The sequence below is a fragment of the Opisthocomus hoazin genome, chromosome 13, assembly GCF_030867145.1.
Source record: "Opisthocomus hoazin isolate bOpiHoa1 chromosome 13, bOpiHoa1.hap1, whole genome shotgun sequence".
Lineage (NCBI taxonomy): Eukaryota > Metazoa > Chordata > Aves > Opisthocomiformes > Opisthocomidae > Opisthocomus > Opisthocomus hoazin.
In genome coordinates this window covers 22,686,820-22,830,998 of record NC_134426.1, presented here as the reverse complement: position 1 = coordinate 22,830,998, position 144,179 = coordinate 22,686,820, and the positions used below count along the sequence as shown (strand labels likewise).

Sequence of the window (144,179 nt, the reverse complement as noted above, 5' to 3'; positions counted from 1 at the left end):
CTGTAAACTGCCAGAAAGGTTACTAATCAGAGATTTGATATATAGAAGAAAATCCATTCCTGAACACTGTATCTCTCTCCTATCATATTACTGTATCTAATCTGGGACTCTGAGGGAGATTAGAGTTTTCAGTGCTGTCTTCTGGGGTGGCTAAATACAATAATTACCCTTCAGAGGACAACTTGGTATTTCAGTCACAGGATTTACTGCAGTTGGCATTGCTACCAAGGTATATTTGTCAGGCATTTATTTTTTCTCTGCCCATCATGGTTAAAAAATTGTGAGTGGTTAAATAGAACAAAGAAAAAACAGCCAGAAAATTTGTGTGATTTAATTAAAGAAAGAAATCAAAGGGATTATAGCCAACAAAGGAAGCTTAAATGAAAAATTTACTACCTCTGGAAGTAACTCCCTGTGTAAGGTAATAAAATACCTGGCACTTGGGGTTCACTGTGAAATGAATCATATATCTTTTGGTGCATGCTATTCACTACACAACTCTTCCACAAGCCTCTGAATAAAATCACCACTTCCCACAGCTGCAGCTGGATCTTGGTTTAGGCTGAACAATATTTCTTTAATGTTTATCTCATCTTTCTGCTGATACATGAGACCTGTCTAGACTCTGTCTGCCAGACCAAAACTCTGGATTGTTTCCTCTCATTTTTTAAGTCACCAATGACAGAAAATGCTCTAGACTTCCATGCTCTCTGAGATGTAGGCAGGCTGAGCTACTCCTGCTGATCCTCACCTAGGAAGCATTTATCATTTCATGATACTCAATCCTAGTTCCTAATTGGCTCCAGTGAAAGAAAAAAAGTAAATAAAGTCATTTTACTCAAGTTAGGCAGTGCAAGCAAAATTAAATTTTTTTAAAAGAATAATGTTACACACATTGAGAAATTGTATTTATTAAATTTATTTTGGTTGGAATGGGGCCCAGGGTTTATGCAGACAGACATTTAGAGCCTTTTTACAGCTGACATCATCCCAGCAGAGTAAAAGGCAATCCTCGTTCAAGAGTGTGGGCAATTCAGACTTTAAAAAATGCTCAACACATATGATAACAGCAAACTGGAGCTTTCACACTGATTTATGTAGGAGGCAGAATAGGACCCAGGAAAGAAAAAAGGTAGTTTAGAAACTAGTGTGCTAGTCTGGGAAATGTAAGCACCTGATTCACTTCCTCTGTACACTACAGGTTTAAGCAATCATGTGCCAGTCTTCTCGGCTTTCTGTGATCTCTCTATAATGGATCACACAGTTGATCTTTCAGGGATTTTATAAGGAAAGATTTTAGAAAGATTGTGAGGTGTTTCTGCTTTTCTATGGGAAAGTATATATATAGAACAATATGTTCATAATCGTATTTCAATTTATTAGATATCTAGTTTCATCACTAGCTCACTGTACAATTTTAATCAATTAACTTCACCCATAAATGCCTGGTTTTATTCATGTATAAAATAGAGAAGTCACTCATCTTCTGAAGTTTCATCCAGTCTGAAACAAACATTTCTGAAAGTTTCTGCTATCCCTCTTTCAGAAGCAGCGTCATGTCTTTTTCCAGACCGTCAAACAATCACCACAACCCTCCCCCCCACACACACACAAACACCAACACATTTTTTAATCAGGCAGTGCACTGTGTACTAACTCAACTACTATAGGTTTAACTTCACTGTTTATGCCCAGACTCTGCATCTTTAAGCACTCATCTTTCTGAACAAGCTAAACCAGGGCAAAAAAAAACATAACAAAACAATCACTTTTCTCTACGTACTTGTTTGGTAGGGAATTTTAGTGATTTTAACCAATTTAGGAAATGGATGAAATCCTGGGCTCGTCATTAACAGCAAGAACTTCACTGCATTTAGGAATACTGGGATTTCACCTGCCACACTCCTGGCAACTCTGTGTCATGGTGTAAACATAGTGAGTGTCTGAGAGGGCCATAGCTCTTTCCTTTGCCATTAACACTGCCTGGATCTTACTTCCAAAAAATATTCCTCTGCAGCTGTGTTCAGCCTCTCTCTGTATGTAAATCACATCTAAGTTCATCTAATCTTTATATTGTATATTATTTTAGACATCATTCCTGGGAGGGGAATCCCTGATGCCAATAGAAGTGCTTAGCTTTCGCTTCCTATGCATTGGTTTTATGTGAAATCAACATGAATCAACACAAATTTTTTCACTGACATCAAACAGGAATTTGATCAAAACCACTCCTGTTTTTTTCTTAAAGATTCATGTTATCAATAAATGCATGTCCAATGAGATTTATGTTCCTCTAAATCAAAAAATGAGGGAAGCAATTGGAGACAACTGAAGAGTTAACATGCCTATAAAAATGTCCACAAGCAAAGTCAAAGAGAGAAACAAAAGTTAGTGACAAGCAACCAAAATAATTAATACAAATAACTGAGAAAGTCATGCTGTATTTCAGTTACTGCTGCCAAATGTCATTTGCACATAAAATTGAAACAGAATGCCTGTAAAAATCCATATTTGCTTGCCAGCTGCTTAACAAATCTTTGGTGAAAATTAAGCTTAGATTGCATTTCTTATATTAAAGAAATTGATTTTTAACCTAGTTAACCTTGTTTCTTCTGAAAGTTTTCTCTATATTATGAAAGGATCCCCATATGTCCTTGTTTCCCACTGAGCTCTATTGCATTTTTTTTTTAACTCTCATATTCTATTTTAAAAGTTTTTTCCTCATTATTCCCCTGCAGGAGTATACACTGGACGTATCACATCCACTTTAGGCAAGCAAAGCTTCCAGCAAGCGCTAATAAGAGAAACAGTAGGAATACTTAGGTAAATGTGCAGATGGAAGGCCCCAAAATCACCTGGACAGAACTTTCTTTATTAATTAAAATTCATTTAAAGATGGGTAAGCCATCTATGTGGTACTGGTGCATTGTCTTTCAAAAGATACTATGCTTCCAAAAATTTAAATCTTTATATGGGTGGAATGGTTCGCACCACTTTTTTCAGACAAACACAGAACTGATCACAGGGAAAGTAAGCATGCTTATCCAAAATGCTCTAAATCAAATCAAATGAAGAAAGAAGTTCATATTTACTCTAGTGAAAACCAAAATAGGACAATAAAAAACGCCAGAAAATCTTTGATTCCACTCTTCACAGGTAAATTCTCCTTATATCCTCCTCTCTGCCTGTTAAGTTTTGGTTAGGGTTTGGGGTTTTAGCTGTCTTCCAACATATATAAAGTACTGTGGTTTCTAATCTTAAATTTTTTTTTATGACTTCTGTTACCAAAATACATGCAAGTAGCAAAGAAAAGATTCCCAGGAGCAAGGATTACCTTATAGCGAAGTTTACAGCCTACGTTTTCATACCAACAACATGCGGGTTTCTGACCAGACCTGGTGACGGCCAGTCATCACAGTGCCTTCTGCCTTTTGTAAGTGCAGGTATTTTAACACAGCAGTTAAGTGAAAACAAAGACTAATTTTTGTCCATAATCTAATTGGGCTAGATATATCATAGTGCACTGGTTATACACTCTTTATTCAACAGACTGAAAAGGCACTAGGGCTACAAATCCTAATAGATCCACATGGATAATTTTATTCCTTTGGACTGCTTTTCTCGTTAATGCAGCAACTAGTGGTTACCACTGGAGCTAACCTTAATTAGCTGTGGATGAAATGCAATGTAAATCTCAAAATCATGTGGCTGTTAGAGGCAAACAGCTTCTCTCCTTCCATTCTTGCCACTTTTTCTAATGGTGTCCATACTCACACTCAGATTCACCCAGCGAAGCAACTTACTGCTGTTTTACACAGCACTGGTTCCTATAGCATTGTGACAGGATGCTAACGTGCTGGGTCATTCAGGGCTGGCACCTGTACTCGTTCAGTCTGTATCATTCCTGCTGGCATAAAGGTCAGGTCTTTCTCACCCAACAATCTGAACCAAGTCTCTCTGGCAGAGGGAGAGCACCCCTGTCAGCAGGGAGTCAACCCAGAGAAAGGGGTGTGTTCATCATTCCTTACAGATTTCTTGGTGCTTCTCCCATTGCTGACGGGGATTTGGACCTTCAAATCTGGAAGGAAAAAAGAAAAAAGAAAAAACAAAAAAAGGAATTTCCTCCTACTCCGTCCTCTAAAGGTGTGCAGAGCAACTGATCTCAAAAATTCTTGGTCTACTTTGTACACAGATACTTTGAATTACTGACATTATAAGTTAATACTATGAAGGCTGTTTTGCTTCCTCCTTTCCAACTGCCTCTCTTCATTCCTTTGAAAATGTTCACTTTAACATTCACAAAGAAATCCTTCATTTCTAAATAATCAGCACTGAGGCTATCTTAAGCTGAATTTGAGTGATGTCCGGTCACTTATTTTGTAGATATCCGTGAATCAATGCGGAGGGCTACAAGGATGATGAGGGGACTGGAACATCTCACCTACGAGGAGAGGCTGAGGGAGCTGGGCTTGTTCAGTCTGAAGAAGGGAAGGCTGCGAGGGGACCTAATAAATGCTTATAAGTATCTGAAGGGTGGGTGTCAGGAGGATGGGGCCAAGCTCTTTTCAGTGGTGCCCAGCGACAGGACAAGGGGCAACGGGCACAAACTGAGGCACAGGAAGTTCCGTCTGAACATGAGGAAGAACTTCTTCCCTTTGAGGGTGACGGAGCACTGGAACAGGCTGCCCAGGGAGGTTGTGGAGTCTCCTTCTCTGGAGATATTCAAGACCCGCCTGGACAAGGTCCTGTGCAGCCTGCTGTAGGTGACCCTGCTTTGGCAGGGGGTTGGACTGGGTGACCCACAGAGGTCCCTTCCAACCCCTACTATTCTGTGATTCTGTGATTCTGAGTGACAAACAAAACTCTACAGCTTACACCACAATAGGTCAGAGTAGATAGTGGTAAATGTTCTTTCTGCCTTGTTACTCCATATCTGTAAGAATTACTTTCTGGAAAAAAAAATAAAAGCAGCAATATTTTCAACAGGCAGCTGAAGCAAGGCTTCAATACCTGTCTGAAGATCTTTAAACAACAGCTTTATTTTCTGAAAAGCATCAAAACTACCAGCTGAAAATAACCTATTAAAACACTTCATTTCAATATACACTTCAGTAAAAAAACTGAAGAAGCCATTTCTACTGCATCTTACAGGTATTACTAAATTTGAAGCCTAAAACTTTATTGGCTGGTTAATGAAGACTGCTATGCAGATAGAAATACAAATGGAGAAGTAACACGCCAGTCTGCAATGCACAGCTCTTTTGGTATTCAGTTCCTTAAGTTGTGTGCCAGCCCTTGGACATGACAACCCACGATGTCCATGGTGTGTACGTGAACACCCAGTCTGTGACCAAAGAAATATAAGTGATCCAAAGAAGAGTTTATTCCCCATTGTTGATCTCCGATGAACATAAAAATGAGTAAAGAGGTAAATTAGCTGCATGGCTATTTCTAATTTTAAATTAGATACTGCATAAGGGTGTAAAAAGTTTTGATTACAGCATTTGATTCATTTATAACAACATGGTTCCAGACACTGTTGTGCATTTTACAGTTGTTTTGGAATCCCGGTGCTTTAAAACTCTCTGTTACAAAAGTTTCCCAATTAAAATAGAAAAAATATAGTCCACTATGTAACACTTTTTAAATGAATGTACAACTTAAATGTTATTGTTTCTTCCAAAATGTGTCTCCTTCGAATATACAACAGTTATGATTTTTCAGGGGAGTAAGAAGAATATACATAATATGGCAGTTGTAGCTAACAAATGATATGACTGTCAGTTTTACATATACAAACCAAGAAGGTTGCAGCAGAATTATAGGCAGTATTTTTAAAAGAATACTCACAGCTAGAAGCCTCATCTAACTCTACACGTTCCTGCCAGTAAATAGCTCTGAAACTACTTATCATAACTTGCATGGTTTGCATATTAATGTCGCAGCCACCAGAAATGCAAGGTATATCTCAGCAAGCAGAGAATTTGCGACTCGGGCACAAGGCTTTAATGCCAAAGGAAGACACTTTTTTACCTGGGGAGTGGTGCTGTCTCCCACCAACAGTGCCAAAACAGCAGCTCCCATCAAAATCTGCAAGGGCTGACAGCAAACAGCTTCTGGACCGAGCCCAGGAAGAAGTCTTGTTCCCAGCAAGCAAGGAGACTTTGTCAGTACAGCACCCGGTAGTTCAGAGCATTTTTCTGCGCAGAAGGAGTTTCACCAGGACGCGTGTACACGTCAATGCACACACCCTCCCAAACAGCCTTCTTGTGAAGGAAAAACGTCACAGAAACCACAGATCCAGTCCTGGCTGTAATTAAACTGGCGTAACTGCACCAACCGCTCTGACCAATATCATTGTGGTTTATAAAAGTCAAGCCAATAAGACACAGTTACTACTCAATCCTTTGCTTAAATTCTTTGTACAGGCATTTCCCTGTGACGCTGTGCAGCAAACAGATCAATGGTATCCAGATTCTTAATGGGACCATCAGGAATTCCAAACACCGCAAATAAATATCTAATTGCCAAAGCCCTCATCTTCTTCCTGCAGTTTTTACAGCCCTGCCAGCTGAGTTACCTACACTTAGTGGGTCTCATTTTGTGAATTAATCAGACTTTGGGTATTGTATAGACAAAAATACAAATTCTGATCTCATGAACTAGAAAAGGAGGGACACCAGATTTTACAAATTTCTTAATAGAAAGAAACCAAGGAAGGAAGAAAGAGTGAGGCAGAGGAAGCAATAACATTGTGAACCCTTGTCTAGAGGTAAGCTAGCCCAAATCAGAGATTCTTAGGTCAATTACAAATGCTTTTTATGTTGTTTAGGATTTTTCCACACACAAAAAAGAATTTTTTCCTTCCCATGGTTCTCTCATTTCATGTTGTTCCCAATGCCATCTTAACTGCTGTGGGGAGAGGATTGATTCTGGAATTGTGATCTGCTCTTCAAAGTATAACACAAGCTCAGATCCCCAGCAAAGGTACCAGGTGCACATGAAAACAGAACTCGAGAAAAATAAAGACAAATAAGAGGTTCTTGCATTACAAACACTGGAATGAGGGTATTCTTGTAATAACTTCAGATGTTGAAAATTACAACAGAGATGCACTGTTAACCATAGCTTATATACCCACATTATTATCATAATTCTATCCAAAAAAACCCAAGAAGTACCCTACAAGATTTTGCTGAAAGTTAACACAGTAATTTTGCTGAAAGTAACTCCCTGGCCAATGCAACTCTGTACTGTACAGAAAGAAGTATAAAGATTTATCTTCTTAATAGCCAAAACCAGCAAGAACAAACTATAAACATTGCAATATAATTATTTATTTTTTTTATGACTGGAGTTCCACTGATGTTCTTGTTGTGCTCTGCGTTATGCTCACATCTCACCCATTGCTTCCCAGAAGACAGGCTCAGTTCAGGTGTAACATTGCCATATAAAGTTAACACAGTAAAGACTCTTTTTAAGGTCTTCACAGATGCTGTCACTTAAATTGTCATGGGTGGAGTCCTACTGCAGAATAATCACAAATTAAATGATTAATACAGAGCAAAGACATCTGTTGTTTTGTAGCTTATATGAACCTCCCAATTCTTCTTCTAGGGAACATTTATCTCATTCTTCTCTTCTATATGCATGCGCTACAGAAATCAGTAGGAATCTTTTCAATTACACCAATGGGGTTTGAATTAATCCTCCTTATTTACAATGGAATTTAGCCTGTCAAATCCCTGCAGTAGCATTTCATATAATACACGAACTCAAAGTGTTATGTGGTTAGAAGGTTAAGTTCTTATTAGGATATGGAAACACTGAAGATGTAAATATCAGGCCTAAATTAGCAAAGCACTTAAGTGCATGCTTAATGTTAAGCATATGAGTAACCCCATTAAAGCCAGCTGGATTTCAAATGAAGTACATTTTAAAATATTTTGCTGGAAGCACTACTCCAATCAGTGTCCTGGAACCAGCTAAGACAAATGAACTATTTCTTTATCATAAAAGGATCAGTGAGACAAAGGAAAAAACGTTATAATTGGATTCAGAGTAGAAGAGAGATATGCTGTCAGGGTAGAAAGCATTATTTGCTTTCACTGTTACATTTCCTTCAAGATACAGCTGTCACCCCAAGTATTTTTATGTGTTGAAGCCTTCATTCCTGTTTTTATTTTATTCTCTTTTTTGGAACAGTCACATCCCCTGGCTTCTTATCTGTTCTCCTTTACATATTCCCCCCATATTCTTTGCCTCCTATTCTACCCTGCTCTTCCGGAGAATGAGATGAGAAAAAGGCAATGTAAAACTTGCACTGTGCCAGGCCCTCAGCTCTTAAGTGCTGTGATATAAATTTTGTTTGTTGAATGCCTCAGGCTCATTATACTTGCCTTCCTTTATTGATTCTGGATATCTGACAGTTACAGATTATAGAAGCTGGCCTATACGTCTTGAGCACACATCCCTACTCTGTCTTCTGGGTTACTGTGGCTGCTATGAGAGTTCTCTTTCTTTTGCACTTCCTGCATGTTCTGTGGGCATTTCTTAAACGCAGGTTTCACCCTAGCATTAAAGGTTAATATTCCTTTCTAATAGGTCCCATTTCCCTAGAATCCGAACATTTCTTCCAGGATCTAAACAATAACCTTCACCAAGGTAACATGAACTGCCTCCTGTGTTTGGGGAACTGAAGAAAGCTATCAGTGACCTACTCCTCTTAGCAGCAAGAACTATGAGGCAAAGCAAGCATCCTAGGTTCCGCAGCCCAAGGGTAATGTCTTGGTGCAAGACTATCTTCTTCACAGTATGTTTTACGAGGATTCTGGAGGAGAATGGTTATCTCTGCTGAGGCATACAGCATTCAGCTGAACTTTTAGATTCCCACCACCAAGCAGAGATGTTCAACACAGGACTGCAAATTATGATGCATGCAGGTTGGAAATTGTCACTGGGAAAAAGGGGATTACTTGCAGGTACCTCACTTGAGTATCTACAACGTATTCCCCAGACGGTTAATGGAAAGAAGTGGTGGCTCTTGCATTTGCAGTGGCCTTCAAATGACAGCATTAAATTCCCTGCACCCTTTGGTGTTCCATGTCTCAATTAAATGCCGAATGGAAAAAGGAAAGTTGCATGTGAAAGGGATTATATACTTTGCAGTTTTTAAGCCATTTTTTCAGGAATTGAGTGAGAGGGATGAAAACAAAGAAAACAGGCATGCACTGTATCTTTTTATCGAGCACAGAATTGAAATCCCATCGTGCGGACAGTCAGTGTGAGTAAATTTAACCAGAAGCCTCTCTTAACAAGAGTAGGATCTTTCAACAAGCTGGAATGCAGCCTTCACTAAGACACTTCGACTGTTTAAAATCTCACAAGGAGTGAACACTACCTCAGTATCTCAGCCATAACGTGATCTCCTGTGCACCTGTAATCCTCTTATCATACCATATATTTCCATTTTGTTCAAACATTTAGAACTCAAGGTAGGAGAAAAAGCTTTTAAAACTCTCAACAGCTTGAAAGGTCAATGAAATGTGGCACTGAAAGTTACACTCCTACTCCTTGCAGAAACAGCCTGGCAGGATTCATTTCCAAGCCTGTCTGAATACATCGTACCCAGGAAATTCCTGACACCTCTTTTACTTCTAAGTTTTCATTTCACTGGAAAAATTCAGCTGGAAATGATGGAGTTGAGTTCAGGTGAAAGAACTTGACTTATAAGCATGAAGGCTTCTGTTTTCTTCATGAACAATATAATGCAGATGATACATGAAAGGCATATAAGGATTCTCACGGATTACGGAATTACTTCAGCCTGTACACAAGGAAAGCTTAGCTAAGTTAGTGAGGCAGAGATGCTTTATTCATAAATACTAAGTGTTAATTAATGAAAATCTTGTTTTCTGTTTCAGAATAATGTGGTCGGTTTAGATCCAGAAATTTCACTTGAAACCCATCCTTGATCAAGGTCACCCTGGCTCTAATGCAGGATTATCTATGATATTGGTTCAAAGAAAAAGCTTGTACAGACTGTATGTTTCCTACATTTATCATAATTGCATACTAACAGTCAAAAACTAGCTTGGGGCCGGTTAAACTAAGAGATTATCTACAAACCTCAAACTTTCATTTTACAGGAATCAGACATGTTTACTTAAAATCATCCATGTTTATGAGGTGAGTCTCATATACATTAATTCTAATTCATTCTTAGTACTCAGGTAATATGAGAGAAATTGCTTAAAAGCAAGTAGCAGGATCCATGATGTATTATATAAAATCTAGTGTAACAGTAAACTACTGGGGGGGAACTGCAGAGGAATCTGGAAATTATTAGTAAGTTTATTGCACTAAAAGAATTATTTTTACTTCACTATGAACTGTAAGAGAAGGTGTTCAAAATTATGAGAGAACATTCGTTTCTAGATGAAACAAGGGTTGCATGTTTTTCCCCACAGCAATAGCAGTCTATGTTTCCTGCAGTATTTCTTTTATTACTGTGACAAAAATACTATTTAAAGCAGGGCGTAGCTGTTAATATCCACTTATGCTGGAACAGCATGTATAGTATATTAGTGCTGTCCACTTAAAAAACTTAATAACCAAGTTTTTAGAAGACTACATGGACTCTGGTGCATCTTTCTAGATGTTAAATCTCCACATGGGACAATATTGCAGTATTATTATTTTCAGGATTTGCTCACATATGGAGCTTAACAAACTAACCTTCTGTCTGAAGACCTCAGCATATTAAGAGAGAGCTCATGCCAGATTCAGTCATGATACCAGTTCAAGAAATTTTCAGTCAAGTAAGAAGTTCACATGTAAAAACCATGCTTCTATTTTCCCAAAATGCTTTTACACCAGCACATTGAAATCACATCATATGGACATGCCAAATTTCTAAATACAACTAAAACTTGCATAACTTTTGTCCTGGCTCTGAACAAAAATGGATAAAATCCTCCGCAGAGCTGCAACTCTTGAGTAGGAGCTAATCCACTCTTCCTCCACTCTTGAACTGTGATTTAATTTTTTTAAGTCCTGTAGATTTTGTTACAGCAACTTCGTTAGATCTTTCTGAAGGAGGCAGAAAAAAATCTCATGGTAATTCAATTTCAAAATAAATTATATCACTGAATTAATTAAAGGGTATTCAAGAAGGATCTCAAAGATAAGCCAAAACCATATTAGCAGCAGCAGCTGAGTTAGACTTGACTCCATTTTTGTTTACGTTTATGTTTGGTGACCTGTTGCAGTGGCTAACTTGTAAGATCTGGGATTCAGCTGGCCAAACTTTAAAAGGTTTAAAGATCTTTTCTCGTCTTCCAGAGACTTATCTGCACAGACTGGTTTATTCATATTTTTCTGCCCTTTCAAATATTACTTGGAAATGATAAACACAGGCTGACTGTATAAAAAGGGGTGGCAAAAGTCAGGGATTTCATATTCTGTCAGAAAGACCCAGATGTGGTGTCAAACAAAAAACTCCAAGAGACAGTATTTTCACTGAAAGTGAAAAGACCACAGCATCATTGGCATAGCAATACTGCAGGTCATATATAGGTCTTTTCTTTAAAAAAATTGGTGCACATGCAAGCCAGATAACTCACATTCAATTTCACACTGGTGTGGTAGAAAATTCGTGCTTTATATTTCTAGAGGAAATCAGACTTGCATCAAGCATCCCAGCTTGTGTGCAAGTACTTTGTAGCAATGCATTAAAATGTACTTTAAGTGGAGTGTTACTTCATGTTTAGAAATTTACAAAGTAATCCTTGATTTTTCAACTTTTCCTTCTTTCTTCCATTCCTTTTTTTTCTATGCACAGTAAGGAGGCAAATAACCCTGCGATGGGGTATCAGTATACTACTTGCTGAATACCACACACTAGGCCAATGATCAGAGTAGAGGACACATTGTAATTGTGCTGAATTTTAGCCACTAGAAGGAGTTTTCTCTCAGTTTTAATGGACAGGTTCATCTCTTCATATCATTAGACTAGCAGAAGGGGCCAAACAAAAGCAAACAAAAGATAAAGACACCAAGTGCAATCAAAACCCAAGTTTAAAGCCAGACTTGTTTTTCAATGCAATTTATTTTATTGCCTTGTGTACTAACATTAAACCACTGCATCATTCAGCTGAAAGGGTAAACTTGGGATCTGTTCAGCTCTCAGCGTTGTCCCTGGTGCACTGCAATTACAGAAACACCTGGTTTGAATAATTTCTCTGCACTCTACTGTAAAAATTCAGAGCTCAACAGACCAAAATTTCACCTCAGTCTGCAATATAAAAAATGTATGTATAATGGGCTCAGATTTGTAAAGGTCTGTGGGCTTCTCCCCTGTGTCTTCAGTTACCATATTCATCATGGGACAACTTAAAACGGGAAATGAGATTTGTTGAACTTTTTTCTCACATTATATGCAATAAGCATTTTTTAAAAAAAGATTAATTTGGAGCTTGGCCAAACCCTGTCTGTTCTGGAGATCAGCCTGGAATTGTCTTCTGGGAACATGGTAACTCTCATTCCTGACACAAAGCAACTGAGAAGCATCTCAGCCTATCACCTATCATCACTTGATGGAACTAACAGCTTTGCAGGTATATCGAAGCAGAACATTTTTATATTTCTGCACTATCCTCTTATTTGTTCAGAGTTCAGATCGCATTTTGTCTGATGCTCATTTTGTGTCTCTCCTATGTGTGATTTTTATTTGCACAACATAAATCTGCACACTATTTAGTTTTGAAATCTTGCATGATGCTCAGAGCAACATGGAAGGTGAGCCTTGTCATGTCACCTACAACGACTCGAATGCAAGGTTATTTCTTTCTGTGCAGGATGGACTAGTTGGCTGGAGCTGTCAGCATGTTCTATGAAAGTGCTAATCTGCATATGCAGCTATTTCATCTGTAGCTTCTACCATGCTTAGGTCTATAAACTTCAGGGTGCTCATAGCTACAAAAAATTACTTTCCAGTCACCATGAAGTTCTCCAGCCAGTTCATAAGTATTTTCACGTTTCTAAGGTGACAAAAATATATATCATACACACTCCATAACCTAGAAATTGGATCACAGGGTATTGGACCAAGACCAGAAGCTATTAACAGCAGAAATGGAAAAGTTTAGTCACGCTACTTTACCTCCCCTCTCACTTTACCTGTAAGAATCTGTTCCATGGTCAAGAAAGTTTCCTCTTAGTTCTTGGAGTGTGCACAAAGACTATATCAACTGGTGCCCAAACATGGCAGCAGTGCAAATATTACTTGGCTGAGCCTACTAATCTACTTCTTTGGGAGCACCCACTAATCTGCAAATACTAACAACTCTTGGGTCCTGTTGAAGGAGACCGGTCATAAGAAGCAACAAATACCACCTTGTATATTTGCGAGAAAGGTTTCAAAGGCCAAAAATTTCATAATCATGGTAAATCCATTGTGATTTACATGGGAGCAGAAATATATCCATCCATAGGGATTCTGATGTTAAACAAATATTTTCCTTTTCTGAAATTTTCATTCAAAAGAAAAATTGCTACCTCCTGGTGCAGACTTGGTCAAATCAGGGCTCCTTGCTGCATCGTATAAACTAAAAATCAATTGCTAGTGTTTTTATGAATATGAAACATTTGCTTTACAAGCCTTATTGGGTTACTGCTAGTGTCCAAAGAATCGGTACACTTTTTGTCTCCTGTTTGGAAGAGTGCTAAATCTCCTCTGGCTCAGATGCTCTGCATACAGATTTTTCCTGATCTCAGCAACATGTTGCTTTGACTTTTCCAAGAACCAGTGAAATACAGCAAAATTATTCTTTTCAAAAGGAATACAAACCACAAATATGGCTTGAGGAAAGTTATTTCTAAAATGCAGCACGAAAGGAGCAAAGCCTTCCTAGAACAAAATCCCACCTTAAGAACAAGCATTGCAAGCTGTTTCATAGAAAGATGCAAGAAACACAAAAAACCTCAGAGTTATGGAAAATGGCTTTTAAATCCTTTCTTATATTTCCCTTTTGGTTACCTCATGGCATCAGTCTTTGATCACTAAATTTCCTTTTAAAACAAAAAAAATTGCTGCCCAAAGGATTGGGAAATTTAAATTAATGTGAACCAACTTCTGTTAACTCTGTCTCTTAGGAGCAGGTTTGGCATGTTTATTCTGTGGATCCAAAAAGAATTCCTATTTTTTGTCTTATGGATTTACCTCCTATGTGCATGTACTGCAAAAGGAGAAATATGGTCTCTTCTCTTTCATTGTTATTCATTGCGTCCTACACCATTGCTATTAATCTTTTTAATTACCAATTACAGATGGATTTGTTCTGATGATCTAAAGTTGAAAAAACCACCATTCAGTGTTCTCCAGAATTTTCACATATTTAATTCTTTTTTACTACATGTAAAAATTTTTAATTTGACTAGGATTCCTTCAAGAGCCCCTTTCTCCTCCGAAGCAGTTGGAGAACAGTTTGCATGCTTTATATAATAGCTCCTATTGGAGAAATACCTCTAGGGCAGATTCCTTAACTGTTGCGATTTCATGGATTAAAAATTACTTTAAGTATTTGGTTTTCTAAAAAATGTGACTGGGGACACAGAGGTAAAAGAAAATTGACATTAGTATGTAAATTGACTTCTAGCTTGTGTGGAAGTTAATGAGCTCCATCCTGTCAAAGCCTGAAATTGCCCTTGAGCTTTCCTAGAAGATGTTTCTACAAATGAATACGAACAATTCCCAACAAAAGAAAAGCTTCTGCAAGCTCAATTAAAACTTATCTTCAGGCTCTGAGCATTGCTAAACATGAGATCAAAATTTACTCCAACTGCTGCTGTGATCAGCGGTACGGAGGATACAAATAGATCAACCCTCCACTCGTTGTATCTGTGACAAACCAACAAGTCTGGCTGTTATAGATCTCGCAAGAGCCAACCAAATGTAAGACCTGACCATGTCTTTGACCTGTGCTCATGCAGACAGTAACCCATCTATTTCCAGCCCAGAAAATGAGACACAGCATCAATAGACGAAAATGTCGCAGACCACAGTCTCTGCTTGAACACCTAGATCCCATTCAGAGGAAGAGGGAGAACTGTGTATTGCATGTGAAGTACCAGGTTTTCTGCTATATTTAGTCTTGGATGACAAATGTTCTATAGCTATATCTGCTCTAAAAACTCTTTCTGACAAATGAATGGACAAGAGATACAATCTTTGTAGAAATATCATTAAAGAGACTGATTGCAGCCTGAGTCCTCCTCAATCTCTTTAGCAACACTTTGAAAGACCTATGCAATTCTGAAAGTCCCATTATTCAGCACAGCAGTGTGGCAGAAAAGGTCTTAAATGCCCTAGAGAACTGAATGGTCTGGAATGCCCCAGACGGCAGGCTGTTGATGCTTGAACTTTTGCACCCAAGATTTCTTCACTCACTATTATCTGAACTCTTGCAAAAGGCTGATCTCATAAATACTAGATTCTCTGCAATATTAATAAAAGATGCTATGATCTGACAGGGCTGTCAGGAGTGGATTGCTAACTGTGCCTTTCAAATAGGTCCCTGAAAATGAAATGGCAATACTCTGCGGCTTCCTACATACATTTAACGTGACACGCAGCCACCTTAGCATGTCTACAAAATATGCATATTTTAACCCCATGGAAGAACAACCAGAAGCAGAGTCATACATTGCAGAGGTGTTCCAGAGATGTTCATGGATTTCTACCACAGGCTGTCACAAAGAGAGTTGTTATTAACCTAATTAATTAGCAAAGAGAAGTATTCCAGAAACAACATGTAAATAGCTCCTGCTGAGTGCCTACAGTGCTGACATCTTTTTAGGAATGGAGTTTCTAAAGCACAGCCTCTCACTAAGCAGAAGCCTTCTAGTAGAAAAAGAATGGGGAAGATTCTTTTAAGAGAGGAGCAACAGTTCGTGACAACCTTCCTAACCTCAAAAACGCACATGCTGCAAACTGACAAGTCCCTTCTTTTTCCTTCGATGGAGAACAAACATGTCTCATTCTATTCTTTTCTTGGTATTGTTGCCTTTAAAGTGACAAATGAATAAATAAACAACATCTGGGTTGCAGAGTAGCCATCTGGGAAAGTCTTGGAAATGCAGTGTAGAAGGGCCCCGGGAGAATGCTCAAGAGACAGAGTAGAGAAATTTGAATGGAAAACAACTGCAGGTGCACTCACCAAAGAAAGGGGCTCCTGCTTATTCACATGTGTCTAGGGAGGAGCCCATCACTCTCACGGCACCAGAGCCATGCTGGACTGACAGTCATTCTTCACTGGTGTTGACAGAGAAATGCAGGTACAAGATGGATGTGTCTCCAGTAGTCTGACTGGTAAAAAAAAACAACGTAATGCAGGCACACCAGCCCCCTGCTAACCATTCTCTGCCAATTATTGTTGAATACATCTCTGCTTTAGACATGCGTTAGAGGTTTTTATACCAGAGCTTTGAATAGCAATTCATTACGTGGTTTATTACACCTGAAGTGCAGTTGCATGGTCAAATTGATTTAATGCTGATCTTGCCCTTTTCTTCCCCATCTGCAAGCTTGCGTGCTCTTCCCCCTGTGCTGGCATCAGCATGGGAAATTGGGCCCTGTAGCCAGCTTAATCAGGAAGTTGATTAAGCTGAATATTAAAATTTTTTGCTTTGAGGCCAGATCAGTTTCCTGAACTGGCTGATTCCTTGGCTGCACAAAAACTAGCCATGGGAGAAAGTAGATTGTGGCTCAGGCTCACTCCACCCTTCTCAACAGCAGTGCAGACCTAGATTATCCAGACTTCTCTGGAAAGCACACGTACAAGCGTAATGTTCATAACAAAAGCCTCTTGAATGTCCCTCCCTCTCTGACTCTCCGCCTAAGGCCTGGGTGATGTGTTAGAACCACACAAAGAATACTTTTGCTGCCTTTGCTTCAGATCTCTATTTTGCAAGGTTCACAACTGAATTAAACTCTAAATTAAGTATAGGGAAGGTGAGGAGAATGAACCTTAGCATGCAAGTGATCAGAACAATTACTTAAATCCATTTTTAAAAAAAAATCATGGTTTATCTGCTTATTTTATTAGATCATCAACTCACAAATACAGTTTACAAAAATTTAGATGGGTTCTGAATCTCCATTCATTATAAAACCTCCAGGAATCTCTCAACCATAACTAGCAATTGAATTGAGATATAGGTAGGAAAATACTACGTAGTTAAACACTTTGACAGGAATTTCATTCAGATAATTTGGTGTAAATGTTAATTTCAGGCATCAGAACTGTAAGATTAGGTTATTTCTTCTTTCACTTGTTTTCAACTACTGTGAGGAGGTAACAGGCTAAATTGTTCCCCAAATGCTTCTCTGTTCCAGGTATCTGAATTACAGGATCTGTTCCCCTCCCAGTTGCACCACAATAGTGATTGTGATGGTAATGGGATTATCTAGTGTTAAATTAATTCATGTTGTTTAATGACTGAAGAACTTCCTTCAGGCTTTTACTTTTCCAGACAAGGAAGTGTTTTTCTTAAAACAAATTACACAAAGATGATAATAAAAAAAACCCCACTCACCAAATGTTCATGGTTTTAAGACATACATAAAGAAGATTTTTCTTTTTGATTCAAAGACATCCCTTCAATGTTGTGGAAAAGCCCATCAGTATGTGTGCATAAACTTCAATTAACTGGCAAGAGTGGGCAGTAAAACAATGTATCATTCATTGTCCCTCTCGAATGGCAGATTTAGAAAAGGAAAGATTAATTGAGGAGTGTAAAATACAAAAAGTCTGATTCTACATACATATGCCTAGAACTGAGCTCCTCATGACAAGGCCCACATCTGCCCTCTCTACCCCAACAAGAACAACGTTTCCGCTAGTCCGTGACTAGATCTTCTGGCTGCCACCGTAACACGCAAACAGTAAGCAGGGGAGGAAGCCCCTGCTGCTCTGCCCTTGCAGAGCCATCCACATCAACGCAGAGTCAATAAAACAGTCAGCCCGGAACATTTCTCTTGCAACGGTCACCCTCTGGTTTGCACCGCTCCAGTGGTCTGAGGCTCATTTTAACTTTAACTGGGATCATCCCTTGATCTGTGACGCCAAAGAGTCCCACAAGCAATGTTCCCACGTACCTCAGGATGACAGAGAGCAACGGGCAGCTGGAGCTGCTTCACATACGCTCAGTGCAAACCCAGCTTCAGTGTGAAACTGTCACTACAGAAGTGCTTTATGCCCATTTTACTTTGACATAGGTGGTTATTAAAAACCATTTACTATTAAAACTTCCTTCAGTTTTAACAAAAAAAATTCTTACTAGAAAATTAGGCTTTTCTCCTATCCTATCCTGCACTTGATGTACTGAATTTTGCAAAGCAGACATAAAACTTGTGTAGAATTAGTACTTTGTTACATAACTTATCAACAGGTAATCTATGAAGTTTTACTGATCACATTTGACTCTCGTGAGTAAATGCTCATGAAGCTGGTCAAACAAAATACAGCTGCAGTTTCTTCCTTCTTGAAAATATCTCCATGAAAGTCTAAAAAGCCTCACTTAAAGGAAATCAGCTAAAAAGCCCTAATTAATAAAATAAACTACAAAGTCTCCACTGGGTTTAGATGGAAAGACTGCATAACGTCTAGTGTCCTGCAAAGAGGTGTGCTGTAACTATGATTTTTATGAGCATTTAAATAGCCTGGAACAGGTATCAGGCCTTATAAAATCTGTTATATAGAATATTTTAAATAGCATCTTGATCTGGGCACATTTCTTGTGGACTTTCCTATTGTCCATCAAAGCAAGTAAATGCGTCAGAGACAACCACAATATTTTTACAACTCGGTTACATATGTACCACATCCCCAGCCCCTGCCCTATTATCTTACGGGTGTAATTCTACTTTTACTGAACTAAGTGATAGAAATTTCTACTGACTGATCTTAAACGATCACAAAAACATACAAGTTAACATTTTGCACTGTGGTTTCTTCTAAAGTCAAGCTATGATATTCCACTGATTTTATTAATATTATTTTTAAAAAACTACTCCATTGTGTATATTTGGGAAAGTAATAACGTAAAGCCTGTGCAGGCAATAACTCTCTGAAGGATAAGACCAAATTTCAAGAGAGGCAACATTTAAATTTTACAGTGGGATATAGCTGTCCTGCACTATTTGTCTGAACAGGTATGTAATATCTTACAGCTTAGGCAGGAATAAAAAAAAAATATCACTAGTCTCACCTGGAAATGATGACATTTTTCCACAAAGCTGATAGCAATAAAGAAGATTCCATGGCTTATTGTTCATGTATCAAAGTTTCAGTATTGTAGCCTGATGAAAAAACAGAGCAAGGCTGTCCTGAGTCCACAGGAAGAGCAACATATTGCTGCCAGTTTTGTTTCAGCCTTTTCCTTTGTTTACTGAGTTGTGCACTCTGGTTTCATTATATATATATACGTGTGTGTATATATATATATATATATACACGGACCAGAAAGCTATAATCTAGATTTCACTTCCTTGTCCACTTGAATTTGTGGTAGCACCTAGCTGCTTAAGCAACGTGCTGCCAAACTCTCAACAGGTCTCCGTCACAAGCTGAAAGTTAAAGCAGCTACATTTATGTATTCAAGAATCAGATGCTAAGGTAGTAATACCTTGTCACTATGAAGAGTTGGAAGCGGCATAATTTACAGTGTTTTGCTCAAGGGCATGGAGAACAGATTATGTCATTGCACCTTTGTCATTGCTATTAAGTATAACCCTGAATGAACAAGCATAGCACGACTTGCTCCTCCCTCCCCTCCTTGCCAGCCCGTGGCCAAATAATTCATTGAGCTTTTATGTGGCTCTTTCACAGAAAGATCAGTGATTTCTCTTCACTTACATTGTAAGCTCAGTTCTTGCTGTCCAAAAATGAGGTATACGTAGGCTGCACCATGTCAGCAGACAAAACTGCCCTGGTAGCCTTGGAAAGAAACTTCTATTCTTAGGCCTCTTGCATCTTCTGGGTCAAAAGATGGGTTAATAACCAAGAGACCAGCCAGAAAGTCATGTTCAATGAGAAGGTGTGCTCAAATGGAACTGGTGTGTCAGCCCAGTCCTGGGCTACCTGTTAATTAGCTCAAAAGCTGGGCCAGAATCCAACCCCTTACAAGCACATTTGCAGTTAGTTACAGTCTTCCTACACAGTCATCCATGCAGAACACAGCCTGAAATACTCTCATTATAGTTTAATCTAAACCAATTGGTTTTATAATTTATTGTTATTTCTGGTTTGCAGGAAAATAACTCACAAAGTAAATGAAACCTCTAACAAGCAAGTATCTATTCCAGCATCACTTCATGGACTTTTAAACACAGCACTTCTAACTTCAGTCTCATATTTGGAGAATGCTGATTACCTATCAGCAAACCTATCCATTATTAAGTCTAACTATCAACCATGAATTCATTTATGTCAATCAGATTTCGTGTGATATGCAAACTGGCATTAAAAGACAGCAAATACATCTTTTGAAATTTCAGTTGCAGGTTGATGAGAACAAAGTCCATGAAGCAGAATGAGATTTTTTGCATAGTATTTTTACTGCTCCTGGGAAAATAAAAGCTTTGTAAATTAATAGAAACAGAAAAGCTACCTTTGTTTACTTTAGCTGTGGCTCAGACTCTCCTGATCCCTGTCAGCAAGTGCTAAAAAGTTAAAAGGGAGGAAATATTGTAAAATGCCACTAGAAGGTAGTGCAGTCTAAGATTGAATGCAAGGACTCTTGGGCTCAATTTCAGCCTCTAGAAATTTGCTGGGGATGAAATTCATTCATGTGCAGACAGCTGCCACGAAGCGTACACACCTTTTACATCCCCACGTAAATGAAAAAAAGAAATGTTAAATGATGCATTGGCTGACTGCACTGTATATGGAGGGCAAAACTTAGCCTGGGGTATTGACAGCCTGTGCTTCTGCTCCCCCTGCCCAGCTACAAGCATCACATCAAGACACCCCAACACTTCTGTGGGATACATTAGCATGCATTTGGAGATCATTGAAGGGGATCAGTGAGCATCCAACGAAGAGGAATGTAACGACACTAAGAAAAAGACAGAAATCTTCAGGCTGAAATCCGGGAAAAATTGTCTGAGGTCCATATGACAATGAAACAGAGTCCAGGAGAAAATGATGGAAAGTCTCCATCAACACTTAACAGGACAAAGCAACAGGAAAAAAAAACCCAAAACCAAAACCAAAAACAAAAACAAAACTGTAGCAATAATGCTTCATGCAGAAAGGAGACAATAATTTGATTCAATTCCTTCTTCCCTCTCTGCTCTGCTGTGTTTGACAGAGCTGGTAGCCCTGGCTTGGAAGGAAGGAAGGAAGGACTTCTTTAATTTATAAAGCCTTATTGTAATTTTCTAGGCATATATGCATACTCATATCAACTCTTTAAAGACAACATGATAATGCAAGTAGTTTTAAATATTACTGATCCATGACATATATGCACCTAATAATTTCAGCTGGACAGAGAAAATCAACAAGTCTCTTCCTCCCTAGCAAATGTCCTTGAAACCTCCTCAAATGCTTAAACTCCATTCTAATAGTTTACCTTATCAACCCTGTCTCACAGAGCAAAGAAATGCATTTTTCAAAGATTATTGACGTGCTGTAGAATAGAAATCTAAAGGGGATACTGTCAACTTCGTATAGTTGGAAATAAATAGGGTAATCTTCATAGTGCTGAAGTCACTAAAACAGATGTGATACTTTTATCTGTGGCCACATAGATATACAGTTTATCGGTGCAATTACAGGTAGAGAAGATTATATTTATCTTTGCTTTCCTGTGAATTGGAAAAGAAAGAAATTATTTGTCTTCTAAAAGACTTGAGTTGAGTGGAAATTGAAGACTTACCTGTTGTGATAATTTTTTTTTCTTTGAACTATCAAGAGAGGAATGGTAAACAAACAGCCACAAATTATATCATTAAACTATGTAAATCAAATGCATTTAAAAACAAATAAGCCCATACATATTTAGGTATTAATATTTTTTAATTCAGACAATAAAAATGAACATATTTCTAGGTCTTAGTAAAGTATACAATCACTACCTTTGCCAATATTCTGCTAACACAAATGGCTTAAAACTGCACCAAGGCAAGAGAGAAAACCTGTCCCTTACCAACCAGACAATAACTGCTGTTGGCCAGTAGCAACTTTGACATTGCTAGCTCACTTTAGTCAGTATCTTGAGCGCATTTCTCATTCCAGAAGAGCCACCTGTCAGCGTAACCTACCCACCTCTGTAGCCAAACAGGCTACATAATGTTCTCTTCTTTTAGAGGTCAGCATAAAACCTGCTGATAGCTGTTAGGGAAAATGTTGCACTCCCAGTTCACTGCAGATCAAAATATTTGATGCTAAGGTCTACTTCTTTGAGTAGTGGCTCTACTTCCATCAGAAGAGTCTGCAGACTTGCTGCTTCCCATTGGCCAGTGTCTCCTTTGCCTTAACACATCTACCCTTTCATTATGATCATTATTCTCTGTGTTATTTTCAAAGATCACATTATCTGCATTTCTTCCCCTCTTCCAAGTGGATATATGTGTATAAAACTTTCATGGGAGAAACCATAACACCGAGGCACTGTGAGATTCGTCTTTCTGACAATAATAGCTTAACCGAAGAACAAAAAGCTCAGAGGAAGATGAGAAAGAAAAAATATTCTATGTAAGTGATGCGTGGACTAGTAATCTTGCTGTGACTGTATGTAGTAGTATCATATAGTACTGCCATATGTATAATCAAATAGATCCACGAGGCTCTTTGGTTTATTGCATGAGGCATTAATGGCAATTTTCAGATGAAGGTTGCTCACCAGCTCTTACAAATGTGCGTTTATTCATGCAACTTAGTGCCAAAACAAATACCATTACTGTGTGCTTAATTGCAGCAAAATCAACACCGAGTTTTCACAACTGACTTCACCAGACAACAAAAGCTCATAAACCTGTGAAGAAAACCGTGTGAAAGAGAAATTCTCCCAAGGATTTCTGGGAAAAAAAAGTGATGAACATGAGGTCTCTACACCGGAAATATTTCAGCAGGGATGCTGATGTCAGAAGTCTTGGTAGCTGTGTGGCATGTGCTTTCCCCCCATTCAAAGGTAAACAGAGCAGATGGTCAGACTGATCGATCACTTCCTTGAACTTTCAGGCATCTGCTCTCATATGAATTATACAAGCACTGCCCATATGTTTTTAGATATCCTTTCAACTCCTTTTAATAATGGAAGTGACATTTTTAATTTGTGGCATGATTTTATAAAGCATGTTATTCAAACAAGTTTTAGAAGTGCTTTAAATAGCTTTTATCAAAGAATTTCTAGCCTAATACAAAGACCTAAGAGCCACAAACATCTTCATGTAAATACTTTCCACCTTCCCCTGCTTGCATTGGAAGCGTCATGTAAGGCTCTGTGAGTTTGATCACTGTGTCAAGCTGCAAAACTTCAGCACACAAGTAATGCATTTGTTTACCATTCTTGTTTCTTTCAAAGTCAGTCATACCAACGGCTTCCCTGCTATTAGGTACACGTTTTTATCCAAACGCATTTAGGAGTCAGCTTGCAAAGACAAATGCTTTCTGTGAGGAATTTTCTGTATTGAGGAGACATGTATTCCTTTATAAAACGTTCATTTTAGAAGTTCTTGAAGTGGATGGTATCCAGGGATTTGGAACTTGGTCCCAGAGACTTCCTTCAGGATTTCCTAACAATGATCTTCTTCAATATAGCTGAAATTCATGACTATGTACACAGGGTTGCTTGAGGTTCAGACTTAAAAGGCGACTCCTCCTTTGATGCCCAAGGTTAGACAGCTTGGGACAAAACTTTAAAGTATCTCCAGACTTCAAGGCATTCTGGGTTCTACTTGTTTATAACAATTAAGTGACCAGATTTTCAAGTACGTTTACAAGGTCAAATGATCACAAGGAGATAATGGAAATTGGATCGAAGAGTTTAATAGCGTGGGGTTTTATGACAGGCCTGTGGAGAGGGAGCAGTGTTCCTGCCACTGAGAATTTGTAAAACAGTACATTGAGAATTTCTGTGAAAGGTGCACGCTGGAAAGGATTTGGGGCTTTCACCTGTTATACCTAGGAATGGTCATGCATCAGACTTTCTAGAGAGGCTTTCAAGCTAGGTGATGGGAAACTTGCATAAAAACTTGTCAGGCCCTGATAATTTCGGAAATTCCGGTGGTGTATGTGTTTCCCCTATGTTTCAGACCAGCATGACTCAGGAATGTTGCAAAACTCGAAATCTAGCTAATAGGAAAGAAGGATTTATGCAGAAAAAGATTGTTTCACTTCCCTAGAATGCTTTTTGTGAGGGTGGCAGCACAGATGAATGTTCATGGCATCGCTTTCAAGTGTCAGAAGTTGACACTATTGAAGAAGTTTGCTCCTACACCAGTACATTCGTCATCTCCTGGATATTCAAGACTTGTTTGCCCCTTGAGTGCGCTTGAGGGAAATATGACTGATGGCAATAAAACTACTTGCAGAAATATGTTATTGCCAGTAGACAATAACAGAGTTGTCTATCTCCCCACAGACATTTGCCATATATATCACGATGTTTGCTATGAGCAAGTGACTTCTCTACAGGAGCCTAAATTCCTTCTGTACTCCTGTCGGGAGATGTTCTGCCATACCAAGAAAATTCACTTTGACACACACACTAATAAACCTCATTTTACAGAATCACAGAACAGTGGAGGTCAGAAGGGACCTCTGGAGATCATCTACTGCAAATCCCCTGCTCAAAGCAGGGTTGAACACAGTACCTTGCTCAGGACATTGTCCAGCCTCTGGCAGGCATCACTTGCCCTTTGATCTTAGGCTTAGCTCATAGTTCTGCTTCTCCACACAGCATGTCTGCCTGGAAAATCGTTATGGTGAGACAGCTTCACAATTTCCCAGTGCTGGTCCAACACCGAGTTATGCATCTGCTGCAATCCCCTACAGGGAATAAGTGGGAAGAAAGCCCTGTATACACATGGAGGTGGAGAACGAGAGAGGCTAATAAAGCATTCATAAGTGAGCCATTTCAGTGGCCTGTCCTGACAATACACACTAGAAGATGCCCAGTGGGATCACCCTAGAAGGACTGATTTTATTGCTCTGATCATCAGAGGGCTAACCATGACTCCGTAAAACTTTTTCCCCTTCGACAGGAATTATGTGCTGTTCAGGCAGGAGTATCCACTCATCATCGGTTTTACATTCCTCACTCAAGCTGACTACATCAAGTCCTGCTGAACAAATTTCTAGCACGTCTCTCACTCTCTCTCTGTCCTGATGCCTAGAGATTTTATTTGGTTTCTTATTGTAACACTTCATTCTGTGCTGTCAAGTTTGTTCTGTCTTTATTGCCAGGGACTTCTATGTAAATAGCTTCATTGCAACCTTCAGTTTGGGATGTGCAGTTTTAAAAGTGGTTTTTGTCTGTGTAGAAGTTAAACTTTATATCAAACCTGCTATAGGATGTATCTTTTAAAGATGTAGAAGACCACACTGAAAATGAGTTGCTACACAGTCATACAACACAAAACACTAAAATGATAATAAAAATATTTGAAATGAAAATAGCTGAAGCACAGGAATATTTAATACTTTCATTTCAGTAAAGAAAAATTGTTCAAAGCAGATTTATATCTATATGACCCACTCTAATTTTATAGCTGACACAGCCTTCATACACCCATACAAAAATCTTTTACAAAAAAAAGTGTGCTTCTGGTACATTGTCATATTCCTGGGCCAAATTATCAGCTGGTGTCGGCGAAGGAAGCTCCTTTAACTTCAGTGCGTAAGTATGATTTTAGTGGAGGCACTAATTTACATTATTTGAGACTAGAGTAAGAGACCACCCGTTAGCCCACATCCAGCAAGAGAACTGCAGTGGATTAGAGATTGCTGCAGGCTGTAAGAAGCACTGATTACACTGTGATGTCCGGACCAGGGCAGATCAAAGGCGCGCTTAGCCAAGGATTCTCTCTCCAGCAGCGAATGCCTAAGGAAGTCCCTGAGAGCACGGCACATACCTCGTATACTTATCTCAGCCTTCAGTGATCTGCGGTTCAGGCAGTTCCAAGGTCAGAGGTGGTATCCTTGGTTTTAACAGCCTCAGATTAACTCTTTTTTCCATAAACTTTCTCATTCATTGATTACACTTTATATTTCCTAGATAACTTCCAGCCAGTAGACAGTTACCCAGAATATTGCACGAAAATCCTAAGCATCATCTGGGATGGAGACTCTTACAGGTTAGTAAATGGAGGGACAACCAGGAAAAGAGCTTGAATTTCAGAACCAAGATCACCTGAAAATCCTACTGCTTGTAAACAGATGCAAAACAAAACAATCAAAACAACAACAAAACCCAAACCATAATCAACACAAGCAAGGTGGGTGCAACTGATTTCAGCCTCCTTCACATCAAGCTTGTGCTGAGGCTGAAAGTGTTAGATACCGCTTAAAGTTACCGACTAACCCCAATCAAGACCGTTCTTGAAACTAAGGTGTTCGACACATTCTTCTACTCACAGTTGTTATTTAAAAACAAACTCAGCCCTTGCAAGAAGGAGGCTTTTGGACCTTCAACGGATGTTGCCTACTACAGGAAGAGTTGAAGAATCACACTCTCTTACTAAAAAGGGGTTCCACAGTGTACCTCTGCTCTTCTTGAATATATTTCCCATTGGCATTTAATCATATTTGAGCACAGACACTTGAAATTAATATGCCTTATTTATGATTAAAGTACTTTTTCAACTGGCAGTCTTCGTAAACAATATATTAATATTAATTTCTAAACTTAACTTCTAGATCAGTTAAGCTGCATCAACAAATTTGACACTAATGGTAGCAGATCTATGAAACACATGTGTTGAATATTTTATAATGTTGATATAATATCTGGAAATTAAAGAAAATTAGTTAAGCTGTGACTGGGTACAGAAGTAGGCCATATCCTGTATGTTTTTAACTCATTTTCCACTAATTAGAGCACAGGGTATGCTTAGTTAGGCATATAATTAAGCGATAATACCCTAGTGATTCAGTAAGCACTACTGGTAGTTTGCTAATTAATGACTTCATGAAATCTAATAGTAGTTCTCTTATCACTTCCATCAATGAGTTATTGATCTTATAACAATATGGACATATCTGAAGAGTCAACTGTCACCAATTGCACTCACACAACCTCATTTAAAACAGAATCCAATCACTGTTTTTCTGTAAGAGAAAATCAGCATTTTTAAATAGCATTTTCAACTATATACAGCAGTGTATAATTCTGTTACATTACAGTTAAGTTACTGAAAAGTGGCATAAAGACGGACAATCTGCAAAAGCAAAAAGAAAGAATACTAGTCTAAATTTATCTTTGTTAGAAACCATCCACTCAGAGTGTATATAGATATAAAAGGCCTATTCTATAAACCAGATTCTCACCTTATCAATAAGATTAGATATATTATGCATATGAAGGATTAAGTTAGGTCAGTATGGATGCTTACTCTTGTTTCTGGATCCAGACTACCTTTTATGTATTGTGCAGAACTGAGTTTCTTGGGGGTTGTTGTATATTTGTAAAAGCTGTCCAAGAAAATACAAATAAAATGGGAATACTCAGCAAATCTATCTCTCAGTGCTGACACAGCTCCTAACTCCTCCTGTACCTGAAGACGGTGAACCAACAGCATTACGAGATTTCATGATAACAAGACCAGAATTAACAATGACAGTACAATTTCCTTTGTAATTATTCCAGTAGCAGAAATAAATACAGGTCAGACATCTCTCAGGATGAGATCGATGCATTTTATTTCGAACAATAATTTAGTTTCAGTTAATGAAGCCTGTAATATTTAAACAGTACCCTTCTTTACTACATTAAGTGGTACAAAAAGTCTAATGCATGATTAATTTTTAAAAATTATAATGGTTCCAGAACACTTCATCATTGAATGATTCATTGGACAATGCCAGATTTAAATATCTGGCAAAGATTTCTTCTAACAGAGGATTAAATCCTGACTATAGCAGGCCAAAGATGACCATTAATTTTTTTCTTCAGTTTCAAAGTGATTTGTCATTAAATATTAATCTCTGTCGCAGAGGAACCAGACCGCACGGCCTTAGGCATTGAAGCCAAAGAAGTGATCCTTGTGATTTTTTTCAAAACCTGGGCAGTCTCCAAGGGCTGATATAGGAAAGTAAGGAAATTCTCTATTATGCTCTCTTGCCAGCCTTGGTAACGAAAGCCCCATTTTGTCCAACACCAAACCACCTCCCCGGTGTCTTTGCTACAACATACAGCTGTGGAGTTTTCAGGGGAGCGATGCCATGCACAAGTGCAGCACAGCAATGCTGAACTGCAAAACTGAGAAACCTTTGTTTCCAGGGAACCCCTCCATGCTTCCATAAGAGCAATTGCTTCCTCCTGCCTCCCTTTAATTTTAAAGCTTTGCTGTTGCATTCTGCCTAGGCAGCTCAGATCAATCCTTCATCTTTTCATCCAGACAGCCTCAATCCATCTCATGTATTTCTTCCTAGGGAATTCTAATAACTCTCTTACCAGTCTTTTCAACCAAAGGAAGCCCTTCAGATCCCAAATGGATTAACCAAACAAGTAATTTATTCCACCAACACAAGCTCAATATTTATTTTTTATTATATTTGCATTTTTCTGCTTTCCAGGGGACAACCTCTAGCTTCCTATCACTGCTTTCCCACCACTCATTGCTCATTTTTTACCATACTACCTCTACCCTGTCCCTGGGCTGAACAACTTGGTTTTGCCAACCACTGCATGAAAGTTCACCAGAACAGACACAGCTTCAAAATATTCCTCCTGAGGAAGAAAAAATATCCTGAATTTTTTCCAGGAGCACTGAAGGAATTGTTCTCTCACCTTTATGAAAAAGAGTAGTAGGCCTTATTTCCAGCAGGATGTTTGTGTCTCTAACCAGCCCTCTTCCTCCAGCCAAATCTCAGAAGACAAAAAACTCATGCCCGCTTCTGGAAGAGCCACGTTCAGGGGTGGAAAGCCAAACTGCTCCCTAAGGGAGGAGCAATAGAGAACAAATGTCCTGTCCTGCCATACATTCACGCTGTTGTTTCACGTATACATTAAGGCAAACAGGGGGAACATAGCCAGTTTCTGGATTTGTGTCTGCAGTATGAAACAAAAGCAGCAGAATTTCTCTTGCGTGCTTAAGAGAAAGATCAACCACCCATACAAAGAACCTGAAACTCCTGTGGCTGGAAGTGTGGTGATGATGCCCAGTTCATAAAGTTCATAGGTGAATTGGACCGTGAAGAGGAATTTCCTCATTTATGTTTGAAAGATCACCTTATGTCTGAAACAAAATACTACTTTTCTCTTAATATGCCTAAGAGGATAATAGTATAAATTTCATACAGCCAGAGAGAGATGTAATTCATACTGCCATTTCATAACCATATCAAAGACCAGCTACAGCTAGCAACATGCATAAAGATGAAGAAAACACCACAGTAAAGGTGGTGAGCTGAATTACAAAGCACTGCATTCCCTGCACTGAGTGGAAGGCTAAAAATTAAAAGGGAATTCAGCTGCTATGGTCCATTTATTCCTCCGTCCTTCTGAGACTGCAAACTAGCTGGCTGCGTGCAGCATCAACTCACTCAGTCACAGGACACAAACAAATAAGAGTTAGCACAACCCTAACTGAGGAGTGGACCAGCAACTAAAAGATTAAATGCTCCACAGCTTGTTACCGGCTGTGTAAATAACCCACTCCTTCACATACTTGTCTAAGAAGCAGTTCAAAGACCTTTTGGGTAATTGCTATATTTGGTTCCAGGATCAACATAGCCTGTTGCTAATGCATTACTTGTATTAGCAGTTAGATTCTGTATTCTTCAGCCTGCTGTAAAAGAAAATAAATTATATTGCATCTAAAAATTGCAAAGAAAAACAGTTCGGTGGCCATATGTTGAGCTTTCGACTGTGCAAATCCCGGCAATGATGCTACAAATTTTAGGTTGGTTAAATTATCTGAAGAGAGGAGCATCGTGAAATGATGTTTTCTCTTTCCCTCACTAAATCCAAATGGTAAAAAATAGCAAAATATGTTGCAGGAAATGATAAAAAGCTGACAGTTTCGGCCCAGTTAAGGGGAACATTTAACTCTGGCCAAGGACGGTTAATTCTAAGGTCACATCTAAAAATCAGGAAGAGCTGGAACAAAAGCAACCATAATTATATTAAAAGTGCCTCATTTATGTAGTGTTAAGCATCAGAATATTGTAAGGAGGGGAGGGTGCAAGAATTAACAGTTTTATTGTAAAAATAAATTGCTCTGTAGTCCCTCTTTTTGTGTTTCTATCTAAAGCTTCCACTAGTAATTGAGCTAGCCAAATGTATCCTTTGTTAGATGAAAATGTGGCCAGGCCGTTAGCTCCCTTTTCATCTGACAGCTTAATAGAGTAAAGCTCGTGTTATAAAAATGAACACTGCAAAGGAAAATTAAATTGGAAGAATTTACTAGGGATCACACCATGTTACTTCTTAAGGTAAGTCCTTTTTAAAGGCATTCAATCAGTGCTACTGTTTCTTTGGGTTTTAATAGAATCCATATATTTATATATTACATATAAAATCACGATAATGGGATTTCGTGTACAGAGTACATTAAATTTATCACTGACACATAATGAAATTGATAAATCATGCTGTGACTCTGTTGTAACATGTGACTGATTTTGTAATGACTGGCATATGAGAAAGGTAATAAGATAGTATATTCCTCCTCAGTGATCTTTTTTATGTGTTGTAGACACTGGCCATTTATGATACTTTACTGTATGGCTTTGTAAAGATGAAAAAAGATACGTACTACGCATGCTAAGGGTTAGTTATTTTTCTACGCCAACGCTGATCAGTACCCTACTTTCATGATGTTGTAGGTAGAATGAAGACGTGGCCCCAGGCACATGAGGGACTACACAAGTCTCAAGAAGTTCACTCACAGAAATTACCAATATAAACCACATTCTGTACAATGTCTGCTGGCTGAGAGTATTCAGTTCTGAGAGCTCTGCCTGACCTGTTGTGTCACTACACATGTTTGTCCAAAATGAGCCAGTCTCAAATGCTAAGCACGGAAGTCAAGCACAGAATTTTCCTACCTGCTCAAAAAAAAAAAACCCTTTCTTTTGTGGTTGCTGTCCCCTTTTCAGGGTGAGGGGTAGGACTACGAAAGGGAGAAGCTGCATTCATTCTCCTCATACCAGTGCCAACAGATGCAGACCTGTAAGTAGTAAATACCTCTGCTCTGATACACAAGACAATGAAATTTGCCTTCTCCATGCAAAGATGTATCATACCCATGCATAGAAAATAGCCATCAGCACTGAAGAAGACCTGCAGGTGCTAAAGTTCTTTATAGATCCAAGCTGCCTTTACCCACCCCACTGAGGTATCAGCATCTTGGGTTGCAATGGAAGCTTTCTTTAGAAGACCTGTGATGGGGGCAGGGGGCTACAGAGAAGAGGAACTCCCCCAGTACAAAGTCACGCCGGGCTCTTTCTGAAATTCAGTAGAGAAAACAAGCCTAGCAGCAACACACGGAGATTTAAAGACAAATGAACATGCGCTTGGGGATTCATCTAATTTGCATTTTAAATAAAGTGCATCCTCTCCACAAAGATACCAAAGTCCCATGCTCACTTCTAAACATGAATGTGATGCTAAATATTATTAGCCTAATACTAAATAATTTGATTTCAGTTTTTACTTAAACGATCATTACCTGCACCAGGCCCAATACTAAGTTTTTGTTTGTAAGCAGAGCCTGCCACAAATCCAGGGAAAGGCACTGACTGTGCTTTCCAGTTGTTTGACATTAATGTTAGATGCAGTCTAATAAGACTAACATGCTCCCTAAAAGCATTCAGGTTTCCCTTCATCCCTAATGGGCACAATAAGAGAAAGCAATACACCAGAACAAAATTCAAAAGACCTCTCATGGAAAAAGCCTTCCTTATGCCATATAATTAAGAGTTTTCTTCGTCTAAAATCTAATAAACCCCTTTGCATGTGCTTTACTTTAAGTGAGCATGGAATGTTAATGGAGTCGATGGAATTAGAGCCTAAAATACTGGTGCATGCTCAAGCAGTCTACTAAATCAAGGCTGTCATGAGTTAGAAGTCTGTGCTTTACTACTATTCTGAGTCATATTGAAGAGGGAGCTTTTACAGAGGTATATTTTTGCTTCCTCCTTTATGTAATGGTAAGTTCTTCTGTCACCTAATTGAGTACTTCTTCCAGGAAGCAAGAGTTCTTTATATGCTGTGTATTGAGAGCATTTTCTTCACTGGCTTTTGAATTTGTCATCTTCAATTTGGCTTAAAGTCTTCCAACTGTATTTGGACAAAGGTGTATAATAAGGCACAAATAAGGTGACTACCAATGCCCCTGAATACTTCTCTGCTCTCTAGAACACTTGCAGTCTTTTCAATCACTCCTCAATTTATGTCACTACATGACTCAAAGCATTAATTGAAATTACATGAAATGAAATAACCGTGTGGAATGGAATTGAGGCAGAACACAGGAAGCAGCACCCTTTCTGTCTAAAGTGCATGGGATTTTCAGTGCATATGCTGACAAAAAACAAGATTCTGTCTATCGTCAGAAAAACAGCAGTCCCAGAAACAAATGTCCTGTAACACATTATTGAGGCGGTGGCTGAGTTCTGACCTCAAGGAGGAAATATTTGCAGAATGATTTGGAGGAGTGGAGGAGGAACCAGTCCCACTTGACACACAGAACCCACCTCTTCTCCCAAATGGGGACGAAGAAACATTTTCAGGTAACCATCCACAATCGCCTTGTTGTGCCACAAGGTTTCTAAGCAGGGCAGGTGTAACAAGGCTCCTCTTTAAGACAGTCCACTTAATGACTGATGTGAGCTATATCCTGCATGTTTGGTATCCTGTTATTTGTAAATGTGCATTTCTAACAGGCTGCTTTCCTACCCTGCCACAAGAAAAGTCACTGGCTGTGTCCTCCACCAGAGCAGGAGCTGCTGCAGTGGAAATGTGATACCTGGTACCTCTTCACACACACAGTGGCTGGTTCTGCACACAAACAGAAGCAGCTGCACTACAGCAAGCAGTTCTAGACAAGCAAAAGGCACCTGACATTGTTTATATAAGTGAATGTCATTGAAAAATTATTCATCCTAGTCACGCACCATGGAAACTGCAAGACATGGCTGTGATTTAGACACCATATCTGACCAGCTTCCTAAATGCTTAGACTGAATTACTTCATGCAACTTGCCATACCATAGTCTCTGCACATCTCAGAGGTTTGGAAAGTGTTTATTCTTCCACAGAAGAATGTGAAAAAAGGTTTTTTCCACATCATTGTTAGAAATATGGGAGTGATTCCCACGAAACCCAGCTTCTATTCTAAAGTTATGCAAAATCTGTTGAGACTTGAGACACTTTCTTTCAAGTGGTATTCCTGTTCTCTAAGCTTTGGGCTATTCTCTCTACATCTCATGTTTGCAGGTAAATCCTTTCAGCAATTCAAGACCACTATGACCCCTCCACTTTCAATTTGCTACATAACTTCACACATTTCAAACTTTCTTGTACAGCTCAGCTTGTTTCTCTGTTTCATCTTCAACCCTTGTGAAAGACGAAGATCAAATCAAAGTGAGATGGAGGAACAGATCCTAGTGTCAGTGTTCAGAAGTTCAGCCCTGCCAGGTACCAAACACTCAGGAGCTGCTCAACATCTTGCAGAGACTCAGCTTTGCGTTCTTTGACTTCATCCATACGTTGTTATTTTTAGACTTGTTACTGCCTGTCTGCTGCAGTGTCATGACGATGTAGTCTCTGAAGGCTCTCTCTCTTCAATTCCTACCCTAACACAATGGCACTATCAAGAAAAGAAGCATTTTTAATCATCTTTTGATTCTGAGCTGTCTTTTCCATTGCTAACAATGTTTCCTACTTCTCAGTGACTAGAGCAAAAGAAAATTATATATACATACATATATACACAAACTATCATGCAGAAAACTGCATATACAATCATTCACATTCCCTATTCATTATTGACAAGAATTTTAATGGGTTAATTTTCAGTTTTATCAAAACACTGAATTACAGCTGCAATGACTTCATTGATTTTCAAGGCATTTTTTTTCCCCCAGAGAGATGGTTTGCTTTCAACAAAACATGAAAATTCATATATTTCAGAACCAAATCTAACATTTGATATCTTCCTATTGTTACCTTGCAACTAGAGCTCTGTAGTTTACTCCTTGCCATCTGAATAGTGATTAACATAATAATTAGATTTTTACATAAAGCCTTGATCATCCCAAAGGAACTTCAGATATTCATCTGAATATAAGCTATTCAATTCTCCTTTAAACAAAGGGCAGAGTTTGCAAGTAGCTACATTTCACCAGCTGATTTGGTTGGACAAATTAGAAAAGCTTCTTGTTACAGAGGTTCTTAACATCCCTCCTCCAGACAAGTTCCTGGGTACATAAGGCTCATTTTTTCCCCTTCGTCACCTGATCTATTGAAAGTTTTTACCCTTTTTCTTCCTGTATTTTTAAACAAACAGTCTAGTGCCATCTCCATAACCTGAAAACTAGACTCCAGACTCTTCAAAGCCGATTTTCTACTTCTTTATTTCATGTGATCCCTCTTTCTTTAAAAAGACTTCTGAAAAATGCATGATGATGTAAGGAATTGTAGACAAACTATTAAAAGCATCAAGCCATATTGCAGCAGAGCAACGTGACTGCCTGTCTGCACAGCTCTTGACAAGGAGAGGTTTTACTGAGCTATATGAAGAGTTCTGGAAATCCAGGATTTCAAAGAGATTATGAAAATCCTCCCAAGATAGATTTTAGGGGATAAGAGCAGACACAGTCTCCCCAAAGCCTCATCATTTGCACTGATGCAATCCTCACAGAGGATTTGGAACTGTACTTTTCTATTTTGTTGGACAGACAGGGTGAACATAGAACACCTAAAACAAAAATACTGGGAAAAAGGCTTTCAAGCATTTACCACCAGTGCAGCTTTAAAGACACGATAAGTTCGAAGACTGCCATGTTGATCTAGCTATTCCTAAGCAACAATTCAATAGATAGTATCACTATGCAGGCCTCTTGTTTAAGGATTAATTCAAGTTTTATGACTCAAAGAAGAAAAACTGGTATCCTTGCCACAAAATACACAGAAAATCCTTGTATTGCAAGGTAGGAAGAGAACCTGGGCTCATGTTCTGGGGAGAGAGTGAACTGGAAGAACAGCTCTACTTGGGAATAGTAAATTTTATGTTGTATCACTATATTTCTTCAATGCCTTAAAAAGCAAATATTAGCTAGCACTGTCAGTGCACTGGATCAGCACTCTACATGACATGGTATGGACTGCCGTGTCCATACATATCTGATATCATACTTCTGATAAAATCAGTGGTATTCCAATGAAGTCAATGGCAAAGACCTCTTTGGTCTACTTTCATTTCTTCACTGTCCATATTTATGTAACTAATTTAATAGATGGCTAATAACCTAGGGTTTGTCCATTTGAATGGCCACAGTAAGAGAACTCAGTTATTTTTCCTTCCTATATTAAGATTTTAATGAAGATGTGACTACCTTTTTGAATTATTCAGTGAGATAATGTAAGAAATAAAAATCAATACAGCCTTACTCAGTGAAAAAGTTTAAATTTTTCTCCTTTTCCTGGACAACACCAAAAAGTACATGAAAATGGCAGAAGGAAGTTCAGCGAAGTTACTAACCTGATTGCTGTTTGTACCATAGATAATGAGACTTTCCTACCTTACTTTCGAACTCTAACAAGTTACCTTGAATGTTTGGTCAAAGGAGTATTTTGGATGACAGCTTTGGTGGGAATTAATTAATCTGAAACTTGCTCCTGGGTAGCTATTAATTACTTGTGCTAATTAGAAAGAAAAGCTTGAATGGCTGTTGCAGTTACAGTGTGATGTCTCGAAACTTAAGTACGTTATTCCAGTTTCAATAACTGTTCCTCTCTTTCCCAACCTGACGAAATGACAGCAAAAGAAGCTGAAGCTGAAGGAATGGGCAACATAGAGGCAAGGAGTCAAAAACTGAAAAACCTGGGAGATAAAGGAGGTGTTAAAGTTTTGCAAAGACTCGTATTTAGTCTGTTGGTATTTCTGTTGATCTTACTATCAGAAAACTGTGGACATAGATACATTGAGCAACTTGTAGGGAGAAGGACTTCATCTTCCCAGTCTCAATTGGGATGGATTCAGTAGTGAACCTTGACAAGATTGATGGCAGCACCATGCCCTAGGGAACAAAGTGCCTCACCACTGTGCATGAAAAGTGTTATTTCAGTAGAAAAAAGTACCATCTATACATTGTTTTACCAGCTGGGAAACTATTCTAGCAAGAAAACTGAAATAAAACCCAACGACAAGAGTACACTAAAGAAACATGGTTGGAAACACAGGAAGGAGGTTAAGTAAAGTTGAAAAAAACTACAGTTCATCATCCAGGGAAACTACATCAAAAGTAAAACTCAATGGAAGAGATGCAGGGAAAGCTGTATCAGTGACAGAAATGCAAGAGCATAAAACGACAGCAAATTAGATACACTGTCCAGTTACACAACAACAGAAAATATTGAAAGAATTTCAGGCTACAGAGTGGAGTTTCAATCACACCACTTCCTCTCTCCAGCCTGCTGGAAGCACTCAGTTTCATTACCATCATTATTATTATCATTATTCATTACCACAGAAGTGCTGAAAGACTATAAGCAGTTCAGGAAACAGAAAAAAAAATTACCAAGGACTTAAGGATATTTACTTACGAGCAATAAAGTAGTGTTGATGAGGATAAAACGCTTTATCTAATTGAAAGAAAGCATCAAAGAGAAGAAATAATTATTTACTATGAAGCAGAAAGCAATATCAACAAGTTAATGTATGGAAAGTCTAGGGTAAATAAAATGGAACACCTCTAACATTGTGTTTATTCCCCTCAGGAATTTGTCGAGACTCTTCTTTGGAACACTTGAAGAGCAGGTATTGGGCTTTCCCTCAAGTGCATCACTGCTTACTATCCAGCTGCTGCTCTCCCCCAGACAGCAGAGATGGTGGAAGGAGCGATTCATTCCGTCAGTGAAACAACCAGCCAGGGAAGAATTAAAGGGAGATTATAAAACAGCTGAAGAGGAGGGCATGAGATACTCGCCTTCCCCAGCCGCTCCTGCAGCAAGCACCCGCCTGAGGAACCCACTCATCCAGATGGTCACAGCCTGCAGCCCTGGGCCACACATGGGACCAGGGTCTGCCCCTGCCCCCGTCAGCACAGTGCCACTTGCTTTTCCCAACAGGGTGGGCCAGCCACAGATCTGCACTGTCCCTGGGATGCTACAGGAGGGGGGCTGCAGGCATGCCTCATTCAGCTGTCTGTGCCAAGCTTCACAACAATGTGATCGTGGGTAGAGGGCAAAAGAGCTGTTGGGCAGCTCCCCTGGAAAAATATACTACTTTATATGGAAGTGAATATGGCATTATCTATTATCTGGAGCTACAGGCTATTTGGAAGGTGTACAAAGCACTGACTGGTGTGTTTGTACTGGTACCTCTTCACTGCTCCACAAAATCAGACAGATGGTATTTAAACAGATTTTTTAAAAACATAAATAGAAGAGGCTCAGTCATTTTCTGGTTAATGTTCAGTGTTTATCTTTTAAAGTGATTATGAGTTTAGGTTCAATGTAGCTTTCACTTGAAACTAAATCCCATCTCTATGTATGATTAAGTTATTTAATAACTTTTGCACAGGACCCAGCTATCTTTACTTTGTTCTAAAATACTCCCAACTCTACACTGTTTTACAAAAATTGGCTCGACTTCCTGCCCTGCCATCTATTGTCCTCACATTTTCATTAAAAATTGAATTTAGTTTTAACACCAAAAACCATTTGTGTTGTGTGTCATCTCTTTAATCTTAAAAAGCCTGTGTCCTTCTGTGATATCTTTGGAATCCCTGCCCAAATGCCTAGCTTCAATGAGCTGGTGAATCTGACGCTGTAGTAATTTCCTAGCAGCCAAGATGTGTCAGCTCCCACTTCAGAGTCATGTTCACTGTGATGAAGCATGTGATTTTGGTTAATTCTGTTTTATGCCAGAGACTTCTGACTAGCAATAGCTGTCATTCAAATAATACCCTAGATAAGGAGCACGGATTCTCTTGAAGAAGCTTCAGGACAAATTCGTCTCACCTGCCTTTTACTATCTGTTTTGTGGTGTACTTCGTCCACGAATCCTCGAGGAAGAATTAGCAGAGAAAAAGACGACCCACAAAGACAGAACAGCTGCTGTTTCCAGAGCACAGAGGATAACAATGAGAGAAACCTCTTTCCTTATGGGCTCCAGGAGAAAATAACACACACTAATGGAGCTTGAAGTAGCTGGATTACAGGTAAGACTTCACAGGCTAAGCAATACCTCCACCAAGCATACATCTTTAATGTGGGACAGAAACAAGCCACCCTTTTATCCCTTCTTCTGGGACTAGACTACTGAGAGTCACAAGAGAGCTTTCTTCACTGTGAAATTAAATGGGATGCTATGTGGAATAAATCATTCATGTAATGGAAAGAAATAAAATTATTACCCAATTAACCAAAATTAAAAGCCCAATAGTATTTTCTGGAAGAAAAATAACGTCTCAGCCTTCTACAACATATCCAGCTGATCCTAATCTTGAAAACACATCCTTGCTTTTGGTGATTGATTTTAAATAGACTCACGATGTCCTTCTACTTCATGTAGAAGTAATTAACATTTGTTTTCATGATGAGACTAAAGCAGTGCAACTTCCCTTCTATCACTCTATTATTGACACAGTTTTTTTGAAAGATCAGAAGCAGATGAATGTAGAAAAAGCCTCCAGACACATGAAAGCGGCTACACTGACTTTCATTCCAGGGTCCGCAGTCCCTGGAATGGAAATGATGCCATGAAAAGCCAGAGCTGAAGACTCAGTACAGCAAGGATCTACTTTAGTTTAATTACAATCACTCTAGTAAGTGGAAATTTTACATTTACGGGTATCAGAATGTACGAGGGGTGCAGAGCTGCCTGCATCAGGCTGAGGATGGATGTGAGAAGTGCTCATGTATATGCAATTGTCCAGAATCTCCTCCTCTGTCCTTGGGGTGCCTTACGTTATTTTGACATAACATTCACAACAAAAAGAGAACAAGAGCTGGTGATTCATATTACAACATAGAATCACAGAATCACAGAATGGTCGGGGTTGGAAGGGACCTCTGTGGGTTATCTAGTCCAACCTCCTGCCGAAGCAGGCTCACTTACAGTACAAACATGTGATAACTATCTTTCTGATAAACTGACATCTGCCTTTTACTCCCCAGCTAGCTGTGCTCCTATTTGCACACCCACATGGAGTCCTCAATACTGACCAGGAGGTCAGTGGAAAGTGGACAACCCACGACACAGAAGCCCTGCTATACTCCATTTAGACCACGACAGCCTGGATCATCTGTGCATGCTTGGCACCCAGGGGATAGGATGGACTTTCTCCTCCCATTCTGTCTCCCACTTTTTATCCAAAGTTGTGGTCAGCAGAGATTCCTCCATCCCCAGCAGGCACTAAAAGGGAGAGACAGAGAGACTTGCCAGCCAAGCAAAAGCACAACCTTCCCAACACTGAATTGCACAGACATACACCTTCAGTTTTGGCTGAAGGAAATTTTGTTCTTCTTCCCGTTTGCCTGCATCCTTATATTCAAGAAGCCGGATGGTGAAAGCCTTTAATGAAGCCCACAACTGGATCTTGAAAACAGTGTTTGAAAGAACTTGAGAAGACTAATGGCAGAGATTGCATGTCAAAAACATAAAAACCATGTCAGTGAAGAGTCATAGCTTGAAATTATTTTTGCTTCATTTTCAGGGAGTTACTCGCACTGTCCTTGTCACACTCACAGTAGAGTTTACTTTAAGAAGTAATAATTTTACTAAAACTGTAATTTGCATCACAGTAGTTCAAGCCCTCACTCCTACTAAACCAAGAAAAATATAGTCACAGCCCCTGAGATTCTACAGCTGAATCATTTGTTTCTATGACCAAGCCCTCAGGAAGCTTGTTAGTTCTTTACCATAGGAGACACTCTCACAGAAAATTGATCTTTCCAAGATTGCTACTAGCACTTTCCTTTCCTCCACTGCTGCTATTTTTGAGCTATTATTTTGCACAAAACTTACAGAGTTTGATAACTCTTTGAACACAATTCAAGAACAGTAATGAGCCTGTGTGTGCACATTTCTCTCTTAACCCTCTTTTAAGTAAGGTCTTCCTTTTTTTTTTTCTTTCTTTTTCCTCGTTTAAAATATTTTTCTTGTTTGGAGGAGCCAGCATGAGTAGTAATCACAGTCCCAGCCACCAGCATTTTGTGCTTAAAGGGACCTGATATCAATCATCTAATACCTAAAAGGAGGTCATCAAGGATATGGAGCCAGGCTCTTCATGGTATTGCATGGTAGGAGGACAAGAAATAATGGACCTAAGTTGAAACAAGACAGGTTCAAACAGGATATAAAAGAAAGTTTTTTCATGATCAGGACATTCCAGTAACAGAACAAGTTGCTTAGAGAGGAGGCGCGGCCTCCATCCTTGGAGGTTTTAAGATCAGACTACATAAAACCCTGAGTAACCTGGTCTGACCTCACAGACAATAATACTGCGAGCGGGAGGTTGGACTAGAGACCTCCTGAGGTCCCTCCTAACCTGAATTATCCTATGATTCTATATTGCATTCTCCACATCCCTTTTTAACTGAAGCTTGTGTCTAACCATCTCACCTCCATATGCATCAGATCATAAACATGTTTTCCGCATCTTGACTAGCAGGTTCGAAGACCTTTTCAAATAGTCCCTGAAAGCAGGGACTATAAGTTATTTTACAATGATTTGTAAGGCAGCGGGTTTTATTTTTTGTTAACATTCATATTTGGAAAAAGTGACCCTCAAATGCTAATATTTTCCTGAATTAAATTATGGCACTTTGGGAGTTAAATACATCTACTCACAGCCATTTGATACATAAATGGACTAAATTACAGACAGAATTTTTAAAATAGGGAGGATCACTTACTGCCAAATGAAATTTAGGAGTATAGTGGGAAGCAAAACAGAAAATGAAAAAACAGTAATAGCCCAGGCTTTTTCAGGTACAGCTAGAAGAAGCAGTACACATCACTAGGCAACACTCGCAATTAATTTGCGTCAAGGAGAGCGAGGAAGACAGCCAGAGAGAGTCATATTATGCAGAATGGGTTTTCAGCGAAGTTGGTTGCCCTCTGTTTGTTCAGTATGTTCCAGGCTGGCTTGAGATACATGATGTAAAAACATTTTCAAAGGCAGGTTTCATACATAATACACCAATGTCTCCTCCCATAGGACCCAGGCTACATAACCAGACATTTTTCTAACTGACATAAAATGATCAGTCAAAAAAATCCAGTCTAGAAGCAAGCAGCAGTTGCAGTGTGAGAAGCATAGCTCAGAAAAATTATATTACCATTAACTTAACAAGAAATAAGTTCCCATAAACTAAAGTTAGAGCTAATCTGTCAGTAAAATGGAACACCTTTTACTTCAAGAACTACAGAACAAAACACATAAAATCAGTAGAGTGCTAATTCTATGCACTAACTGCAGTTCCTTACAGATGTATTTTAACAGTACCCCCCTTCCTTCCCCAAAATGACAAATTCCATTAACAGCATTATTATCTCTCCTTTAAATAGCTAATTACACCTAACTCCATTCATAATGTCTAATTACTGGTTTATTCACTCTGAGTGGTTTATAACATGAAGAGGAATTACGGAGCTGAAATTAGATCAAAGGGTAACATAAATGTATTCGCATTTCTAACTGCCTACAAAGGCAGAGGTGGGGCTGGCGGGGAGTTGGGGTGGTGGAAGGGAAACTGCAGCATGAAGGTACAGCTACAGTTCCACAAGCAATCGGCATCTGTTCCCTTCAGAGCTCTTCTTCCTCCACGTCCACGTATGCACGTGTGCGGTATACCTTGGAGAAACAGGCCAGACCAAAGCAGCAAGAGCATCCACCACGGCTTCACAATGTGCCAAGAGATGGATGCAATTACTCTCATTGCCTGATCACAGTAGGAAACCTGAAGCAAAAGGCTGCAGGAGAATCATAGGCAGCTACATTAAACCAAGCCAGTCCTGCATTTTTCAAGGGCCTCTGTAGTGTTACCATAATAAAAATCTGCTACCTAAAATGTGTGTACAACAGATGGATAATAAGTTTCACCTCATTATCTCACAGCAAAATGATGTGGGGTGTTTCTATTTAAAATTTTCCCTATAAAAATGGAACAATTAGCACTCCTAGAAACTTTAATTGTTTCTCTTTCTACATGGGATCTCATGTTGGGGTAAGGATGGAAATGGTGTTATTTCAGGATGTGGGTGGGGTGGAGGGGTTTCACAAGGCACTAGTCTAAGAGTCTGAGGAGTCTTGAAATAAAACAGGGAAAAAAGCATTCCTCATAAAGCTCTCTCCCATCAATGCTTTCTCACAGTCTTCTCATTTGCAGACAGAAGTGACAAGTTTTCCTTTCTACACTTACCAAAGTTGTACAAAAAGCATCTCATCAGCAATGCAGTAACTTCAACCCAGAATTATTACTTTTCTGTCTTGGTTGAAAGCATAACATGAACATAGCTAGACTGTTCATTATTTCCAGTGGGATGCAGTCTTTGTTCATGTCACTGAGAAGATTCCAGCAAAATTCTGTAGTCTTTTTAAAGCCAGGTAGGTTAAGAAGTGATTTACCTTAGTTCAGAAGGACAATGTTCTTAGTCTTCTGCAAAGACATCTGTCTCCTTCAGCAGCATTGGATGTTTAATGCGAATACTTGTTACAACAGATTGCACTTTCACAGGAAGACTGACTTCAGGACCAACTCCATTCTAATCAAGACTCTGACAGCATCTTGAGGGCAATTGCTTATGCAAGCAGTATCTCTTTTGCTCATGATTTAAAACAAGGGAGACATCACACAATAATTTAAGAACATTTTGCTCATCCCATTCTTTGTCACAGTGTCCAATGTTCTCATCCTTCATATCTCTGTCCTTTCAGAGACGCATCAGTATAAACACTTCTCCAGTGACTGGTAGGAAACAGGGGAGTTGATCTTCATGCATGACAACATCAAATTAAGAGAGACAGGTCATGAATTATACAGATAGTTTGTCATTCATTTCCTGTAGACTGTACAGCTAATTAAGAGCTGTACTTTTCATATGAATTCTGTAATTACTCTGACATACTCTAACCAAGCATCCCATCCCTGGCTAGTATTATGCTCCATTACAGAGTGAAAGTTAATGGTGGTCTGTGGTTCTGACATTAGTCTGAACCATAAAAACTAATAGCTGAAACTCCTTGTTATTGGTGATCCTCTTCCGTGACCTCTTGCTTACAGTTGTTAAAAACACACTTCCTCCTTCGTGAGAAAGAATGTGTCCATTTGAAAGACAATCCTGTCTTACGGCTAGTTGGGAAGAACATTTCATGAAGAAAAAAAATTGTTATTGCCTATTAAAAAAAAATATGTAGAGAAACTGCAGAAACAAACCTGACGATCTGAGACCTTAGACTGTTCACCTCCTTTTGTGGCTGAGCATCCCACAGGATTGTAGGTATGTTTACCACATTGTAGAGAGGAGGCACAGAGTAGTTACAAACACACAAACTGAAATAGTTGTATGGTGGCCCATTGCATCCTACAGTCATCAGCTATGTCAATGGTTATTAATCAACCCTCTACTGCACAAACAAAACCATGCCGTTACGACAAAAGGCTGAAGGGCTGAGGTACAGATACAGTGTAGGAGAAGCAGGATTTAGGCTGGAGCACTGTTTTCAAAACACATACACAAGTAACATGTATGAGGACCACTTTTTCTTTAATTTTTCCAAACTTATTAGATTAATTACTGAAGAATGAAAAGCTTACTTCCCCTCTTCTACTATCATTACCTGTCTGTTAAAGAGATCACTATCTCTATATCAAAATCGAATTGAACTTTGTTTTATGCATGAATGAGGGACTTCAGGACCTGAGCTGCAAGAAGTCACATGGGACTACATCTCATCCTAATTCATGAGTTATAAGCACAAATATCGAGCTGATGACATTATCAATATGATTTAAATACAATAATTGTGGAAAAATAGTTCTCTTCTGTGTGTTCATAGTTTCTGGGACCTCTACACGTTACTAGTATATGAACATTGAGAAAACTCAAAGCCCAGTAAGTTTTTACTGGGAAGCTGCTGAATGCAGGACTGAAAGCGGCGGACACAACATCAAAACCTGGAAATTTTTTGCCTTGCTGTCTTCAGCATAAAGCCATTGAACTGATCCTCTGCCATTGTACTTGTTCCTTTTACCAAGCTCTGACCACACACAGAGAAGATGAGTAGATGTAGAGAAAAAAAATCTGCACTCCTACAACCTCTACTTATCCAAATAAATGAGTCCATTTGACGGGTTTATAGAAAAATTAAGAGGGGAACTGGTTTTTGCTAACAGATATTATACATTTATTATATTTGCAACTGAGAAAAAGAAAGTAAGGAATCTAAGTGCACAAACTACACTATTTCTTAAGCTCCCTTTTAAAAGCTTATTTCTAAGTCAGTTATATCTCAGTATCTTTTTTTTCTCTAACATGGATCAGTGACATTAAAAGAGTACATGGGAAGAAAAGGGGAAAATGGTAAAGTGAGGAGATGGAGATGTATGTTTCTCATTTGATCTTGACAAAGATAAGGCAGAATCTATTAAGCACCTATACAAAACATTCCTTTTTCTTTTTACAGCTCTTTCCCATCTCTCTCACTTTTGTGTGAAAGAAGATTTGCTGCTCTCCCATAAATCATTATCTCTCCTTGACATGCTCTGACCTACGCTCTGCTGTGACTTTCAATAACCATCTGCATTCTATGGGAGCATAGACTTTTGGGGACAGAAGGAAAGAACCACAAATCTTTGCCACCTAATGTCCAAAGTAATGTCAAATCATTCAAGGTTTTTCGTATTTTCACAGTTCTTGCCTGTTTTCTGGCTATTCCTAAATGTGACCACCAAATCCTCCTTCTCTTTGATAAATATGACTATGACCTTTATTTCTTACACCTAGGTGGGAAGCCAGATACAGAAATACTTTGCCAAACACTGTACACACCACTGTATTAGAGACATTAACACCTCAGCATGATGCTACTATTAAATGTACATGGAAACATTGCATTGCATATGCAAACATCCTTCGTGTATGTAGGAAAATTGGGGCAAGGAATATCAAAAGATATCCATATGTTGGCCTTTCTAATTGTTTACTACCAGTTCCGCCTGCATAATTTTCCCACTGTTGCACGGAAAGGTGCCATTTCCTTTGTGTCAAAGCAGGTCACAGGCTGTTTGCTGCCTAGCTTGCTTTATTAGCTGAAAGACAGACATTAGATAATTGTCACAAAACAGAGCAAATGGGATTTTTGAGGAAGCCTAAGGGAACTGATGTCCATTATACACTGAATTTCAAATGGAAATGGGCATTATTTAAGTCTTTTAAGGAAAAAAAAGGTGAAAATTTCAATAAATGGCTTAAGCACATATAGAAACACCATCACTTACACTTGTGCAGTCAATGGCTAGCACTGAGTGTTGTGGTTGAGCAAACAAATGCAAGCAAAAGATGAATCAATGCGAACAGAACAGCCACAAGATTCTGCCTTATTTAGGTTTGCTATTCACCTCAGTTATTGCCTTCTATCACTTCCTCTGTTGACTGCTTCTCATACTCAACTTTCATCACTGAACATGATCACCTATCATTGCTCCTTGCTGCTGTGACGAGTCACCTACCCCTTTAATCCATTTTTGGAGGCTGTCAAGTTTTGATTTCTTGCCTCAAAATGTCATCTTCACCTTTGGTGTTCTGTCATTCTTAATTCACAGTGAACTTAAACACACCATTCTGGAAAGCACGCTCCAACTTTAAAATAAGCTACCATTATTTTACGTTACAGTCTCACTCCCACAGGACGGCTGATTAATCCAGACTCCCAGAGAAGAAGTCTTCGTGGTGAGCATCCAGCAGTTCATCACAACAACCAGAACCATCCCACAAGGCAGGCAGTATGATGCATGTAGGGCTGGAAACAAAACTGGCATAACATGCACATTGGCTGGGAGCCCATAGGTTTCATGGTTTCACATGACTGTGCAGACTGTTGCCTCAGTTGCTTTGACGTACGTCCGCTAGCCTGACTGCCAAGGAAGTAGAAAGACAGTTTAATCAAAACACTGGTCATGAGCATAACCCAGGATTCTGCAGGATAATTTCATTCCCCAAAGTGTATCTTCCATGCGTATAAGAAGGAAGCACATCAGACATATGGACACAGAATCTCCAGACAGCAAAAAACAGCTATTGTAACATACAGCAAATGTGAAGAGGAATCAGCAGCTTGGGGGACCTATATGGGCTCCTCATCAGCAACAGAAGCTGCAAAATGTTTGAGGAACTTGTGAGGCAGCAGCAGTCTGTTCATGATTCACTTCGATGGCATAAGACAAGCAAGGTGGCTGATGGCCTGACCTTTCTTCACAGAGAGCCGGTAGACACTGTCTCTTCATTTGAAACAGTTCCCTGGAAAGGCAGAAGTGATGGTGCATCTTTAACTAGATATTGCTTCTTATCAAGGAGCTGCACCTTTTACTCTAACAAAGATTACGAAAACAAAGGACATACTACTTCAGTAATGAGAACAGAAGGCTCTTAAGGTGTCTACATTCCCTCCTTCCCCCATTAATAAAAGCTTTAGTTAATAACTTAGACTATCTGTTGTTTCAAGGGCAAAACAGCAGTCATATTTTCAGGTACGTAGACAGTAATGAATTTTGGAAAGTTCCCATGAATAAACTTTCCCAGCCTTTGCCACATTCTCCTTTTTAGAATTTCCTAGTATCCTTTCCAGGCTCTCTCTAAGATAAAAGCCTTTGCCAGAAAACGGGAAAGCACAGTAACTTTTGGAGTGTCTGTCCAATTCCAGATACCCACTTAGAGACAGCACAGAAAGACAATTTTTGGAGATTAGATGGTCTATGCTTTCAAAGTACCTGACTGGAGTACCGTAGAGTCAGCAGTCACACTTGAAGGTCGTGTTTGAAGTACCTCCTTTCCTACTGATTTGTCTCTTTAGGTCATCATTTACTTCTCTGTGGATGGCACTGTGCATGACATGAAGTTGAAATATTCAGCTTGGAATACTCCAGCATCTCGGGGCACATAATCGTTAAAAGTGGAATAGAGAGACTTGCGCATGAAATTAAGCGAAGGACAAAGTGAAGCAGCAGAAGAGGCCTGTTTCAGCACAGCCCTAATAAACAACAGTCCCCATGAGGCAGATACGTTCCTTGGAACAGCAGAGAACAGCTGTACTGAACCTTTACTTGGAATCATTTTTTTCCCCGTGAGATTCTTACCACCCATTCTTCTTACCTACCACCTATAACTGACATCACAGCTCAAAGATTAGCCTTCGTGCTCAGTCAAATAAATGAACGTAGAAAACCATTGCAGGTTTTAACCTTTTTTTCCTCCTTGTGCCCTTCAGAAGATGCAGTGACCACTAAAAGGATAAAATCTTGCAATTTGTGTCTTTGTTCTACTATAACTCAGCAGTATAGGGTTAAAATTGCCAGATTATTTTCTGAGCACATGGTTAAAGACTAAGAAGTCCTTAACAAAAGAGTTGTGCCCTTTTGGCAGGTGACAGCTATTCTCCAATGTTTCAGAAATGACCACTGACACAAAAGGCATATACTGCAAAAACCACTGACAAACCAAAACAGAGTCTCCAAGACAGCCTAGAAGTCATGAAGTGTTCTTGATTCCAGAAGGTGTCAGCAATCCAGTGTCAGGTTTTATACCATAGGATATAAAGTATGAAGACTGTAAACAAAGAACACTTCTATGCTGGCAGTTAACACTGCAGAAGAGATGCCCGTTGCGTCAACAAGAAAGGTTTAGCCTGGCGTGTTCTACCCATTCTCTGTAGTAGACTTTCTTAGAGGTTTTCACAGACATACATTGACATGAATTGGTACACATTTTGTAGCACTCCAGGTAGACCAAGGAATTGTCGAGTAGATGTTTGCAGATCACATGCCATTTGTCCAAGTCAGTTAGGAGAATGTTACCAAAGATTGATTCTTTCCCTCTATTTTGGAAATGTTGTCTCATGATGTGAGCAAACTGTTGACATAAAAGAAGCCAGGTGGTGTACTAAGTTATTCATTCCTGAAATCCATGATCTGTGTAGCTAAAAAAAATTTATACAGAGCAGCTCTATATCTGTGGCATGCAGTTTCTCAGATATTTTTATCATATCAATGCAGTGTCAAACCACTTCCAACTATGAAATGCAAAAGAATTGCTCACAGCTTCTGCTTCCAGAGCACTGGGTGTAAGGAAGCGGAAGACAGGTGGTGTTCCTGGTACTTTTGCAGAGATTTTTGCATGACCGTGAAATTTTGGATTTTGAACTGCTTTATGGTCAGGTAGATATTTCACAGATGGGTTAAATGAATTCCATTTTTCTCTCCTATCAATAACCTGGATTTAAAAGGTTTTACCTGATTAGATCATGTAACGGGCTGTATTTAAAGCTCAAGCTCTGGTGTGATGCCAACACAGGATAAATATATCCTTTTAAACTGACAGTGGAAAGGGCCACTTCCTGGAAGAGGGAAAAAAATTCCATCACAGAGCTTGTGTTGACTTCAGACACAAGGGAGAATGAGGCAGGGGATATGAAAAAAATAGATAGAAATGCTAACCAAAATTTCTGCTGACCTTCTGCGTTACCTGGAGCATGTTCCTGTATTTCTTGTGCAGACAGGCATTTTGGTAGGGGAGGAAGAAGTTAGCTGTTATACAGACACACAAGCCAAGGAGCTTGCAAGAGTGTTATTAAAGTAAAAAATCCAAGTATTCTGACATTTGGAAATGCCAGAACCAATGTTTTTTATGCAGCCTTAGTTAAGCCATCTTGTACTACTGCATTACGTCAGTGCCTTTAGTTATGTGACCAGATACTGGTTTTCCACAGGACTCCAGCCTCATTCAGTGCACAAAATGGGCAGCATTCAATTTGACTGACACGCAGTCTTTGTATCATTGCCTAGCATTTGACCCTTCTTCCTGCATTGTAGGTAAATCCTAGTTTGAAAACAAAATTCTGTTTTCTTGCCAGCTTTTCAGTAGCACTTCTTACAGGATTTTTGTGAAGTTAAATCCACAGTGCTGACAGGAGGTAAGAGGTAGTGGTATTCCCATTTCACAGATGGGGAATGCCAGCACAGAGGTAATGCTAAATTTAGCAAAATGTGAGTCACTTAAGATGCAGGGTTTTTTTCAATATATGTATTATTCACACACCACTTAACTATGCACAAAGACTAAGGCATTGCATTGAGGTTTCTGCAATTTACAGAAGTTTGCTTCGCATGACTTCCCATTAAATGTTTCAAAACTGCAAGTTTCTGATGGAAAACTGTGTCTGGTTTCCCACAGGAAATGAAACGTATACAGTTGTGCCATCTGCCTATTCACGTGCTTTTAATACTTCTTCCACCTCCTTTCTGAACCTGTTGGCTGATTTCAAATAAAAAATTGGCAGAGGAAAAGGTCTCTCAGTGAATGCCTCTCAGCCTAGTAAAAACTGGCAGCTAACAGGGAGTGAGACCCAAATTACAGCCTCCACTGAGAGAAAGGAGGTTACACCTCTCCCCCATCCCTGCCCTGCCAGGCAGTGACAGACCCCCTGCTCAGCGCACACAGCTTTGAATGAGCTGCTTGCTAGGGAACTTAGGGCACAAATGCATGGAGCTAATATCCATGTTCCCCTTTGAGAAGCTGTGTTCTCATCTGGTGGTACAAAACAGAGAAGCAAAAGAGTGTAAAATCATCTCCAAGATACGCAGTAATGAGCACATCTCTGTAATGATTGCGCACCGCAGGGCTGTGCTGTGCTGCCAGCCGAATGTCACCCGCTTCGATCCCTGCCAGAAGAGGTGCTTGGATGCAGCACAGTTTTCACTTCCAGAAATGCGATTGCACTTTCCAAAGAATGCTCTGGTGCTCATCTGACAGGACACTAGCATAAAGATTTGGTGTCATTTAGCCAAGAATAAAATGGACCTGTCTCAAAGGAGAAACCATGTTCCAGTCCTTTCCAAAAGCCAACCAAATACACTGCAGCTCAGCAGGGGTGAAAGAAACTAGTTTTGGGAAAGCAGCTGTTGAACACAGCACAACTTTCAAATAAACAGAAGGCTACGCCATCCCTATGAGCACTGCTATTCCCAAATTTCCAGCAGCCAACCTTCACTTGAAAAACTGGCACTCACCGCTATCAGTCTGGCCTTGTGATGCTCATCACCACATCTTGCTCCTGCCCTCTTTGCGACAGCCAGCAATTTCCCCAGCACCCTCCACCCCTTCTTTGAGACCCTGCCTGTAGTGACCTGCATTTGTAGACTCTGTGCTACTCATCTCATCAGCATTAAAGTAGTGAGATTGTAGGGGAATAACGGGGTGACATTGACCTTGTGATGCAAATTGTGCAGTCTGCTCCGGGAATGTGTACCAGACCTGCTGTGGCATTTACAAACCAGGCAATGAAAGAGATACCATTTTCATCAGCTTAGAGGTGTTTAAGGTATACTAAATGCACTTTTATAGCAAATATAACTGTAAGCAGAGGAATAATTGACTGCTTTTACCATAAAGCATTCCTAGATAGGATGATGCAAGTGTTTTTGGCATAGAAAATTAAAGAAAGACACATCCAAAAAATAAATGGTAATGGTGCAGCAGTAAATTCACACTCTCTCACCTATAGATAGCTTCACAGCTCTCTAGCAACTGTACAGAAAGTGAAACCTACAGAACAGCCAAGATGCCAGCCACAGAACCAGTCACATGCTGATTGCTGCCACTAGAAACCTGCCCTTGTTGCAATCCATTTGGCACTCCCCATCCTGGAGCTGCAAATGAAATGAGATCCCAGGCTGGTCTGTCCTACACTTCTGTCTCTTTCTCTACTAACACCAGACGACTGGGATGAAAAGGAACGAGCCCACTGCTTGGTTCACCAGTTTCTTCCACACAGGCCAATTACTGTGTGCAAGCGCAGTGAACCCTGTAATGACAGGAGTTTCATAGGACTATCTTCCCATTTGGTGAAGTTGATGAAAGTTGTGCTCTTGATAACAGTAGTGCAAGAGTGACCACAGAGAAGGAAACCTTGGGCAAGTGAAGGCATAAGAAAGCAGTCAGAAAAATCTTCATTTACAAAAGGCAAAGACACTTCAGAAGGATGGGGTTTGCTTTCCAGCAGTTTCCTCAGATGACAGCTGCTTTCTGCTGCGCAGCCCTGCAAAACGCCACTGTCTGTGAATTTGTCTGTGTGGTCTTAATCAAGACAGGGCTCTGTCAGATAAATCTAGTAAAAAAAGACTTGGTCCTTTCCTTCTTGAAAAAAACAGCATTCAGAGCAGGAGCTAAAACCGGCTTTGAACAGGGGAGTGGAGACTCCAGCTGGGCAGCTCGTCTCTCAGGACTGGTCTCCATAGAGAGAAACACTAGTAGTCTCAGCAGGTTATAACTGCAAGTATTAACATAATCTTCTCTACTCTGTGTCTAATTGTGATACAATTTAGAAGAGAAAAAAAATAAAATACTCAAAATTGGGTCCACAGACACCCACTATAACTGCTTCTTCTAGCTGGGCTTTCTAGCCGCCAAGTTCTTCATGGTGGATGCCACAGCAGCTGGCTCTGTTTCCAAAGCAATGTGAAAAAGTTAACTAGGATTCAGTTCCACCTGGCAGTCAACTGGAAGGCACAATACAGCATATTACAGGATAAATACAATTGGAAAGGCAGGGGGAAACAATACAAACTGAAGAAGTCAAACGCAGATGCGAAACTGACTCCTCTATACTCAGAACTCCAGTTTGGTTCATAAAAAATACTGGCATAAACCCCAGAACATAGATCATTTGGTCCATCAGGAAAAGGTCCAGCAGTAAGTAACATCACCCCATCTTATAATGGTGGTATAGGCTAGAAAGTTGTACTGAAAAAAAATGTACGCTCCCCAGTTTCCATTTTATTTTCTTCCACAAATTCAGTTCAAATTTGGCAAAGTATCTTCTGACCTGTAAGCTATGTGACAGTCACACAAAGTCAGATGAGAACTTAGCTTCAACAGCAGTTTTGTTTCCTATTGTTAGTGGAGTTCTTGAAATAAAAACATAAAAGTCATGCTAAATTTACACCATCAACAGCTAGTGAGAAATTCAAGGAGATTACTGAGCAGAAATTGGCCAGTGAGCCGTCTGTTACTGTTGGACACCTGGAACAGGTAACCCACAGTGACTGTCTAGTCCTAAGGTCAATGCTGGAAAACAGGCAATCAGAAAAAAAAAAGAGTAATTACAGATGTTTTATGTGTAAGCTGATTTTTCAAGTGAAACCGTATTTTATATCCGACTCTGTGCTTCTTTTTGTGTGTGGAAGACATGAGAGGAATCTCATTTTATTTAGTGCTGGAGGAGCATATTTTAATGGGCAACTTCTGAAACAACTGAGAGGGAGACACCAATATCAGCTTGAATATGTGCTCTCTTCTGCAGTGAGCACTTGCACAGACTTCAGTTTTGCCAGTTAAAATATGTTTCAGCAGTGGGTACCCATCTGGACTCTAATCTGAAATAACATAAAAATTACTACAACACTTCTAAATAGACTGGTACACACATTATCTAATGTTCTGCTGCTTTATACCTCACCATAATAGTTGAGAAATAATGGAGAAATACTTTGGTTATTTTACGAATAATAAAGTACCAAGATCAAGAGAAATATTCTGTGTATCTTTGACTCATAGATTAAATGGGCCTTAATAAAAACTGAAATTAGCTGGTTATCCAATAATCTGAGGATGTGATCCTCTCATTTTTACTTTTCAAGTTGTTCAGCATGCTGACTATTTTCTCTTCCCTTCCCTCCTCCCCTTCTGCTCCTACCTGTCTCATTAAGAACCTGAGGTTCTGGTCAAGCCCTTGAAGAATTCAGTGCTCTGAAACAAAGGAAACCATGTCATAATCATCTTCAAAAAATATATACACACGAGCAAGTATCCCCTGCAGAAACAGCCATTATTGAATATTACACGAAGCTGGGCAGTTTAAGGCATTGTTTAATTTAATTGCTAGTACCCATTTTAATTAGCAAGAGTTATATTTCTCCCATAACGAGCAATAGCATAGAATAACAATATGGAGAATTTAAAGATTTTTTCCACTTTGTTGAAATCACTGAAGATATCCGGCTTCTTCAAGAGCTGCACACTTAGCCCAGGAATGTGACTACAGATTACAGCATGGTATCAAACCAAATTTCCCATCATAATCCCCCTGCTTATAACCTCTGCAGGAACACTAAGTCCTCTGGGATAGAAACTGCATCTGCAATGCTTTTTGTGACATAGCTTTGATCTGGAGTGGAAAGTATACAGCTAAACTCATAATAATACACCTCTGACTTCTCTGAAGTTTTCCCATGTTAACATTAGGCTTAACAATGGTGAAGGATCAAAAAAAAAAAACAAACCCAGAAAAGAAAGGTGTAAGAAACTGTGAAGACAACAAAAGCAACCTAATCAGTGGTTATGAAACATTGCTTTAGTGGATATGTACAATACATAAGCAGCAGTGGCAGGTACTTCAAAATGAACAACAGCAGAGAGAAGCTGAATTTCCATGTAAGGGTGCTCCTACTGTTTCATATCTCAAGACACATTAATGTTAAATTTTAGGCCTTGTGCATGCATGAGACAGACTGACCTTCACCGTTTTCCAGCTGCCTTCTGAAATCCTAAATGTGGATTGGATAATTTGCACAGGTGCTGGGGATATCCAATCCCAGAGTCTAGAGGAGCCGACTCCTCAGAGCTGTAAACTACAAGTACACTGCTTATACGGGACCTAAACCTGGCTCCTGAAAGGGGTATCGTTACAGAGGTCATTCTTTCGGGTTCTAGCAACTATTAAATTCCTGGAGGTCTTCCTCTACCTGTCTGCTCCTCTGCTCCCACTTCTAGCCTGTCCTTTAGGGTTGCTACTACTTCATATCTGCTCAGTAGTTCCGTATGCTAGGTAGGAGAAGGGGTGAGTAGAGGGAAGCCGGAGTGCTTGCATTAGGATGGACAGGTTGTGAAAGCCCCAGGGGGGAGCTGATTTGCTCTACAACAGACCCAGGAGCCCCTGTGTACAGCAGCATTTGATACACCTGCTAGAAACAGCCACCAAACCACTCTCCAGTCTCACGTCCAGACCTGCAGAAATATTCAACGGCAGAAACGGTCTGTCCATGTAAGCAAGCCTGTACGCGCAAATGATAAAGTCTGGACATACTGGATTTTATTCGACAGAGAGAGCAAGGCCTCTGCTGATTAAAGCAGCTTGCACCTGTGACAAAGGGGACACAAATCTATTTTTTCCTACCCACAGCGATTAAAAATTATTTTCTACTACTTCATACATACAAAATAGATCAAGATAAGCAGCATGGACCAGCAAATGTAATTCTTCCTGCCCTTGTGACAAGTGGCTGTCCTTAGAAACATTTCTATTTCTCCATAGGAAGGTCCCTCCATTATGCACAAGGAGAAACATCTGCTTCTGACAGCACATAAACAGCAATGTTTGTATCTCTGATGGCTGAAGGCTAATAAGAGCAAACCAGATTCAGCTCAGAACACTAACGGTGCCAAGAAAAACGATGCCTGTGCAAGCTGCTTTGGCTTGCACATCCAGAGCCCAGCGGGACTGTGAGCAGGCAGACAATAGTTCACACCAGTTTTGCATCGGAGCGCTGGTGATTTTTTTTGTTTTGCAGCACACTCTGCATACAAAACTTTCCACACAAAGTCAAAGAAAACAAAATCTCAGTGAATGCTACAAAAAGCAGAATTTTGTTTTGGACACAAGGGAAAAGCATAATGAATAGCTGCCATAGTCTCATGCACCATCATTATTCACCAACAGAACAAAATGGAGACCTTAGTCAACTGTATGCACCAGTCATTTTCTTTCTTAAGCCATATCATATGCGTTTAGGGATCTTGGATAAACTCTATATGGCTTTAAAATTAAATATATTGCCTCTTAAGGTCAACAATACACTTCTCACCTCCGCCTGGGTCTAGTGAGCACTTGTTCTGCTCTATTTCAGACCTCTGTTTCAAGGACTTTTACAAGCTTTCCGGAGGTGTTGAGGCAGAGGACGCAGGCTACACAGGCCAGATGGGCAAACTGCAGAGAGTTCATTTTATTGCCCTTTGGTCCCACAAGATGATGAAACAGGCCAAAACTGGAAAAGCTCCATTCAAGTCAATGGACCAACATTCAGAGAGCTGCCATGCAACTGAAATGCCTTTTGTGCCTTCTGTAGTCAGCCTAATGAGACTGGGGGTGAGGATTCGACCCTTTATACTGTAGGAAGAAAGCACTAATTACTTTGAAAGTAAAAAGAACTTGTCCTTTAGGTTACATAACCCGTGTTGCTGCTGTCCTACATAACTACGGGGGACTAAATAATCAGTAATTGAATGAAAGCTGCAACACGGTGCTGGGAAAATTTGCTGAAATAATTAATACCACCAGTCAATTACATTGATTTATACATTCAGTATTCCAGGCAGAGCTGGCCACTACAGATTATTATCCTCAGGAGTCAATGCACTCAACTGCGATGCAAAAACAAAGGGAAAAAGTCAAAGAATATAATTTGTAACATTTGTGGCTGAAAAAAAGGAGATACTGAATGCACAGTGCGTGCTGCATAAGGAAAAGTCTTGCTGAAAAATGAATGGAGAAAGAAAGAGAAGCAGACATGAAGGATGGCTTAGCATACAGCCAAAAGTATAATGCAATACTAACTCCTTGAATATATTGCTGTTTGCACAGTCCTTTTATTTTGCCTCTCTGCTATTATTCAAAATCCAAAGGTAGAGTTTCTGCTGCATATGACTCTGTAGATACAGATAAAAACACACACGTGTGTATCTATATACATACATAAAACAACTTTACAAGAATGACTACTGGGTCTCAGACAATTTCAAAGTATGAAATGATATAATTTCTATCAGTACGTAAAGTTATCATGGTAACAATATTGTCAGTTAAGGATAAAACAACATTTTGCATTTTTATCCACTATAATGCAAATTGTTATTTTTACCAGCAAATATATGGCTGGCTTTAGCCTCAGTGTCAGGATGAATGTTAAATCAGAGCTGATGAATAATTCATAGGTCTTATATAATGCAATGGCTCATTCTGGGATTCGTTTTTGAAGAATGACTTCCCCTGGTTAGATGATGTTTAGATTCTGGGCCAGTAACACCCTAGCATGACCTGCCTGCAACGAGATAATGATCTGCTGATGATGACAGGGTTGGTTTGTTGTCTGGATTTTTTTTTAAACCATTAAAATTTTATTGAGTTTTCATTACACAGCCATGTCTATAGAAGACTGAAATAAGAAAATACACAAATTCAGCAAGCACATTTCATCCACTAAGCTGACTGCAGAGTGCGAAGTAAACTAAAGGTCCATTCACACCCAAACTACGCAAAATGTAGCGTGGCGGGGAGAACAGAGCACCCGGCGTTAGGAAACCTGGGTCCATTCCCAGCTCTGCCAACTGCCTGCGACATGGCAGAAACCCAGGGAAGTGATTCCCTCCATTTCCTCGATGGGAAAGACAGGAAAGGAGTAAAGACTGTGACCTTCAGCGGGCAGGGACTGAGCCTTGGTGGTGTTACAACTAGACCGTGTGCGTGACTGTGATGTCCTCTCCAAGGCAGCTGAAACAGAGATACCTGGCATTTACCAAAGGTGGGGAGGGAGCGGTGAGGATTAAGGGTCTGTGGCTCTTCACCTGTGCTGTTCCAGCATGATGAGAGGGTGTTATTCACAAATGTAAAAGGAGCAAGAATTCCAAAGTTCTGGGAAATATAGTATAACCGATTATACATTTTTCCAAATGTCACCGGAGCTTGTTTGAACATTTCATTTAAAAAACAAAACTTACAAGAACATATTTTTCTTTAGTGTATAATGCCTTTTTGTTTTGAGGTTTTTTGAGGGGAAGGGGATTGTGTTTTCTTTTTTTTTTACACTCCTCTCCCACATGTTATAAATCGCTGTACTAATTAGAAAGGTTAAAAAAAAAAAAGGAAGGGAGGAAAAGCTCAACAGAATTGTAAAATGCTGCTCTGGATGTTCTTGTAACTAAATATATGCTCAGATAACATCACGCATTACAAAACAGATAACAAACCTAAACCCATCTCCTCCTCAAAGCAGTTCTGGAGGGAGAATTAGTTCATATGTCTCAGAGTGAAAAAAACCCAAATCATAACTGATATGGACTGAAGGGTTGTATACATCTTCATCCAGGTTATTCCACGCTGAGCTGTTATACTCAATTTCTTGTACCTTTCTTCCATACCACCTGCTATCGAACATGATATTGATCTAGAGGTCTGAACAATATGACGGTTTCAGAACCTGTATTTCTTTATGGGCTTTATCTATCAATGGGACGTATGGATAGAAAGAAGACTACATGGCAAATCTGCATGCTCTCCATGCAGGCGAAGGTGCATTTCAGAGTCCTGGCTCCAATTTAATACAAGCTCTGTCAGAAACCCCCACTCTGCTTTTCTCATGTCCACAAAACAGCATATTTCCAATCCCTGTTCCACACCGCATGGTTTAAGGGGCCAGTGTTGAAATGACTGGGTTTCTCATTTGAAGTGATTACTCATAACAAGAGAAGAAGTAATTTCTCTCTAACATTCTTGATGACCATGAAAATATATATAATTTCTTACGGCTCCTGCATTTCTCTGACTCAAAAGAATTAGAAAAGAGATACACACAGCAGGTAACTAATTTACACACACTTCACACCTTTGGGAACTGATTTATAACCATCATTGGCTTTAATAAATTCTACCTCCCTGTAGTTGTTCTTTGCCAAGAGAACTTAATAAAAGGCAAAGTGTCAACAGGAAGGCTAACACCTCACTGCCTGTATCACTCCAACTGCTCCTAAAAGTGAAGATAAGCAAGAACTGTCTGTCTAAATTTAAATTTCATTTGCCACTTGGAGATCTAGTAAAAAGCTCTGTTCCTCTGAGGCCCACACCAGTCTGGTTCTGTAACGACCACTGAGGCAGCTCTGGCAAACCAGCCTGCGCACCCCAGAGCAGCAGCATGGAGAAATACCAGCCTGGCACCCGAAAGCATCGCAGCGGTGTTAGTAGGTAAGAATCAGGGGCCCGCAGCAGGAGGAATATGCCCAGAAGCAGCAGCTGTTGTGCTACTGCTCTGAGCTAGGTCCTTCAGCATCTCTGTACCAGACCATGCATCCTTCAGACATGCAAGCACTAGGCTAGGAGGTAAGACTGCGTAAGGAGTGTTATGGGGTGAATGTGGGAAACCGTATAACCTGAGACAGAACAGCACTGTCTCATGACCCTGAAGAATCAGCGCATCCTGTGTCTCCCTTCTCTGTTCTCATGAGATAAGCTGTTTTCACACATTCAGCTGCAAAAGATCCTGGAAAACAGCAACTGTGAACTGGCATTCGCAAAGCCACGAATCCAAAGCTGATTTGCTCTAGTAACTATTGTATTAGTATATAAGGTATTCGCTTGAGCAATAAAATGATTCTGATTGAGCACAAGATCAGGGTCCGTGAAATCATTCACCACAGGTGGAAGCATCCCTGGAGCTTTCCAGAGAAGGCGCAGTCACCAACCTACTCAAACACCATCGTGGAGGGTGCGACTGCTGTCCAGATACTCCAGGTAAATGTCACAGCACACACATCAGCGCAAGCGAGGGCCTGGAGTTATTCCTGAAATGTCTTCCTTTATGTCACCTAAACTAGCCAAATTATCGTTAGATCAGGTATGTTACTTGTGTTGCTGCATTTTGATCAGTGCTGTCTAAGGTCAGAGCTGTGACAATTCAGATCAAAATAGGGACTAAGCATTTCTAGTTTGGCTCTTATGTCATTCGATGAAAGTCCTTTAGCTATTAAGCACATGCTTGCAAGCCTCCTAGTTTTGTAAGGGATTATGATTAGCTGATGGCATGTTTTTGTTCAGATATGCTGCCATCTAACAATAAATAGGGCACGAGTGTAAAATAACTGCTCACAAACAAAAATAAATACAGCCTAAACTTACTATTGATGCTGTCTTGTCTCCAGTTACACAAGAGACTGCAGCATTCTTCAGCCCAAGGAAGCCTTTTCTTTGTAAGTAATATGTTATCTCATGATTTGAATACAAGTGAGATGCTTTACAATATGCTCTCCACACGTAAGCAAGCAGCTGCTCTGCTGCTGTTGCTCTAAAGACAGGGGAGGCAAAGGCAGATTACAGATGGATGTGGTTATGAGATGAAAAGCATATTATTTAGGTTCAGCAATAGTGAAACACATATTGTTGTCATTTGTATACAATGCTTTTATCCATTTAACCACAATGACAAAATGACTATTGTCTGGCTACAAATGTATCCATTTAAAAAGGTATTCAAATTGACAACCAGGGAGAAAAAAAAAATATTTCTCTCTAAAAATCAGAGACCAATTTGTCTAAACCATACAGCCTGCTACTGAAGAGAAGAAATCACTCAGACCTCCCCACTAAGCAGAGTTAAGCAATATCACCGTGTAGGTAGGAGACTCCTACCATACACCTAAAGCACCTTCTGGAACTGGTAACTCATGATAGCTGGTGAAATGACCTGCCATTCAAGTCTGATTATTCTGCATGTTGTGCTGTTTCCCATTGAATGGGATGCTTGTGATGCCCATTAAGGATCTCAGATTACTTTTACAAGTCAAGTACTCCATGCAGAGATTTATATAGATGCATGCAACAGCTCATTCAGTGACATTTAAGTTCATCATAATGTACAACTTCCTTCTAGCACGATCTTAAATTTCAAATTAAGAAATTTACCTGCTACTTATCTGTCCACTTTTGTATATAAGCAGCAGCGCTCGCTGCTATATGGCTCTTTTATACTACTGCTAATAGCAGCTAAGTAGCTGTCCCGCTTTGCTTGACAAGTGACTGCAGTTTGATAGCAAAGTCATCACCCCTATATTCTCAAAGTGCAAAGTGTTTTGAGAAACCTTAAGAAGAAAGCAGGCTGATACAGATCACAAAATCTGTGAATGATTAACTCCCTTAACTAGTGATGAGGGTGGTGCTTTTTTGAGTCTGTTCTACCCCTGTTTGTGAGTACCTGCAGATGTCAGCATTCAGCGTCCCAACACAATGTAATCTCTCCTCTTGCGCATTAATACTGTAACAACTGCAGTCTGTCTATGTATCATGTTCACACGAATTCAGTTACAACAACTGCAGCAAAGAAGTGGTTAAACCGGCACAAACTGTGTGTAGATAAAACTAAAGATCTTACTGAGGCCAAGCAGCTCTGCAGCCCTCCTGCACGCGGGTTACCAGGTGGGCAGTCCACGCCGCTGTGCATAATGCAGCGTGGTGCCGAGATCCCTCAGCCTTGCTGCATAAACCGCCTGCTTCTGAATTAACTGGGGGAGGGCTGTCTTGGGCCGCAGCACTACGTTTGCTTCTGCTGTTTTTGGGATCTGTGCTATACAGCATTGCACCACTCCAGCCTGTCTGGAGTTACCTCAGGGATCTCTACCAACACCGCATTGCAGCGTGCAGCGGTGGCCTCGGCTGGGCTTATACCAGCCAGGGTGGCCTTCAAGCCCAGACCTATCTACCAGCTACATCCCGAAAGCCTCAAAGTTCAACCACTAGTTGTAAGCCGGCCGGTCTCTTCAGAAGCGTTGCTGAATATCACAATTTCAAGCCAAACCTGACCCTGCTGATGTTCAAGTCTTGGCCCTTCTGGAGTGGCCCTGCAAAAACGAGCCGAGGCAGCGTTTCAGTTACCCCCCTGCCTTTGGCCTTCTGCTTTTATGCTTTTTTTTTTTTTTTTTTAACTTGTAGAAGTGGCCTTGTTTCCACAGTCTTTTTAGGGAGAAAAGCCAAACAGCTGTGTGGGTTTAATACAGATCTCAAGATAAGATATGGGTAAGGAAAGGACTATTCCGAGGGCTCAGGTGTTCCTACACACTCTTTGGCCAGCTCAGTTGTAGAAGTAGGCTGTGCTTCTAGATGCCATCCAGTGGAAAAGCATTCCAGCACAGCAGGGCAGGACAGTGTTTGTATTCCAGTTCACCTTTTAGCCTACTTCCCCATGGCTTCTCCCCTGTGAACAGGCTCAGGTAAAGCTTATAAAGCCCTTTGAATATATAACTTCTAAGTATCACAATTAGATTTTTAGTGGACCTGATCTATTGCCCCCATCATGGCAAAGAAATAATGGAATGTCTCGGCTTCTATATTCTCCCTCCCATGTTTTCACATGCCCATTAATTTTTTTTTCTCATTTTTTAGAAGCATCACCCTGGCATAGAGCACAAAGACTTAGCCATCAAAACTGAACCGTAGTGATTATAACACAAATGCTGCTCCAAAGCTGAAAGCATTAATCACTCCTGCAAATAAAGGACTATTTACTAACACTTTTATCTGAGCTCAGACAAAACACTTGTAAAATAGCCCTTTGTTTGCACCTCAAACTAAAGGGCAAAATGTTACTGTGGGTCTGCAATTTGTCATCTAGAAACATATCATGAACATCTGAGGGGACAGGCACAGTCCCGACTCTGCTGCTTTTAGTATAAGGCACTCTGCAATACCAACCAGCTCTCCGGTCTTCTCAGCCACCCTGATTTTTCAGTCTCTGGCTTTTGAAGTTACAGTTCTAGGAGGATTCAGAAGGTAAGTCAATGCTGCTGAGCTACAGCATAGTAATATGAGCAGTTTAGTGTAATGCAAAACAGGCAAGGGAGAAGGAGAGTAGAGCTATCACCTACTTAACAGCAGATGGAGGTATAAATCCAGCTGACCTCTTACATACCTACAGGATGCAAGAAACAAACAGATTTTGGGGGGGAAAAGGACTCCAGCTACAGGGATCATAATATTTACTTGTTGATCCCATTTTGCTACTTCTGATCAGTTATTCCAAGAACAGTTATTCCAAGGATGTCATTCAAGTGGGATTTTATTTTCAACTCAGAGAAATTTATTTATCTGCACTCAGATATGATATCCTTCCTTTTTCCTGTCGAAAATCACTCCACACTTTGCCGAAAAACAAGATATGAAGCCAAAGGGTAGCAAGAGAGGAAATTCACTTTACAGAAAAAAAGTTACAGAAGTTAATACTACAAAACTTAGCTGATTTTTTTTTACTGTCACTTTTCTGGGTCTTTTTCATTTGACTACTACATATGAATGTGAACAGCTCAGCTGATAATTACTCTGTGCATAATACAGGCACCCAAAAGTAGGGCAGATCTACCACTGACTCTGAGGGAGCTGTGAATTTTAGGTGCCTTAATGAAATTTCAGTTTTGCTCACATTTGTGTTAGCCTGTGACACTCCACGTGCCTGTTCAATAGCTCCCCCCTCTGCAGATAGTAATAGGTTTGGTATAAATGTAGCTAAATTGAGTTACTATAAGACAGGGAAATTAATAGTTTTAAAATTCAGTTCATTTCTGCCTATATTTTAAGACTTCAGTACCAGGTTTTAACATACTTGTTTCCTGGATGCAGACAAGCAGAACAACTTGTATTGATTCGCAGTACTCACCCTCCATATGACATCACTGACAGCTTCATTACATGGGATGTTAATTTTTTTTCCATATGGTTGCCCTTAATGAGATTAAATATACTTTGTATTTTCAAGCCATTTATTTGGAAGAAATTGATTGGACTGTCATCACAACAAGGTTATTTAACCTAATATACAGTAGAAATAAAAAAAAAACCCGCCACGCACTTTTGCAAGAGAGGTGATGTTATTTAGAAAGTATATTACTCAAGTAATTTTTCTGAGATATTAAAGAGGTATTTTATTTGCGATCCTATGTCATTCAAGTTATCCAGAGGTGCTTTGCATATTTATAGTACACACACTTAGGACAACTCATTTCCTATTTGGAATCAGAACTCAGGTCCCACTTAAGTCAATGGGAATTTTGCCATCAACTTTAATGAAATCAGGATTTGGTTCTTACTATATATAACTCAGATAGCTTCAAACTACTCCAAAATGCTGGCATGAATTATCACCGACTTCTGCCCTTATTGCAGAATTGCTAACACAATAATCAGGCTGGAGGTGTAAAAGCAGTAACAGAGAGAGACTACAATTGTGAAAGAGTGTGATAGTAGCACTGCACCATATAAATACTATGTCATCCATGTTCTGGTGTTAATCTGCATGAGCTTCCGGATTAATCCGTCTTCTCTAAGTCATTTAATGTGTAACCCGCAGGCACAGAATAATATTTTGTTGCAGATAACATGCTGCTATAATCAGCATATTTTCAGGCAATTCATACATAAGAAATGTCACTGTTATATGAATGTATAATGCATACAAAGAAAGAGATTACACCTATTGCAAATGCTTTTCTTTAAGACAACATAAAATTCTGTACCTCAGCTGGTACTTCAACTAACGAAATCTATTCCTGATCCACTGCCCAAAACAATTATGCCAACCTCTACTAGTCCTCCGTGTCTGTAACGCTTATGACTGAGGGTTCAACATAATCATAATTTGGCTGACTGGGAGACAGTAAAACAGGCACAAATACAGCATTGTGCCAAACAAAACATCCATAACTAGTAAGCAATACAACGTTCATTAATAGCTGCTTCCTCCCAAAGGACTCTCACCAGCCAGCAGAGAATCTCACAGTCTCGTTTCCAAGGAGTTGTGTGATTGATGTAGACTCCAACTAACTTTCTCAGTTAATTCTGTTTCAGATAACCCAAGAATTTCAATGGTTATTATTTGTTAGCTACTCTCCTTCAGCTCGTCCTCTTACAGGCATGGAATATTGACCAAACAAGCATTTATCATGTGTCTCTAACAAATATTATGCAAGCAAACCTAATAGATGCTGTTGGCCTAAGCAGGAAAGCACACTGCAGTCCATGCGCAATAATTTCCACCCACATACATCACATTTGTAAACGGAACTGGACTCAGTCCTCTGAAAACTTAATAGTGTCACTGTGAAAATTTCTTTATAGAAGTGCCTAGTGAAGGTAGGACTTCACATTGTTAAGGAGACTCTATCCTAACATCAATGCGTTTTTTACTGTCCAGCTGCCAATAACTCTAAATAAGCATCTGCTTCCAGTCTCTTCTAGCACTGTTGGCTTGAAGGCTTGTGTTTTGTATTCCATCCAACATTCACTGAGGAGAAGAGGCAATAAAGAATACAAAACTCAGGCTTCAAAGGGCTTCCTTTTTAGGGATACAAAAATGGAAATAATGGTTTCTACAATGACCCTTTCTGAACTTCTCTTCACGCTGTTGGCATCTCTCTCTGCTTCCTAGAAAAAGGCTGCTGTTACACGGCAGATGGACATCAAAGTTGTCTTGAACACCAGCCAATTCTGTCATACAAGAAAAGCAGGAGAGATAAGGATCACATCACCAATAAAGAAAGCCATAGCAGTGGTGCAAAGCAGCTATAGTCTGACAGAGTGCACTTGAGTATGAAGGAACTACAAGCACTTCCAGGGATCTAAGTCCTCTCCTCCGCCTTGCACAGACCAGGTGGGTCAGTGCAGATATGAACCTGGCCAAAGAGCTTTGCATGCTACAAGCAGTGCTCAATAACTTCCATTATTTTACTTATCTTCTAATCTGCACAGTCTGCAATCTCCAGTGCCTTTTTTTTTTTAAAAGTTCAGAAGTCAGTTACCGATGCCATAGAGTCATCAGCATATAAATAATGGCACTGATAACTGGTTCTGCTTAAGACTTCAGTTTATCTAAAAGCAAAACTTCTCAATCAACCACAAAGATCATCCCTCCTACCCAACAAGCAGAAGACCAATGCAAAGTCTTTGACAGCCAGCAGTCCTCACTTTGATGTGAATGGATGCAAGCAATTCTCTCTTTTAATGATCATTAACACGCACAGAAAATCTGCTAATGACTTTTCACCTTGTCTGCAAAAACTAATCCTCCCTCCTGGTTCCCTCCTCAGTTATCCAAGCAATCTGAACCTGTTTCTGCCAAAGCCAGACAAGTGGCACATCTCCCAGCCTCCTCTCTAGTTACAAAGTGTAGTTAGTGATTACACCCACAGCGGTTGGGGAATGGGAGAGAGGGAAGCAACGCACATCAGTGACAACAATAAAAATTTTTCTGTCAGGTGCCCACTATTTTAGTATACCTGCACCTTCTAATACTAGCTGTGTAATGAGGACACTACTGGTCCTGTTGTGCTGTTATTGAAACAAAGCCAACTGTACTGCAAGTTCTCTAAGTAGTCTGAACAGAGGATCAATGTCAAAATTGTCATCAGCAGACCCTCCTTTTCTCCCCTGCGTTTCCCAGCTTTCCCTGACAGATCTCTTCTTGGCACGTGAGGTCTCTGGGACAGTTTCCTTTCTGTGTTCTTTGTCCTTTCATGCACCTACTGGCAATTAAAGCAGTACAATTACAGAAAATCAATGGCATATTTTCCACCCTATTCTATTTAGCATAATAACATAGAATTCTGAACTGTTACTGCAGGAAGTCTCAAAAACTGCATATGAACTTGTTTAGACATTAGAACTGAACTGAACTGAAAGAAGCAGAGGGAGGGGGAAAAAAAGACGTTTCTAGTGATGTGCTGAAACTCCCAAACAGTTCAGAAAACGTTTCAGATGACAGATAAATAAAAATACAGATGTGAGTGCACTGCAAAAAAAGCCTCTGCTGAAACCCTGCAAAGCCAGAGATATTCCTCGAGAGAGTCTCATTCAGCCACATACGTATCTCCGGAAGCCACAGTGCTGCACTGAGTGATACATGTAAAGCAAGATGCGGTTATAAACAGCAGTGATAGCACAAGCAGGTGAAGCCATCAGACTACTGACCTCCATGTCCTGTGGTTTAGTCACAGATTATGCCACCCTTTTAGCTGCAATATGCAAGCATCTATGCAGATCCTTAGCAGTACCAACCAATGGAAGCGGGTATGTGTGCCTGTGTTCACGGCTAGAGAGATTATGTATTATTCTGTCCCTCAGAAAAGCCTTGTAAGCTCAGTCCTGCGAATCGCCGAGTTCAACGTGTGCCTCATTTTAAGTAAACTCGCAATAATGTCAAGCATGTCTGATGCTCACATGTGTATGTTGCAGGATGAAGAAGGAGGGTAAGGTGAGTAGACTAGCTTTTAGATTTATTTGTTTCAGGGGTATCCGAAAACTAGATAATTTAAAGAGAAAATAAGTAGGTTGTCAATAGATTTGCAAGGTTCAGACTCATTATTAGAAACAGCATTACCTTGCTCAGCAGAGAGCTCCTCTGCCCTTTGAAGATCAAGTGAAAAATCTCTCACAGACTCTGGTGTGCCTGTTTCACCACTGGTGCATTAAAAACAAAGTGCCGAAATGAACTGATGGCTTTTCATTTCTTTCCCTAATTACCAGTCACAGCAGCTGCTTGGTGGAAGGATAACAAGCTTCCTTCTTTTCTTTTCCACATTTGAGCAAAATCCTAGGCTTGTTTGGTGCATATTTTTGTGCTTTCTTTGTTACAACACTACTACTCACTGCTGTTTTGTTGTTTTAGCTAAGGACACTAAGACAATGCAATAAATAGGAGATAATTGGACATCTGTCCTGCATTTATTAGTTATTGCTGACGTACCTAAGAATAGGCCTTATGGCCTTCTCTCCTGGACCTCAGTGCCGTTAGGCTGGGAGTCATACAGCATCTACCTCTTTTGACATGAATACCTGCAGAGATGCTATTCCTCAGTGCTGCAGTATATACTGCCTAAAGAAGGCAGCCTCTAAGGCAGAAAACGATCCCTTTAGACCTATCCTTGACTTACTGTCTAAGCAAAATAATGACTAGAATAATTAATAACTACTGGGGCAAGACTCAAGTGAATATGGCAATCTGTTGTTCACAAATATCCATCACTTAGTTGGAATAAGTAATCTGCCTCTCAGCAGATGAGCTGGAGAGCCCTTGACTCATAGGTGTTCCCAGCAAGGAATTCGACTGGCACACAAAAAATCCAAGACACTGCTATGGCTTGAAATAGGAATGGTAACTAAGCCCAAGATTCATGAGAGCAGACACCCAGGTCCAGCCCTGCAGTCCAGCTTCTGACTAGTCTTTCACTGCACTAAAGAATAGGGCCAAAATGATTGCAAAACACTTTTGGGTAAAATTCAGCTTTAACTAGGAGCCGAGTTTTGATGCTCAGCTTCAGCTCACGGTTACATTAATACTTCCTGTGGGCTTTCTTCAGAAAATCAGGTATTTGAGAGATTCCCAAACTTGGTAGCAACCACGTAGCTCTGTTTCTTTTCCTGCTCAATGTGGAAGAAAACCCTAATGTTTCTTGTGCTCCTGACCCCAATTCAGTGTAACACACATGTTCTGTTAAAGTTTAGAAAAAGATTTCAAGAAATTCCTAAGGTAAAATCTTTACGCAAGCTCCCTTAAGGGACAGCTAGCTTTAAATAGTCAAAAAATCTAGGCCTGTGCTCAGAATACTGACCTAGGACTGAAAACCTGGAGCTGGCCCTCAGTTTTGTTATACTCTTCCCGCACTGACAAACACCATCTTTTGAGCAAGGAAGACAATGAAATTCTCCTTTCTCCTGGTTAGGCCTTGCCCTGTGTCTGCAGAAAAAGAACTCTTTTCAGTTGGTGCATCACTACTAGTAACTAGGTGGGAGTTCTCCAAGATAATATCTTTGCCTTTGTGTATTTTCAGGGTACAATCTGATTTCTTTGCACAAAAATTTTTACAAGGGCTTAATCCCCACAAGTTGTGCAGTATCAATGAAACCAACCTTAAAAGAAATTCTACGCTTCAGCTATAGGGAAACTAGTTTTTTATAGCAGACTATAACACATTTATGTCTCAAACCCTACATTACTCCTCCATGAATAAAAAAACAGCATATGACCAAAGATGCACCTGGCCACGCTGTAAGGCTGCTACTATCTGTTACTTAAATAGGTGAGAAAAGTTGCCAGTAAGTGCTATCAACTGCTGTTTTAATAAACAATATTTCACAGAATCACAGAATGGTCGGGGTTGGAAGGGACCTCTGGGGATCGTCTAGTCCAACTCCCCTGCCAAAGCAGGGTCACCCAGAGCAGGCTGCACAGGACCGCGTCCAGGCGGGTCTTGAATATCTCCAGAGAAGGAGACTCCACAGCCTCCCTGGGCAGCCTGTGCCAGGGCTCCGTCACCCTCAGAGGGAAGAAGTTCTTCCTCATGTTCAGACGGAACTTCCTGTGCTTCGGTTTGTGCCCATTGCCCCTTGTCCTGTCACTGGGCACCACTGAATAGAGTCTGGCCCCATCTTCCTGACACCCACCGTTAAGGTATTTACAGGCATTTATTAGGTCCCCTCTCAGCCTTCTCTTCTTCAGGCTGAACAAACCCAGCTCCCTCAGCCTCTCCTCGTAGCAGAGATGCTCCAGTCCCCTCATCATCCTCATAGCCCTCCACTGGACTCTCTCCAGTAGTTCCTCATCTTTCTTGAGCTGGGGAGCCAAGAACTGGACACAGTGCTCCAGATGGGGCCTCACTAGGGCAGAGTAGAGGGGGAGGAAAACCTCCCTCGACCTGCTGACCACACTCCTCTTGATGCACCCCAGGATCCCATTGGCCTTCTTGGCAACCAGGGCACACTGCTGGCTCATGGTCAACTTGTCGTCCACCAGCACACCCAGGTCCCTCTCTGCAGAGCTGCTCTCCAGCAGGTCAGCCCCAAGCCTGTACTGATGCATGGGGTTGTTCCTGACCAGGTGCAGGACCCTGCACTTGCCCTTGTTAAATTTCATCAAGTTCCTCTCCATCCAACTCTCCAGCCTCTCCAGGTCTCACTGAATGGCAGCACAACCTTCTGGTGTATCCACCACTGCTCCCAGTTTTGTGTCATCAGCAAACTTGCTGAGGGTGCACTCCAACTCTTCATCCAAGTCATTGATGAATAAGTTGAACAACAGAAAGCCAGCACCATGTGCTGACTTATAGTAAATATGCCATTCATTCCTTGTGCTATCAGCACTGAAGAGAATAACAAGTAGCTCACAGCACAAGAATACATTTTTATAAAAACAAAACAATGGGTGTTGGCACAGCACCTTATCTGCTATATGTGAGCGTAGAAGGATTTGAATTGCCCCAATGGACAACTTAAGCTCCTTTGTTACATTTATGCTGTTGGTTTCCTGAGCGCAGCTCTGAGAATAAAGATCGATAAAGTGTCAGTGAACAGTGTTCAGCAATACATTTGACACATTTGGATCTATGGACAGAAAAATCAAGTCAAAGGCTGTTGAAGAGATAATAGAGGTTGCGCCCTATTATGGAGGTGAGTCGTACGTACACTCTGAATCAGCCTGAACACATAACCAACGGAAGTTAAGAGCTGAGCAAATGCTCGGGTTCACAGATAAATCTGCAAAAATTCCTTATGTGTCTTCCGAATGCCTGCTGTTCAATTACCACCACTCGTAAAGGGAAAAGGAGTCTCCAGAACAGTACGATCCCTCTTCATCATTAACGGCTGATGGGGAAACATCCTGTTTTGGAGACTGCATTAGCTCACACAAGTGTGAAGCTGCAATGTTCCAATCTCCCATCATGTTAAAGATGTTTTCACAGTTGGTTATTAGCCTGGGCTGTACTATCACTGTTCCTGCATGGTGTGCAATATGTACGTCATTTAGCCTCCCCAAAATGGTCTTCAATTACCTGTTTCCACATACACGATATCATCCTGGGACCCATCACAAATTTCTGTTCACTTTTTACTCAAATCTAATATAAAACATGCTCTTCATTCAGAACCGTGCATCTGCCTAACACCACAACTCTGTACCTCCGCTCCCAGACCCTTGGAGGCAGTTCCACTCCATCCTGAGCCAGCTACCCAGGAGGTTTAATCAAATGGCTTTATGGAAAAGTATTACTCCAGTATCACCTAGTGCAATTATTTACATTTGACTAAAGCTTAATGCATATTTTGCCAAAGTTAATCTTCCAAAAAGACACTTAAGCTTAGTTCAAAGTCATTTCAGGGCAGAGAACTATGGATTTATGGCAGCAGTTGTGATATATGTCTAATCTTTTTTAATTGGCATATGTCTGGCATCCATTTCCATCTGCTGATTCTTACAAAAACACTGTTTAAGACCAAACACTTCTTTTCCAATGAAAATGCTACTTCATTGTAACTGAAACCTCTCTCAATCTCTTTAGAACCACAAGCACTAAAAATTGAAAAGCACAGCTCATTTTCAATTATACTTGCAATCGCGGCTATGCACATTTCCAAACCATCCTCCTGCTCCAAACTGGGATTAAACAAAGCCGTTTTCTTTTGCTTTAATTTACGCATACAACCAGGTTTCAACTGGTGCTCAGAAGCACCCACTGCAACCTTCCAACAGTTACCCTTGTGACTGGAGATAAAAGGACACCAACAAGGGAGTGTCTGATTGAGGAGATCCTGCCTAGAGCTGATAGTTATCTTTATAGATCATGACTGGCATGGTGCTGCTTGGCAGCATTTACTGCTCTGATAGGCACTGGTAGAAATTTCAGGCAAACCTTCAATTCTTTTTGTATGCTTAAAGCCCGTCAGAGACAGAGTGGTTTCAAAAAAACTACTGATTAGTCCACCCTTCTTCATTGACAAACATCTGGGGCGAGTAAGAGCACATTAAATGCATTTTGAAGAGAGATATTTTGTCCTCCCAATCCCCATGGAGAGAAGGGGCCAGAACCCTACAGACCACCCGCCAGACAGGGACACGTTCAGCAATCTGGTAGGTGCTGAGCACCAGCCCGTGGGAGGTCAGGTCTCCAGTTGCAAGCAGCAGCTCCCAGTGGTGGGGCACATAAACCCACTTATTTCTCAAAGCTCTGTGTTGTCGGCTTGTGCTGAATCTCTGTGCAATGGCCTGTGCTTCCATAGCTTGTTGACAATAAAAAGGAGGCTTTTAGAAAGTCAAGGAAGAATAATTTTCACATATTGCATTTAAAAAGGAGTATTTGTCAACAAGAGAAGCTTATTACTTCACATTGTCAAGGGAGAGGTTCTACCTTTTCAGTTAAGGTTTTCATATTGCTCAAACATGAACAAGCATTTAATTACAGGACAGTTCTAAAATAACACATTAAGGAGAAACACAGATGAAATTCAGTTCTATTCATCGAAAATCAGAAGAGGCCATGACAGGCTAACAAACTACTTCTTCCTAGCTGGCAAGTTTTACCTGATGTTTTAAGACTTTTTAATCAGAAAATTTACTCTACAATATGCAGCATTAAAGTATAATGATGAAAACATTTTCTATACAAATGTTAATTTGTGAAAACACAGTTGGTTCTGTCCTTAAATTTACATTTAATGGAAAATACATCAAAGAATAAAGTAACTAATTACAGGGAGACGTGTCTGTTTGGGTCCTACCCAAACAGCTAGCAGATCTGTGCAGAGAAACACAGGATTCTATAAGCGAACAGTAAAATGCTGTAAATTAAGTTACTTTCCTAGCATTTTCTGTGAATTTCTTGGGTTGGTTTTTGGGGTTGTTTTTTGTTTGTTTGCTTTTTTTCTGGTTTGGGTATTTTGTGTTTGTTTTTCTTTTTTAACTTTTGGTGTAATCCTGATCAATGCTGTCCATTACCTTACAGACCCGATGGCACAAAAGGTTTTTAAAAGAGCAGCATTGTCCAGCGACTGGTAAGTGGGATCAAACCAGTACTTTTTCTGCTCTCTTAAGCAGCAGTGATTAGCCAGCAGTCAAGGCAGACTAATTTAACCATCTAAGTTAGCAGCACTTTCCACAGCTAAAAAAGGAGCCGATGATTTCAGAAGAAAAAGGTCTCAGACATTTCTAGATATCTAAGGGCTACAGAACAGCATATAAAGTATCTACACAGCCCAGAAATCAAGCAGGCTGCTCAAAACTCCACCAAAACAGAAAAACAATGGCAAGCTCTTACATACTTAACCTTGTGACACAGAGAAAATGCTTCTTTAATAGCTTTCCTCCTTCTGCAGTAAAAGTTACTATCACATTCTAGAAAGGTGAATGGGTGCTACTAAAGGGTTTTATTTTTTTAAACAGTTAAAAAGAAAACTAAGTAGTAACTGATTCCTTGATACAGGAAAAACACTCTGCTAGCAGTATTTTCTTTATACTGAAGACTACAGTAACTTTACCCTTTGTTACATAGAAACTGTGGCTCTTATAAAAGTTGAATAACTTTCACCTGTGAAACAAAGAAAGACGGGGGAGGAAAACCCTAATCTTTAATTTTGTCGAGGGCTTTTGCCTTTCTTCTGACATTATTTGAGAAAACAATATACCCAAAGTCTTCTTCTATTGAAGCTGGACTCTTCTCCTATCGAAGCTGACAAAATACCTTTCAGACCTAGGCTTTCAGCAAAGGCAGCTGAGGAAAAGTACTTAGGCAATCTGAAGTAATGTGGAAAGTTACCAAAAAAAGCACAATATGTTGAATATTCTTTTTAAATGATAGAGTTTAGTAAACAATTTTGGCCTTTTTTGAGGGGCTTTCTGCTGTTAAGCTGAAAGCAAAGCATATCTTTTCAATGGCCTTTTTGACCAAGGCTAAAATGAAGAAATACTGACTTCTTTGGTAAATAATCCCACATAAAGTACTGCTAAATTACAGCAGCATTTCTCTAACATAATGCATTGAGAGAAAAAAAATCTGTTAACAGTTGGCAGCTACTGTACACAGCTTCCCATCTTTCTGGAAATCCAGCCAAGTTTTCCTTCTTCCCATGCAGGGAATTAAAGCCATCGTGCTAGAAAGCAAACATCACGAAACAGGAAGGAACAAAAAGGGTTGGGATTACTATGCTAAATGCAGAACATTTACTAAAACTGAGTAATTGATTCATATGGGGAATGTCGATAATAAATATGAAAGTTTAAACTTTTTATTTTTAGCTAATTACTGAGCAGTTTCCCAGTGAACTTTAAAAAGTATGAGGCACTGCCTTGCACTAAATACAGTGAAATTTTGAGAAGCGTCTTCAAGATTCAAATTAACAGGCCATTTGCTGAGAAAGCATAAATAAAGTCTCAGGAATATTGCAGCCTGCTGTCCAGACTGATTGCAGCATTTCAGTACTTAAAGGGAGCCTATAGGAAAGATGGGGACAATCTTTTTAGTAGAGACAGCACTGACAGGACGAGGGGTAATGGTTTTAAACTAGAACAGGGTAGGTTTAGGCTGGATATAAGGAAGAAATTCTTTACAATGAGGGTTGTGAAACACTGGAACGGGTTGCCCAGAGAGGTAGTGGAGGCCCCATCCCTGGAAACATTCAAGACCAGGTCGGACAGGGCTCTGAGCAACCTGCTCGCTGCAGGGGGGTTGGACTAGATGACCTCTAGGGGTCCCTTCCAACCCAAAACTTTCTATGCTTCTATGATTCTGTGACTAGCAGAACTTTATGAGCACACAGCACGTGAAAAACAGAATAGGAGAACTAAATGATACTTTTGAACACATAGGAAACTATGATAAAGGATAGTCCCTTTTCCACAGTCTTGGAATACAGATTTTTCTTTCTACCTTCACTGCACCAAATACGAAAGCATCAGTGCCATTGATCTTCTCATTAGCTTGTGCTGTTAGCCCTGAGTATTGTCCAGCATCACATTCTTCTGTAACAGATGTAAATGTGCAATATATTCCAATTACAGGACTTTACTGAGCTGTTCAGCCCTTCTGAAATCACTGAGCTCCACTGCCCTTTCCTTAACGTCAGCCGAAAGGCGTATCATGGAGGTGATCTTCCCTTTAGCCTGGAGCGGGGCACTGGCACCTGGTGGAGGCCCACAGGATATTTAAACAAATTTTGCCAATGGTGCTTTTCAAAGGCTTCCAACAGCAAGAATGGATGACTCTCACAGCAAAACGTTACCATTTTCAAATACCACTGCCAAATTCTAAGTTGTGCTTCTTCCAAAACCTAAGGATATTACTACCCCAAAAAATTTGTAATGTAAAATAAAGTTGCCAAAACATGCCCCATGCCCCTATCTAAACTGCTTTTCTGGTAACAAAGATTCAGGCTGAAAATTTATGCAGGAGAGGAAAACTTCAGGCACAACACTGAAAGCTTGATAGTGTTAGATTCGAAGATGAAAATTATTTTTTCAGGAGAAATTTTAGCAGCCTTTAAAGAAGAGCTACAAGGACAATTTAGCACTTTTTTGAAATTGTTTTGGAATTTTGGCCAGATCTGAAGTTACACTCACATTGTACTCAGTCTTCTCTCAACATCACAGATTTTTGCCTAAGGAAGGAATCAGATAAAAATGCCAGAATAATTGCATAGAAAATAACTAAACCCCTCACTGAAGTCTCTCACCAAGTAGTCACACTTTGCTGGTTCAATATACTGAAGCATCTGGGAATTTTATTTTTATTTATTGTGAGTGGGCTTCATTACATCTCAGTAAGATATGCTCTTACAGAAACAAGTGGGTTGTACTGCATTTATAGCAGAAAAACACTAAGACCAGAAAAGCGAAGATGTATTTTAAGATATTTTTTTTTGTCAATAAACTGCTTATAAAGAAAGACCAGAATCACATGCAGTGTGGAACTGATGTTGGAGGTGGGGTGAACAGGTTATAATTTTCTATGTCTTGTGAGATGATCAGGTCTCAAAGAAAGAATAAATTTACCAGACTTCAAAAAAGTGGTTAGAGCAGATTATCACAGACGAGAAAGGCACAGAGTAGAGTCATTTCTGGCATTACATTTCTGGCAGCCTGTATTTTAAGACTCATAATAGAAAAAAATTCTTCCTTTGGGATCACAAAACCTATTTTTTTCTGAGCATAAACCTTTGAAAAATACTAGTAAAATTACTAATAAAAACCAATAAAGAAGTGAACTTTGGGGAAGTTACATCAAGAACGGGTTACTGTGGGGAGAAAGTGTTTCTTTGCTAGTCTGCCATGACGGAAGTGTCCCAGGAGAAAGTCAGCCTTAAATAATCCTGCTCAGAGTACACATTTGGGAAAGGTTTGCGTGGTCAGATCCTGTCTAATGGTCAAACTCTGCACAGTGGTTTCTTAGATAAAGTACTTCCGCAGACATCTGTCCAGTTGAGAACACAATGGTATTTGCTTCTCGCATTTCTGAAATACTGTGTTAGACCTTTGCAAGCTTCTTACTGCAGTAACACTGCCCATGGAAAACAAGGAAAACAAATGCTGAAGTGCTCCAAGTAAGTATTTCTGACATGGCTGAAAGTCTGAGTTTCTTTTACTAAGCACTGTTTCTTTTTCCAAACAAACCAGCAGTAACTGGGTAGGAACAAGAGAGTCACCTATACATTTCTTGTAGCTGTAAGGGCTGACACTGCAAACAAAGCACTCCATTCCTAGAATATATTCCAAAACCACACTGACATTTTGCAGATACAATTAGGCCAATAATTAATTCATGTAGCATGATCCAGAAACAACTCTTCTAGAGACAGCAGGTTGTCAGGAGTCACCCAGATAATAAACCACTGAAAAATCAAGCAGTATCTGTGCCCTGCTGCAGTACAAAGGTGATCCCATTCCATCTCTGTTAAATCATGTAGCTTTTTTGAGCACAGTAAATTCGGGTTCTTTTAGCTTTGCTAAGAAGATGCTAGGTCTGGCAGCATTAAGTTCTTTTTCCAGCGTGAGCTCACTGGTGTCTGAGCTCAAAATGCAGATTTTACCTTTGGAGGAGTTCTAGAAATTATCATAGAGTCATAGAATTGTTTGTGTTGGAAGGGACCATTAAAGGCCATCTAGCCCAGCCCTCCTGCCATCTTCAACTGGATCAGGTTGCTCAGAGCCCTGTCCAACCTAACATTGAATATTTCCAGGGGTGGGGCATTGACCACCTCTCTGGGCAACCTGGGCCAGTGTTTCACCATGCTAATCAAAAAAAAATGTCTTGCTTATATCTAGTCTAAATCTAGCCTCTTTTAATTTAAAACCATTACCCTTTGTCCTGTCACAACAGGCCCTGCTAAAAAGTTTGTTCCCATCTTTCTTACAAGCTCCCTTTAGTACTCCGAGGCCGCAATAAGCTCTCCCGGGAGCATTCTCTTCTCCAGGCTGAACAACCCCAACTCTCTCAGACTTTCTTTGTAGGAGGGGTGTTCCAGTCCTCATTTCTCTAATCCTGATGTCCTGTTTACACAAACTGATATAAACTTATGTCTGAGACATCTACTCTGCCATCAAAGTTCTCCCACAAAGGCCTTCAAAGCTTTTTAGTCAGCCTCTGTGTTTTAAAAGAAAATATTTTCTAAGTCTTTAGCTTAATGTTCACATCTTGCTTAAAGTTTGCGTCTAGTTCTGTGTGGTGCCTGGTTTGTGCCTCTAACTCTCAGTTCGATGATCAAGCTCATCTGATGTTCATTTAGGTCAAACCTGCTCTGTTCTCTGGTCTCCACACTCAAACAGAAGTTCAGTGAACAATTTTCACAAGTCAAACACAGACAATTATTAATACAGTGTAATCCCTGACAGCATTCCTCTAGCATTCCTCGTCAAGGCCCTTTAAATCTCTCAGATTATGAGGCAGACCAGGAATTCAAGGAAGTAAGTGCTCTTCATTCTCCTGTTGCTAGCAAGGCAGTCACACCCTCATGTACACGCAGGTACACACCCATACATGCTATTTAAAATGAAAACATTTTCATTGATCCTCTTCTTGGCAGAAGAGTACAAATGTGATTCACGTAGCTGTGTTATTGTCTGTCTTGCTCAATGAAATACCACCAGTCTTTTGAAGATTTTCATCTCTTCTGCTGGCAAGCGTGAGTTCCCAAGAAATGCAACAGGGAAAGAGTAACAAACTGCACAGAAAGGGTGGAAGAAAATGAGGACCTTTCAGCTGTGGCAGCTTCCCGCATGACACGTATTTTTATTTTAACAAGCCTTGATAATAAAGAGCAAATCCAAGCTAAAATGCTGGAGAACAAGTAGAATGGTGGCTACAGAGGAAAACTTAAAAATTAATAAAATGCACATCTTGGTTTTACAGCAGCATAGTCCCTACTATCCATTGCTGCCTGCATCCCTAAAGGAGAGACAGACCTCTCCCAAGATTATTGGGATCATGTATTCCTCACACTGAGTACATGTCAGTGGAAGAGATATATGCATTCACAGGATGATTCAGATTAGAAGGGACCTCAGGAGGTCATCAGTCCAACCTCCACTTCAAAGCAGGGTTGCTATGAAGTCAGACCAGGTTACTCAAGGCTTAAGCCAAATCCTTGGGCTGGGTATTGTATGTCTTTCTGATTTTTTTATCTGAAGATAATTCCCCTTCCAGAAATTGAATTTATGGAAACTGCAGTAAGTGAATCTTGAAGAAATCAACCTGTCAGTAAAGCATCCTGGAAAATAAGAAGTTTGCTATGAAATACCAATCCTGAGCCTCAGAGGGGACTTCATTACTTGAGATTTTCGGGATCATTGTGTGCGGCTGATTGCATTTTGCCTTGCTTTTATCATTAGGACAAATATATGAAGAAGTTTCACAATACAGTGTGTTCTATGCCCACTTAACATTCTCATTTCAGTTTGCATGTTATTGCTGTCCATCCTAACATGAGTTCCTGTCACCAAAATATTGCTTCTCATGCGACAAATTAGATCTCTAAGACATTAATTCTATTTCCCAAGACATATCAAACTCCTATATGGTGTTATTGCTTTATTTTCCTTTGAAACATGAACCAGCTGTCTGATCCAATATTTCAAACACTTATGCTCTTAAACAGAAGCCACCAAGGTATCGAACATAAATTACTTCTACTGGAAGAACTTCAGGAATGACTGACTGCTGAGCAGCATTCATTTCCTTTTCATGTTAGCACATTTAGGTGTACTCTCCTTCAGTCTGACATCTATTTAACACAATAAGATATGACTAAGATGGTGCAGATCAGAACAGAAGCAATACAATGATAATTATCGAGTCTTTCTGCCTCAGGTCTGCAGCAGTAGAATCCCTTGGGCTTACTGAAGAAGTTAACACAGTGATCTTTAACACACCTATTGCTTGTAAAGTTTTTCTTTGATGCATCAGACTATTCAAGAACCATAATGCCAGTATAATCGAGTTATTCTGAGAAATGATTTAATGTCTTCAGCACAAGTGTACTCCTATACAAAATGTGAATGAATAAAGATTTAGGATTCCAAACAACAGCAAGCTAAGAAGACATTACTAAAAGTCTCATCCTACGACTAGATCAGCACAGGCACACAGACATACCTGAGCAGCTGCACTGAAACACAGACCATTTTGGCTGCACAGAGGCAGATACTAGGCTGAGATTTTTGTCTTCGAAGTTTTCCTATATTAAAATGCCTACAAAAATAGGAAAACCATCACAAGTCTTCGCTTGCTTGTATGCTGAGACTTCTGCTTATCATCCTGATCAACGTCGTCTCCCCACCGTGTGTGCTTTCCTTTTATGTCAAAACCACACACAGTATGGAGATGGCAAATGTGACTTGTCTGTGTGTCTGCTAATCACAGCAGATTTTATTAACTCACTATGGAGCATTTGGTTTGGCTTCTCCTGTACATGCAAGCCGTATTAACTGAAACGTTTTCTGCAGTTCAGTCTTTCAAGCTAAGAAAACAATAACCATCGCATTAGGCAGCGAGGCATCTCTATGAAGCATCGAGAGATCTTGGAGCAATTTGCTTCCAGATTTGGTTTCTCAGGTTTCTCCCCTCAGAGCAATAATTTTCTGAGCCTTGCACATAGAATTATGTATTACAAAAAGCAGCATCCGAAAACAAGAGAAAGAAGCTGTGGGAAGTGATATCATTAAAGGAAGGCAGCAGGACCCACACAACTTTGAAACTAAGTCAACAAATTATAGAATAATACATTCTAATATAGGATGTCTCCTTCATCACTTAATTACCATTTTTTACTCTGATATGTCTCAGATTTAAGTACTTGAAATAAATCATTGGATCCAAGTACATGCCTTTAAGTACAGGTATCTTTTCCAACGTCATCCACCTTCAGAAATGGATGTTGTCTCAATCAAATATAGCAAAGGCTAAGGTATTCACGCACATTTCAATGAACGGTGGCACTGACATTTCTTTTTTAATTTTAGATTCAAGTCTCAGACACTGCCGTCGTGGGAACACTAAAACTTTATACCCAGCAGATCAATCATGAAAGTACAACAGCTCCACTGGCTTCCCATATTCCCCACTTGATTCCAGACAAATTGTGAACGGGAAAGACAAGAGTTTTGCGATGGATGATGGCAAGTTGCACTAGAGAAAAAGTACATCAAGAAAGTGGCAAATTACATATGGCTTCACACTGACTGATCTGAAGCTGCAGTGTGTAGCACATTCCGAAAGCAGCAGCTGTTGAGTATGAAACACTTGACATTGCTGAGACATTCGGAAGCCAAACATCGAACACTGAAAGAGAAACTTAAGGATTTTTCATCCAAGAAAACTTGAAGCCTTAGAGGGAAGAATTAATGGTACTTGATTACTCAAGCTTGCAATATCAATATGAAGGCACTTCAGGCTTCCTACTTGGCATCTCTGTGAGTCACGAAGCCTTAGAAAAGACAGGATCGCTGGAGGTCTTTGCACAATAGTCCACTTCAAGATGCAACAGCACACAGTATATTGTTCCACTGTGCCATCTGGCACAGGGTTAATGTGTCTATCCACCACTGCTTTCACACTCCTGACAAGCTATTACATAACTGATAGGTCAATTGTAGTCTGCCTTGAGTTGTAAGCTGTCTACCCAAAAGTTACCATTTTTTAATGTTATATTCTGACCCAAAGAAATTACTATTTCAAGAAGAATTTTCCAGATGTTTTAGACTTACAAATTTTGCTGCAGTAAGATCTAATAAAAAAGCATTTATGAAATCCACAGTTACAGCAGTTGCTTATCAAAGACCTCACACAAACAAACGTTTACTCCTAAATCCATATAATTACACCATTTCATGCACTATCAAGGGCTTGATAGCAGCATTTCTGCCTACAGGCTCGTTAGGCAAACTATCCATGTACCAGTTGTTCTTGCAGTCCAGGCAGACTCCATCAGCATTTCTGAATGTAAACCTTTCAGAAGACAACTTCTCTCCACCCACACACAAAGGTGAAGACATGTTGATTTCTATTTGACATCAACATTACAGCTCAACCTAGTCAAACTTTAAGTTAATTTGTCATCAAACATAAGCAAATCGTAATTGTATTCATGGCTACAATATTGACTGAATGTTCTGCTTTCCACTCTGGATCAACAAAACCCCCAGTGACATGAACAGCAGTCTAGCAAGCAGATGACTCACTGCAAAGATGGATGAATAGACTTAAGAAATTGCTATTTGTGAGCATTCACAGGAATTAGAAAGTAATTGTAAGGCAAACAACAACTAAAAAATCAAAAGTAAATGATAGTAAAGTGTACTCCAATCTGTTCACAAACAGTATGCCAACAAAGAGGGGGGAAATAATCTTTGGTGGTTTATTTTGTCTTTTTACACTTTGCTTTGTCTCTTCTTACGAATTCAAGGAACCCACAAACTAAGTTTATTAATATTCAACTACCAGTATTAAAAGCAAAACAAGATCACCATCCAGTATATCCCAGGCCATGGGAGGCTTAAGAGCTCCTCTGACGTCTCCTACCTATGAAAACTTTCTGTATGTTACCTGAATTACCAATCTTTGGCAAAACATTTAAAAATTAAATGCAAATAAAATGAAAGTCTTCAAGAAAAACTCTGTAGAACAGAAGATCATAGAACATTGAAGAAGCTAATAAACAATACAAACTGCTGCTACTCCACCTTTTTCCTCCAGGAACAAGTAGTAGTGCACCCAGCCCAAATCTTCAGTAATTATTTCCACACAGGAGTGCAGTATTGATTTCTCTAAAGCACACAGAGGGCCAGGAGTGCTTTAGCATCATTTGAGAGAGAAGTCTCAAAAAAGCGGTGGCTGAGGAAGATCAACATTTGCTTCATTTGCAAAAAAAACAAACTGCTAGAGCCAAGAGGTTTGCAAGTAAGCCTTTCCCTAGCTTCTACATTAATTTTATCATGTAAAATGACAGCCATTAATAATCTATATTTCCTTGTTGTTATTAGTAATATACACGGCCCCACAATCCATCAAAGCTAATGAATCTGTCTTGGTTCTTTAAGCATGTTACTATTACAAATAAATAACAGTGGCTTTAATACAGAGTTACACAAGGCCAGGCTTTGATCTTCTGATATCTGTATATTCCCAATGATGTAATGTACAAAAAAAAAAAAAAAAGCAGAAAGCATTTCTTTGTGTATCAAGTGGGGTTCTCCTCTAGCAGCAGATCAATGACCATCAAGGTTTAGTTAGGGATGCTATCACATCATTAGACAAATGGTACCGTTCATAGGAAAGGTAAGTTTATTTTCTGTAGGCAGTAAACCTGCTCAGCTATGACCTTTTCTTCTGCAGTGAGGATTCCTCTTAATGGCTAAGAGGAGATTAAATACATTTAGCCAGACTGTAACACAGGGTTGGCTGCTTTGTTGCACAAAGAATTTAATGTAAAACCTCCCTCCCAAAAGATAGGCACTCTATCAACTTTGAAGGTTGCTCTTAAACACATCAGTGCTGCCTACAAAGTAGCAGTGCATTTTGCTCACTATTTCTGCAAGACAGAACATTACTTCCAAAAACAAAACAATGTAAGTTACTATCCGGTGATAATATGCTTTGCAAACAAAACCACCACCTATTCCTTATGGAACTCGTTTCACGGGTTTCCATAGTAACAACAAAAGCAAATCTATGATGAAAGCTGACTGTAAAGAATTTGATTAATTATAAACTGATTGTATTTTAAGACTATTTCATTTTTTCTATGAATCTCTTGTACTGTAACAGAAATTACTTGTTGCACACTTTAACTGAAAATGTCTCATACACAAGTACTTTTTTTGGAGGGGAAAACTGTAAGAAACAAAGCTACTGCTATAAGAGAATTCAATAGCAAACCAAACATTGATTGTTAGTGCTACTCATAAGATTTAATGTACCCTTTTCAAGAACATAGTAGTAAAATGCCTTATAACAGTGAAGACAGTTTTGAATAAAGAAAAGAGAAAGCAAAGGGAAGGGATTTGTGCATTGTCTTCTGTTTAGATTTAAGTGTGTATCTTTGCTCCTTACAACCACCCTCAAGAAAGAGTCCTCTAGCCTAAAGACAGTAACGAAACAAATTAGTCATAGAAATTGGCAGGCTGTGAAATACACACACAAACAAAATCCCAAAACAAATGAAAAAAACCTACCAAAGGAGACATGGTATATCTGTGTAACTTGCCAGAAGAAGAAAGGTGGTCAATAGATAAAAACACTGTGCTAAAAAGAAGAGAGGGGGTTTTACCTCACCTTTTTTAAAAAAAAGAGAGGTACATAGCATCTTTACACAATTCATACAAGAGGTAAGTAACCCTCTGGATATAAAGTGAGCAACTAAGCTACGAATTACAGCAAGCTTATAATTAAAAAGAGCTGGAAATCCTTAACCATTACTCTGCACCCAGTCATTAACGCAGCCAGTTACATACTGCACTCATTAACATATCCATAAATTGTTTACCTAGCTTCTGTTACACAGCAATTCTGTATTTAAAATGTGATTCCAAATCAATCAGATTGAAATTACTGTATGGTTTATATATGGATGCTACAGCAGTGACAGAAGTAACAATAAAATCTGCTCAAAAAGTCATGACAATTTAGACTATATCTTCATTAAGAGAATAATTATACACAATTTCAGTGTTCAAGTGTTCACAGGTTCTGTACATCCTTCCCCAAAGAACACAGCAGCTCTTACGTTACAAGACACCACCGAGACACAGAATAAAGAAGTCTGACAGCAGTGCGGGTTCATGCCAAGTTCCGTAATGAACAAATGATGACCAAGACAATATATCCTTAGATCTTGACTCCAGCTTAAGCAGAGTATTTTCTACAAAAATAACAACGCTACTTCAAAAGTCTGAGAGTGTCAATGTCAAGATTAACATAGCGATATGCAAGCTTTCTATTTTTACTGTAGAAAACATTGCGCTCACGTTGATCAACAAAATCCTTTATGGTAGCTGTTTCATATATACTTCTGTCCCCTTATAACCAACATTGAAGACTACAAGCCTGTTCTTTGAATTTATACCAAATACCATTCCCAAATTATAGTTTCTTAATTACTGAATAACTGCATGTTTCTGTACGGAACTGCTTACCCATCTTGTGCTTTGTTTTCTGCACGGTCTCTAACTCCAGAGCTTCAGATTTCCTATCTCCCGTGTGCTTGGGATAACATTTGATGCGTTCCTTTCATATGCTGAAAATTCCTTTATATCACTGAAATGTGACATAAATTGTATTTTTCTTTAGAATTAGCACAACACTCTTTTCTTTCAAACCTACTTCAGCGCCAGAAACTAATGTGTTATTATACACTTTAAGTTAAACTGCAAAACAAGAGATGACTACACTTCCACTAACATAGAGAAAAAAAGACTGGTATTGGCCTAGGCTTGTTTTTACCTGCTTTATTCTTGCTTTCCTAGCTATAGCAAAATGAAAATAGGAAAAGTGAGAGGGATTAATTTTGTAAATTTTTCCTGTTACAGCCTGTTCATCACAGCCAGGAGAGTGGGAACTAATCAAGTGTCTGAATGAAATAACATGGGCATCCTACCACATAAAGACTTTGAAGCAGAAACCTATAGTAATTTCTGAGTATTTTTTCTTATTAGTAGATATTAAAGTTGGATGTGTCTTTAAACGTGGTAAAAAAGCATATCCTATGTTATGAATACCACTAAGTTTCTTTCCCAATGATGATGTACAGTAGAAAAGTTTACTTTTTTACACATGTGGGGAAAAATGGAAGGAACAACCCAAATTCATAACGCACGATGACATGCTTTCTTAAATACAGGCAACATCCCTGTATGTAGTCTGTCCATGTTTCTACTTCTTTTCCTCAGGCACTCAATAATCTGAAAATAACTGTTGTGCTGCTGTCCTATTCTTCCAGAAACCTCTCCTAATCTCTCTTCTGTTTACAGGCTAATTTCATGTGACCATATAGCCTAGCACATCACACGCTGTAACAAACAGCAAGATGCTGTCCCCGGCCTCATGTTTCACCATGTCCCTTTTCACAAAAACAGACACATGGTTTCCCTTTTCCATTTCTTTACACTATTTTCAAACCACAAAGCTAACACAAATTAGTTTTTAAAGTCTTATTCCCTCCTGTTCTTAATAATTCAGTGGGAACATTATCAACACCTGGTGCTTTATTGTTCCTGGGTGTTCTGGTCGCCTCTTGGTTCTTCTACAAATGGCTCAGCTGGCTGGAATATTGCTATTTGTTCACTTTTACCCGTTTCATCATTAAAGAGATCATTAAAATACTCCCTTCATCTTTCTGTAATTGCATTCTTTGTAAATAAGGTTTCAATTTTTGTTCTTTATCTTTGTTCTTTATCTGACTCATGCACAGTTCGCGTCCTTGTCTCATATGCTGATATCCCACTAAAATGGTCTTAAGTTATTTTATTACACCGCCACTTCAAATGCACAGAGCCATTTTTGTGCCATACTACCTTTTTGCTGAATCATTTGCATTACCAGAAGACTTATGGAAGTAACAAAATCCTTGCCACATACCAATGTTCAATGGCTTTTTTATACACTCCATCAAAAACTATTTATTTTTTTCTTGGGAGTTCTTTCTATTGTATTCTCTTGCTCTTTTCTTTACTCCAAGCGTTTCCTAGCTGGTACGAAATTGTTGCACAATGTTCAAGCATGTTCCCACGTGTCTCCTTGGTGTCCAGGTCTGTATTTCATTTCTTAAAGGCGAATGTTACACTTGGAACTTTTCCTTAAAACAACTCAGTCATTATAACAGTACGATACATCTGAGGCATCTTCCTTTAGCAGATTTGTTCACTGATAACTCTGAAGTATCAGATAATTACTGGTAACTTCCACATATGTGTTGCAAAGGATACAGATGTTAACTTTGGTAGATTTTTAACCATCTTTTCTAGGACATGGAATGGGAGGTGGAACTGTACATGCATCACAATTATCTAAAAGCAGCATTATAAAGTTTACTCAGATTTTGTAGTTCACCTTAAAAGATACTGTGGAAACCCCATGTACTATTGTTTTCAACAACTCCAGATAAATAAAGTGTCCAAGGAAGTTCCTAGATTCCTCCTTCACTAAGTTTACATGGTAGCAGGTATTTCTAAACGCTGACACAAGCTACCCGCCTCTTCTCCAGTGCTCCTGCCTTGCTTTTCTCACACCATTTTACGTAGTTCGTTCCTCTGTGTTGAACGATGCCAGTAAGCGGCTGGCAGAGGAGAACCCCGGGCGCTCTGCCTGCGTTCATGGACATCCAGCATCTCCCCTAACAAAGGCTGTGCATTAACTCCGCTCGCGAATCGCCAAACACGGTCTGCTTCCTCACCAAATTTTATCATAACAGACGCAAAACGTGTGTCTTCGTACTTCTTGAAGAGTGAAGAAAGCAAGAACCCTGAGGTAAAAACTATTGAGAATTTCAGCCCAGATTACACAACTTTAGCAAAAAAAGTCTGATTTATCATTCGGGGGGGGGGGGGGGGAACCTCCCTCAGCGCCACAGCCTGTTCCCTCTGCGCTCTGGCTCTCGGGCCCGCTCTCCCCTTGAGGGACCCTGGGCCGGCGGCGAACCCCGCGCTCTGCCCCGCGGGAGAGCCACCCGCCCGGCCCCGCACCCCGCCGCCTCCCCGCTTCCTTCTGCGGGACTCCTCGGCAGGGTGACCCGGATCCCCGCCTCCTCCTCCGCTCTGTCATTCAGCGCTGTGTGCGGGTCCCGGCTGAGGCGAACCGCGGCGGCGCCAATCCCCTCCCCCCCCGCCGCCCCGTCCCCTCCCCCCGCGCTTCCGCCGCACCCGCGGCGTCCCAGGCCCCGCCCGGCAGCCGGCCGCGGTGCCCGGACCCCGCGCAGTCCCGCCGGTAGCGCAGAGCCGCGCCGCGCCGCCCTCCCCTTCCACCACCGAGCGCCAAGCCCGACCGCGCATCTACCCGCCGCCGGAAGCCAGCCCGGCCTCCGCGGTGCCAGCGGAAGCGGAAGAGGCGCCATTTTGTTTCGGGTGATGGCGACTGTGGTGCTCTGGAGCTGGGCAGTTTAGTGCGGGCCCGGCCTTCTGGGGGACTCGCTTCTCGGACGGTCGTTGTTCCTGCGAGTGTCCTCCTCCTCGCCGCATCCCCCGGTGATGTACGGAGGGGTCGGAGGTTCTCGACGGACTGCAGAAGAAGCAGGCCCGCCGCCCCTAATGTTGTTGTCAGGCGGGGGAGCGGTCCCCGGGCCCCCCGGAGGAGGTGGAGGAGGAGGTGGAGGTGGGAATAGCCGTGTGGAGCTGCTGGTGTTCGGCTATGCCTGCAAGCTGTTTCGAGATGATGAGAAGGCTCAGTACCAGGAGCAGGGGCGACACCTTATTCCTTGGATGGGAGACCCCAAGATCATGATCGATAGGTCGGTGTAACACAACCCCCAGACTCTGCTGCGAGATCTCCTGTTGTAGCCTCTTTCTCTCCCTCCCCTGGCGCGGTGGGCAGGTGAGGGCGGGGGGCAGCGGAGGGCTCACGCTGGCAGACGCGCGGGGCCCTCCCTCGCTGGCAGAGCCGGAGAGCGGCTCCTCCGGGCTGAGGGCTCCGAGCGCGGCCGCGGCAACGCTGCGGGGCCCCCCCCCCATCCCCGGCAGCGGGAGCTGGGGGTTCCCCCCCGTCTGACAGTCGGTGTGCCCTGGGTCTCTCTGCTCCGCTTGCTAGGGCAGGGTGTGCAGGGCGGAGCGGAGCCTGGGCATGATCTGTTCCTTTTCGGTGCAAACTGCAAGCATCTTCTTTTCTCACTTGGAAACCAAGGGAGCCTTACTGCATGGGAATACTTGTTAGGCACTTTGTGTGTGCTCGAAGCGAGAAGGGCGCAGTGTGCAGAGTGGAAAGGTGTTTGCCCACCTGAGGGGAAATGGGGGTTCCTTATTTCTCCTACGTAACCTGGCTGCAGGCCGTTGCTGGGATACCCCAAAAGCAATTCTTGGCCTAACCACTTTTTCCTTGTGCCATGGTTCACTGTATTAGGCAGAATGGCTTTCATTTTGAGTGCTGGCGTTTCAAACTTTATGTCAGGGGTGGCTTTTTTTTGTTGTTTCGCAGTAGGTGCAGGTGCATGGCCAGGGAGAGTAATGGAATCTGCTCTGATGTTTTTTCTGGTCTCTAAGTTGTTTCAGCAGTGCAGGGTGGGATTTAGAAATAAATTAATTCAGAATGAATTTTCTGAATATTCTCCTGGAGAGAGGAGAAGATGGGAGGTCAGGCTGGCTGTATTTGGGCAGAGCACTGAAAGTACAATTTGAGAGTTGTGGTTGACCCTGAAAACCTCAGTGGGAAAGATGGAAGGATTTTTGTTTAAAAAGGATCACATGACATACTATAGATATTTGTTCCCTCAATTTCATTATTGCTATGGTGCTATACGTGATTTTTCCTGTTTTGATTTAACAGCTGTATTTGCCTTGGAAAAATATCAGTAAGGGAAGGTCTTTTCATTTCCTTCCATAAGACTGTAGAAAAAAGAAATGCCCTTGCAACTAATTTGGAATTTACGCCATTAATGATTTTTGTGATTGAAATTAATTTGTTAAATTGGAATAAACAACACAAAGGCATGAAAAAACAACCATAGATGTTTGTAGATATGTTTCATTTCTTTCTTACAAGAGAATAGAAGTGTTATGATGCGCACTTCTGATCACTTTGACAGATTTCATTAGTAGGTAGAGGCCATTTTTATGGTCCTGTGCAACAGTAACCCAACTTAGAGGCGTTACAGAAATTGTTGGGAGCAAAAACTAGGTGTGTGCATGTACGTACATATACCAAAAAATCTAAATAACATACATTTGTAAGTTAAGGTAGCTTGCAATTACTAATCTTATAAACTCCTTTGGAAGCTTAGAGTCTTTTTATCTCCAGCAGCAGGAAGTCTTCATTTTCACCATTTTGAGAAAAGCACATTGCTATGAGAAGATGTGGGTTGAAGTTTGCCTGTGGACAGAGCTTGATTAACCAGACCTACGTGTTTCATTAACTTTTGACAATAAGAATATTTACTTTCTTTGTTTTTGGTCTAGCAAGTTGGCACAAGTCAAGAGTTGTGTGTGGGAAGACACCTCAGCGGAGTCGAGTTTACTGTCACTTTACTATTCAATCGGTTTCTTTTATTGATGCATAAACATTATCCCAATGCAGTGCTTTTCCTGCAAATAAAATTGTTTCTGCTTAGTAGAAAGGAACTGTACATGATTGATCTTTGCCGTTTTTACGGTGAACCTCCTTAAATTGCATGTATATGTTACTGTTCCTATGTATGTGTGTCTCTCTATCACATAACCCAGAACTTATTTCCTCAGCCAAATGGCTAGGGGCCGAGCCTAGCCATGATTTTACCTCCAATGGACGCAAGTTTCTATGGTGAAGATATCTCCTGAGAGTTCGGGACTAGCAGAAAGAAGCGAGGAAATTTCGACCGTTTGGTTCTTACGGATAGGTATTTATGTATTCGGGTTTGTGTGAATGTAAGCTATTTGACTTTCCAGAAAAACGTATTTTGCAAGTGACATTGATTGGTTGGTTGAAGCACGTACGGTAAGAGCTGTTAAGGAAATGGATCCCACTTAAACTATTAAAGGATACCTTTGCCTTTAATTGTAATAATTTATTAGTTTCTCTGAGAGGAATTTAGACTGTTAAACAAATTTTCGGTAGTTGGTGACAAATGATTAGCAAAATTAAACGTAACTTCTAAAAGGAAATATGCTTTAACATATAAGTATTTTTTTTCATTTTTAATGGGTAAGTATTTAAGTAGTCGCATAAACCCAAGCCCTAAGTTTTTTGCATTGACCAGTTGCTTCATCTTGCAGGTATGATGGGCGTGGTCACCTACATGACCTTTCTGAATATGATGCTGAGTATTCCACGTGGAACCGAGATTATCAACTGTCTGAAGAGGAGGCTAGAATAGAAGCCCTCTGTGATGAAGAGAGGTATTTAGCCTTGCATACGGACTTGCTTGAGGAGGAGGCGAGGCAAGGTATTGCTAAAGGAAACTTCCTGAGTTTAGCAGATGTTTAAATAAATAATTATGAAATTAAATTTACTCCTAATTTTATACTCTCTTTTTCTGATGTTATCTTGACAGTACCCCAGTGGATTCGAAAAACGGGAGTCTTTGCGTATGTGAGAGGACCTCAGGATAGTTTAAATATTGATCCACTCAGAAATTGCCCAGATTCTGAGGGCAGACTGGGATTTCAGACCCAAAAACCCCCCAAATAAACACATTCTGCTTCTTTTTTAGTGTTGTATAAATGAAATTTTGTTCTTTTGTATGCATAATTACAGTAGAATGTTTTAACCCGCAGCCTTTATCTTTTCAGGAAGAAATAAATGGTCAGCATATGCATATGCTGCATTTTTCAATTTTAATGAAAGTTAAAATGATTAGGTGAAAACTTCTCATTTAAAAACTAAAGTAAGAAATTACTTTTTTTTTTTTTAAGAAATTAGCTTTTAAATATGTTCTAATGATTGGTAATTGCATTTTTGTTGAAGAGGAGGAATATAAAAGGCTGAGTGAAGCTTTGGCAGAGGATGGTACCTATAATGCAGTGGGATTCCGTTATGGCAGTGATTATTATGACCCTTCAGAACCCACTGAGGAGGAGGAGCATCAGCCTGCAAAACAAAGAGGTAAGGGGTAAAAATATCAAGGGTTAATTGTCAGGAAGAACATGTCATCCTGTGTCTCTTGCAGCTGAAGGTTGAAAATGTGTGTTTCGTTAAAATAACACTTAAAAAATCTCAAAGCATTTCAGCAAAATCTATGGAAAACAGTGCTACTGAGTTTTTACAAACTTCGCTCTTGATGTGCTTAAATCTTTCCCTGCTACGGCACAGTCCATACTGCAGTAGTCAGGGTAGGAAATTTAATTCTGCTCTCTTGCAGATTCTTATTCAGAAAAAAACTAGTAATTAGTCACATGGCTGTCTGTTACCACTGTATTTCTTGACCAAGAAGGAAAAGATCAATACAAATAAAATAATAGTAATTGACCAGAATGTATATTTTTTATAAGTTTAGAATATGTCATCTCAATAATTATAAACGAATCTCTCTTCAACATAGCTGCCCCCTCTGTGGTCTTAAAAAATGCAGAGTTCAGGTTCTCGTGTTCCCATCTTTTAATTATGGTAACTTTGCATTTTTAACATGAAATCTTAAGGAAGCTTTCAAGTGTTACTGAGCTGTGCCTCAGTAAAGTTAGGATTGTTTCATTAGCGATTTGGTTTCCTAACTATGTATTGGTGGGTTACTGTGGTATGAGATGTGCTTAACAAGGTGTGTGCTACAATGCAGGATCATTTTAGATGCTAAAGGGTTTTTGGTGGTTTTTGCCCCTGTGTGTGAGAGGTTGTCTCAGGGCAGTGTCCATGCCACTTGCATTCTACCAAGGGTTTCTCCTGTACTCTTCAGTACTGATGCTGAATTGTGTTGGCTTTTCTGGGTTTCATTTCAGTTTTATTCCCATTTGTCTGGTAGATTAAATAACCAAATCGTTTCTGGGTTCTCTTTACAGTTTGTGTTTCTTGTCATAGGGGTGTTTTTCGTGTTATGTGGATCTGTGTATATATAGGGATAAGCCTACTGAAAAATTGGGGATGATAAAGAAGAATATGTTTGTATGTTGGCTCCCACATGTTCCTCTGCTTCATAGAGATTAAAAAGGTGCATGAATGCCCCATGTCTGTTGGTCACTAAAAAGGGAATCTGCTGAACCTTATAGGGTATCTGTATTGTAGGAGGGGTTTGCAAAACTGGATGAAAATGTGCCATAATGTTCTACCTTTGATCAAGTGTGTAAGGAATAAATTAAAATTCCAGTTTCATTTGGTAAGAGAGCTGTCACAAGTTCAAATTGTGACTGGATTGCTCTACGTCATTTTTGTTTCCTAGAATGATGAGATATCTAAAATAATGTATTTCAGTCTTAATGAAGCCGTATTTTTAGGAATAATGTTAAATTGTGATAATATAGTCATTGACAAAGAGAGATATAACTACCCAGTCTTTCAACAAGTTAGTTAATTAGTATTTGATGCAGCGTGGAAGTGTCATGCTAGGCTATTGCAAAATCTTGTGGTGTAATGTGAGAATTCTCAGTGCTGCTGGCCAGAAGTAGAGATCCTTATAGCAGGTCATTGGAACATTGTCTCAGTTGTGAGCTTTCTTACCAAACTCTTTATCTTCTGGAAAATTTTTAGTAATGATGGATAACAAAGAGGCATTTTCTGGTAACACTTCATAGTACTTGGGTGAAGAAGTACTTGGTGCAAACATGAAATGGAAACATTGGTATTATGTTTTGCTGTAGCAGAACTGTACAGATTTTTAATAGATTGCTATATGGTAACATTTCCAATAATACAGGACTATAAATTCTTCAGATGAATTTTTTATAAATCATAATAGAAGAAGCCCACATATTGGAAGATTTAGATAACAGTAATGTGAATTACAGGCGGTAGTTCTGTGAAAACTTCAAGTGTTAGCTGAAGCTGCTGCCAAAAGAAACAGTCCTATTCTGCTTTGTCTGCTGCTTCTTCCTCCTTTCCTTGGTGTGAAAATTTCTGTGTGCCTTTGGAGAGTTAAACTGTTTGAGTTCATTTAAAAAGTAAAAAGGAAACCCACCAGACAGCAATCAAAAAAGTTAACTCTCTTTCTTGCATGGGTAAGATCTTGTGTGCAATAATTGCTGTGACATCATGCGTGATTAGACTGTTCTGCTGTGTCCAGGGTTCCCATAAGTCAGATTTTCATGCAGTTGTGCTATCTAATTTGTTATTATAAAACTGGAATACATTTTCTCTTAAAGCTAATAGAATAGCTAATACTAGAAGTTACTTTAAAAAGTAAACTTTCCACTGCAATAATTATAAAAATCTGTAAAGCAAAATACTTTCAGAGGAATGTTTCTGGTATACCAAATAACAGAATGTAATAAAAAGTGGCCTTTGTAAAAGAAAAACTATTTTAGATGAGTAGTTCGTGTGATAAATCTGTTAAATATTTGGATATGTTAAACTTGGTATGAAAGGAACCATACCAGCTTTAGGCCGAACTCTCAGATGAATGGCAACATTAATTTTAATCAATTATTAAGGCAACTCCTGGTTTATCTCTGTAGATGATGAAAGCTGATTTTAGCCTCCCTATTGCATTCGTGTGCAACTTTCATTAGGGTTAGGAAGCTGATGAAAGATTTGTTTACATAGGCTGAAATGGTTGATTTACAGGGACCTGAATTCAGATAGACCAGATGACAGGTCTTAACAGCTTTAGAGAGATCTGTAATATTTTAATCACTGTTAGGAAAGGGTTCACTCAGTGCATTGAAAATGGTACTGCTTAATTTTTCATGGGTTTTCTTATAAAAAAAAATAAGGAATATTCATGAAGTTGAATGTTTTCTACTTGATTTGACACTTGTTTGTCTCCAGCACTGTAGTCAGGGCTAACTTCCTGATACCTCTATTCAGATGTAATTTATGCAATCTTAAATAAACTACACATAACACCAGAGAGAGAAACCGCGTTTAGATGTCTTCAGTGCAAATGCTGGTTATAGTTTCATTTCAGAAATTCCGTGATTGCACATCCTTTCAGATATACTTTATTTTAATAATTTTTTGTTAAAATTTGTGTACTTTGACACATTTTGTCCTATAGTGTTTTACTCTGTCATTTCTTGTAGAAGCAGCTCAGTCAGAAAATGTAGAAGAAAACGAAGAACCTTTTGTTGCCCCTCCAGGACTCAATGTACCTTCTGATGTGGAACTGGTATGTGTGTACATTTAATGCAACCTACATTTCTGTCAGTTTTCAAGGAGTTGGTGGTACTTTACTGATTTTTTTTTTCCATTAACTTTTGTGTGGTACATTTTAAGTTAATCTAAAATAGTAGCTTAATTTCAAATGTTCTTTCTTGAATTCTTGAGTTCTATGAACTCTCTTGAATCTTTTTCACGCTGAAATTATTGCAGTGCTTATGCAAGTGCATTTAGTATCACTTGTGATGTTATTTTAGATAATGCAGAAAAAAGGCAGTTGTTCTTGGAACGGATACTTACTGAGATGTCAAGGTTGGCATTCTAAATGTAAAGGACCATTAAACTGAAAGATAGATTGTGTTCAAGACTTTTTTTGTGGATTCATTTTAATTGAGTCCCAACCTGAAGAGGGTAGGAAGTGATCAGATATAAAAGCTGTGTATAACACTAGCCAATTCAAGGAGAAAAGCAATAGTTGATTTCTAGAAAATTCTGAAATAATTTGAAAGTATTAGCATATAGAAGCTTCGTGTGATGTTACAGAATTTGCTACGTTGTAAACTGTAAACTTAATTGCAACTTGTGTGGTTTTCCTGAAGGGAGCTAAACAGTCAGTTGCTTGAGTACAGTTGTAACCATGAGGATTTTCAATTTATTTCAAGTTTTATAAAAGATACTGGGAAGTCAGATAATACTTTCTCCGACACCATGGTCATGAAAGTGTTAATTTATATTTGGACTGCCTTCTCAACTTGATAACCTTGGCCTGTAAAGAGTCAAAGGACTCTGTTAGAATAGCTAATAGTGAACACAATTATTTGTGCAAGTGTGTTTTTCTACTTCATTCATTTTTAATTGAAAATTTTTATCCTATTCTGGTTTTTATATAAAATAAGAGCTATTTAACAAAGCTAATATGCAACTCTTAATTTTACTTCCTCTACTTTTCTTTACAATCTTACAATACATTTAGTTAGTGAAGTACTTACAAACGTACTGTGGAATTCAAGGAAAGTTTTCACACATTATTGCCTTTAAATTATGAGTTATACTTTAGTCTTAGAAATAAGACCATTGAGTTCTCAGTGAGAAGCTTCTTATTTAGCATTTGGGTGCTCTTTTGAAAGAGTAACTGGTGGTGAAAGAATGTTTGCTGTTGTAGATAGCTACTTTGCTTGAATTGTGTTCTGAAACTTAAAGACACGTTTTATGTGTAAGTCGCAGAATGTGGTGGGGGGCTTATGAAAGTAATTACTCATATATTCATATACTCATTATATTCAGATGAACAGAAAGCAAATGTGGGTATATTTGGTTTTGATTTAAAAAAACCAAACAAATATGTCTAGACAGCAGCTCTGAAAACAATGTATACTTGACCTTGGATTGGGAATTGTGAGAATTTTTTTTTTATTTGAGCCTTAATTTGTTGTTGTTGTTCTAGTCAAGTCATTCAGGTTTTGCCACTGAATGTATTTATTCTGTATTTTTTAATTCAGTTGCTGTGAAGGGTAGAAGCCTGGTACATCATTGGTGGGCTTTTACAGGCATGTTTAAAAAATACTTCTCACTCTACCCTGTTCCCATTTAAAAAAAAAGAGAGAAATACATCATAAATTCATTGCCTTGCATTGATCCACAAGTAATTGGAAAATGTGTACAGATACATTGGTGATTTGTGGAAATGACAGTGGTGTTCTAGGTCTTCTGAGTTTACTGCTAAGAAACATTCAAGTTAAAAGACATGGCACTTGTTGATGGTCATGGAGAAGGGAGGACACCTGTAAACCTTGAATCATTTTGGGGAGGAAACTAGTGCTTGGAAGTAAGATGAAATTTGAGAATCAGCTTGCTAACTTGGAGATGTTGTTCACAATCTCTAAGGTGCAGTTCAGTAAAGACAGATATAAAATAGTTCCTGTAACACAGAACAATCCAAAGTGCAACTGTTAGATGAAGGCTAAGTAGTTAGGCAGCACTACTGCAAAAAAGATCCCAAGGCTGTAGTGAGCTCTTGAATCTTGAGTGCATGGCAACTCGAGTTGCCGCAGTAATGGCATTCTGGAACTTAAAATAGAAGAGTTGTGTCAAGGATGCAGGAGGTCTTCCACTGCTAAAGACTGTTGATGTCAGTTTTGTTGACAGAGATGACTGTTCTTGACCATTGCATTCTAAGAAGTGTGCAGATGCTATGGAAGTTGGCCGTGAGAGGGTATTATTGGTTAAACTTCTGAGGAGAGATTGAGAATTGGTTTGTTTTTTCCAGATGAGAATATTGAGAGGCAACATAAGGCTTAAAATTATTTTCCAGGCTTACTTCAGATTGGAGGATAGTTGCTTAACTTGCAGTAAGGGACAGTCACTCATGAAAAACGTTTAATTACAATACTAAAAGGTTGGAACAGAATATCTGACTAGATGATAGCACTTATGTCACTGGAGTATTTTTCAGAAGGGTTTTTTCTGAGCTCTGGCAAGTACTCTTACTTTCAGAAGTTTTAACAGTTCTCAGTTTAAATGTTTAGTGGTTTTATTAAATGTAGTGGCAAACTAGAGTATGTCTATGATATCTCTATTTGCCATTTACTGTTTTTCACTTTGTAAAGTTTCTGAAGTCTTGTAGATCAGTGATGTTGGTAATCTTAGAAGTCAAGTAAAAGCATATTAATATTCATAGTGCCAGTTTTCCAGAACGTAGTGATATCGGTTTCAAATTCAAGACCAGATAGTAATTTCAGATACAATCTTTTTTGAGCTTCCTTGCTGATTTGCAGCTTTGTTTATGAATCTCTTGGCCTTAGGCATATTTTGTTTTTCTGCGTAAGAACCACAGAAATAGAGAAACTTGGTGTATGATTAAATAGTGAAACTATGCACAGAATGTTATCAGTTAGTTGAGAACTTCATGGCCTCTAATTAAAATAATCTTTGGTAGTGTTTTAGAGGGACAAGTAAAACTTGAAACAGCTAATTATTTTCCGTATGGAACATGTTATTCTAGTAAAGGATCCAAATGACTGAAAGTAATTTCTAAAAATGTGCTGTTTGATCATATTCAGACTTTTTTCCCCCAAATAGAGCACCACTGTCTCATGTATTTCCAATCTTCTGAAAAAGATTTTCTGAGGTTTGCAATGTGCTTCTGTATCTGGACCAATAACAATGTAAAGCTAAAACGAGTCATTAATGTGATCCTTCAGTCTTTATAGGCACACACAGTATGTGTTTCTACAGTTTATTGAGCACAAGACAAAACAGAGCTATCTGAGTATGAAATGAGAGACAGTGAATGGCGACGTTCATTTTTTCTTTAACTGTATTCTTGTTCCTTTCACTTCTTGGGTTTGATATAGCAGTGCTCCTTACAGGGGATTTCAGGAGTGGAGATGTGTGGATGCTGCTTAACTCTATTAATTTTCTTTTTTCTTCTGTTGTTAAAGTGTTCAGCGACTCTTTATGGGAATGTGACAGCATATAGGAATGGCAATTCTTACGTTGGTCTTAAGATACATGTTCCTTCCGGGCAAATGCATAGTAACAGCCCTTTCAAGTTAGGGAACAGTATTTGCACGTTCAGTGATAACAGAATAAAGAACAGCTGTTGGGAAGAGGACCGTATGTTTTGAGTTTTCAGAGCACTTTGAGCTATTGTAGGGCAGGACCACTTTAAGCTGGCACTGCTCTGTCAAGAAACACGCCTCCTGTCTTGTGCCACAGAAGTGTCTATATGGCTGTGGAGTGTAGCTGGCTTAAGAGAATTTTTTTGCTAAATCAAACTCGACCAGAATTTGTTACCCTCTTCAGTTTGGTGTGCAATGGCAAAAAATAGTTCTGCTGATAGAAGGAGAGGATCTTGCAGGAGGAAATGAATGAGCAGCTAGGGAAGATTTGGACTGGTTTTCTTCAGTGCTGATAGGCTTTCAGTAGTTGAAAGTGATTATGAAACTGAGTTGCTAGAGAAAGCTGAGAAGAGGGGCAGGGAGCTACTGCTCTTTCTAGTTCCCTCTGGAGTTGTAACACACTTTACAAGCTGCTTATGAAAATACAAATATATGTTATTTTACTCCCACAGCCACCAACAGCAAAAATGCATGCTATTATAGAACGAACTGCAAACTTTGTCTGCAAGCAGGGAGCACAGTTTGAGATTATGCTAAAAGCCAAGCAAGCACGGAACTCCCAGTTTGACTTCTTGCGATTTGATCACTACCTCAATCCTTACTACAAATTCATTCAGAAGGCTATGAAAGAGGGACGATACGCGGCTCCTTCTGAAAATAAAGCGGACGAGAAAAAGCGTAAGTTGTTGCTTCTCAAATGGGTGGCTTCAGGGTGTGAATCATTTAAACATCCACTGGTCTTTTTTGGTAGAATAGCCACATCTTTGTGGTGCATTTCAATGGCAATACTCTTATCCTGCAACTGAGATTGATGTGATGATTCAAAATTTTGCTTAAATTAGCTAAGATTCCTAAAAGATTGTTTTGGGAAACTGTCAGGTACAAGAGCTGCTGTGATCTTGGAGCTTTTAGAAATGCTTGTGTAGTTTTAGTCCAACAGAAAGCTGGTCTGTGCACTTAGGTTTTAGTTTTATTGATGACTAGCAATATCTTCTTGTATCTATGCTTTTGTGAATAAACAGATTTATGGAAACCGTAGTTTCTTAAGAATGTATGCGTGTCCTGTACCATCTTTCTCTCCCGATACAAATCCATAGCAAACCCAAATAAAATTCAGACATTACTTTTATTTAGACTCAAGAGTCAAATCAGAGGAAGAAGATGATGATGATGATGATGACGATGGAAATTATCTGCATCCGAGTCTCTTTGCATCTAAAAAATGCAGTAGGCTTGAAGAGCTCATGAAGGTACTTGACTCTATTAAAATTAGTTTCTACCTTGTAAAACATCTGATTAATGGGCACAGAAATTCTAATATGCAGATGTTAAGATCTTTTGTTAACAAAGTTTGTGGGGTTTTTTTTGTTTGGGTTTTTTTTTCCCAGACTGTGTCTTAATAATTTAAGTCTGTTTTGGTAAACTTTCAAGTTACCTTTCCTCTAGTACGTAAATTGTTATTTTTCTATTTGTAAGGAATTATGTTTCTATTTTTGATGCCCTCTGGTATTGGCATGAATCAATGATTTATCCCACAGAACCTGTACTGAAGCTGAAAAGATTAAGATACTTAATGCCTTCTGTATATAAGCTGAGAGGGAATGTTTTCAGATTTTAGTACATAAAATGTTGACATGGAAGTTATAGTTTCAGTGAACAATTTCAGCAGAATTAATACTGCTGATTAAATGTAAATTTTGCTGGATGTGTTATTTTTATTTTCTGAGTTTGATCAGTTATGAAGTAATGGGAATGACAGATGGTTGTACACATTTGAGGCTTTCAGAGGAATGACAGTGGTGCTGTCTGATATTTAGACAAGTCAGATTCAGTGTCTTATCCCAGCCTTGGCAGTAAACAAGTAAGAGTAATACTTTTTTTCCCCCCTCCCATTTCATGGATTTCTGTTCACATTAAAGTATTTTTAGTTTTGTTTTCCACAAATGTTAAAAAAAAAAAAAAAAAGAGAAATTGATTCTGATGTGAGCACTACAAAGACAATAACTTCAGTGATTGGACAATATTATTGATGCCTATTAACTTAGATAAATTTGATTTCCAAATTGGGTTGATGCTGTCATGCTTTAAATATGTACTTCAAATTTTAATCTTTTTTTCTATTCTCAAAATTTTTTCAGCCTTTGAAGGTAGTAGACCCTGATCATCCACTTGCAGCACTGGTGCGCAAAGCGCAATCAGATAATAACTCATCTGCACCACAGTCAACAGACGGGGCAGCTGTACAGACATCGCAAGCAGAATATTCTGATTGTAAGCGCATTGTGATTAGGCAGCTGGTGGTGTGTTGTGATGAATTGTATGTGGATGCTGGTGGGAAGAAAAAATGTTAGCTTCATACTTGATTGTTTATAACTGATATTTCTTCTTTTTCAATCTCCTGAGTCTTTGAAGGTGCATTCTTCCACTGAGTATCTATCAAATTGTATGCTACTCAGGAAAACAGAAATAGGGTGGAGGGGGTGGGCAGGCAGGAGGCCAGGTCTCCAGCCTGTGCGTACGGTTAGCACAGGACCCTTCATGGGTTTTTTTATAACTTCCATCAGCTTCCACTAATGAACTCTAATGAATGTCTTCACTGTTGAGTATGAAATTGTCCTATAAAGCAATTCATGAGATTCCCATAAAAAAGCTTACTATATTAAGCAAAATGCAGATGATAAATCTGCTTTGAACAATTTTGATGGAGTGTCTAGCACTAAGACAAATCTGCAAAGGTAAAATAATGTAAATTAAAGGATCCCACTGAAGTCATAAAGCCAGGTTTTAGTATAGTATTCTGTTCTGAAGTTGGAAGTAGTTTTACAGTAAATAAGTAAGTTTTATTATACAGTCAATTCCTATAATTTTTCATTATTTCATCTTTTATTCTGTACAGTGGTGCAGTGTTCTGTGTAGAAAATAAAATTCAGGAATATGCAAGATTCCAAGTTAAAAATTGATCTTTTAAATTGTATTTCTCATTACAATATCTGAGAAGGAGTAGTAACTTTTAAGTTCCATAACTACAAGAGGCCATTCTTTATTCTATTTTATTTTTTTCTCAAAAGAACAACAAAATCAGTGATATATTTAAATTATAAGTGAGTAATGTGGAAAGTTGTATGCTTTTTCCATGCCTGATACTGAAATACCAAGGCTTTCTCCTATCTCCAAATTATTATTAAATCTTTAATCTTAGATTTTTCTTGAACCATTTCAGCGAAATGTCCTGTGTGTAACCTCTTCTAAGAATCAACTTTGCTGTGAAATTCTTAGCAACATTTTCCTAACTTCTCTGGATGTGTCTGGTTTCCATTATCTTTGAAGCTACTTCATGCAGGCCTTATAAAGCTCCTGCAAATTTTGTAAATTCTGATACTCAAAAAGGTGAAGACAAACTTAATTGGATATGTGTGCCTCTAATTCTTTTCAGAATTCTGAAAGTCCTTGATTCCTATACAGAAATGTAATTTATCCTTTCATTTATGTGACTTACCATTTGATACTACTGAGATGAAAGAAAATTTTGTATTGCAGCCTTCACTACAGTAGAGTTTTATAATGATATAAATTTGTAGGTAATGACTAGTGTTAACTTCAAAGTGGTGCTGCTGATGATGGAGTTCTTGGTTTTTTGGTAATGTTGTTGCAAATAAGTGTCACCATAATGGTCTAAGTTGATTTTGATGCATTGTAGGTTCAGAACCCCTCAAATGATTACAGGTCTTGTCAGAATGTATTAGATGGAGAGCAATGTGCATGAAAGTGATCTTTATTTAAAAGTGTACCTTAAGAGAATCTTAACAAAACTGAAATAATGTTTCTGTGAACAAATTGAAAATTACTGGTCATTTCAAAAAAAGACTAAAATCAGAATACATATCTCCATAGAGGAATGCTCATCAGTTTTCTGATTACTTGCATGTTAGGCTTGCATCTGAATGTCTATGTTGCAAACTGCGCGATTATAATTTAGTAGCAGCGCAAGTTAAGTTTACAGCTCCTCCCTGCCTTTAAAACTTAACAGGTCTTTATTCTGCTCTTCTTACCAATGACTTATTCTTTGAAAAAAGTAAATGCTGCCACACAGGAAGGTTTATGAACATTTTTAAGAGGATAATTCATTATAATTGAATGCGTTGATTAAACTTTGCCTCTAGAAATGTAAACTCTTACTGTAAATCCTCTGAAATATTTTACCTGAATACTTTCTGTTTATATGCAGAAAATCTTTAGATTTACAAGAAATGACTGCCATTTAAAAGTGTTAAGCTAATTAAAGCATTATAAAATAATGTCTTGAAAGAAAGAAAGCAAGCCATAAGCCTTTGCACTCTCAAAAAATAAATATTTAGAGTTGGAGAAGCCTCTAGTGTCAAAAACTTGCTCAAATAAGTTGTTCATTCTATTGGTGATAAATTGGAAAACTGTCTACTTTTTGAGGTTTCAGCAAGTGAGTGTATGTCTGTATACAACAATATAGTGATTTAATATCTATATAGCGATATTAGTGGTTTAATTTCTCAATGTTAGTTTTGAAATATATGCGCATTTCTTTCTTAATGCATACATAGTTTTAACTGAGTAAAACTGCCAGAGGTGAATTAGATCAGGAAGAATTATTTCATATTAACTCAATTTTTAATAGGCCTTCTCTGGTTCACTTCTTTATTCAAACCCCGTCGTTGTCGTCCCCCCCTCCAAAAAAAAAAAAATTAGATACCATTTATTAGTGTGTTGTGTCTCAGTGTGTTTGTACTGATGCAATAATGTTATGGTTGGTTTGTTTTTTTTTAGTGGGTGCTTTTCTAATTATAACATTGTTCCTAAATATGTCTTTTTATAGCAACTGTGGCAGCCATGTATTATAGTTACTATATGCTACCTGATGGAACCTATTGCCTTGCGCCTCCGCCTCCAGGAATAGATGTTGCCACCTACTACAGTGCGTTGCCTGCAGGGGTAACTGTATCAAGCACTACAGGGGTAGCAACAGTACCTCCACCGCCTGGTACTACACCTCCACCTCCCCCAGACACAACTGAGAGCAGCAGTGCGTTGACTTCTACCACAACATCTACAAGGTACCACGTACAGATTTGCTGGTTGGGTGGAGGAGTCTCTTTCCTGCACTTCACTGTGAAGTATTTAGGAATGGTTCTATTATTGGTGATTCCTCAGTAACGTTCCCTGGTGTTTATACAACTTTGATTACCTCCACTTTAGTCTTTGATGTTGTACATAGTTATTGTTATTCAGCTACTACAAAGTTTTTGCATGATGGAAATTTAAGTAATTTTGACTGCATAATGAACCCAGAGAGCAAACTGCTATGTAATGTTTTTTTGTTAAAACAAGAGTCTGAAAGATTTTTATGTCCCATTTATAAAAACGATGTACTCTTGATGTTTTCAGCACAATTGCTCCAGTGGTTGCCATTATACCTCCACCTCCAGATATCCAACCTGTTATTGATAAGCTAGCTGAGTATGTTGCTAGAAATGGGATAAAATTTGAAACCAGTGTTCGTGCCAAGAATGATCTCAGGTAAGAGAAAATGTTATTTCAACTTCCGTTTTAAACCTTGAGGTTTTCATTTTCAAACATATTGCCAGGACATACGGGTCTCAAGAAGACAAGTGCTATCATTTTTTTAACTGAAATTCGGAAACCTACTTAAAGGTAATGCCAAAGCATAAATTGCCCAAATCCTCAAAACAGCCAGCCTAACAAAAACGTCTCTAGAAAGCATGCGCTGAATGTATATCCTCTGGAAGTTCAGGCAGAAGTTACAGTGCTTCCAAACAGCAACTGGCATTCCATCTGCTAGAGAAAATTAGATGGCAAACGATTGTAGGTATTTACGATGTTCATGTGCATTTTCACATATTCAGTTTTCTTTTAACAGATTTGAGTTCCTGCAACCATGGCACCAGTATAATGCTTATTATGAATTTAAAAAACAATTCTTCCTTCAAAAAGAGAGCAGTGACAACTGTCAGGTACGTGTGTGTTTGTGTATACGTATATTAAAAATGCAGTGTGAGTGAGAAAAGGACTTGCTTATTTGTTGTGTTACCATGAGACATTTTAAAAATGTAACACTCTGAATTACGGAGAAATGTTCAGCAAAGGATATGAATGCTTTTTTTGTTGCTTTTGAGTTTTGTATAGTATTTAAATAGGGGTATGTGAGGTGGTGTGATATTTAGTTCTTGCTTTTTAGTATAAGCAACCACTCAGTGTAGTTGTAATATAAAATGGCAACCTGAAAACGTTTTGGCTTTTTATACAAGAGAATATCTGCTTTGTGGAGGTTTAGAGTTTTGTAGGGTTGGGATAAGTGTTGGGTTGTCAGAAAGGTGAGGTATAGCTTTTTAACAACCATACCTGCTCGTATGCCTCATGGTTCTTTGTAGAACAGTAGCACAATAGCGAAACTACTTTTCTGGCATGCTTTTTTCTGAGGGAGGTTTTGTTAAAGGAGAGTCCTGTCATGATTGACCGAAACAGTATTGGAGCTTCAGAATCTCACATCAGTTTCCTACTTGCTTTGCTGTTTCTAGTCCGTGTTATTAGAAGGTGATACCCAGACTTGGCATCCTTATTTTTAACTATTCTCATGTTAGCTAATCTCATTAGATTGTTCTCTTACTGAAAAGAAAATTGCAAATAGTATCAGAAATACATTATCTGATGTTAACTTTTCATGGGAAAGAGCTATTTTTTTTTTAGGCCCTATGTCATTTGTCATCTCAAGGCTTAGATTGGGGAGCCTTAAACTGAAGAAGGTAGGCCGGTGGGTAAACTCCTCAAAATCGCTTTGTGGAAAATGAAGAAATTCAATACTACTTGCTGTTTGAAACACTTGTGTCTAATATTTTGTTTTAATATTAAAAAATGTTTTGAAAACACTATTTTTAAAGATAAGCTGTGGTGAATAATCTTATTCAATTGATAAATTACATGCAAAATTGTCTTATACCACAAGGTACAGGCTGACTGTTATTCTAGAATTTCTTATTTGCAAACCAGTGGGTTGAATTCATAATACTTACGTAATTAATAAGGACTTGTTAACATTTATTTGGGGGGGAAATTGTACACTAACCAAAGTGCAGTAATAAAGGATTCGTTTTAAGCATTCAAATGAGTACAGCTAAGAAGCAAGCAGAAACTGGTTTAAGTCCCTTGAGGTCATGTGTAGCAATGCATATTTTCCTGCTGCATGGTTTTATAGATAATGCCATTCTCTTTAATTTTATAGAATAATTATTTCAGTATTAGCTGTATACTTTGGTAATGTACGTATAGGCAACTAATGCCATTGATTGTTCTCCTTTTGGCCATTAAAGTTAATAAGAAATTGTACTACTGGCTTCAGTAAATACAGGATGAAGTCTGTGATATCCTTGTGTTTTTTCCCCTCTGAGGGTTTTCAGAAATTAGTTCTGTTGGTCACGGAATGGCTGCAGGGAGCAGTGAAAGGAGCTCTTCAATACCTGATATTTCAACGTTAAGTATGTTTAACAGCAGCCAGTGGAAAGCAACCCAACTATTTACTGAGAGAGGCTCATTTAAATGTTAAATTACTTAATGTAATCCCCTGATTCACCATGTAAATATTTTTAATGTTGTATAATATCCTGCTTAAAAATTTTATGCTGTGAGTTTAGAGGTTATCTTGAGTTATTTGGTCATGTAATAGTAGAACCAGTAATGCCTTACTCTTCTGAAAATCTCAGCACATCTGTACTGCATCTATTTAATGCCACAGAAAACATTGATAGGCCCAATGTTCTTCAGCAAAATGTTGGAACAAAGCAAACAAGTTAACCTGTGTTGATGCCTGTAAAACTTCATTTTGTAAAAAAGGTATCATGCAATTGTACATTAGGAAAAAAATGTCATGAGCTTCCATTCTGTCACTGTGAATTAACTTTAATGCATTTTGTCCTGGACCCTGGAGATCAAGACCTAAAAGAATAAGTTTGGGAAAGAAGTATATGCTTTCAGGGTTTAATTTTAAAAACAATTTTTAAAACAGTTATTGGCAAAAGTGTATCAGCTGAGGAACATTTTCTTCGCTGTAAAATAACAACACATTCTTACTGTAGGGCGGTAGTTTTCGCAGCCTGTGAGTTTACATGAAGCAGTGCATTATTTCTAAGAAGCAGACTTTTGGTCATGAGTGCATATTGATGTAAAATGATCTGTTACATGATTAGCTGATAATGTGATTTTTGAAATGGCTGACACAGAGACTGCATTAATTCTTTTGTAAACTACCCGGTTAGTAAGCTTGCACATTTCTTTTGAAAAGGGAGTATCTTCATCTGAAGATGTTCCAGCAGATACCGCTGGTGATACACCAAGTGAGACTCAATTTGCAGAAGAACATGCACCTGAAGACACATCTGAGCCAAGTGCTAAGGGAGTTCCAGGAACTAAAAAGGATGTTCCTCCTTCTAAAACTGTCAGTGATGGTAAATTGGTGAAAGGTATGTTAGCACGATTTGTTGGACATGAAAATATTTATTGGCATATACTTAAGAAAAAAAATAAGGCTGGGGGAGAGACAGGGGGAAAGTAGGAAAAAGCATTTAATCAGGTGGAAAATACTGTCACTGGAAGCATTAAAAGAGGACTGAAATAAGTAATTTGATTGCTTTCATATTTCTTTCTGATCAGACTACCAGGTGTTCATGGTCTGATACAATAAATTGTTTTATTTCAGTTTTGTGCAAACTTGAAGCCTTTCATCAGTGACCCCAGTAGAATCTTATTTCTTGTAATTTCAAACTTACAAGCTCTGTTCCAAAAAGAAGTTATTCCTTCTGAATAAAAGCAGTAGTCTTTGAAACCATACATACAGAGGAAGTATGCTAGGCTTATTACTCAGTTTCTCAGTCCTCCTGTGTTGGACGTTAGTCATGCTGGAAAAAAAGACCCTTTTCATGTCTAAGTGGAATGTTTTTCCTCGTGCAGTCATAGCAGCAGAGTGACAAATGGGAGGATCTCTTGGAAGCCAGTCAAACAAAGTCAGCTAATACACTATTAGCGTCCTGAGTTGGAGAAGCAATTATTTATACCTGGGGACTGATTTCCTGGCCTATCAGGAAAAGACATCTTAAAATTTCTTCTTTTCAGTAGAAAGCAGAAACTTTTAACTAGAACTGAAAGCCACTAAAAAACAACAAAAACGAAATAGGAAAATCACTCTTGACCTGTGTTCCCATGGATGGGTGCTGCCTTCCTGCTGCTTCAGTGCCTTTCATAATTGCTGATAAGTTTATCTACTACCTGTGCTCCCTTTGAATTCTTCTCTCTTCCTGGTCCTCACTGCAATTTGTTTCCCTTGATGGGCTGCAAGCTCCAAGCTCTTTGCCATGGTTGTCTGGCTGTCCATACTCTGCAGTTTCTTCTTTGGGAAGGTGGAGTAGCTTCCCCAGGGAAGGAGCAATCTTCCCTGTCTTTGAAGATGCTCTGTTAAAAGGATGTAATATACAACAGATGATGATACTGTTTCTTGTTGTTGTGTTATTAGTAAATTAGTAAATGACAACCTGGATCTTACGCTCCAGAATAATAATCTGTTGGAACTTAGATAATGGAATGTAACCAAGCAGTTGTTTCATGACAATCCTATTCCTATAAACTTATTTTAATTTCCTCTAATATGGTACAAATTCTGCTTTCTTGTAACCTAAATACGGTAGTTGGCTGCAAGACAGACATAGCATCCGCACTGGATTTTTCTTCTGCCTCTGAGGGAGTAAAATCCCATTTTAGGATTTGTTTTGTCATACTCCTGAATTCTTTTTTCTGAGCCTATTTCCCTACCACAGAATTACAAGATGCAAAGTTTATATTTTATAAACCTTGGTATGTAACCTAATTATTGTATTTAAATTTCCCTACTTCAAATCTTATAGGATATATATGCAAAAGGCATCCTGAGAAAGACAAATATTGCAGCAGACCATATGGTAGTTGCTTTGCTTGAGATGTGTGAGAAATTCCATTCTTCATTCTTAGAAGTTGCATTTTGGATAAACGGTTTAGAGATTGATTCTGTATTTTTTCAGAAAATGGTTCTCAAAAAACCTTCCAAGGAAAATTCTGTGAGGCAAAAGGATTAATTCAGACTTACATATTAGCTATGCCTAATATTTTTTGAAGATCCATGAATACAACCTAGCTTGAAATGATCCACAATTTCCTTTTTATTGTGGTATTCCATGTTTTTTGTAGGCGTTCTTTTTCCTTGGAGTGTGCAGGCATGAATGTGTTGTGCTGTCCTTTTGTGTTGGACTAGTAGGGGCTGCTTGAAAGGAATAGTTGACCACCTGACTTGCTACAGCAAGACTAGCTAAGACATTTGGGGAAAAGTACTTAACTTTTGCATTTATGTCTCCCGTAATGAAGTGTTGTTAACTCCCCAGAGTAATTAGTTTTCATATAGATGGAAATAAGTCTTTAAATACTGTTTTGCGAGCTTGCCAAATGCTATTGTTGCACAAGCCATTGAATTAGTGTGAAGGAAACATAGGGGACTGTATTATACAGCAGTGTGTCAGATAGGAGCCTGAGCACAAAACATTTTCATCTTAAGCCTGGAAGAGTAGATTGTTCATTTGGGAAAAGCAGAAGTACTGAAACTAAAATTTATTTGGGACTGAATATGAACTTATTTATCTCATCTTAGGAAATGTAATTCCTGAGATGGTTTAGAGTCTTTCTTTTTCCCTGCTGCTACTGAAGTATTAGAAAAAGACTTGGAGATAGACCTTTACAGGGCAAATGAAGTTTCCAACATTTGTTTAAAAAGAAAAAAGTAAAAAATAGATTGTGTTGTCCTTTTCCCCAAAATGAATAGCATAACTTAAGGATGATGCGAGGTGTTTTTTTTTTGTGGTGTAGTTCAAGTAATGGATAAAGTCAAGAAATTTGGCCCCCTTTCTACTGTAGTCTAATGATGTGTAAAATCTTATCCATTCATTCACAGCATCGTTTGCTCCAATAAGCTTTGCAATCAAGGCCAAAGAAAATGACCTTCTTCCCTTGGAGAAAAACCGCGTTAAATTAGATGATGATAGTGATGAGGAGGAAGAAGAGGGCAAGGAAGGCCAGGAGAATGCTAGTAGTGCTTCAAACCATACTCCAGCTGTTACCACTCCTTCTACTGCTGCTGAAGAGAAAAAACCTCAACTTACACAGGAGGAGTTGGAAGCTAAACAAGGTATCCCATGTTACACAGAAAACAAAATGAAAGATTGAGTCCTTCAGGCAAACTACAAAACTGTCATGTGAATAAGTATGGCATTTTAGGTATTTTGAACCTTCACTGTGTCATGTTTACAGGAATCAGAATTCTTTTCTTTTCCTACAGTTCCCTGCTTATTGTTAAGAGCCAAGTCTTCATTGGTTGCTCAGCTAAAATCAAACTTGTAACACATTGGAGTTGAGTACTTTGCCCTAATGCATGGTCTTTCTGAATTTTATTTGTTTTTCCATTACAACCTTGAGTAAAACACTAAAGTTCTAGTTTCCAGATTACATTAACAGAGCCCAGAAAAAGGCATGTCCGTTTCTCACTTTCTTCAGAGAACAACAAAATGCTTCCAGCTATTTTTCAGTTATATAGCACTCCCGTATAGACTAATGACACCTTGTTGATATTTTGTTACTCTTATAATACAATGTCATTAAGTCTTTGTATAGGTTTTTTCTGTTACTGTGTTTATGTACGTAAGGGCAGAAGGGATGTACTGTGTGAATTTGAATTAAATGATCTTTTAAGGGGATCAAATTTCCCCCATTCCTCCGCAAGGCCGTTTCACAACAGAGATTGTTTAATAAAGTGGAGATGTTGTCAGTGTTTACCAGCTTAGAAACTTAATATTTCTCTTACAACTATGACTATACCACAGGAATTAATTTTTTCATTTTCAATAAGTTGGGTTTTTTTTTCTCGTAAGGAGCAGTTCCTTGCTAAACGTTAGTAGCACAGAGTATGCTACGGTGATACATATCTAAAGCAAATATGAAATATTTTGTATGCTAATAAAGATTAAGTGTAAAACACGTTTGGAATAAGTTGTATGTTGGGAAAGGTGTGCAATTGAACAAAAAAGCCCATTGTCATATACATACACAGAATACAAAAGTTGAAAGTGTAAGATGAAAAGGGTTAGACAAGATATCCAGTAAGTGCATAGCTAAATAAATTGGGTTATTCACTTTCTGTAATCGTGTAACAATAACTGATGCTTGTAACAATGGTGAAACAGTTTCTGAAAATTTCTGAAGCAGCCTTTTGTTAAACATTTTAAAATATATGTGAATAGGGCTGGAAAATATAAGGTAAAGATCAGATAGGTGGAAAGAGCAAAATGGGAGAGTTTGCATTGCTTTAACAAGTAAAGAAAAAACTTCTGAATTTACAGTGCTACTTTTCAGATAGCTTTTGTAAATAGAAAAGGACAAAAATACTGAATTTCCAGGATTGGATTTTCAGGTCATTTTCTTTAAGCCTAAAAAGTTTTACTTCACTTGTACTGCTTTTCATCAAGCAAATGATATATCTATAAATTAAGATGCTTGGAATTTCGTAATTTCAAGCTCCTGTGTCCTTATTATGTCTTTGAATGGATGCATTAGAAAGTTTTGAGAATGATTGGAGGGATGTTTGGCTATTTATGTTGGGATGTGTGTGTTTGCTGCAAGGAAACCTGAGTTCCCAAAGCATGACTCACTCTAAACTTAATGCTTAATTGTCTTTCTTAGCAAAGCAGAAACTAGAGGATAGATTAGCAGCTGCAGCAAGAGAGAAGCTTGCACAGGCCTCCAAAGAATCAAAAGAAAAGCAGCTACAAGCAGAGCGCAAAAGGAAAGCTGCACTGTTCTTGCAGACCCTGAAAAACCCACTGGCAGAGGCAGAAACTGAAAAAATTGAAGAGAATTCCTTCAATAATGAGGTAAACAGGAAATAAATTTGTCTTTACCATGAAGCTAGCAGAAAACTGAACAGTACAGTGTGAATTTGACAGTATGTTATGAAGTTGACTGAAGAGATAGAAGCTTTTCTAAATGGGGAAAAATTTTAATTTTAAACACTGTTAATCTTTTTCAGTTATCTTACATATGTCTCTCATCTGTCGTTAAAGAACTGGTAGAGAAATATGATACATAATCCAGAGGTCAGTTAGCCAGTTACAAAAAGGAAAATGAGTTTACAAGTTTAACTCTGTACTAGTGGTCCATGAATTACAATGTTTACCTTTCAAGGGTATTTGGATACCTGTTGTGATATTTACTTATTCAATGTGGATTTTGAAGTGAGTAGACCTCTTGAAGTTCAGAAATGATTCACAGGCAACTAAGCTTACTTTAAGACTTATTTTGCACCTGTTCTGCTGGGTTTTGTTGTTTGATTATTGTTAATTTAACTGTCATGAAACTGAGGTGAGCGGTTAGTGAGCTGATCTGTGTGATTTCAGGTTTCTGGCTGGGACATCCTTAACGAAAAAAATAAATACATAGGTGGAAGAAAACTAGTCTATATAATGGTTGCTGTTCATCATATTTGTGTTAGTTGAGTATTTTGTGTAAACTCTTTAAAAGCTTAAAATGCTAGGATATTTTTCTCTCTTTTTTGGGCCCAAGTCTATAATGGGAGTTATAAATGAATTTGTTTTATTATAATGGTATGATTTTTAAAATAAAGCTAAATTTACAGATAGTGACACAGTATTAAAATATATGTATGCATGTTATTCACTGGGCATAGTCGATGAGGAGTCAAAACAAAAAACTCAGTGAAATAATCAAGGGGGCTAATTATTCTGCTAGCTGTGTTCCAGAGAACTGGAAGTAGGCACACTGCCTGTTTCTACTTGATCATGAAATTACTTAATCCATTGGGTTTGTTCAGCAGAATCTCTTACTTTGGAGAGCAGAAGCAAGTATCTTTCTGTAACAAGTCAATTTGGAGTGTTAGTATTCCTGCACTTCTTTCAAAGAATGATTTTTTTATAGTTATGTTAGAAATTCGAACCCTCTGCTTCTTTCTAGGAGGGTACTATCAAATAGTCATGTGGCAGAGACAAACTTCTTTCCATCTTTCTTATGCCTTGTAATTCTCTTGTCCATTTGCACCCATTTTCCTTGTCTAGATAGTCAACCACAATAGATAATAGTAAGATAAGGTCAGTTTGAGGGCTTTCAGAAGCTCTGTTTTGAATAGGTCATCGTGACATTGCACTGTTAGGCCAAGTCTAAGAGTAACCTGGATATTTATGATGATTTACTAAGTTTTAGGAACATGATAAAATTGCTAGTAAGTTCCCTTGCCATTTGGCTGTTCGGACTATTGTTTCCAAAGGAAATTAGAAGCTAATTTCTTGTAGTCATATGTTGGATTACTAGAATTTATTACAAAGAGGTAAAAAGGATTTATTATGCAGAAGTAACTGCTAATCAATTAGTTGGCATCATCTTATGCAGCGAACAGAACTATTAGTAAGTCAGTCTGATTAGTTACAGTAAAAACATCTTTTTGGGTAGAGCCTCTAGAAATCAGTTTTATGAGACAGCATTTTCAAGTAGGCAAGGTTAAAGAGGAATCTTGGGCCAAGAGATTTTAGTACTAAAACTTCAGTAAAGAAGTATATAACCAAACTCAAAAACCTATATTGGTCAAAGCCACACTTTTGCTTTTTTTCCTACTAATAAACAGAAAATGCGGTTTAAAATAGTGAAGAAATAATGTGTTTCACGTAAGCCATTCCTGATTGCAGTAAAGTAACTAAAAATTTAAAGGCCTAAATGAGGGATTTGAATTTATTATACAGGAAAATCCTTCAAGTATTGATTTGTTCATGTATCACAGCGCTGTCTTGAAGCTTTTCTCTCCATCTGCAGGTTTTGGCAGCAGAGCTGTGTTCTGTATTGAAGAGTCACTTTCCTATTTACATTGTATATTTTCCATTTAAGTTGCTAATTGATTAACTTCATCCACTGAGGAGAATGGGTATTTTCCTACTTGGTTGGTGTTCTGCATTTTTTTCTTTTCCCCTTGTTCCAGCTTTTTCACTGACCCCACTCTCTCTTTCTGCCAGTATGGTGCTTGTCCTAGCTTAAGAAATGGTGATTTTACTTCCAGGAGTGTCACTCATTTTTACTCAGCCTAAGTATCATTTTCTCATAAGCACATCACAATCCAGTGTGATCTGATGCGTGCTTGCTGAAAGGCAGTGGAGTCTGTGTTTCCAGCACCTGTATGGACACCTCCAACAAGTCCAGACAATCTCTTTCTTAATGGAAGAAAAACTGTCAAAATCCATTTTCAACAAAAGACTTCTTCACTGTAATAGCTGTAAACAGCTGTGGGGAAGAAGTAGGAAAGGGATTTGGTGTAGACTGTGTAGTTTTGTGAAACTTAACCTAAATAGGGCTGGAAATTTATGCAACTTGGGATATTGTTGCAGGATCCTTCGTAAGTCAGATTGAAGTTCCTGTGATTGTCTGTATGCACTGCAGTCAGACCTTCCGTGTACATTGCAATTGCAAATACTGTTGGGAAGTAGAACCTCAGTTTCCTGGGTTTGGAATTACATTGCTTCCAGAAAGGCCCGTGAATCACTCTTGGATGCACTAATCAAGCAAAATTTCATCTCTGGATACTGATAGAAAATTCCTGATACCAGTTGTGACAGACTGGTTACAAGAATGAATGACATGGCTTTCCATTGTTTCCTTTGCCACAGAAAGAATTCCAGTACCTAACAAGTAATTCATTGCCCAGTTCTTGATTTTTCCAAATAAATTGGGAATTACACCTCAGAAAGCTTTCAAGAGAACAGACAATTGAAAGAGGCTTACCTGCAGCTTAGGTGATCTATATCAGTATAGATTAGCAAATGATGTGAATTGAGTGTGGTCACATCCCAAACGAGATCCTGTTTGGGATTCTCACTGCTACTGCTAACAATTTTTCCCCGACTGGCACAAGTATTCCGTACTTTTTTCCAGTTATGTATTGAAGAGTGAATGCAAAGAGGCAGTGACAATGCAAAACTCCCAGACTTGCAGTTCTGCTCTCCTTCTCAAGGGGATTTGTCAAGGACGTAGATATTTCGAAGCTAAGGTTCTTTTGAGATTTTTCTGTAAGAGAATGCCTGAAATAACCAGCAGCTCTTCAGTAACAGCTGACTCTTTTTCAGAAGAGCAGATGAGTGTCCTCACTCAAATCTCCAAGTGAACTTTTCAACAAAAACCACACCCTAATCCCACTTCTCAGTAAACTGGTTTGCTAAAAACTTCATTTTCCTTCTCCTTGATCTGTACAGTGTCAGAGAAAGTATCTCTTTCTCACACAAAAAAACCCATTGTATTTAAGAATTCTAAAATAACCAGTTCACTGCTTCTTATCAGTAGAAATGGTTTGGAGATGCTTTCTTTATAAAAGTACTTATTTAGAATTTCAAGTATATATTTAAATGTTATTGATGTGACCTTTTTGAAATAAAATTGACTCTTTTATTGGGAATGCTAGTACTGTGTTAATGAACAGTCTAAAGTGCTGTAACGTCTTTGGAAGTAATATTCCTCCTAAGTGTAGTTTGCTTATTGACACGCTTATATATGTCTATATAGACATATGCATATAGATTTTTGCATATAAAAGTTTATTTGGAAACGTGTTTTTCAAGCTGCTGTCTTTTCATTTGCCTTATTTGAAAATGCTTCCATCTACATTCGTTCCAATACATAATCTGCCTTTTGCTCTACATGCCTGGTTTGCCTATTCGCAACAGCCCATTAGATTCAAGAAGTTTCACTGGAGAAAGATACGTGAAGTCATATTGCAGATTTGTTAACCTCTGTTATACGTACACTGAGAATCCAGTAAGCTGCATCATGATGTCTAAATCAGTTTATAAATAAATACATAGCACAGGGGTTTGTTAAGCTTTTTTTCTGTCATGTTTCAGAAGCAAAAAGGTGCATTTGAAAACACTGATTACAAAAGTAACAAGAAGTAACTACAGTGGCTGTAATTAAAAAAAAAAGTATATTTAAAAAGTCAAGAGACATGTAAAATCTGTTTTGTAGTTTGGTCAATGGAATTAATTGGGAAAATTTCAGGTATGAAGGAAAAAAAAAATACTTAAGCCCACCAAAAATGTTACTTAACATATTTCATCTCCCATTTTGGAGGAGGGAGCATCCAATGAGGAGTCCAGGAAAGAAGGACTGATATGTAGTGGTCATAGAGTTAACATAGTGGAAAGATTTTTGTAGCCTAAAATGGTTCTCAAAAAATGGAGTAGTGACTGAGATGTATAATAAAGCATGAAATGGAGTTAAGAATGTCCATGGGAGGTGCCTAATTCCCATAGAATTAGCCCTGCCAAATAACTGTATAAAAACTAGTAATACTATTTATGTGTATACACAGTGTACATTTGTGCTGAAAACCTGCTTATCACACTGTGTAGATAGGCATTAAACGAGCAGAACTTTTTCACCCCCTGTCAGATTTGCCTGACACCTAGTATTTCTTGAAGGAAATGCTGGTACTGAGTATACATTACACCTTTGAACAGAATCAGTTCTACTAACTGCATGTAAAGGACAGTTGGTACCACAGAACATAGCGCTTTTAAGCTGCTTGGCTTCCACCGAATCTTTAAAATAGTCAGATCTAGCTGAATTATTTCTTTTGTATGGTTTCCTGTTTTTCCTTAAAGTGAAATCAAGCAAGAACAACAAAACACTGAAAAATGAGCTTGAGCAATGAAGCAGCACAGCTTTTCACAAATGGCTCCTCACCATTATTGCATGCATTACTACAGTACAGTTATGCATAATATTTCCTCCAGCCAGCACTTGGGAAACATGTAGCTTAGCTCAGTTTCCAAAACTGATCAGCTTCTGGAAACGTTGTAGCTGGTGAAGTCTTTGCTCTTTATCGGGACTTGGGTAAATGGTAACTGGGTGGCTTCTCACTTGTGGTATTTACATATATAATACACATAGACACTTTTGTAACAAGAAAGTCAGGCCAAGTAGCACACCTGTCAGGTAGTGTCAGTGAAGAGAAGTTGCAGTCATTCTGCAGTGAGCTTAGATGCTTTGTCCTACAGCGGCAAACAGTGAGTAGTTTCAGCAGCTGCAGTTCTTCTAGATATGCAGAGCTGCAGTACACCAGGTTATCTGGAGTGCTGCATTCCAGTGCTTTTTAATTTTTAAACAAATGAAGTAAGGTCGTTCATAATCTGAAATGCAAACCTTATTCTAAAATTACTAAAATTAATTTTGAATTTAAAAATTTAAGAGGACATTTATATTTGTATATATTTATATAGAAATAGGAAAAAGGCTAGCTGTCCATGTTCCTATATATATTTACTAAAACCTGAATTAAGTAGATTAGACACTGGGAGAGCTCATGTTAAGATGGTATGTTTGGTTTGGTTACCCACCCCCAGCTTAATAAAGAAAATGTGCTGGCTGTTGGCACAAATAGAACTCTGAATACAAGTGTCACTGTTGGTACGGTGCACCTGGTATGGTGGGCTTGTAACATTTTTGCCACCTTTTCAGGGGTTACAATGTTGTTTGTATGCAAATATGCCAATTCAAAACTCATGATTATTGGTAACTCTGTCCATCTGAGCTGGATTGTTCTTAGGGGCATCTGGGAGCAAAAGGTTGAAAAAGAGAAAGGAAAAGAATATGTTATGGAGTCGTGGTTCTCCATCTGTGTGCAGCCAAGCCTCACAGAAGAAAATGGGCATGGCTCAGTGTCTTGCTGGTGAACACTTGATTAACGATTTTGTTAACAGTGGTTGGTAATGGTAGCAGGTTATTGGAGTCTTGCAGAGGGAAAATCTAAGCTGCCAAATCATTGCCTCCAGCAAAAAGTTTTGGTAAATGTAATTTGTGTAAGTAAAGTCCCCTCCCTGCTTTCCCTGTGAAAGGAAGGCCTGCAGACCTTCGTTCCTTGTCAAAGAAATTGGTCATAAATGACCATTACAGTAATTTAATTGATGAAATGTCTCCCAGAATCTACTGGTGCTGGTAAAAACAGGAGAAGGGGCCAGCACTGGTGGCTGGCTAGACAAGGCACAGTGTATTTAACTACTGCAGAGAAGTTAACCTGGTGTAGTGACAGGTGTTCTGCAAGTGTAGTACAGTCCAATTTTTGTCATCAGGGCATGATTTAACTAATAGTGTGTCTGATGGGTTTCTAATGCAGTTTATTCTGCTAGTCTCTTGTGTTATATCCTGTGTCAGAAATGCATTGATATGCATGTAAAAAACAGTTGGTTATACCCAAACTGTTACCTGTATAAACCTTAGTATCTGATTTAAATAAGGAAAGAAATCCACAATCATAACGCTGCAAAAACAGACAGGCAGATGATTTGAAGGTAACTCTGCTTTAATGGCTTGTCCCAAATGTCATCTGCCGTTGTGCCTCTGAATATAAAGATTCTATAGCACAAAGCAGAACTTCACTTCTTTTGGCTCTTTCATCCTCCCTGTTTTGAAGCCCTGTTTTATCTTTTATTTCTTTAGATGGCTTGTCCTTACTTTTGTCCTGTATGGAACTATTATTTTTTTTTTTCTGTCAAAAGTAGTCTGTTTACAAGTGAAATAAAGTGTGCTGTGTTTAAAAATAAGATGCTCTTCAAGTTTTGCCAAGCATAACAGGATTATCAACAAATGTAGATAGTATATGTGTTTCACACTTACTGATCTAGTTCATCCTACTTCTTTTAGCAATGGACTGTAGATATTACTGCATACCTTTTTGGAATAATTATATATAACATGAGTTTGTATTTGCATATTTTCTTAATGTTAATATGTGAGCAAAATGTAATTGTCTAATGAAAACCGTCCAATAAGTATTTAAAGAAAAAATGCTTTAGGATATTTGGCCATTACTTTTTTTTTTTCCCCCAGAATGTAGGTATCTGTATCTCCTGTTTAGCATGGAAGGGGGGTGTTTGTTTGTAAATTTCTCTTGCATTGCTTTTTCAAAAGGACAGATAAGTACGTATAACAAATGTCACATACTAATGTGGTATTTGGGGGGTGGGTAGCTTGCTGGCATATGAAACTTTTTTTTTATTGCAAGAACCCACTATCAAAAACTACATGACTTGTAATTCCTCACACTGTAAATACTTTAATTAATATTTAATGGAGGGCGAGGTAAACATCAGGAACAGCCATCTTAATTAAGATAGGTGATGGAGCTAAGAATGTTCTATGCCTTGATTTGTAGTCTTCAGAGTACCTAAGATACAAAGGCATATTGATCCATACAGCAAACAGATTCACAGCCACTAGTTTCTTTACAGTTGGCCCTTCAAAACTGAGAGTGCAAAACTCTGTTTTTGAAGAACTTACCTTGATGACTGTACTGTTAATAGCTATGTTTCAGTGCAGCAGCTAAACCCTGATGAAACTGTTGAGTCTTTGAGTATGGAGTATTTAACTTGTTCTATAGGAACTTATTCTATAGGAAATGTTTTTATCACTTCTATTTTAATCATTTTGTGAGAATTTGTTGAGGCTGGGACTGACAAACTCATCCAAAAGCAGTAAGAGCTCACTTTGATGCACAGAACAATCATACACTTCCATCACTGGTAGACAGTTGCTTATTAATTCTCAGTCAGGGAATACTTCACCACAGGCTTTGGGGAACCTGCAGAAAAAAAGGTACAGAGGTAGAAAAGAATCTGGGGTATTTTCAGCTTTTAATGAAGTAAAAAGAGTTGTTGATTAACACTTCACAGTTCTGACATTCTTCACTCCAGTTTTGATCTCACATAGGATTCAAATTACTGCAAAATTCAGCTGTTCAGAACAGAATAAATATTAGCCAGTTGTAAAAGTGTTAGTAACATTATTGATAGTGTTCTTTACCAGTTGATGTTGTTTATAGTAGGAGCAATGCTAGTGTTTTGTTCTATAGCAATAAGTACTTTTCTGTTCACTTCTAATGTTGACTTTATATATTGAGTAAGTAGAGTAACCCCAGAATACCTGATGTGTGTTCTGGTCTGATGAATACTGCAAATGTGCAAATGTCTTGTAATGAACTGAAGTGCTCGTTTCTGTTCTCGTATGGCCATAAATTCTTCCTGATACAGAGCTCTTTCCTAACCCATTCCTGCTAAATGGGAGTTGTGGAATCATCTTTGTTTTCCAAAAAGGTATCTCTGAAACATTTTTTTGTACCAAGTGTTTACTGTAGGAAGCATTATTTTAGTTGGATTTGCTTCAGTCATGCAAATAAGATTCTGAAGAACAGCTCTGCCAGTGAAATTGTCTGACACTGAAGCTTTTAATAAGGGCCAAAAAAATGTGCTGTTACCCAGAAGGGACAAGGAAGTGAGATTCAGTGAATGCTATCTGAATGTTTGCAGTGTAACTTCTTGGAAAAGCTCTCAAAAAATTTAAATCTCTCATCCCTTGAGATGCATAATAAAATTCATCAGGTAACCAGTTTGTTGCCATGCTTTCCAAAACTGTGTTCTACTGGCCTGCAGATTTGTGGAGGCTACTCAGTAAAACAGAGTTTTTCTGCCTTTTGGAAATGCTTCATAATCTCCCATTACCTGTATGCTGAGTTTGTTTTTTTTTTTTAATTTGTTTCTTCCTCTGCATTCGTGCCTCGAATTTTAGTTCCCAGTACCATGGTATGACTGGATCAACTTTCACTGGCAAAAACACAAACCGCTGACAGCATTTTTTTATTTGCCAGACACTAAGACAGTTTAATTTTTTCCAAATATTTTTGTTCAGCAGCATTATTCATACACCGATGAAAATTTCTTTGTGACCTGGGAACTTGCTGTTGTTAGGGTCTTTCTCTGAGCTCTGTGTTCTGCTCTGATGGTGAATGAGGTTCATTTTGGTGATTTTTTTTTTTTTTTTCCGTGAAGGCAATGAGAGTTGCCACTTAGAGAACCGGCACATTTATTCCCAAGGTGATCGTGCTGTGGTGACCTGAGAACTGTCACCTGAGCTCCTGGTTGCAGTGGTGCATTGGTTTGGATGGGTAGGTGACTTCTCCCTGTGTGTTAGCTGTTGTCTTGCACTCCGGAACCTACATGTTCACCCGGGAGTAGCTAAAGTTACTTCTGTATGGCTTTCCAAACATGATTCATTAGCAACCTGAAGCAGCAGTGTCCGAATCTACAGCCAGACAGTCAGCCTGCAGCTCTGCTTTTCTCAGAGATACCTGGACAGCACTGTCACTCTTTAACGTAAGCATCGTGAAGATCAAGGAGAGCCCACATTTTCAGCATCCGATGCTTTAGGTGGATACATAGGGGTGCTTAGCATTGTGGGATTCTTCGTTCCGATTGCTGAGAGAATCTCTGTGTGTGAGCTAAAAGTAAATGTGTCATTCATTTAACAATTTCCTTTTTGGCAGTGATATGATAGCTTGTGTTTTATGTGACCAAATGAACTTGGGCGCTGCAAACCATTGCTTTTTTTTCTTTCCTCTCTTGTTTTCCTCTTAACTCTACTTTGCCTTCAGCTATTTCATTTCAGGCTATTAGAGGTGTCTACTTCAAGGCAAACTGGTCTATTCCATATTCAGTAGTGTTCAAAGTAAAGACTAAGATACTGTATAAAGAGGTGAATAACATTGTCAAGGAACAAAAGTTGGCTGCGGTGGTCTCTTGGGAAACTCTTGAAGCCTGAGGATGAGGTATCTGCAATTACATGTGGATTGTGAAGTTAGTGGAATTGGAAATGGGCCTCTGGTAAACGAGTCACTCAAATGATCACGCTATAAAATGTATATAATCCTTGGAGCAAACTGTGTTAGTACTGCTTTATTGCTGCTTTTGTAAATATTCTGGTTGCAGTTACCAGTTAAAGCTCAGAAAAGTGTCATGGCTCTCTAACTTGAAGGAAAGTAATCCAGGTAACTAGTGGTAGGACGAGAGGCAATGGCCTCAAGTTGCGTCAGGGGAGATTTAGATTATATATTAGGAAAAATTTCTTTACTGAAAGAGTGGTCAGGCATTGGAACAGGCTGCCCAGGAAGGTGGTGGAGTCCCCATCCCTGGAGGTGTTTAAAAAATGTGTAGGTGTGGCACTTCAGGATATGGTTTAGTAGGAATGGTGGCGTTGGGCGGGTACTTGGACTTGATGATCTTAGAGGTCTTTTCCAACCTATGATTCTATGATTCAAAGCTGGATTTCTGATTATTCAAATGTGATCAGTTATTGCCTTGACCTGTTCACAGTAGGAGAAGGGTAAAAAGAAAGGAAAAGATCACCTGTTCCTAATTTGGTTATTTCAGGTTTTAATGTATTACTTTTTATTCCAATCACAGTAAGCATCCTTGTATCAAACGGTGAAAGTGTAAGACCGGGTGGAGTAGAAATTGTGACAGAGGGAGAGTGATTTCTCCAGTTGCCTTGAAATGGCAGCTGAGGGAATGACAGGCATTGCAATGAGGAGCGTGTCTATAGTGCCTGACTTGAGTTGTTCTAAACAAGGTATTGAGCAGAATTCTCTCAGGTACAAGCTGTTAATTTGAAAATTTCTTGGAGTATGGTATGTTTGTTTAACTGCATGCAGTCAGAATTATTCACTGAGCATGAATTGTGCGTGGAACCGTTCTGTCTTTGAGATTAACAGTATTGGCGATCTTCCCAACACTTACATGCAACACATTTATTTCACAAAGTACAGAAATAGTTTGTATCGGCACTAATTCATTTTGCTCTTTTCCTTAACGTTGTAATCTGAACAGCACAGTTCAGGGATGAAAGTGACACTGAAACTTAACTTTGAATGTCAGTAGTTCCTGACTGTATTTTCAGGTTGATCTTTTTTTTAAATAAAAGGGATAAATAGATGAAAATATTATCTGATAGTTCCCATTTTTCAGAACACAATTCTTCTAAAACAAAAGATGAGAACTCAGAACTATGTCCTAGTTAAGCGGACAGTCTTAGCATGCATGTGCCAACTTATGTATGTAGCTTTGGGGAACTGTATAGGCATCCATTAGATACTGCTAGGTGCATGTTTTTGGAGATGTCAGCCTTACTTACGCACACTTTACATAATACTGATGCAGCACTGTGAGGTTTTTAAGCATTCGCAGCAGGTTAGGTTGCTATTGATTGAACAACTGCTTTCCGAAGATGGATGTATTTCTCACACGCTTTCATGAGTCAGAAAATATAAGGTGATTGTTGGTTATTATTTTCCTCGCTGTTGTACTCATTAACCAGCATTTCTGCAAAAAAACTATATCGTATATTGGGAAGACTACCAAGCAGGATATCTGAAGTTTCTGTGCCAGAATGTGCATGTGTGTGGCATGCACAGGAGTAGATGCAGCCTTCTGTTTAGTATAAAGGACTAGAGATGCTTATGTGTTGTCAACACTTACAGGACTTTCTCAAATTAAAAATTTGCATGCAACTTTGACAACTGAACACTGTTCTTTGTTTACCTTTGATTTCAGAGTGTCAATAGTATACCATGTCCTGTGACTGCAGTCAGAACTTTACCCACCTTAGAAGTTAAACAAGCAGAAAGGCCGTCAAGCAAAAGCAAAGATCCTCCTAGGGACGAAGAAAAAGAAAAGAAAAGGAAAAAACACAAGAAAAGATCTCGGACAAGATCTCGATCACCATTCAAGTATCATTCATCATCTAAGTCCAGATCTAGATCACATTCAAAAGCAAAGCACTCGCTTCCCACTGCCTATAGAACTGTCAGGCATTCAAGGTGGGTTTGGAAACCAAACATATTCTTAAGAGTTTGTGTGGGCTAACACTTAAAACATTTTTGCACTTCTTCCATTACATAAGCGTCTTTGTACGTATTACAAAGGGTATAGTCACCTTGAAGACACTAAATAAATATCATCAAAAGTGGAAGGTCTTTGAAAATAGTTTTAATGAAATAATGGATCATTAATTTGTAATTACGTAGTGCAGAATTGGTACCAGTAAATACTTTTTCAGTCTGGTCTGTGAAGTATCTGGCAATAACATGTAGGAATGTGATTGTAGCAGGAAGAGAACTTGCTAGTAAATCTACAGCTGTTGCTGGAGTAAAGTAACCAGTCAAGATAAGAAAGAGAGGTAGAGAACAGAGTGGTTGAACAGCAAAGCTCAGAAGGGAAGAGCAATTGGGTAAAGCATGTGAAAAAAATGTGATGGATGAATGGCAGGAGAGATATGACAGGAATCCAAGAAGGGTCAAAACAGTTGATGAGGAAGGGAGACTGTAGAATAATATAGCCTGGAGCAGTTAATTCTATATTTGATCGTTAATGAGATTAAAAACACTATATTAATTATCCAGCTATAAGATGATGTATATTGTGTTATATCAATATTGTTAATTACATCTGTGCCATTTCAGTCTAAGCACCTTTAAAGTTTACTGTCTGTAAAACATATTGTAATACCTGACTGCTGTGCCACACAGCAGTTACTGTGGTCACTAGGAAGGGCTTAGTCTTGAGGTTGTGTTCTCTGGCTCATGCTATAGAACAGTGTTTTAAGTAACTTGTAGTTGAAACGACTTGTGTATGTAAATGCTACCACAGCTATAGAAGTATGTGATGCATACAAAATCGTGCCTAGCTTTATCTTTGTGGCCATGCCTATGACATATGTTTTTTCCTGAAAAACAGCTTCTGGCCCTTTGTGATGGTGTGACAAAACTTCTCGTCTTACATTTTCCTTGTGCTTTTTGTTTGTTTAACAAATTGTCTAATTATGCCAATATGAGTAAGTGTTAGCACAATGTAACTTTGTATTTTGTACAAGATTTTTAAGGTTAAATGCAATACTTTGCTGAAGACATCTCTGGTATTCAGAGATGCAAGGAACGAAATGAATGCTACTTACCTGGCTGCCTTTGACAATAGGTGATCATGATGCTCTGTGTTATAAGGCATATTCCAAAATACTGTGTGCCATTCGTTTTTTGTGCTTACTGGTGTGTAAGGGGAATCATAGAATCATAGAATGTTAGGGGTTGGAAGGGACCTCTGTGGGTCATCTAGTCCAACCCCCCTGCCGAAGCAGGGTCACCTACAGCAGGCTGCACAGGACCTTGTCCAGGTGGGTCTTGAATATTTCCAGAGAGGGAGACTCCACAGGCTCCCTGGGCAGCCTGTTCCAGTGCTCCGTCACCCTCAGAGGGAAGAAATTCTTCCTCATGTTCAGATGGAACTTCCTGTGCTTCAGTTTGTGCCTGTTTCCCCTTGTCCTGTCACTGGGCACCACTGGAAAGAGTCTGGCCCCATCCTCCTGACACCCACCCTTAACATATTTACAGGCATTTCTAAGGTCCCCTCTCAGCCTTCTCTTCTCCAGGCTAAACAAGCCCAGCTCCCTCGGCCTTTCCTCATAGGAGAGATGCTCCAGTCCCCTCATCATCCTCATAGCCCTCCGCTGGACTCGCTGCAGTAGCTCCTCATCTTTCTTGAAGTGGGGAGCCAAGAACTGGACACTGTGCTCCAGATGGGGCCTCACTAGGGCAGAGTAGAGGGGGAGGAGAACCTCCTCGACCTGCTGACCACACTCCTCTTGATGCACCCCAGGATCCCATTGGCCTTCTTGGCAACCAGGGCACACTGCTGGCTCATGGTCAACTTGTCATCCACCAGGACACCCAGGTCCCTCTCCACAGAGCTGCTTTCCAGCAGGTCCACCCCAAGCCTGTACTGGTGCATTGGGTTGTTCCTGACCAGGTGCAGGACCCTGCACTTGCCCTTGTTGAACTTCATCAGGTTCCTCTCTGCCCAACTTTCCAGCCTGTCCAGGTCATGCTGAATGGCAGCACAGCCTTCTGGTCTGTCCACCACTCCTCCCAGTTTTGTGTCATTAGCAAACCTGATGACTTCTAGCATGAGCTGCTCCATCACCTTTCCCGGGATGGAGGTGAGGCTGACTGGCCTGTAGTTCCCTGGGTCCTCCTTCTTGCCCTTTTTGAAGACTGGAGTGACATTGGCTTTTCTCCAGTCCTCGGGCACCTCTCCTGTCCTCCAGGACCTTTCAAAGATGATGGAGAATGACTCAGCAATGACATTCGTCAGCTCCCTCAGCACTCGTGGGTGCATTCCATTGGGGCCCATGGATTTGTGGGCATCCAGATTCTTTAAGCAATCCCTCATGCAGTCCTCCTCAACCAAGGGAAAGTCATCCTCTGTGTAGGCTTCCTCTCTTGCCTCCAGGGCCTGGTATTCCTGAGGGCCTACCTTGGCACTAAAGAATGAAGCAAAGAAGGCATTCAGTAACTCTGCCTTCTCTGCATCCTCCGTCACCAGGACACCCGCCTCATTCAGCAGCAGCCCCACATTGTCCCTAGCCTTCCGTTTGCTACTGATGTAGTTGAAGAAGCCCTTCTTGTTGTTTCTGACATCCCGTTGCCTTGAATGATGCTGAATGAAGCTTTCCTTGTTTAGGAAGTGAATGCAAGTCTTCTCAGAGTTGAGGATCTCTTGGGGAAAAGTCTCCTCAGGTGAATCACTCATCTATTCAACTCCCTGTCAAGCCGTATCTTCACTTAAACCTCCCATGTCACTTCATCCAAGCTATGTTGCATATATTTATCCATTATTTTGCTGATACATGTTAAAACCAAGGAGAATCATCATAGTAATGCTAAAAGAAATGTAAGTCATCTTCTGTGGTACCTTGAAAAGGACAAAGAATCGTCTGAGAAGATGCTTACCAGTACTTGGATGTGCTACTCAATAGGATAAATATAATCCTGCATGTTGCATGAGTTTGCATTGGACGGTAACCAGATTAATGGGAACTTGCAAATTCAGTTTCATGTATATGGAGATAGGTCTTCATTGACGTCAGCAAGATAAAATTTCTGGCCACAGAATCACAATTGCACCAACTGGTCTATATTTGCTTCTGCTGGTGAGAAGACAAACAGCAGTCTAATGAATTCTACCACATACGTAGTGGGTAGTCTCGTTATGTTTTGGATGTGGGGTTTTTTTTGGTGGCCATAGTCCAGCTGGTGGAGACATTACACAGAAATCACCAAGTAACCTTTGCATGCCATTTTGAATGTGCCTGCTGGCACAAATCAAATGAGAGACACATAAAAGCCTTAACATCATGAATCAGCACAACACTTGTTTAAGTCTGGTTGGATATTTCCTGCATCAGCTGTTGAATTCTACAGCCTGAGAAGTCCAGTAAGCTTGATGCTGGCTAGCTGAATTTTAGAATTGTTTCAGAACAACTGTACCACATCTTGCACTGAAAACATTTTTCACATTATAAAACCTGGTAAGTTAGGATTGAAAGGGAAAGGGCTTTCCATTCAGCCTGTCGTTCTGTTTTTCGACTACCAGTTTAAACAAAGGTCTCTGGAGGGTCTCCCTCCCATTCAGAAACCCATTGTTTCTGTGAACTTCAGGCAGTAAGTTCAGTGCTGAGTGGGTGCCTGTTTCCTTTGAGCTTTTTGCAGGCCGTATTAAATGCTTTTAGTGGCAATTCTGTCAGGTGGGAGACCTGTTAGAAATGTGAATGTACCTTCCTATTCATAGCATTTCACAAGAACATGGCTAAATCTGAGCTTCTGCTCAAGGATCTCTTGTAATTCAACTGTAATGAGTATCTTTCTCCTGCATCTGATACTTAATATGGTGACTGTATTGGTTTACTTTAATGTAGTCAATAAAGACAAGCAAGTCTTATGCAGGATGCATCAAATGTCTCCTCATCTGGAAGACGCTGTTGTTCTGTTTGGCCTCAGCTAGAGTACTGTGTCCAGTTTTGTGCATCCTTTAGAAGGAATTAGACCAGCTGGAAGAAGTTTAGATTCATGAAAAATGTTCAGAATTATTAAAAAAAAAAAAAAAAAAAAAACAAAACAGAGTTGGAATGAGTGGGAAGACTGAAGGAAGATGAAATGAGTCTTCATGTATACCAAAAAATAGGGCATAGGACATACTTCTTTAGACCTTGGGGTTTGGACTGTTAAGTAATGGATTTGAATTAGTAACAGAGAGACTAGAAAGTTTTTCGTAGAGTCTCAGTGGTAAAGGTAGTTAATACAACTGGTGAACACTCCATTGTGGGAAATTTCTCTATCAAGAATTATAGTTTGGAGAATATTGAATAGTCTTATATCTTGAAGTCTTTTCTAGCCCTGCTTTTCTAATTAGGATCCACATGGTCTCACATTGTACAAGAAATTGTGGTGATTGAATGTTTGCCTTACTGAAGGTGTTTGCCACGCCTTAACAAGCTTGCTGTATCTCCAAAATTAAAGCTCTTGCACCTGAAACCGGAGAATTTGTAGAGTAATCAAGAGTGGGAAGCTGATTCATAACCCAGTCAGATACTGATGTGTTTTGTCTCAAACGTTTAATCAAAAATAATGCCTTGTCTTAGTAATTGTCGGAAAAAGGCAAATGTTGTTGCCTAGCGAGAAGATATCACTGGCTTGCTTTCTTTTTTTTATTGATTTATGTATTTAGTGTTGATTCTGAGAAATTGTTTCCACGTGTTGTCTTGTCTCATTCAAAACATGGCACCTTTCACATCTCTTTGCTTTTCAGTTTTCCCACTGCGTCACCTAGAACAGTATTTTTTGCCTAGATTCCCAAAACGTTGCATGTTACAGCTTACTGCTGAATGAATAGTTACGTAAAGAGTCATACCCTCCTGGGGTAAAGTGTAAACTATTTGTAGAGGTTAACGTGCTCTTTTTGTATGAAGTGAATGGTGCTCAGAGGTAGTCCTCATTGTGTGAACATCAATGCTAAGTTATACTGGAACATCCCTATTTTGAGTAACTGCTTTATTTGAATGTCTGTCAAATGTTTTATGTTTGAGATTTTGTTGCCTTGTTTTATTCTGTTCAATATATATACTAACTTACAAATCTCAGTATGAGGTGATTAGTGATATTTATTTTACCTCAAGAGTGGACTGAAAAAAGCTGGAATTTTCTGTAGTAATTACTGCTCCAGGTCCTGTTAATCAAATAATTTAGAATAACAAACAAGATCTTTTTCTTAATAAACAAACTTCCGTAGCTTTCTTAGAGAGTAGCTTATTAGGTTTGAAGTCTCTGCACGGTGAAAAGAAGTATTTTGGATTTTAAGTTATTTAAGCTATTATATTTAAATTAACTGCGACAGCAAAAAGAGGAGCTATGCTTATTTCATAATTTTTCATTAGACTATGTGGCATTCAGATGATAAAGAATTGTAATCTCTAAATTATAATAATGACCACTCAACGCATGCCCCGTGTTTGAGGGACAGCCTCAAAACCTTAGATGTTGTGAGTTGTCCATGTAGATGTTAGATGAACTGCTATGTAAAAACAGTTTGAGTAGCTGCTATATAATGGTAGAAGTTGTTTCAAAAAGTAAGATTAAAGATCACCTTTACTGGGTAACTTACTGTGACAGGTTAACAGGGAGTGAGACGTGGGAGGTGAAGTTAAGTACAGAAATTTGCAGTAACTTTCTTTGCTCTTTATTCAAGTGGTGTTCAGTATACTTTTCAAGCTCTTCCTTTTTCGTTTGTGTATCTTCTTAATATTTTTTTTTCCAAAATGTATGTTATGCTTAGAAATCCTACAGATGAACTTTGCAATATGCTTCTCTGTATACCATTTTATAGCACTTTTTTATCATTTATTTTTGAATTGTTAGAAGTCTAAAGGCTCTGCTTCATTTAAAAATAGTCTTTGGTGGTAAGATACAATTTTTGTACTATTACTTTTTTTGTATTTTCTAATGCATCTTCAGCAGTATTGAAAGATTTGTGTTTGAATAACATGGAAGTTGATTCAAAACATGTTTTGGATATTCATTTTTCTGGGTAGCACAACCAAACCTGTTTTACAGAAACTTGTTTAAAAGACATAAGGAACTCAGATATATTGGCTTAATTGGGGCATGTGGTGTGCTAACAGCAGTTCTCTGTATAAATGAGTGTTATTTTCTGGAACAAAATTGCTGTACCAAAATTACTCCCATAAAGCTCCTGGTATCATACAGTTTTAATTCTAGATCAACATGACAGATTAAAGTTAAACAAAAGTCATGGAAACAGTAAAGCATGCCCAAAAGTGCTGTAAGGTATTGCAGTGTGGATTGCTTTGGAGCTGTTAGTCCCAAAGAGATAATTAGTTATTACGAATAAGTACTTAATGTCAAAGATGGGGCACATTTGTTAAATCTGTCTTGGAAAACAAACAGCCTTTGGTGCCTTTCGGTCATCAGGAGTAAATGTTTCATCGGTGTCTTTTTTCCTAATTGACTGCAGAGCACCAGTAAGAAGTTGGATGTGAGATGTGCCTGCCAGTGGTACGCAGTCACCGGAGATTTCGGTGTGCTGCTCCAGCTGGGAAGCTGGGTTTCACCGCTGGTTGGCGGGAAGTGTAAATAGTGACCATGTTGATGTGAATCTCTGTTTTCTGCCAATAGATCTTTGCAGTATGTGATCTAAGCTAATGATGTATTTGTGTCTGTGAGTGTGGTTTGGGTCTGTGTGGGAGAGCAGAGGAAGGGAAGCAGAGGCGCTCGTTACATACTGAATGTTTTAGCGATTTGGTTAGATGAAATTTGGATGTTCCTTTTGGACTAGAGATGGAAAGTGTAAACTTCCTTTTGGGATTGTTCTTTTTTCTTTATACTATCTAGTAATAGAGTAATACTAAGCCACATAATTTATCCAGTTGATGAGTTATAAACAGTAGTTAGTAGTGGCATACTTTAATAACAGGTTACTTTTCAGTACATTTGGAGAGAGTACACCTGCCTGTGTGTTTGTGTGAGAATTTTTGCCTCAGTGTTAGGAATTTGAGAGACTTGGCAGTAGCTGTTCTTTGTGAAAAAGGTTATTTGGTTGTTTGGGTTTTTTTTCCTCCTTCCGAACTGATTTTTCATATTGCTGAGGCAGTGTCTATTCACGTAGTCTTAATTCCTGTTTTGTAATGAGACATGCCAAGCTTTATAACCCTTTGAAATTCTGGGACCCTACTAAACACAAGTGATGTTGACTTTATAGAGGAGTAGAGTGCCTTTTGAAATATAAGTCAAATGAAAGTAGTAATTGATGTATTGCAGTAAAACTGTTAAGCTGTTTTTAATTGTTTGGAGCTAATGGCCAAAGTTCTTAACACTTGGTGATTGGGAGAATGTTGTAGAACCACAAACGTCAGTTCATAAAAATGAAGCTGATGTCTTTTTCTTTCTGATTGTTTGGACTTTTTTTAGACTGGTCCATATAGCCACGTTTCACTAAGGTTCAGCTTTTGGTTAAGGGACTGAGCCTTTTCAGGATTCTAGTTAATACCAAAACTAGCACATTTTATTCTGAATGTGAAGTGTGTGCCTCCGTATCACAGACTCACAGCGTCCACAGGGACCCTGAGCACGGAGCCAAGTCTGAGCAGCTCATCAATGCCAGCAGCAACAGAGCGGGAAAATTATCAGGCAACTTCAACAACGAAAAGATTTGACTGCTGGAGCTCTTTTAAGGGAAATCCTGGTAAAATGTCAAGGTGTCTGACTGACCCCAAACTTCATAATCTGTTGGGTTTTTTTCCTTTTTTAATCCTTCTGAACGGCCTGGTAAAGATCAGATTTCGTAAATGACAAAGCAGTTAATTTGCAGCACTTAACTGCCGTTGTGATTAATTTTTTTTGTTTTCAGTTGATCTCTTTTGTTGTAAGAGAAATGGCTCAGGAGTGTGTGTGTGTATATGTATTATATATATGGTGTGAGCCTGCAGAAGATCAATGATTTCACAAATGGCTTGTCTTTTAGTCACTGCAAATTAGGTATTTTTGAGAACATGAATGTTTGGTATACATGGAGTGACATACCTGTAGTAAAGAAATAAGAAAGACTTTAAAATAAATAAGCAAATAGAAGTAAGATTATTAGAACTGTGTATTTTACTGAAAAGAAAACTAACTGTTACTATCAGGAATTTTGGGCAAATTTGGTGTTTGTTTTTTAAGTTCTTTTTTTCCAAGCTGGGTCCCTGAATTGCCCCCTTCTCCCTCTTCCCCCCTCCCCTCCATCTCTCAGGACTTCTCTCATTCCATTTATTTTGTTATTAAGAAATACTCAGGTTTTATGTGCACATCCACTTAATTCTAAATCGTAGATAATAAGAGTTAAGCTCCTAAATTGATCTCTGATCTTAACTGGGCATGCTTTCTTTTCTCCCTCCTGATCTCTTTCTCTTACTTTTCTAGGAAAAATAAGTCGAAGTGCTAGTGCCAAACAATGCCAATCAGGGGTTGTTGGCCACTTGCACAGGTGAAATACTGGCTGTGCTAGGATTATTCTGCAGCATCAGGGACAAAATTTCCTGGACTTGTCGGTGTTGGAGATACACTGAAAAGAAAAACTTGTGTTAATCGCTGTGATGCAGCAGTTCTAAAAACATACTAATTTGAGAAGACAAGGTCAGGCCTGACAGTCCCAGGCTTCGAGCCAAACTGGACTTCTGCATACCAATGTTAGTAAACTCTGTTGCCACAAAAGGTGGCTGGACTAAAGTAAAACTTTCCCACCTACTAATAGAGAAGTTGACATTAGTACACAATACCAAAAAATAATTGCTTTTTTTTTCCCCCCTGTTGGGAGTGAATAGCAGTAGATAGCTACATCCTAAATGTGTTGGACTGGGAAGCAATTTTTATGCAGCTGACAAGTGTTGGAGACTAAATACTCTCTGTTGTTATAAAATAGGCATTTGAAAGGTGTTGTATTTGCATTTGGTGACAGCACAATTCCACTGAAATGAAAGTAATGAAAAAAGCAACAAAAAGCAAACTTCTGGATATTTTTTTCCTCCTCAGGTCACGGTCAAGGTCACCAAGGAGAAGGGCTCACACACCAGAAAGGCGGAGAGATGAAAGAAGTGTTCCAACAGCGTATCGCATCAGTAATAGTCCTGGAAATAGTAGGAAATGCCCACGTTCCAAGTAAGTACACCTGGTCCTGGAGAAGGCTATGTCCTGGCATCATAAGAGACTTTAAACATTGCCTGATGTGTTGTGTGCTCCATAGGCAGAACTTACGTTTTGTATGTTCTGGAGCTTTATTTTACTAGAGAAATACTTCTGTGGAGAAAAAAGAAGTTAATAGAAGCCCTCATTCTTCTCTTCCCATTCTTGCATATGTTGAAACACAAAATGTGCAATCAAGTCAGTGAATGTTAATATGCTATTGTCTCCTAGTTGTGAGAGTTCAGATTTTATTTGGACTTTCATATTTCCTTCTTGTTGAGTCATTTTCCATGCTTTGCTTGTGCAAGCTGTATGACAGAGATCATACAGTGGTATTATGTTATTCCTACTGGTATTGCATGACATCTCATTGTATCTGCACAAATAAGGGGAAACTCCAGTTTAGCAAAATAAATAATTGCTTTAAGTTTAGCAATTATTTTACTGGCAGGGTGGAATGCGAAATATGAATCAAGAGGTGCCTTTTTGGAGAGCACCTTGCATATAGTCTCTCTGATCTTGTTACAACCAAAATGGCTTACCAACCATTATTTCAGCTCACCGATTGCAGAAGAAAAACATCTGCAAAGTGTGCGCCCAGAAGGTTCTAAAATGTTTTATGTCTCTAATGTTTTGTGGCATGTTGTGTCTTCAGCATGCATGGAAATGAATTTTTTTCATGCTTGTATATGTACACCTAACGTGTACACAAAACCCAACACATAGAAGTTTCTAAACTGTGCAAACAGAATCTTTCTCCTCACTGGTGAAGATATGCTCTTTAACCAGTTTCTCCATATGTCTTATGGAATAAGAAACAGAGAGATCATTTTCAACGTCATGATTATTAAAAAACTTTCAGTGTTTCTCAAGATAACTTTCCGTCTCTGGATGGAAACCTCTAATTGATGTTTGATATGTACAATTAAGAATTTCATCAGTATACTTCAGCTGATTCAGTTCTCCGCATTCATCAACTGGAGATAATAGAGGCTTCTGTGGCATTCAGGATGCAAATTTGGTTAAGCAGAAAAGATATGGAAGCTTAAAATGCTTTTCTTCCTGTGAACGCACACAGGAATATTTTCACAGCCGTGTGCTTTTTTTTTTTTTTGCAGTGTTGATGTGTCTGCTGCTGCTTGACCATTCAGCATTTTAAGCTATAAATTATTTTTAGAATTATGCCACTCCACGTGGTATATTATGATGACAGTTGTGAAATGAACTAGATCCTCTTTGAACAATATTGTTTATATAGGTGGAAAGTAAAATTTTGTTAGACCTCAAACAGGAGAACGGAACACTACACGATAAAATACGGCAGTAAGTGCAAAAAATGTGGACTGAAGAAAGAACATTGTAGTGAAACATGGATGAGAGTATTTTGTAACTCTGATTGCAGAAAGCCTAGTGTTTCAGCCCTGTTAGGACTAACGTATTAAGTTTTGAAGTGAAAATGTAGATGCTGTGATGGACCAGTTTACATCTTCAGTTATGGAGTAGATTCTTCGCAACAGTGTAATGGAAGCAAGGTTTGGGTTCAAGGTCTGTTAAAAGCTATTCAGTTTACTTTGGCTTGCTGCGAGTGGGTGATGTATATTTCACCTGATAGCTGAGAGCAGGTTTCAATCTGACATGGCAGCAGTCAGCTGGGTGTTCTTACACTAAGAAGTAGGCAAGCTTTAGAATCCAGTACTGCCAGAGGACTGAAAATTAGAATTGATAAATACTGTGATGTTTTAAACTTTCTCGGGGCATTAATCTGATACCAGTTGTGATGCTGAGTCACTAGCATTGCTTGTAAATTTTTAGGCGTATTTCCAGAAGAAAATGTGTAAGAACTAGGAAGCTATGCTTTACTTTGTCTTGTTTGGGAATTACTGGCTAACTGCTTGTAGAATGAGCTGTACTTCAGCATAAATATAACATGTGTTTTTTCTTCTGCTTATCCTGTACCTCAGTTGCCATAATAGTCACTTTAAAAAGAAGTCAAATGTGAATTAGTGTTTTATTCTGACTGCAGTCAATTACTTTCCACAGAGAATATGCATAGTTCTTTTATGCGAGCTTTTGTACCTAGAAAAATATTAAAAAATAAGCCTAGCTTTAGCAAATGGACTGTTCTAAAAATAGAAAATTGATAGGCATATTCATTCAGCTGTCATGATGTTTGTTCATCATAAGCTGAGATGAAAAGCACTGAAAAAGCTTACTGTAAGATATTCTTCGTGCGTGATGAATGTTTGCTGAGATTTTCAAGAGTGAAATAAGAAATATATTCACAGCTTGATTGCATTATGATGTTTTAAGAAACTGAGCAATTGCAGTATGTAATTAGCTAGTCAAGTAATAACCGACTTTCTAGCTGATGCTTTTTGTATAGTCATGAAAATGTTAGAGGCCACTAGAGCTGTGGGGTTTTTCTTCTGCCGGTTAGTGATTATTTATGGAAGAAGGTTTTGCAGTTTTGTCTTGAATGTGGAATTCTATATAAATATTGTATATTTGTATGATAAAGTCTAAGCATCAGTGTACAGTATTTATGTAGGAATTTAATATGTTATAGCGTAACTGCTTTTAAAGTAGCAAATTCCTAAGAAAATCAAATTAAAGGAACCAATAATGTGATACTTAAAAGATGGCTCAAAGTTTTACAGTGTTTTAAGATGTTCTAGAAGTTTCAGCAACTTTCTTCTGAATAGACTTCTAGCAGTGCACGCTAGAGATAGGTGCCTACAATGAGATATTGCCTAACTCTAATTAAGGCATTACTCTAGTAAGTCCAATTACAGTAATATCAATACCAGTATGTAAATCACACAGACATAAATTCATAACCGTGTATAAAGATCTTGATAGTTCTGTCTCTAGTGTATTACTAATTGAATTCTCTTTGAGCTTAATATTGCATATGAGGAGGCTACCTCTGTTTTCCCATTCTGTCAATAAAGAACAGAGCAGGTACCCGTAAGTCCTTTGTTCCAGCTCTCATAGTGATAAACATTTGTGTATCTAATTTCCAAGTCATAAATGGTTTGCACTTAAAACATTTTGCTAGGTCTAGGTTTGTTTGAGTTTATACAAGAGCTTGTTTTTAATTTTGAGCCTGCGGTTTGTTGCATTATAGATTGGATCACAAGGAAAGGGGTAATTTCTTTGAAAAATAAAACAAACAAACCATGGATTTGCCTTGTAGATCTTTTGCATAGCTACGATTCTAAGGTTTGCTCATTTATGAGCTAGGAAAATAGTAAGGGATATAAACTCTTACATTTCTCATTATATTCTAAGCGTCTGATGTGGTTTGGGAAGGAACTTCCCTCAAGCAAAGTTGTTCTGCAAATCTCCAGTGAAACACTTTTCATTGTCATCCTTCAAACTGTCAAATACTGGCCAGTAATTCCTGTGTACCCGTGAAGCAGCATTCCAAGTGAGAACCTCAGGTACTAGTAATTGCCCGATGTAATATGTTAAAAAGAGCTTCTGAGAAAGTATTTTGCACAACCATAGAAGTGCAGTATTGGGGCAAGACTCTAGTGCTTGCTGAATGCATGACAATTATCCTGTGGAAGAGAGCTATGTAAGCTTTTAGAAGTGTGAAAAGTAACTTCAACTGAGCTAGTGTAATATTGCTTTAAATATCCTTCAATAAAATGTTTTCTTCTCGCAGAAGTCCCCATGAAAAGAAGAAGAAGAGACGGTCTAGATCACGTACCAAGTCCAAAGCTAGGTCTCCTTCACCATCCATGTCACCAGGCAAACCATCCACACACAAAAATTCTGTACATTCAACTAGTGTCTCTCCTGTGGAGAGCAGGGAATCCAGCCAGGAACGCTCCAGGTAATATGGTCTTTTACTGTAATGCTGCAGTGCTGATGCCTCTTGACTGTGAGTGTGTCTTTCGACCTAAGTTGTATGATGAGGAGCTCTGTGTGTGCATAATGTGTGCATATTAAAAGTGGAAGACACTGGGAGGACCGCACTATACGTGTCAGTCTGATGAAGACATAGGATCTCTGTTGCCTACTGGAGTAAACATCTCAAAATACTCTTACAGTAAAACCAGTGCAGAAAATTCTGCAACCTGATTCTAAGTTAGAAATTGGAAACTCTCACTAAATGGGATAGCTCTTTGAAGTAGAATTTTAATAGAGTGTCTGGAATTGTAATGTGTGTGCAAGATTCATTAATTAACTTATTTCTACAGAACATAGAACAGTCCTGTTAAAAATTTCTAGGCTGCTGTTCAGATTTCTCTGTATGAGTTGTATGAGTGACTCTTCTGACTTTGACTTATCTTGGCTTCTAGTTGAATGAGAGAACGGTTGACTAATATGGGAGAGACTTGTACAATAAAATCCAAAATCATGATGGTAAGTGAAATGCATTTTTAAAACATTTACTGTAAATTTCTAATTCTAATTTTACTTTTCTAGGGGAGTTTCTCAGGAAAAAGATGGCCAAATCTCTTCAGCAATTGTGTCTTCAGTGCAGAGTAAAATCACTCAGGTACAAATAAACAAATTCAGAGTGTGTTGACTGATTAAGTGTGTCCATCATACTGTTTTCTTCTCTTACTACCATGTACAATTCTGAGCTTTGCATATGAGGTAGAGGACATGTTCATTGTCATTCTTAATCTGTTTGCTTATGAGAAAAACAGTTCTGTTGCTTCACTAGCTACTGTCCTTTTCAAGTTTAATCAAGCCTCTAAAGACCAAGCCAAATTCTGTACGCTGCAGTGTATCCACTGTTAGGAAATTCCACATTGTGCTGCAATACTCCACTTACCAATAGCAGGGATTACCAAGAGCCCACCTTACCATGTAGTGCTCTTAACAAGTTTTGTGGAAGAAGGAAGGAGAAATATCTTGGCAAAGGCTAAGTTTGCAGTGTTGGCACTAGAAGAAAAATATGTCCTCTTGCAAACTGAAGTGTATGCTTTGCATTAAGTAGTATCTTCAGCTCACTTATCTTGCCCTTGTTGCTGTTTATGTCTCTGAACTACTGTTGTTATGATTTTGTTGATATATTCAAGTTTGCTGCGAATCATGGCATATCAGGTATGTGCCTCTGTCTGCTGTGCAATAATCTAAATGCATTCAGCTTCCCTAATGCAGTTTTAAGATACCAAACCTCCATCAAAATAATTACATTCCTTTTTTAAAAGCTACTGCCTGGTATCACTCTTCAAAAATTTTAATTTCACTCATCCTCTTAGAGTCTTCATGCATATTGAACTTTCTTTCAGTTGAATGTGCCACGTTTAGAGGAGGGAAAGCTCTTAACTGTGCTTTGGAAAATTTACAATATAAAATCAGACTTGCTTTTTTACAATATCTTTTTTTTTTTTCAATGGATAGATTATTTTTTCAATAAATTCATATTTTTCAAAGATTTAGTTCCTCTAGGGAAATAGTGACAGATGGGAATTAATACTAGTAGACTAGTACCTTACATACCATATTTGATCTGTTTTTGATGAGAAACCCAGAAGAAGAATATTCGGGAAAACAGAAAATAGCAAGTATAGGCACCAGAGAAAGAAGATGGAGTACTAATGCCATAGCATGTCTTAGGCTGCCAAACAAATGCATGGAAATTCCTGGTATGAGAAATGAGATATGAACTACATCATGGTCTTCAAAGTCAAGTAAACATTCCTCCCCCCCCTCTTTGAAAACATACACCCTTCAGACAAAGGTAATTGGTTCATGTACTTCTTGGGATAGATATTGCTTGTGGCATAGCATTTGCTGGTTTAATATTGGTCTCCTTGCTTGAAGTGCAGCTGTAAGAGGAGGAAACATCACTGTGTTAAAATACAGTTCCTTGCTACTGTTTGCAAAAAGCAAAAAAGAGGAATGAGACTTAGATGAATCTGCAAGATATTTCCCAACATAGTTTAGCATCTTTTTATCGTTAAGAGCCCAAAGAAATGTAATTTACCTAATTATTAGTAAGACTGTTTGCTGCCAATGTGCTGGCTGATCCTGACCAATTCAGTATCTTTTCTCATTCAGATCCTCCCATCTCTAAAGTGGAATAACGATACTGTAAAGTGAAATAATGATTCATTCCCCTGTGAAGTGTTTTGAGAGCTTCAGAAGTAAAATGCTTTAAAAGAACTAAGGGTTTTCATTCATTTATATTGCATTTGTGAAGAAATGTTTTAAGGAACTTTAATTCATAACTGATACACACTTCTTATTTTATGATAATTTTTTGTAACCCAATTATTTGATTCTGTTTACATGAAATTTCATTTCCCTTTGTAGTGCCATTTCCACCGGATACTCAGATAAGACCAAGAGTTGCTATTTGGTTTCACAGCAGTCTTAATAATGTTTCAGTCACTCTGTCATTTGTGAATATACTGCTGCTGTGTAAATTTTTGGCTCAGGTTTACAAAGCAAACAAAAAAAGCTTTCTGTTCTAGAGTAATTGTTACCACTCTCTTCATACCAGCTCCTCTCTTTTTTCTTTTTCCTTTTTTTTCTTTTTTAAACCTTCAGTGGTTAGTAGTTGTGTGTTCATTACAGTTGTTGTGAAGGCACAGTCATAGTTTTTTTCCATGTCAGTTGACATGATTTCTGTCTTTTGTTGTATAGAAACTGCTCTAAGTATTTATGCAGAGCACTTTGTAGCATTGTAGTAAAAGCAGACTTCAGTTGCTGTCACAGGAACTTTCTCCAAATGATTTCACTCATTTAGCCTAGGGACTGTTAGTATCTGATGATCATGAATCTAAGTATTCTACGTGGCTGGAGCATAAGCTCGGCCTTTCATGTAGGTTACTGCAATCACATGCTTTAGCTCTGGTCAAAGACCAGACATGTCTAATCCTTTTCCTTTCATTTTCTACAGGATCTTATGGCCAAAGTGAGAGCAATGCTTGCAGCTTCCAAAAACATACAAACTAGTGCCTCCTGAGACCTGTTGAACTGACCATCGAGAAATTGTGTGAAAAGGAATAATATAAAAAAAACTGCCTCATCTCAAATGTACAGCTGAGCTTAGCTCACTTGGTTCACAACTCGTCTAATATTACCAGAACTCGAGGAGCTAAAACCTATCTTTCTGTACAGAAGCGTCTCCTTGAAATTTCATTAAACTTTTTCAGCCAGAATATCTTTGCAGGTTTTTGGTTTTTGTAAATTGATTTTTTGACTAATTCTTCAGTAACATTTTATGATCAGCATTATATGTGTATATTTGTAAATACCATGTTTCTGTGAAAGAAGTATTACGCAATAATAAAGAAGGAAACATCTTTCATTAGCTAGAGTTTTTGTGGAGTCCTTAATTGTTTGCGGTTGACTTTTTGTTCCACATTAATTTTCTTTTTCTGTAGTACCTTCTCCTTTTTAAAATAAGAACTGTTTAGCCTGCCCGACCACGTTAAGTTTTTTTTATTTTCCTTCATGCACGGAACGATCTAAGAAGAATGCTTGTTTGCTTGGGTGTTAGTAGTGGACAGTTCTTGGATGAGAGAAATGATTTCCTGTCCATCATTCAGAAAGATATCTCAGCCTTCATTTGAGGAGTTGACCCTTTGAAGTCAGTAACTAATGGTCAGTAGCACTTTGGGCTTAATGTGCCGTGTTCTCTCTAGTTAGCTACAGAGAAGAGGGTGTATTTTTGTGGTTGTTCAACAGGCGTACTTTACAGAAATGTAGCATTCTTCTGATTTAACGTCTTTCATACGGTTGAGAAAGGTGCTTACTGACTTATGTTTTACTGACATACACCGGCTAACACTCTTCAGAGGGCTTGCAGCCTCAGTATAATTTCACATTTGTTTATTATTCATTCTTTGTTGTACACTAAGACTATTTAATTTTTTAATTGAAAAATTCTTAAAATGAGTACAAAAAGGCATGCATGAATTTTTCCCTAAGCTTGCTTTAACTGTGAGGTTTTGCAATAGTTGGTGTATTTGAAAGGTGCCCCTGTTTGCAGTTATTGGATTCCATAAAGAGTGGAATCAGGGCTTTTAATGACCCTTGAAAAACTCTGCTCTGTAATCAGAAAGATTGTGGTTGTAGTGACTCATGTCCTAATTTTCTCCATTTTTATAGAGAGTAGGTGGAGGTTGGAAATGGATTAGAGAAATTAACGTGGTAAAGTTTACACTTACTCACAGACTAGCTGGTAAGTTAACTATATAGAACCACACAGATTAATAACTCCAGTGCAAAATCTTTTTGTTCAAAGCAAGGGGAGGAGAAGCAATGCATTGACGAAAAACTTGGAGGAACAGGATGGTCAAAGTGGTAGTTGGCGTGCCACTTGCTGGTGCTCACTTGGAATGAGAGGACAATATTGAAACCATTGGAAACAATAATCAATCAGGTTTCTTTTCAATTTTTGGCCATTAATAATTAGAAGAGTTTACACTCCTACAAACAATATAAAATACTGTGTCTGATGCAGAGGAATTTCATTGTGGACATAAATTGTGAAGAAACGGAGCCATCTAACTGGTAATTTAGAATCATCCAGCATTTACCTAATTATTTCAAAGTTATTTGTAATGTTTTTACAAGGACAAAAATAACTTTCGACCAGTGCGAGAGAGAGAATATTTTCCCTGTATAGTGTTGATGAAACAGTACTGGTAGAGACAGAGATAATAAAGGACATAAAGTAAATTTTGTAGGCAGCTGTTCTAGATTGTTGTGCAGTGTTAAATTTACAGCAGCTTTATTTTTTGCCTCCTAAATGGAGTTAAAAGTCTCTCCGTGGTTAAATAATTGGCAGGTTGGATGCCAGTTGTTTGTCATGTAATAGGAAAAAAGCCCAACTCTGATAAAATAGACTGGGCAGCTTGTTTTGCTGCTGCTTTGCAGATTTATTCTCTTTGGGAAGGTTGTTGCTTTAATGACTTCTTAAAATATTCTCCCTCCCTGTGAGCAAGTCTCTTTTTTTTTTTTTTTTCTTCTTTTTTTCTTATTCCTTTTTGTGGTATGAAGTGAGATGGAGCGTTTAGCTCCAGGAAAATTTAGATTAAACTGCATTTTTATACACTCTTTGCTGTTTACTGAGGTTTGTTTGCATTTAGCACTCTCTCATGGGTAGTTGTATTCTCCAGAATTTAAAAAGTAGTAGTGTTTTTATTGTATTATTTCTTCTCTTTCCAACCAGAATGGACTTTTTCACCAATTAAAGGGGCTTGAACTGTTTTAGCAGAATAGTTCCTTTGTATGCATTCACATTTAGAAATCGATGCTGCTTTTTTGGTCTGTCTTCACAGGCATTAGCTGTGTTGTAACCGTTTGTAAATACAACATGGAGCTTATGATACAATCAGTACAATTTCTGGTGTCTGGTAGGTCAGGAGAATGTGTAACCAATATCAGGAAAGTGTCTTAAGAATTTCAAACTGGAAAATTTTCAGATTTCTATTTTCCAGGTGTGGATTTTTCCGGAAGGACCCAGGTATAGAACCCTGCCCAAGCATCTGGGACCACAGCCAGCAGGTCTGGGAACTGGACTGCATCTCACACCCCACCTCCTGTCCACGAGAACTGTATGTACTCAGTCCCTTGCCGTGTGGCCACACACCAAGGAGCCTGAAGAGGCCCTCTATCGCCTGGCTGTGTTGCCAGAATCTTGTTTCTGAGGGGAAATACATGAGGTTCCTACAATGGGGAGTTCAGAAACTGGGAGAGCTTCAGTTGGAAGAAAGTGGGCTTTGAGTAGTCGTGAGGGAGGCACTGTGGTAGCTCTGAGATGTCAGTGACTAGTTTTAATTTTTCAAATTTCTTAGTTTTGTGGAAACAATATAACATGAGATTGCTTTGCTTTAAATTCAGTCAAATACTCTTTAGCTGTAGGTACTTTGAATTATTTCCTCTGCGTACGTGTAACAAACCAGGAGGAGTTGGAATATTAGCACTAGCTTTCCAAAGTGCTTTGGCAGGGCCTTTTCGTCTGTAATGTGCTAGCTAGACTTTGCTTATTTTCTTAGGAGTTCCAGATCATAGTTTTGAAGATTAAAAATTAAAAATTGAAAAATTGTCAGTTTCTACAACAAAACTTCATTCTCTCTGTATTCATGCAGAGTAGCCTTCTCTCAAAAAAAAAATTCCAGTGACAGACAGTAGGAGCTGCTCAAGACGTACCAGTTTTTTCTCTGGAGGTTCAGGTTCATCTGAGATACGAAAAAAGTACTGACAGCTTTGTTAAGTTTTGAACCAGTAAATCATTTGCCTACTTGGGTATTTGTGGGTGTTACAGACGTACTTTCTCAGTGATGGAGAACTTTATGAAAGAGAGCGAATAGGACAGAGGCATTGCCACACCAACGGTAGCGTGTAGCCTGAAGTTGTCCACCTTGCTTTGTTGAATGGGAGTGAAACAGATGCGTGTTAGCTGCTTGTATACATCTGTCCTGCAACCCATGTTACCAGTTTCTTTCAGAGTATGTTCCTCAATACAGACTTCTGCTTCACCAGCTTTGCTCGATCTGCCCATCTAGGTATAATCTTCATAGGTCAAGTGGCGGATTCGTAATAAATTCTATTAAAAATGCTCTGATTTGAATTAATTAGATGTGTTCAGCAGCTTCCTATATGGCTCTTCAGTCAGCTGGTGGGTAACCTGTTAATAAGAAAAAAGTTAAAATTGCTTGGCCATCTCAGTGTATACTTTTGGTTTTTCTGCAGGTGAGGAGACCTTGCTTCCACTTGTAGGGTAGCTTCTGTCGGACTGAGTTAATGGTTTGGCATCGAACAGTTTGGCTCTGTCAAGAAGCTGACAGCCATTGCAATGTATCTGCGGTCTCTTGGCATTGATGTGATTTCACATCTATTGACACTTGCAGCTCCTTGTATCATAACGTTTTGTTTGACACCAATTATTTTGGAACGTACACTTTCTCGCTTGTAAACTTCACGTGTTACAGACAATCAAAACCATACTCTCCATTCTTCAATGGGGCAACAAATGATAACAGAATTCATGTTTGCTTGGATTTAAGTCAATGTCTGTTATCTTTTGTGAAGATATTTTATTGGGAAATCCTATTTAATTACATTTCTACTTAATTAAATTGCTTTTATCATCTGTTCCTATTTTCCCATACCTACCCAGCAACTAATTACATGAAGCAAAGAAGTAAAAGACCTGTGGGTTGAGGTTAGTGTAATGCTAAAGCGTCTTCTTTACTGATTTTTCTTTCGCGTCATGATCTGAAAGCATGAAATACTGCATTGCACTGATCTAACATCCTTATTTTCGTCTTGTAAATTAACTTTCTATAGCTTTATGAAAATTTGTTCGAAATTCTCCTAAATGCAGCTCTTAAAAGTTGAAAGCTCAGTGTTTGAATTTTTTTCTGTTGTGATTTAAATATGAACATGTTCTTAATATTTTGTTTTGCTTTATACAGATCCTTTCGGCACCAGATTAAGTATTACATATAAAGGGAAAGGCTTTATTGGAGCAGTTGGTTGGAAACTAATACCTGCCTGCATGCTAATTAGGTTTCAGTCTTTCTGGCGGCCAGCTGATGTGGTATTGCTTTTCTTACTCTGTTTGAACCATTGAAGTGTTCTTGATAATTCTTGGTGCAAAGCATGTCTTTGGGGTTTTGGGGGGTTTATTTTTACCTTAATTTTCCCTGATGTGGATTACGCAGGAGATGAGTATAGGTATGGAAATACCACACTGGATTTTGTATAATCTTAAAGCAAGTCCTGACTGTTCATAACAAATTTACTTTTACCTTCCAGTGAACTTGAAAATTCCATGGTATTAATTTAATATCTTCAGTTTGAATGAAGATGATAATCTCTTGGCAACAATTAATCCTGAACATATAGCATGACAAACATTATAAAAAGCTCTGCCGGACCATTTTAAAAGCGATGGTGATAATCTGCCATTTCTGGATCACTGCCATACTCTCCTTGGGCGATGTGCTGTGACTTGTTTTTTCTGCTAAGGACACAATAGCTGCACAGCTAGGTGCATGCTGACAAACTCATTTTTATCTTTAAACTGAGTATTAAACTGTTCATCTCTAAATAGAAAGTGTGATGATTGCTTTGTGATATTTGACAGTGTTACAAATACAGCTGCCTGGTAGGGTAAGAGAAATCCCGGTATGCAAGACTGGAGAAGGGCAGATGCCAACTTCCCCAGACAACGTGGAGTGGCAGATATGATATGTTACTTCAGTAAAACTGGCATGATTTGGGGATCCAGGCTTTTCCTTGTCCTGTTTCCTGTAAAACAAATTCTAAGGATATATTCTTCCAGGGAGAAGTCCTTTATATGCTCATATTTCCTCTACTAAAAAGTAGGAGGATTTAGGGTTTCTTGTTAAAATGTAGTCCAAAGATGTTTATCTGTGACTTTATTTATTAGGATATGGTAGCCTTGGTAATTGTAGGACAGACAGTCTGTTAAATTATTGTTCTTGCTTGTTATAACAGCTTTTTCCTTCAGAAATGCCAAAGCTTGAAAAAAACTGATCAAGAAACAAGTCAGAGGGTTGGCATCACAAGGGAGGAAACAAAAGTAATCGGTAATCTCTGCTCCTCCTGTCTGGAGCTCTAATAATCTAATTCATTTTCTAAGGAAAAACTCATTTTGTAAGAACTGGTGAAAAGATAAGTATATTTCCACCTTGAGTGATTGAGAGAAGGTATTTCAGCCTTAAGCTATTGAGACAGTCAGAAGTACGCTGTCCACACGTCTTTGAGTGCCCTGTCTTATGCACAGTGAAGGTTATAAATCACCAGGTACAACGATTGAAAGATTTTATCAAAATCATAAGAAGTTGCCTTAAAAAAAAAAAAAGGTGGAATGGATGAAGCCTGTGTCACAATGGCATTATTACAGTCCATTTTCAGTAAGCTGTCTATGCCG

General features: G+C 38.9%; 1 protein-coding gene across 7 annotated transcripts; it reads left to right on the top strand.

The window, feature by feature from the left end:
- Positions 1-86,829: 86,829 nt before the first annotated feature.
- Positions 86,830-138,686, top strand: SFSWAP (splicing factor SWAP). Of its 7 annotated transcripts, none has more exons than XR_012765416.1 (19): positions 86,830-87,224; positions 89,674-89,843; positions 90,365-90,502; positions 93,565-93,650; positions 97,713-97,938; positions 98,395-98,510; positions 99,399-99,531; positions 102,107-102,344; positions 102,676-102,807; positions 103,169-103,262; positions 105,584-105,761; positions 108,269-108,502; positions 110,050-110,240; positions 121,791-122,056; positions 131,150-131,275; positions 134,970-135,140; positions 135,737-135,809; positions 136,795-137,003; positions 138,168-138,255. XR_012765416.1 is itself a non-coding variant. In XM_075434510.1 (19 exons), the coding sequence occupies exons 1-19, from the start codon at positions 86,965-86,967 to the stop codon at positions 138,231-138,233; spliced, it is 3,054 nt and encodes a 1,017-aa protein (XP_075290625.1). In that variant the 5' UTR covers positions 86,830-86,964; the 3' UTR covers positions 138,234-138,686. The 7 variants fall into 7 exon arrangements, 6 of the variants coding, with proteins under 6 accessions (XP_075290625.1, XP_009930772.2, XP_075290621.1 ...); XM_075434510.1 differs by lacking the exon at positions 136,795-137,003 and adding an exon at positions 129,682-129,837 and having other exon boundaries at positions 138,168-138,686; XM_009932470.2 differs by lacking the exon at positions 136,795-137,003 and having other exon boundaries at positions 138,168-138,682.
- Positions 138,687-144,179: the final 5,493 nt, after the last annotated feature.

Coding starts and splice junctions, on each gene's coding strand:
- SFSWAP (XM_075434510.1), top strand. CDS start 86,965: ATGTACGGAGGGGTCGGAGGTTCTCGACGGACTGCAGAAGAAGCAGGC. Junction 97,939..98,394: donor TAAAGCGGACGAGAAAAAGC/GTAAGTTGTTGC, acceptor ACTTTTATTTAG/ACTCAAGAGTCAAATCAGAG. Junction 135,141..135,736: donor TCCAGCCAGGAACGCTCCAG/GTAATATGGTCT, acceptor TTACTTTTCTAG/GGGAGTTTCTCAGGAAAAAG.